At 43.5% G+C, this 115,184-nt stretch overlaps 1 protein-coding gene across 1 annotated transcript; it reads right to left on the bottom strand.

The window, feature by feature from the left end:
• Positions 1–37,851: 37,851 nt before the first annotated feature.
• Positions 37,852–114,002, bottom strand: LOC309565491 (natural cytotoxicity triggering receptor 3 ligand 1-like; the record flags this gene model as incomplete). Its single annotated transcript, XM_082270461.1, has 5 exons — positions 113,890–114,002; positions 94,091–94,453; positions 80,548–80,868; positions 64,822–64,914; positions 37,852–37,856 (listed from the first exon to the last, which is right to left on the bottom strand). Exons 1-5 carry the CDS (start codon positions 113,957–113,959, stop codon positions 37,852–37,854), a joined length of 852 nt encoding a protein of 283 aa, XP_082126587.1. The 5' UTR covers positions 113,960–114,002.
• Positions 114,003–115,184: the final 1,182 nt, after the last annotated feature.

Genomic DNA, 115,184 nt, shown 5'->3' with positions numbered 1-115,184 from the left:
CTGTCACCTGCAAGGAGGTACAAGCTGTAGCACTCGGAGACTCTCTAAAATATAGTACAGGGGGTATCAAAAATTCGAACATGAAAAAGCGTGAGCTGGCAGGGATTGGTACTGGTGACATTGAAAGGTGTAAACCAGTGTGGAATATGGCATTAACTAATAGTGTGTAACCAAGTTTATTGGGGAAAGAAAAGTTAAAAATGTCAGAGGTCCCTTTGCTTAACCACTTGCCGACTGCCTAACGCCGATCTACGTCGGCAGTCAGCCCCTCACAGGCAAACTGACGTAGGGCTACGCTCCCGCTCCTGCGTGGTCACGGACCCCCCTGCGCGTGTGACCGGCGGACCCGATGTCCGCCGGTCACTCGGCGATCGGCGGGGGAGAGGGAGAATGTCAGGCAGCTTGTGTAAACAAGCCACCTGTCATTCTCCTTGCTGTTAAGACACTGATCACTCGGATCTAGTATGTAGATCCGTTGATCAGTGTCCTTACAGCTGAAGCCACAGCCAATCACAGTAGAAAGCACGCCCCTAGGGATACACACAGCCCCTCCCTCCCAAATAAAGTTAACCCCTTCACTACCAGTGCATTTTTACAGTAACAGTGCATATATATAGCACTGATTACTGTAGAAATGTCACTGGTAACCCCAAAAGTGTCAAAAATGTCAGTCAAGGGTCCGATCTGTCTGCCCCAATGTCGCAGTACCGCAAAAAAATCGCAGATCGCCGCCATTACGCGTTAAAAAAAAAAACAACAAAAATGACAAAAATCTTTCCCTTTGTTAGTAACGCGATAACTTTTGCGCAAACCAATCAAAATACGCTTTTTGCGATTTTTTTTACCAAACATAGGTAGCATAAAACAAATTGGCCAAAAAAGTAAAAAAATTTTGATTTTTACATTTTTTTTTTTGGGGAATTTCATATAAAAAAATGTGAAAAATATTGCTATTTTTGCAAAATTTACGCTCTTTTTTTGTTTATAGCGCGTGATCAAAAAATCGCACAGGTGATCAAATACCACCAAAAGAAAGCTCTGTTTGTGGGAAAAAAAGGACGCCAAATTTGTTTAGGTACAGCGTCGCACGACCGTGCAATTGTCCGTTAAAGTCACGCAGTGCCGAATCGCAAAATACCCCCTGGTCGGAATGGGGGTAAAATCTTCCGGGGCTTAAGTGGTTAACAGCCAGACAGAAATCCTGACTATAGCTCAGAGTTGGATAAAATTGGTGTAAATGAGGGAAAAAGTTATTGTTTAAGCAAAGTCGAATTAGTACACCTTCAGGACAGGGAGTTGGGGAGAAGTGTTAGAAAGACAGCCTAGGAACCCCATGGGAGGAGGGAGAAGGCTGAGGATAGTAGATAATAGGACCCCGTTGTGATTCAAGCTAGGGCACACCTAGAAAAAAGATTGGGCTCCCGCAGCTAAACGTTAGCGCAGAGGTGCCCCAATCAAGAATTCGGGCTGGTGTGTTCCGCACCATAATATGTCAAAACAAGGGTGGGGGATGTGTGACAGGATGAGATGCTGTCCCAGTGAAAATGGTAATTTAAAGGACACAGGGTGGCTCCGTGCAGGACTACAGAGTGTAGCTGTGGAGTGGAGAAAACAACTGCTTTTGCAGCTTTCTCCAGGTTTTGGTATACCTGGATGGGACTCTGTAGTTGGGAGATTCCATAGTGTCTTTGGTGGGACAGAATCTCCAACCCTGTGTCCGGGTTTTGTGGAGAACCAGCAGGGTGTGTGCTCAGGTGCACAAAGGCCTTATAATGAAGGTTTAGGAAGACCTCAGGGCTCCCATTTGGAGACTGCTCCATCCAACAGACAGGAGTTCTGTGCATGGGAGTCAGGAGGACTCCAATCTTTTCCAGGAGTCAGAGGCTGTAGGTGGAAGCCAGTGTGTGTGTATATCTGCAAGAGGCAGTACACAGGCTGAGGTCTAAGGCCAGAGTGGAGCTGTGCACACTAGAGTAAAGTGGTCTGCACAGAAGCACCTATGGTCAGGGTGACTAGCATAAAGAGCCAGGTGGGCTAGCAATTGCGTTTGTGTATTTTTTTGGAGAAGGCCCCCTGCCTGGAAAACCATGTGTGTTTATAGACTTTTTATTTGCCTTTTAATAAAAATGGGCTACCAGGCCCTTTAAAATATAGTTCCCCACTACATTGAATCACTTGAAAATGCATCTACTACTAGAGCTAATGGTCCCCCATGTTACAGTATACAATGTATTTATTTTATTTTTCTCCATTTAAGAGGTGAGTAGCACAGGGGTAGGCTATACATTGATAGCCAATCAGAGGTTATCATAATCATTAGGCAATTGACAACCAGGCCTCCTGGTTTATGATTGTTATTACAAGTCCTGGAGCTGTCACTAACAGCTGGGTCTCTGCGCTGGCAGCACGCCCTCAGCATCAACACAGCAGTGCATATATGCAGCCCTATGGATAAAGACCCACCTCCCTGAGTGCGCATGGATGCGTACATTCATCAGGAAGTGGTAACGAGGCTTCCCGCGCTATTGTAATGGTCAGGACATTTTTTCTCATAAAATAGGTACAGGAACTCAACTACTCCCCCCCCCCCCACACACACACGCACACACTCCAAACTGCATCAAATAGTGGACGTGGTCAAATTTCACTAACAGTGGGAGGGTTTTAAAGAGGCAATAAATACCAGGAGTGCATTATGTACAGAGTGCAGAGTTCAGGGGGTTTACAAATCGAGTGCAGAGTTTGGGGGTGCGCTACTTCCCCGCACACTGTAGTTGGCTCTGTCTCTCTCACTTGTGGGGAGATCATCCACTGGGGGTTGTCGGCATCTGCATCTCCCTTGTCCCCATCCTGCACTCAGTGGAGACACTCAGGAGATCAGATCTGTGGGAGCCGTTGGGAGACAATCTGTTTCTTGTAAACACAGAAGCCGGACTTCTGTGTTTACAAGTGATAGTGGTGAGCAGATAGTAGAGGGCCTGAGCCAGAGGTGGTGGAACTGAGTTCCACCAAGTTCCAGCTGAAAAAAGCCCTGGTAATGGTACAGGAAACTGGTACAAATGGCGTGTAACACTTTAGGCAGATAGACCTCTTTCAGAGCCAGAGCAAGTAGCGGGATCTGCTCAATCAGTTTAGATGAGTGTCACAGACTTTATGCCTGCACCACTCTACATTAATACCCCCCATTGCCCCATCCCTCCCGTCCCCCCCACTGTGTCAGACAGACTGTTTTTTTGTGTTTTTTTTTTTTTTTTTTTTTTTACAGCAGCTATTACAGATACAATTGCAAGCAAGTTCTAATGAGGACTAACACTGAGGTAGAATGACTGGGAATACTAGGCAAGCATGGTGCTCTTAAAATAATTTTTTTTTGTTTTTTTTGGCCCTGTGTAGCAATCAAAATATCTACAAATGGGTATTTTTTTAAAATACTCTTTTTATTGAGTTTAACAGAAAAAAATATATGTTACAGTACACAAAAAGTCAGTGCTAGAAATTCTTAGGCTTAACATAAAAGACTTTCCATAGCAGTTAAATCACTTAAATCAGATAAGCTGAAACACTTTACATTATTTATTTTGGATTTTCTTAGTGAAGCCCCAAGGGGAATTAAAGGCATGGATCGAGATAAGATCTCCCTAGGGATGCCCCGATAAGGGAGGGAAGGGAAATAGGGCAAGGGAAAAAGAGAAGGGGGGGGCAACCATATAACAGACAGGCCATTAAAACATTGTAACATAAGAAACCTGGGGTTAGAGACTCAAGTTTTTGCGGATCTGGATTGTCACTCCTGTAAATTATGACCACAGGGCCTAGTAGCCCAAGGGGGAATGTCAGGTAGGTGGGCCAGGTGGAAAGAATGACTGATTACTAGTGTGTCAAGGTGGAAGCAGGGGGTATTCCGGTGAACTAGAGGGAAGACATCAGGGCATCCTTTTGGTGGAAGGCAAGGTCAATATACACTACTTATTTGAAAAATGATGCAGGGAAGTGGAGTAGAAGAGGTCCATCTTAAGTTTACCTCTGTAGAACAAGGTTGTTGACTTATGTTTAATATCTGAAATAGTGGGTGCCATAGAGGATGTCCATTTTTTTAGTATAGACATGTCACCAACCCAGCATGCACCAATGGATGACTTCACATGGGGGCAGTGACACCAGGTGATGTTGCTAGGTGGCTCCGCCCCTTACCTATTTAAGAACTGTCAGATGGTGGAGCAGGCAGAAGGCGGTAGCCTTCATCGCGGGCGGAGCTTTTTATTTTTCTTTCTTCTTTTGGGTTTTTTTTTTTTTAATAAAGGAATTGTCAAAAACTGTGTGTGTTTTTATTTCTTTTTGACACTTTTTTGCTGAATGGGTAGGGGTACTATGAGGACAAGGTGCTTTCTGTGTTGTTCTATCACATAAAATCAGAATAAAATACATTTAAATTTTTGGTTGAACCATGAACAAATGTGGAATATTTCAAGGAAGGCACTGTATCTCAGTTTTGATGCAGCAGGTTCTATACACAGTACAGATGCGCAACTTTACAGGCAGACTAAGGGGACCCCCCAGGCACTATATTTAAAGGAATATTTCATTTTTATTGTTTCAATTTGAGCATCATTAAAATCTCTGCTCCGCCCGGCCCCAATACCCTTTTTATGGCCAATAACCTGCATATAAGCCTTCAAAATGGGAACTTTTGATTTTTCAAGTTCAGGTCCCAGAGACTTTAATAGGGTTTGTGTCTCGAATTAAAACTTTTTGCATGTTTGTTGGAGTTCTGAAGTAAACCAAACCAGGGGGTGCTTAGCCCAGCACTACAACACAGTCCCCTTGAGCTTGTATATAGAGGGGACTATGGTTATTGGCCACCAAATATTAGGGAACTTTCCAAAAGGGGGAAAGCCAATGATTTCTCCCCATTGGGCATGTAGGCCAGTGCAATCTACTTTCTCCACTGTAGGTGGCACTCTCTGCAGCAGCACTGCAGTTGGAGAGGAAGCCAAAAGGAACATATTGTAGTTTATCTATGGTTTCCTGAGTGACTGGAGAAGCATCCAATTTGATGTTGCCAACCTATGTGACTTTTGCAGACACCCTGGGTCACGCAGAGCCATTTTGGCCCTTGCTCCCAGATTTGGTGTGCATTTGCGGATTTGTAGAGTAGGGGCGGGTACCCCACCTGTTAGGGACAGCACTAGCAGTATGGAAAAGATCCTGATGAGGAGGAAAAGCATAGGGTTTGCAACCTCTCTGGACTCTTGCCTGTTGGGCACAAGACAGGCATGCTGCATTCTTCCCCTCTCTACAGATTCTACAGATCCTAACAGTCTGCTACAGTCTGCTCTCTACATGTTTTTGGAATTGTATGTGTTCCTGGTTGAGCTGCCTTTCCACAGGGTTATTTGTGAACCGCCATAATTTCAAGACAAGTTCTTTCATTGCATTGGGACGGAGTGTGTTCCCACCGCACTGCGCTGCACCCCACCTACAGGCAGCGTCTAGCAAAAGAGGAGGGTGTAAGCGAAAAAAGTTCCTGCTGAAAAGAGTGATGTGGGGATATAAATTAAGATTAAAATATTTGTCATTGAGCACCGCACAAAAAGGATATGTAGTGACACACACATTGGTCAAGTGTGGTACTACTAATTAGATAGCCTTATAGACTGTATTCCAATGAGATGATCCTTGTTCGTAAAGAGGTGGGTTGTGGTCAGCTGGTGTCAGGGCTTACCTTTGTTGGGAGTCATTCAGGCAGAGATTTATGCTCACCCTTGCAAACAAACACAGACCAGGGTGACCAGGTAAGAAGCCACCTGGCCTGTGAGTTTGTGCACGGGGGCTGTGCAGGATAACCAGGTCCAAATACAGGCAAGGACTAGAGCAGGAGAACCGTCAGGTGAAGCCAGAGGTCAGATGCCGGAAACAAACAGGAATTCAGGAACTCAAACAACAGGAACCAAACCAGGAAACCAGAGTCAATGAACTGACACTGCCCTTAGGGAGGGGCAGTGTCTTATACCTTGTTAATTAGGTATCAAATACAGCTGGAGAGTTACTGACAGGTCTGAGCCTCTGGTGAAATCCAGCCCCCTAGTGCTGCAGGCAATACAGGAATAAACAGGAGTTCTCCAAAGTCCTGAAGTGGCTCAGAGGCTAGTTTGCAGACTGGGAAGCCAGAAGGACACAGGTTCAATACCTCTGAATGGCACCAGTGGGGTGGCCACGCCTAGCCGTCTGGCGGGTATGACTAGAACCCTGACAGTACCCCCCCTTTAGGGACGCCCGCCGGGCGTGAACATTTTCCTCAGCAGGAGTGGAGCGTCTGGCACGCAATGCCTCCTCAAATAAACACAAGTCTTTTTTGCAGACTACAGTACCATCAGAAGCATAGGTACAGTCTGGTGGTATATCTTCTTCGAGCAGGCTTGAAGTAGTGTTGGTACTAATAAGAACTGCATCTTTAGGAGACAGCGTTGCCTCTTCTGTGGCTTTAGACAGAAGTGTCACAGAGGTCACGTTATCAGGTACCTGAAGGACATTGGTGGTTTCAATCACAGTGGTCTGAGTACCTTTGGCCATAGACGAACATGAACTTGTGTGACAACAATGTTGGCAATTCACAGACAGAGGTGTATTGCTGACTGGGTATAACTGAACAGCACCCAAATGGAGAGCCCGAGGTCTAGGAGGGCGCGTAGGGCACAGAGAGATAAAGTGCCCTCTTTCTCCACAGTAAAAGCAGAGACCACGGCCTCTCCTCCGGTCTCTTTCATCAGGTGTCAATTTGGTCTTTATCTTTATGAGACCTATCTCCATGGGTTCTTCAGAGTCGGCAGGAACATGGGAAACCTCTGGAGTTTCTCTATGAACAGGTTCACAAGATGGCAACATTGACGTGTGGTGTTGGTTTTCCCTGTCTCTGGGTATCTTGGATTCTCTGAAACCTGACCTTGGAGTAGACGGTTTTCTAGAGGTCTTACACTGCAAGTCCAATGCAGTCAAGAAGGACACCCAGCTGTCAAGGACAGGATTCTGAGCAAGCAACATCTGGTGTGCCCATGTCTTGATCCATCCAGACAGCAGATTGATAGCCGCGCGGACCTTGATAAAGTCACTGGCATATGTCCGAGGCTTTAAGGCAAATAAAATTTCGCAGTCCACCTTAAAGCACTGGAAAGAAGCACGACTACCATTGAATCTCTCAGGCATGACAACAAACGGCTCTGAATATGCAGGTTCCGAGACTGGGCGTACTGTGCCTTTAAGTAACAGAATTTCACGCTGCAGCTCTGAAACAGTCTGGGCCAGGCTGGACACTTGCAGGGTTAGCATCTTGCACATCTCTGCTGACTCCATGTTTGGTCAGTTCATTCTGTCAGGGCTTACCTTTGTTGGGAGTCATTCAGGCAGAGATTTATGCTCACCCTTGCAAACAAACACAGACCAGGGTGACCAGGTAAGAAGCCACCTGGCCTGTGAGTTTGTGCACGGGGGCTGTGCAGGATAACCAGGTCCAAATACAGGCAAGGACTAGAGCAGGAGAACCGTCAGGTGAAGCCAGAGGTCAGATGCCGGAAACAAACAGGAATTCAGGAACTCAAACAACAGGAACCAAACCAGGAAACCAGAGTCAATGAACTGACACTGCCCTTAGGGAGGGGCAGTGTCTTATACCTTGTTAATTAGGTATCAAATACAGCTGGAGAGTTACTGACAGGTCTGAGCCTCTGGTGAAATCCAGCCCCCTAGTGCTGCAGGCAATACAGGAATAAACAGGAGTTCTCCAAAGTCCTGAAGTGGCTCAGAGGCTAGTTTGCAGACTGGGAAGCCAGAAGGACACAGGTTCAATACCTCTGAATGGCACCAGTGGGGTGGCCACGCCTAGCCGTCTGGCGGGTATGACTAGAACCCTGACAGCTGGGTTTTGACTGACTACCATGTGAGAACATCCCGGGTCACTTGGGTGGGTTTTTCTTGGGGTTATGTTGCTCCATAGGGCAAAGAGGGCCCAAGTTTTGAGCAGCTGGGTTGGAGGAGGGACTGTAAAAGGGACTCAGAGGGAGATTTAAAGGAGTGTTGTTCTCCATTGGGTGCGCACAGATTTAATGTGGCTGGGTATGCTAAGGCAAATTTTATGGGTTTCTGAAAGAGGGAGGAGCACACTTGTTGGAAGACTTTTCGCCTTCGAGGCACCTCCTGGGAGTAGTCTGCAAATAATAGAATATTGTGACTGTTGATTGCCAGTGAACGTGCGTGGCGGAGACGTAGAAATTTGGCGAGTTTATCCACGCAAAATAAATATTTCATGATCATTGGTCTGGGTGTTTGTTCGATGGTCCAAGGGGGCTCCCAGATGATCAGCTCTTTCAGCCACACAAGGTTGTTTCATTCACAGGGCTTTGGGTATATGCGCAGAACAAATATCGAATAATGAGCTCACCTTATGTGATTCTGGAAGGCCAGTAATTTGCATGCAATTTTTTCAATTAGGGACTTTGAAATGTTAGAGTGCTGTTGGATTATGGCTTGTGTTTGCAGGAGCTCGCCTTCCATGGATGAGACCCTGTGCTCTGCCTCAGATAAGCATTGGAAGTACTCTCTAATCTCTTTTTTGATCTGCTCCATGCCAGCTAATACTGTTTTTTTTTTTTTTTTTTACTGCATAGTGGGGGAGAGCAGAGAGGCTACAGCCTGAGCGATCCTTTCATGGGAGAGATTTGTGGATGGGCTGCCGGCTGTGAGCTGGTACCGATGTGATCCATGACTGAGTCCCACGCCATATTGGGAACCTGTGTTGGCTCTGCAGTGCTGGGCTAGCAGGGTAGTGGCTGAGTACAGGAGCCGCTGTTATCCAGGAACCGACTCATATGATGGTATTAGTGCTGAGCGGGGAGCAGTCAAGCAGCGAGGCAGCCAATGGTGAATTGTAGATGCAGGACTTTATCAGCTCAATGGGAGCTGCCGAGGAAAGAGTTCACTTGATGTGGTACTGGAAGTAACAAACTGGTAATAAAGCCAACCCTTAAAAAAAAAAAAAAAAATTTGTCCACCTTTACAGTCTGTGATATGTCCAGGATTCCACAATGGAAGTACCCTGAAGATCCCAAACTGGTTTGATCCATGCATTTTTCAGATTCATTTAATAACACGCCCCTTCAATCTTCTCCATAAACCGGGTTTATCATCTAAAAATGAATAAATGTGTTACTTGTTAAAGTATCTTGTATACAGAACAGATTGGATATAGATCTGGTAATGTGGATGAAGGGATTTGGTTGTAAAAAGTGCAACATTTCTCTTCTGTCTTGCACTAAAGGTGCCTACCGTCCTATAATTCTCAATATTATCGAAATTATTCATCCATCAGAAGAATATAATAAATGAGTGAGTCAGGCTCAAAATGGTAGCTGACGAACAAACTGTAATCTATACAGGACCATATCAAGACCACACAATATCATTTATACCACAAAACATTTATTGTAATTCCAGATAAAAACTTTGTACAGACCATGAGATATCGTATAATGAAACACTGATGGGAAGACTTATAAAAAAAAAAAAAGTCTTGGACCATCAGGTCTACTTTTCATGCCAAGTGGTAACCAAAATCTACTGACACTTTTATTGACACTAAATGTAAAAACTTTTTTTTAAATCCTACCTAAAACACACAGATACCGACCCTATCACTAACACTAACCGGGATCAATTACTAATCAAACTATTTTATCTTTATTTTTACAGACTTTTTTTTTATTACACAGAATATTCTAGGGAGCAGAAAAGATACAAATCCCGGGCACCACGGAGCTGCAGATTTTTTTTTTTTTTTTTTTAGGGGATTAGAATAAATGTTTTGTGGTTTAAATACCATTATGTGGCTTTGATGCAGTACTTTGTATGTTTGTGTTTATTACCTTTATTTTAGAGTCTTTTGAGCCTGACTTGATCACATACTAAATACTGCTTATAGTTTAGTGAATGGAGACTTTTGTGATCTGGAGATTCTTGTGAACAGAATTCCCTGCAGAGATCAAATTTATCATAGTGGATTTCTCATTCTGCTCAACTTTACAAAAGCAACTACCTTTTAACCCCTTTATGACCGGGGTCAGAACAAACACCCAGACCTAATTTTACAACTTTGACATGTGTTAGTATAACTGTACATATCATCCCAATTCATTTGTGTATCCAGGTGAATTATACAGCCTTTTTTTATATCACAGATTAGGCTTACATTTGGTGGTAAATGGTTATGGATATCATCTGATTTTTTTTTTTATTAAAGGAAAGCTAGCACAAAAAAAAGTAAAAAAGAAAATAATAATATATACTGTATATTTTTCAAATTTTTCTGTATATTTCTTGCTGGTACCATTACCTACCACCAAAGAAAGAAGAAAGACCCAATTTTAAATTCTCCTGCTCCTGGCAATTGCAGTGATACCACATTATGTGGAAGTTGATTTGTCGTTTATACTCATAGTGGGGGCCAGAATTTACAGTGCTTTCTATATATATATATATATATATATATATATATATATATATATATATCCTACCTAAAACATACTGACATTAATTACCATTTTTTTTTTTTAATCCTATCTGAAATACACTTACTCTGATCTTGACCCTAACTCTAACCCTGCCACTGACATTTTAAACCCTGATCTACATATGTTTTTTTTTATTCTTTTTTATTTTATTTTATTTTTTAACACACGTTTGTTTCTGTCTTATATTTTTCTCCTCTAGTGCATCTTTTTCTCTATTTAGAAGGAGAAAAAACCCATGAGTGGGCTGCACAGTGATCAGGAAGCGGGCATCCCAGTTCCTAAACATTAACTCTTGGTGAGAGCCTGGTCCTTGTTCTGGGAGAACGCTGTGCAGGACGCACACAGCACAAACACATGTATGCATATATGTAGCATTATTGTTTGTATTCTTATTACAATGCTGATGTTATAAAATGAGTGTATGCTGTGACCGGAGATCTCCTTTAAGTGTATAATGCAATTTCAGTACCTACAGTATAACCACTACTTACCTTCGTACACAGTCAGTGTTCTGTATACAGCGATCGGCCATTTCAGGGATGAGTGTTCTACTTCTACACCAAGCACTGCGTTATTATCTGTAGCTGCACTCGGGGTTATAGTAATGGAGAAGAGACACGTGTTCATTCCAGTCCAGGATTTTATTATCTTGGAATCTATTTTCACAGGTAACAATGTATCGCATTCAGCATCTCTTCCTAGAAGAGGCGGATTATGGATTGTATTGTCCCTCTGGCCTCCAGGTATCGAAAAGTGATCAAGAGATCTTTTGGATGATGTCGGATCTGGGGGTTCCCAGGAGGCAATAAGATGTTTTTGAATGTCATTACATCTTTTCAGATATACATTTATCAGGATTTGTTTTTGTCTGAAATATCTTATTTGACAGGTTAGAGTTGTTCTCTTCATATGAGTAATACATTGATCCCCTGAGATCTCCGATACAGTAAGATTACCTAGAAAACAACGAGATTTCAGATTACTTTATATACCATTAGAAGGCTGAGTATTTATATGGAAATAGAAAAAAGTTTGAAGAAGGATGAATGAAAAGCAATGCCTCCATGTCTATGACTCTGGACTGATCAGGAATAATTGTAATAAATTATACACAGACATCATAATTAGAAGATTCTATTTTTTATGTATAATCATTTTTATATGTTTGCATCATTTGGTCCAGCCATAGCCATGGCATCAGTACAGTGATCACCATAAACAGCTCATATAGATCTGTGAATTTGTATTGAAGCAACACCTTCTACTGCCAGGATCCTAATCACAGCACATTACTGGAAACACACTGATGAGGATCCAGCACAGAGATCCATTCTAAGGATTGTACCATTGCAATGACCCATTGCCAACCACGGTGAGAGAAGAGAACCTACACAACTGACATGGAAATTAATAGGGATTTATCTGCCCTGTTTTTCCAACTGTCCAGGGCCCTTGAGAAAAAATTGGCGCATTTTTGGCATGTTAGGTCCTTCCAGGACTATTTGAAAAACAAAATCAACCCAGTTGGTCTCAGGGTTCAGGTCTTCCCTCTTTTGGAAGACTTGAGCCCTGAATTCAAAACCAAGCTCTGAATGATTGTTCAGCCCCTCTAATGACACTTTTGATTGGCGAACACACCACACGTACGGTTAAATTGGATGCTGAAATTAGTACTCTATGTGAAAAAATTCACAAATACAAGTCACATAAACTTTTTCCAGAAAAAGAAAAGCAACTAAAGGAACATCTTGAAATTTACAATCGTAACATTTTGATCAAAAAACAAAAAAAGCTTAGTCGTGACACTAATGCTTTCGAACAAAAGAAAGCATATAGATGGAACACAAATAAACCAACTTTTTTCCACCATCTAATCAAGAATTTCGGTCGAATGTTGTCCATCCTCCCTCTAAAAAATCAAATTTTTCACAAAATGCTAATAAACAAAAAACAGCAGAAAGAACCAAACGCACTTATCAAGGTGACACTACACCTGGACAATCTGTGAAAAAATCCAATGTCCAACATGATTCAGCGACAAATCTGTCCTTATTCAAACCTCTCACTTTACACACAGCACACACTCACAATCCCTCTCCTCTGACCACCAATTTGGTCACTGGTTCACCATCACTGCAACAAAATCAATTACCATCTTCACTATCATCCACTATTAATTTACAAGACTCCACTTTTTTTAGAATTAATCCATCAGAGAGCACCAAATTTCACCCCGGCCACTCAACCTTGACCCCCAAACCCACAAAATCACTTTCTTCTTTTGCTACCAACACTTCATCCAACACTGATTTATCCATCATTAATCTTTCTGACTATCAGCTATCATAAGACAAAATTGAGGTCTTGTCCAAAGGCCTCAGTTTCTGTCCGAGTACCAAATTGGACAGATTCGGTTTTATCAAAGATTTACATCTCTTTGCTCGAAAAACTAAATTTCAAAGTAATGTTTGACAAAAAAGATTCCACTGATACATCAACAATGAAAAAAGATCCCATCCTTGACACTTTGATATCACTGCTTGAAGAAAACTACGATCTTATTGATCGTATAGATCTACCTTCATTATTGGCAGGAATTGACTCAAAACAACCAACACCTACAGCTCAGTCAGCATTCCTAAATAAAAAATCAGATAAATACCCAAAAAATCTAAATGCAAATATAACTGCTTTTTTAAAATTAGTGTCAAAAGAGGTTGAAAAATTGAATACTCGCACGCCTTCCAGTCCCAACATTACATCAAATCAAAGACAGGCCATTAACAATCTATCAGAAAATCAATCCATTACAATTAAACAAGCAGATAAAGGCGGAAATGTTGTTATTATGAATAACATTCAATATATAACAATTAGGGTTGAGCGGACACCTAGATGTCCGTGTTCGACGGGTTCGGCCGAACTTTAAAAAAAAGTCCGGGTCCGTGTCCCGGACTTTTACCGAACTTTTCCCGGACACCGAACCCCATTGAAGTCAATGGGGACCCGAACTTTAAGGCACTAAAATGGCTCTAAAACACCAAAGGAAAGGGCTAGAGTGCTGCAAATGGCAGCAAAACGTAATTAAGAGCATGGCAAGTGCTCTGCAAACAAATGTGGATAGGGAAATAACTTAAAACAACAAAAAAAAACAGAAAAATAAAACAATGTTCTTCTTCATCTCTGAAGGACGAGGCCCATATGGAGTAGGAGGGAGGTTGAGGTGGTGGTGGATGTGGCGGTGACATAGGCGTGCGCACAGGGTGTGCTGGGTGTGCCTGGGCACACCCTAATCACCTAGGGCACATAGCATTGCCAGTGAGGAGATGGGAAAGATCTCCCTGGGACCTGCTCTGCTCTATTTCTCCTTGCCTACAGGTACATGGCCCCGATACATTACTCTCCCTGCTGGCAAACACATGCATGTGTATTTCAACTTTGGGGTGCACACCTTAATGCAATAGGCTGCGCACACCTATGGGCGGTGTAGGTGGAAGCGGCGGTGGAGGAGGACCAGGGCCGGATTAACAGCATCATGGGCTTGGTGCTGAGGATTTTGAAGGGCCTTAGGGCCGTGCCTTGCCATGCACCCAGAGGAGGAAGGGTGCAGCCATGCATGCCTAATTCAACATGGGATGCTGTCTCTGAAGCCCATAAACACATCCATGCATCGCCAACTGTCCCTCCTTGTCCGGCCTTCACGCTGTGTGGGGAGGTTCTGAGGGTGCTGCCTGGGGAAGCGAGCATAGAAGCCAGACTTCTGTGTTTACAAGTGACAGAAGAGCGGTAACAGTGAATATGGCCAACCCGGGGCCTATATAAAAGGTAGGGGCCTGGAGCTGCAGCTCCAATAGCCCCTACATTAATCTGGCCCTGAGGAGGAGGACGAGGTAGCCAACACTGCTTCTTTTCACAAATTTTAAATGAGGGTACACCCCAAAAGAGTGAGAAAGAGCAAAAATGGAACAATGGGTGGGTAAGGTCGGTATCCATTGCTATTCTGCATAAGGTACGGAAAAGTCCCGTGGGATCCATGCCTGGTTCATTTTAATGAACGTGAGCTTGTCCACATTGTCTCTGGACAGGCGGCTGCGCTTGTCTGTTATAACGCCCCCAGCCGTGCTAAATACCCGTTCAGATAATACACTGGCTGCAGGGCACGCCAGCACCTCCAAGGCGTAAAGGGCAAGCTCAGGCCATGTGCCCAATTTGGAGACCCAGAAGTTGAAGGGGGCAGACCCGTCATTCACTACATGTAGGCGTGTGCACACATACTGCTCCACCATGTTGGTAAAATGCTGCCTCCTGCTAAGACGTTCCATCTGAGCTGCTGGTGCTGCTGTTTGTTGTGGCGTGCTGACAAAGCTTTTCCACATTTCGGCCATGCTAACCCTGCCTTCTGAGGTGCTGGCGGTGCCCTGGTTGCGTTGGCGACCTCCTCCTCCTCCTCCTCTGCCTTGTGCTTCCACTGTGGCCCCGCTGTCAGATGGGAATGCCAGCAGCATGGCGTCTACCAGCGTGCGCTTGTACTCGCGCATCTTGCGATCGCGCTCCAGTGAGTGAATTAAGGACGGTACGTTGTCCTTGTAACGGGGATCCAGCAGCGTGGCCACCCAGTAATCAGCACAAGTTAGAATGTGGGCAACTCGGCGGTCGTTGTGGAGACACTGCAGCATGTAATCGCTCATGTGTGCCAGGCTGCCCAGAGGCAACGAAAGGCTGTCCTCTGTGGGAGGTGTATGGTCCGTGTCCTCTGTATCCCCCCAGCCACGCACCAGTGATGGCCATGAGCTGGCCTGGGTGCCACCCTGCTGTGAACATGGTTCCATCTCCTCCTCCAGCTCCTCCTCCTCCTCATCCTCCTCATCCTCCAGAACTGTGCCCCTGCTGGACAATTGCGTCCCTGGCGTTTGCGTGTGCAGGAACCCACCCTCGGAGCCCCTTGCGAATGACTGCCCTGAAAGCCTTGGAAATGTTACCTCTTCATCCTCCTCCTCCTCCTCATCCTGTGCCACATCCTCTTCCATCATCGCCCGAATTGTTTTTTCAAGGAGGCATAGAAGTGGGATAGTTAAGCTGAGAACGGCGTCATTGCCACTGGCCATGTTGGTGGAGTACTCAAAACAGCGCAACAAGGCACACAGGTCTCGCATGGAGGCCCAGTTATTGGTGGTGAAGTGGTGCTGTTCCGCAGAGCGACTCACGCGTGCGTGCTGCAGCTGAAACTCCACTATGGCCTGCTGCTGCTCGCACAGTCTTTCCAGCATGTGCAAGGTGGAGTTCCACCTTGTGGGCACGTCACATATGAGGCGGTGAGCGGGAAGGCCGAAGTTACGCTGCAGCGCTGCCAGGCGAGCAGCAGCAGGGTGAGAACGCCGAAAGTGCGCACAAACGGCCCGCACTTTCTGCAGCAGCTCTGACATATCGGGGTAGTTTTTAAGGAACCTCTGCACCACCAAATTCAGCACATGCGCCAGGCAAGGGATGTGCGTCAAACCGGCTAGGCCCAGAGCTGCTATGAGATTTCGCCCGTTATCGCACACCACCAGGCCGGGCTTGAGGCTCGCTGGCAGCAACCACTCATTTGTCTGCTGTTCCATGCTCCTCCACAACTCCTGCGCGGTGTGTGGTTTGTCCCCCAAACAGGCAAGTTGTAAAACTGCCTGCTGTCGTTTACCCCTGGCCGTGCTGAAGTTGGTGGTGAAGGTGTTACGCTGTCCGGATGAGGAGGCGGTAGAGGATGAGGAAGCGGAGTAGGAGGAGTTAGGAACAGGAGGCAAACTGAAGCGCCCTGCAATCCTCGGTGGTGGAAGGACATGCGCCAAATTGCTATCCGCCTCAGGCCCATCCGCCACTGCATTTACCCAGTGTGCCGTTAGGGAGATATAACGCCCCTGACCGTGCTTACTGGTCCACGTATCCGTAGTTAGGTGGACCTTGGCACAGATGGCGTTGCGCAGTGCACACCTGATTTTTTCCCCCACTTGGTTGTGCAGGGAAGGGATGGCTTGCCTGGAAAAGTAGTGGCGGCTGGGCACGACGTACTGTGGGACAGCCACCGACATAAGGTTTTTAAAACTGTGCGTCTCCACCAGACGGAATGACAGCATTTCAAAGGCCAATAATTTTGAAATGCTGGCATTCAGGGCCAGGGATCGCGGGTGGGTAGGGGGGTACTTCCTCTTCCTCTCAAGTGTTTGGGAGATGGAAAGCTGAACGCTTCCACGGGACATTGTGGAGATGGTTGTTGGTGACCCAGGTGGTGGTGTTGCTGACAGATCGTCTGTTTGCGGGGTGGCAGGTGCCGGTATCACTACAGATGTGGCTGGAGCGGCCGAGACTGCAGCAGAAGAGGAAGCAGGATGAGCCAGAGACGTTTCTTGGTTTTGAAGGTGTGTACTCCACTGCAGCTCGTGCTTTGCACTTAGATGCCTGATCATGCAGGTTGTGCTCAGGTTGAGAAGGTTCATGCCTCGCTTCAAGCTCTGATTGCACAGGGTGCAAACCACTCGTGTCCTGTCATCAGCACATTTTCTAAAGAACTTCCACGCTAGAGAACTCCTTTGAGCTGACTTTGGTGCGCTCGTTCCCTTGCTGCGTTGGGCAGTAGCGGGCGTAGTGTCTAGGGCACGGCCGCTCCGCTTCTGCACCCTGCTCCCTCTTCTGCTGTGCTGGTGGCTCTGTGCGACCACCGCCTCTTCCTCCAAACTACTCAGTTCACCTGCATGACGTTCATTCCATGTGGGGTCGAGGACCTCATCGTCCTCCACATCATCTTCCACCCAGTCTTCACCCCTCCCTGCCCTCCTTGTCGGTCTCCACAATGCTGAACGCCGCAGCAGTTGGCACCTGCGTTTCGTCATCATCGGAGACGTGCTGCGATGATCCTTGCATGTACTCATCTTGAGAAATAAGTGGTTGGGCATCGCTGCACTCAATCTCTTCCACTTCTGGGGCAGGGCTAGGTGGATGGCCCTGGGAAACCCTGCTGACAGAGTCCTCAAAAAGAATAAGAGACTGCTGTATGGCTTGGGGCTCAGACTGCTGGCCTGATTTGCAAGGGGGTGAGGTGAAAGACGGTTGGACATTGGCTGCAGGTGCCAACTCTGACCTTTCTGCAGTAGACTGGGTGGGAGACAATGTGAAGGAACTGGAGGCACTGTCAGCAGCAAACCAATCTACTATCGCCTCAACTTGTTCTGGCCTCATCACTTCTAGGGGCGTTTGATGCCCTACCAAATACTGATGCAGGTTCTGTCGCCTACTCACACTTGAGGAAGGTGTTTCACTTGTGCGTGTAGCTGGCACAGATCGACCATGTCCTCTCCTTGCAACAGGAGCTCTACCAGCAGCACCACGACCCAGGCCACGGCCCTTATTTGACGGTCTCCTCATATTTCTGTAATTTAAGATCTTGCCCTAGAAAGGTTTTTATTGAATAGCGGAATAGAAAATATGATCCAAAAAAAGTGTATGTATATCACACGTACACAACCACACTAGGCCCCAATTACTATTGTTTGTACCCCTAAAAGGCTAGATGAGGAGTAGGGGGAGTATGGAACAGGCAGCACCCTCAAACCTTCAGAAGTATGAGATGAACCCCAACAACTTGGAAAGGTGGATCTCTCTCACACGTACCGACACAGACTATCCCGCAATTCAATTGATCCTCAAAGGTTTTTATTGAATAGCGGAATAGGAAATATGATCAAAAAAAGTGTATGTATCTCGCACGTACACAACCACACTAGGCCCCAATTACTATTGTTTGTACCCCTAAAAGGCTAGATGAGGAGTAGGGGGGGTATGGAACAGGCAGCACCCTCAAACCTTCAGAAGTATGAGATGAACCCCAACAACTTGGAAAGGTGGATCTCTCTCACACGTACCGACACAGACTATCCCGCAATTCAATTGATCCTCAAAGGTTTTTATTGAATAGCGGAATAGGAAATATGATCAAAAAAAGTGTATGTATCTCGCACGTACACAACCACACTAGGCCCCAATTACTATTGTTTGTACCCCTAAAAGGCTAGATGAGGAGTAGGGGGGGTATGGAACAGGCAGCACCCTCAAACCTTCAGAAGTATGAGATGAACCCCAACAACTTGGAAAGGTGGATCTCTCTCACACGTACCGACACAGACTATCCCGCAATTCAATTGATCCTCAAAGGTTTTTATTGAATAGCGGAATAGGAAATATGATCAAAAAAAGTGTATGTATCTCGCACGTACACAACCACACTAGGCCCCAATTACTATTGTTTGTACCCCTAAAAGGCTAGATGAGGAGTAGGGGGGGTATGGAACAGGCAGCACCCTCAAACCTTCAGAAGTATGAGATGAACCCCAACAACTTGGAAAGGTGGATCTCTCTCACACGTACCGACACAGACTATCCCGCAATTCAATTGATCCTCAAAGGTTTTTATTGAATAGCGGAATAGGAAATATGATCAAAAAAAGTGTATGTATCTCGCACGTACACAACCACACTAGGCCCCAATTACTATTGTTTGTACCCCTAAAAGGCTAGATGAGGAGTAGGGGGGGTATGGAACAGGCAGCACCCTCAAACCTTCAGAAGTATGAGATGAACCCCAACAACTTGGAAAGGTGGATCTCTCTCACACGTACCGACACAGACTATCCCGCAATTCAATTGATCCTCAAAGGTTTTTATTGAATAGCGGAATAGGAAATATGATCAAAAAAAGTGTATGTATCTCGCACGTACACAACCACACTAGGCCCCAATTACTATTGTTTGTACCCCTAAAAGGCTAGATGAGGAGTAGGGGGGGTATGGAACAGGCAGCACCCTCAAACCTTCAGAAGTATGAGATGAACCCCAACAACTTGGAAAGGTGGATCTCTCTCACACGTACCGACACAGACTATCCCGCAATTCAATTGATCCTCAAAGGTTTTTATTGAATAGCGGAATAGGAAATATGATCAAAAAAAGTGTATGTATCTCGCACGTACACAACCACACTAGGCCCCAATTACTATTGTTTGTACCCCTAAAAGGCTAGATGAGGAGTAGGGGGGGTATGGAACAGGCAGCACCCTCAAACCTTCAGAAGTATGAGATGAACCCCAACAACTTGGAAAGGTGGATCTCTCTCACACGTACCGACACAGACTATCCCGCAATTCAATTGATCCTCAAAGGTTTTTATTGAATAGCGGAATAGGAAATATGATCAAAAAAAGTGTATGTATCTCGCACGTACACAACCACACTAGGCCCCAATTACTATTGTTTGTACCCCTAAAAGGCTAGATGAGGAGTAGGGGGGGTATGGAACAGGCAGCACCCTCAAACCTTCAGAAGTATGAGATGAACCCCAACAACTTGGAAAGGTGGATCTCTCTCACACGTACCGACACAGACTATCCCGCAATTCAATTGATCCTCAAAGGTTTTTATTGAATAGCGGAATAGGAAATATGATCAAAAAAAGTGTATGTATCTCGCACGTACACAACCACACTAGGCCCCAATTACTATTGTTTGTACCCCTAAAAGGCTAGATGAGGAGTAGGGGGGGTATGGAACAGGCAGCACCCTCAAACCTTCAGAAGTATGAGATGAACCCCAACAACTTGGAAAGGTGGATCTCTCTCACACGTACCGACACAGACTATCCCGCAGTTCAATTGATCCTCAAAGGTTTTTATTGAATAGCGGAATAGGAAATATGATCAAAAAAAGTGTATGTATCTCGCACGTACACAACCACACTAGGCCCCAATTACTATTGTTTGTACCCCTAAAAGGCTAGATGAGGAGTAGGGGGGGTATGGAACAGGCAGCACCCTCAAACCTTCAGAAGTATGAGATGAACCCCAACAACTTGGAAAGGTGGATCTCTCTCACACGTACCAACACAGACTATCCCCCAATTTAACTGATCCCCAAAGGTTTTTGATTAAATAGCGGAATAGAAAATATGATCCCAAAAAAGTGTATGTATATCACACGTACACAACCACACTAGGCCCCAATTACTATTGTTTGTACCCCTAAAAGGCTAGGAGTAGGGGGGGTATGGAACAGGCAGCACCCTCAAACCTTCAGAAGTATGAGATGAACCCCAACAACTTGGAAAGGTGGATCTCTCTCACACGTACCAACACAGACTATCCCCCAATTTAACTGATCCCCAAAGGTTTTTGATTAAATAGCGGAATAGAAAATATGATCCCAAAAAAGTGTATGTATATCACACGTACACAACCACACTAGGCCCCAATTACTATTGTTTGTACCCCTAAAAGGCTAGGAGTAGGGGGAGTATGGAACAGGCAGCACCCTCAAACCTTCAGAAGTATGAGATGAACCTCAACAACTTGGAAAGGTGGATCTCTCTCACACGTACCAACACAGACTATCCCCCAATTTAACTGATCCCCAAAGGTTTTTGATTAAATAGCGGAATAGAAAATATGATCCCAAAAAAGTGTATGTATATCACACGTACACAACCACACTAGGCCCCAATTACTATTGTTTGTACCCCTAAAAGGCTAGGAGTAGGGGGAGTATGGAACAGGCAGCACCCTCAAACCTTCAGAAGTATGAGATGAACCCCAACAACTTGGAAAGGTGGATCTCTCTCACACGTACCAACACAGACTATCCCCCAATTTAACTGATCCCCAAAGGTTTTTGATTAAATAGCGGAATAGAAAATATGATCCCAAAAAAGTGTATGTATATCACACGTACACAACCACACTAGGCCCCAATTACTATTGTTTGTACCCCTAAAAGGCTAGGAGTAGGGGGGGTATGGAACAGGCAGCACCCTCAAACCTTCAGAAGTATGAGATGAACCCCAACAACTTGGAAAGGTGGATCTCTCTCACACGTACCAACACAGACTATCCCCCAATTTAACTGATCCCCAAAGGTTTTTGATTAAATAGCGGAATAGAAAATATGATCCCAAAAAAGTGTATGTATATCACACGTACACAACCACACTAGGCCCCAATTACTATTGTTTGTACCCCTAAAAGGCTAGGAGTAGGGGGAGTATGGAACAGGCAGCACCCTCAAACCTTCAGAAGTATGAGATGAACCCCAACAACTTGGAAAGGTGGATCTCTCTCACACGTACCAACACAGACTATCCCCCAATTTAACTGATCCCCAAAGGTTTTTGATTAAATAGCGGAATAGAAAATATGATCCCAAAAAAGTGTATGTATATCACACGTACACAACCACACTAGGCCCCAATTACTATTGTTTGTACCCCTAAAAGGCTAGGAGTAGGGGGAGTATGGAACAGGCAGCACCCTCAAACCTTCAGAAGTATGAGATGAACCCCAACAACTTGGAAAGGTGGATCTCTCTCACACGTACCAACACAGACTATCCCCCAATTTAACTGATCCCCAAAGGTTTTTGATTAAATAGCGGAATAGAAAATATGATCCCAAAAAAGTGTATGTATATCACACGTACACAACCACACTAGGCCCCAATTACTATTGTTTGTACCCCTAAAAGGCTAGGAGTAGGGGGAGTATGGAACAGGCAGCACCCTCAAACCTTCAGAAGTATGAGATGAACCTCAACAACTTGGAAAGGTGGATCTCTCTCACACGTACCAACACAGACTATCCCCCAATTTAACTGATCCCCAAAGGTTTTTGATTAAATAGCGGAATAGAAAATATGATCCCAAAAAAGTGTATGTATATCACACGTACACAACCACACTAGGCCCCAATTACTATTGTTTGTACCCCTAAAAGGCTAGGAGTAGGGGGAGTATGGAACAGGCAGCACCCTCAAACCTTCAGAAGTATGAGATGAACCCCAACAACTTGGAAAGGTGGATCTCTCTCACACGTACCAACACAGACTATCCCCCAATTTAACTGATCCCCAAAGGTTTTTGATTAAATAGCGGAATAGAAAATATGATCCCAAAAAAGTGTATGTATATCACACGTACACAACCACACTAGGCCCCAATTACTATTGTTTGTACCCCTAAAAGGCTAGATGAGGAGTAGGGGGAGTATGGAACAGGCAGCACCCTCAAACCTTCAGTATGAGATTGTGTTCACTGTACCCCACAAAGATTGAGTTCACTGCACCCCACAATGATTGTGTTCACTGCACCCCACAAAGATTGTGTTCACTGCACCTCACAAAGATTGTGTTCACTGTACCCCCCAAAGATTGTGTTCACTGCACCCCACAAAGATTCTGTTCACTGTACCCCACAAAGATTGTGTTCACTGCACCCCAAAAAGATTGTGTTCACTGCACCCCAAAAAGGATGTTGTTCACTGCACCCCAAAAAGGATGTTGTTCACTCCACCCCAAAAAGATTGTGTTCACTGCACCCCACAAAGATTGTGTTCACTGCACCCCAAAAAGATTGTGTTCACTGCACCCCAAAAATGATTTTGTTCACTGCACCCCAAAAAGGATTTTGTTCACTGCACCCCAAAAAGGATGTTGTTCACTCCACCCCAAAAAGATTGTGTTCACTGCACCCCAAAAAGATTGTGTTCACTGCACCCCACAAAGGATTTTGTTCACTGCACCCCAAAAAGATTGTGTTCACTGCACCCCAAAAAGGATGTTGTTCACTGCACCCCAAAAAGGATTTTGTTCACTGCACCCCAAAAAGATTGTGTTCACTGCACCCCACAAAGGATTTTGTTCACTGCACCCCACAAAGATTGTGTTCACTGCACACCAAAAAGGATTGTGTTCACTGCACCCCAAAAAGATTTTGTTCACTGCACCCCAAAAAGATTGTGTTCACTGCAGCCCAAAAAGATTGTGTTCACTGCAGCCCAAAAAGATTGTGTTCACTGCAGCCCAAAAAGATTGTGTTCACTGCAGCCCAAAAAGATTGTGTTCACTGCAGCCCAAAAAGATTGTGTTCACTGCAGCTCACACACAGAAAAATGGATGTGGATCACTGACACCTGCCTATCTCCAATCCCACACCACACAGCAATATCGATTGTAGTTTGTAGAACACAGTTTCCCTAAAATTCAGCAGACTCTGTCCCTAACAGGATTGAGAAGAGATCGTAGATCAGGATTGAGTGCAGACCCCACCCCCCACACAGCAATATCGATTGTAGTTTGTAGAAGACACTGACCCTATATAATTCAGCAGACTCTATCCCTAAAATGCCTACAACTCGCCCTGCCTAAACACTCCGACCTGTCCCTCAATTCTATCCGGACACAAATGGTTTTTTCCTGCCTATCTTTCCCTAATCAGCAGCCAGCACGTTGATGTGTGCTCTGTCCCTGAATCTAAGCAGCATAATGACGCCGCTGCGGCTGCCTCGAACTTATAAAGACTTGGTCACATGCTTCAGACGGCCAATCACAGCTACTGAGACATTTGCAGGCATGGCTGGGATGGCTTAAGGCACACCAGTTAAACGATTGTTGATTGGCTGTTGAAAGCCCGCCATGAAAAGAGCGCCAAAGCATGCAAAACCCGGAAATAAAACGACCGAACACGGATTTTTACCCGAACATACAGTAAAGTGTCCGTGTCCGTGTTCGGGTACAAAAAATCCAATTATTCGGTACGAACACGAATAATACAGTCCGTGTTCGCTCAACACTAATAACAATGTGTCAGAAAATCTTAAAAAAACCAAAACTGGTACAGGAAAATTACAGCAGACATCATAGCCAAATACCAACTTGAATTTTATAAATTGGTCGATACAGCATATCTTAATGGAATCATTCCCAAACATACATGGGAATATATTTGCATAGCCTTCCCCATAATTCCAACATTTTATGCGCTCCCAAAAATTCATAAAGATGCCATTAATCCACCAGGGCGGCCCATCATTTCAGGGCGAGGCTCAATATCGGACAATGATAGCAAGCTTGTCGATGCATTTTTGAAACCTTTTGTCAGTGCTCTGCCCTCACATGTACGGGACACCATACACTTCTTACAAAAAATACAAGACGTTTCCATCCCTGAGGACTGTTTTTTAGTTACTGTTGACGTTGAAGCTCTTTATAGCTCGATCCCACACGATCAAGGATTATCAGCAGTAAGGCATGCGCTTGTTTTGGGCGATAGCTTTGATGCATATGGGGAGTTCATTCTGTCCATTCTTCAGTATATATTGTTTCACAATGTTTTCACCTTCAATGGTTCCCACTACCTCCAGGTGCAAGGGGTAGAGATGGGCACATGTTGTGCCCCATCCTACGCCAACCTGTACCTGGGGGAGTGGGAACAAGCATTTTTGACAGATGAGGCAGCTTCTATATACACGGACCACATTATTATGTGGGTCCGGTATATAGATGACATATTCATGCTGTGGCAGGGGTCATTAGAACTCCTTAACAACTGTTTGGACAGAATGAACAAAAACAAATTTAATTTGACCTTCACAATGAGCTCTGACAAAAACCGTATCACTTTTTTGGATGTTGAAATTTTTAGGGGTATGGATGGTGTTCTCCGCAGTGGTCTTTACTGTAAGCCCACTGCGGGAAACACCATCCTACATGCTTCCAGCTTCCATCCGCAGACCCTTGTCCGCTCAATCCCTTTCGGTCAATATCTCAGGGTGAGGGGCAATTGTACGGACATAAAAGATTTCAAAAAGGCTGCGGATGATCTCAAGACAAGGCTTCTTGCAAGAGGCTATACGAAGACTACCCTCAAAAAGGCCTATAAGAAGGCCATTATGAGTGATAGAAAATCTTTATTGTTACCCAAAGCCCTGAAACAAACAGATCAAACTTTGCGAATTATAACGAAATATTCTGAACAACATCCAGATATTAAAAAAATAGTATCCAAGTATTGGCATTTGCTCACTATGGACCCCACTTTAGGCAAATTTGTCCCTGAGCATCCCCATTTTACCTACAAGAAGGTACCAGCCCTGAAAGATAAATTGGTGCAGAGTGAATTTAAAATACAAAAGGGTAAAGACCCATGCAGTTACAAAGGCACTTACATGTGCGGAAACTGCAACTATTGTCGCTTTATGTATGTTTCTAGAAACCCGATCTTACCAAACGGACAGGTGTTTAAACCGAAACATTTTGCCAACTGCCGCACTCACGGAGTGGTATATCTACTCCTCTGTGAGTGCGGCTGTTTCTACGTTGGGAAGACCAAATTAGAATTCACAAAACGGGCATATAGACACATCAAAAGCATGAGATCATGCGATCCTGATCTCCCCCTTGATCGACATACCAGCCTAGTTCATTCTGGCAGATTTCCCAAGGTTAAATTCTTAATCCTGGATAGGATCCATCCAAATCCCAGAGGGGGGGACTGGAACAAGGTCCTCCTTCAAATGGAATTGAGGTGGATCCATTTTCTCAAAGCGACAGAGCCCCCTGGGTTAAATGAAATGATTTCTTTTAAACCCTTTTTGGAGGGCTTTACATCCGGAGGCATGGAAAAAGATATGTGATAGTTCTCTTTGGCATTATTCTTTTAGTTTCTTATTCTTTATCTATTCTTTCTTTAATATATATCTCTTGATTGATTGTTCACAATCTCAGGCAAGGATGGGTCATTGTCATATACAATGTCCACTAGATTGATATATATTATGAAATATAGAAAAAATTATTACTTTTTATATTGATATCTGTTGAATAAGAATCTTTGTAGGGCTGCAAAGTCCAGATTAAGTACTACTTTGTGTATTATCTCTTATATTTCTACTGCTATTTTACAAGGTTTCAGCCTCCTTTGCCGACTCACCAGGCTTTAATGCCAAAAGAACATCATATGGATTGGAATTAAATTACCAAAGATATAAAGTGTTTTTTACATTCTATATCCAATTTGATTATACGTTGTGAATGCTAGTACTCTTAATGGCAATTCACCTGTATCTATTTGCAGATCTTGTTTACATTTTAGTGTGTGCTGCAGCACAGCCCGGCACAACAAGCGGACGCCATCTACTGGCGATCCGCTGTTCGAGCATCTGTTGGTCCATCTCGATCGTCCCATTTGATCGGTCGCGCATGCTCACTTGATTCCGTCTGCGGTTCACGCTGACGCAATCAGTATGTGCCGGTGGAGTGCATCGGCCGGTCGCACTTCCGGTTTGCCATTTCCGGCTTGGAGATGCGATCGGCTGCTGCACTCCAGGAAACCCTTCTAGGCGGCCAGTTGTACAGGACCAAAGAGTTAAGTATATACAAAGGTTACTCATTACGCCAATTCGTAAGGGTATTTAAAACCCCTGGTTCCGAGTGTGAGTCCTCTTTCTCACTCATTCGGAACACAGGAAGCTGACGCCTGCACACTCTCTATAAGCACCTGGACACAATACAAGGTAATGGCAATCCCTATGACAAGCTATATACAGCATAATTCCTACGGCATTCCCTACTTAGATTATAATAATGGCTATTCAATGTAATTTAAGAGGGGAAAAAAAGTTTATGGATGGGGGTTGTTTACCCATTATGGATGGGATGTGCTATCTACATTGTGGGAGGTCACCCATATGCTCTACTGAGGATTTTGGGATACCTTTATAGTCTTTATTGTGCCCTATCCTTTCATCCATTAGGGGCTATATCCTTATACCCATATTAATCAATAGTAAAGACTTGCAATCAAAGATTTTTTCAATTTTTTACCCCCCCAAAATAAGAAATGATCTTACACTTTGACCTTTGTTCAGCAGGATTGCCATTTCCTGGGTTTCAGCTGTTTCTGCCCAGCCTACATCTTGGCTGGTTAGCACACAATTTTGAAAGCTTACATCCCATATCGTGTTCAGTATCCAGAATTCTTGTCACCCTTTCAAAAGGCGTTCCTGATGCTCGGCTTAAGCAGGCTGATCTCTTGGTTTTAATACATTACTGGCGAGCTAATTGTCTTGAATCACTACAAAGGACTATGTAAGTGTATAACCATGAATCTTTTTCAACTGTGTTTTTGATTAGATTTCATCATGTCATCGTTATAATTGTTCTCTATAATTAACTATTTACAGACCACTTTCCAAGGGCACCCCTGAAGAAGGAGTAACTTCCGACACTCCAAAACGCGTTGGGTTATTACCCTGGGGCCATGTGGTCATTGTCCTGTTATAAATGTGATGTATATTCATGAGCTTGCCATATTTTAATCTTTTTGTATGATTTTTTTCAATAAATATTACTTGTTTCACAAATATTGTTATGTGTAACTAACTCAGTGCCTATAAAGTCCCACCACTAGGGGAATATTGTTTTTGATTAATAGGGCTTGGAGCATAGAAACCTGATCAGTGCACTCAAGATTAATACGAACCAAACAGTATTAATAGCTCGTACATAAAAGTACAATATACCGCTCTTTTGCATAAGGTTTACCAAGCGCTCGGCGACAAAAAAAGAAACAGACACGCTGGGTCATATCGATGCCATCTGCCGGGTCTCTCTCTCTGGATATGTATGTGTGTGGATGTGTGAGTGTGGGTAAGAGCAAGTGTTTGTGGGTAAGAGTTTCTGTGTGTGTGTGTCTGCATGGATGAATGGCTGTGTGAGGTCTGTGTCTATGTGTGTTTCCTGTTGCTGTGTCGAGTTTCCTGTGTCTTCTGTTTGTCTCAGGGCAGGGCTTGGTTTATTTACAGCAAGTGGACAAAAGGGGGTTACAGGGAGTGGCTTCACGACCACCAATCACAGAACATGTATACATTCAAAAAGTACAATAGGAACTGTAGAGTAGATGCCCATGAATGGACACGACTGAACAAAGGGAATCCCAACTGTAGCACATGGCTTCTCATCGTTCATTCATGTCAATCCATAAACATGGACTCATACTTGTTAGTGGGTCTAATCAAACATGATTCATATATATAAACCAAATGTGATAGTGACCATTGTAACTGTTCCAGTTGATGAGGCTTTCTCTGCATAAGATAATAGCAGCAGTATTTCAGTCATACGGATCCGAATATGACTAAAAGATGCCATCCATTAATCTTGGTAAAATGATAAGAATTCCATATCACAAACATATTTCAACAGTACGGGGCCCCCGATTTGCGGGTATAGATCTGTGCGATGGACTCTCTTTGTTACAAGTATTGTGCCATCCCATCTTAATGGAAGGTTTTCACTAACAAGTCTTTCCTGCAATGACAGTTAAAGCGATAATCGCTGTGAATAGCGATTACCGGTAAAACTGACACTGGGAGACATTATGACTATTTAACTAAAGAAATGTCCACAATCAAATTTTCCACAACAACAACCCAATGGGATGATTTACTAAAGGCAAATAGACAGCGCACTTTGCAAAGTGCAGTTGCTCCAGAGCTTAGTGAATGAGGGGAAGCCTCATACCCAATACCCAATCACATGCAAGGAAAATTAAAAATAGAGCATTTTTGCTTGCATGTGATTGGATGATAAAAGTCAGCAGAGCTTCTGCTCATTTTCTAAGCTCTGGAGCAACTGCACTTTGCAAAGTGCGCAGTCTATTTGTCTTTAGTAAATCAGCCCCAATGTTTCACATATTATTGCCGCCACCTATTGACCAGATATTAAAGGCATTACTTTTCATTCAGCTCCAAGAAAGATGTAGCCAGCAACTCCAGAATCCCATGAAAATCTTTATTTGCTACATAAAGGTCAAGATGATTAAAAACAGTCAACGTGTTTCGGCATACAGCCTTGCTCACAGCATATTCACAAAATAAATGACAGAACATTTATACTACCTACCTCATATGAGGAAGGGCAGTGTCAATAAAACAATTATTTAATTGAAATTAAAAAAAAAAAAAGGATAGCAGATGACAGAAAAGAGCAGAAAAGAGCAGCACTGATAATGAAGAATTAATGTGGGAGAGTGGGGTTCTCCACCCAAGAAGTCTGAGCAGGACTCAATATTTAACAAACAAAAGGTTGGGGGGGGGCACACCCTAAACATACATTTCTGAGGTTGGTGCTGCTATAGAGACTAATATACAAATTGAACCATAAAGAATAGCGCACACATACACAAAAAAAGGTTGCTTTCAAATCTTGCAAAGTAACTTAAAAACACCCAATCTTAATAAGTAAATATGTGAATTTAGTCACACCTTATGCCACCGTATTATTTTAATTTTTTATTTTTACTTCCCTCCACCTAAAAGATTTCAGTTTGTTGTTCAACTGAGTTGTACTGTTTATAGGTCACATTAAAGGTGGAAAAAGTTGTGAATTTATATACACACAAGTGCACATCCTATATGTGCATTTGTGGGTGTATGTGAAGGGCAACAAGGTTACTTTATTTTATTTTTATTTTTTTATTAAAATGTATTAAAGTTTAATTTTTTAAAACATTTTACTTTTTTTTTTGTAGCACTACCCCCATAGGAGCAGCTGGATAGGATGGGTCCTTTATTCTTTGTCTTAGACCTTCTCAAGAACCTCTGACACACCAAGTTGAGTGTACAAACAATATCACTAGAAATCATTGAAAGTAATATTTAGTACCCAGTAGTAGTGCTATATAAAAAAAAACAGGTACCAAGCCAGGTAGTAAAGGCAAACTTAATATATTGTCATGCAATATGATTGGTCCCAAGTAAGCATTAAATGGATAAATAATAGTAATAACACAATTTAGCATGCAAAATCATTAACGGTAAGGACTAGGCAAAGTATGACATTTGGCGTCCAGATCAGCATAAACTGTAACCAGGCCACCTAAAGTGCAACAGTGAGCAGCAGTGGCAGCTGGTGTACAGTATTTGGGGCGCAGCGGCACCGCCCTCCCTATCCATGCGTCCGGCCCCCTAATCTAAATGCGGAGTGCCGGACGTATGAGGTTCAGTGGGGCTTTTTTTTGTTTTTAGCCATGTGATTAGAGCCAGAGGCTCTAAAAGGCTTAAAAAAGGGTGGGCTCGGGGCGCAGAACACTGCACCTCAAGCCCACCCAGTTGTGTAACAATAGCGATGAAAATTCGCTATTGTCACATGGATCCTCATCCTGGCCAATCAAGAAGCGGGTCGTGAGATTTTAAGCTATGCCATTGAGCATGGAGGAGAAGGGAGGAGACGCTGAAGCCCTAGAAGGAAAGAAGAGCCGAAGTTGCTACTGCCGCCGCACTTGTCCAGATGTCGCGTTCAGGCAGGGTGAGTGAGCTGGGGGGGGGGTGTATGGTGCGCGGCCTGCTGTGGTCCGGGGGGGGGGGGTTTATGTTGCAGTCTGTCTGCCGATCCCCCCGACCCATGGAGCACCAGCCACCACTGGTGAGCAGTAGTAAAGCTCAGTGTACTAGGTGCTGGAACTATACTGCTAGAAGACATTTATGGGCACTGTGCTAGTCCTAGACTGACTGGGTATGCGCTGTCCAGAAAAAAAGAGGATGGTACCGGGGAGGGGGAGGCGGGAGGGTGAAGGTGGGAGGGATGGGCAGGGAGACAAGGGGACTTGAGGATAATTATTATGGGAGGGGAAGGCCTTTTGAGATGTTCTGCTGTCATGTGCCTGAGCATCTGCTTGGGTCTTTCTGTCTTTGGGCTGTGGCTCTGGTCTCTCAGCCACTGGGGAACCTGGGGCTTGCAGTATACACCTTTCATACTACCTCTGCTCCAGCCCCACCTGTCTTCCAGCTGCAATCAAAATACAATCAAATCTGCTTAAATTGCATGACTTCCTGTGGACGGTTCCCGTTTGTTGGATTTGTTTCCTGGGTGTGCAGCACTGCTATGCTATTGAACTTCTGGTGTTTGACCTCTGCCTGTTTCCTGGATTACTCGCTTTGCCTGACAATTATATATTACTCTGCCAGTCTGTGTACTGTATGACCCTGCCTGCCTCCGACCACACTTCTGTATTCTAACTTTGTACCTTGCTGTCAAGATTTGTTGCTGACCCGGCCTACCTGACTATGTTAAACACCTCAATCCCCAGCCAAAGCTCTACTGTAGAATAACTTTTTACAGGTACCTCATGTCTAATCAGGGGTCCCAGTTCATCTCCTGATTCTGGAGAGCTGTATGTAAAAAGTTGGGGGTAACCTTGTCCCACACACCACCCACAAACTGACAGCCAAACTGTACATTTGTGCCAGATTCTTAAGACCTACCTTTGGCATTATGTCACTTCATTACAGTCTAATTGGTCTGCGTATCTCCCTATAGCTGAACTGGCCCTTAATTCTCGCTGGCATAGTGCCCTTCATTCCACCCTATTTCATGCAGCTCTAGGCTATCATCCACACACTTTTTCCATGCTGCAGCCTTCTTCTGGTGTGCCGGCAGCAGACCTATGACTAAAGGACATCCTACTACACTGGAGAAAGATTTGCCTGCTCCTTCAAAAGGCAGCAGGCAAATATAAACATTACTCTGATAAACAAAGGGGCCATATAACTCCATATGCAGGGGGAGACAAAGTATGCCTGCTGGCCAAATATGTGAGATTGAAGCAACCTTCTTCAATGTTGGGCACACGATTTATCAGTCCCTATAAGATCTTTCCCATCTTGGGCCAGTCTCTTACCACCAGAAATTGGCACCTACTCTCCAGATACACCCAGTTTTCTACGTTTCTCTACTAAAAAAGGCAGTCTTCAACCCATACTCGAGACTTCGACAACTACCTCCTCCTGTTCTTGTGGATGGGCAGCATGAGTTTGAGGTATCTAAAGTCCTGGTTTCAAGAAGGCTGGGCTAAGGTGTACAGTACCTAGTGCACTGAAAGGGATACCCTGTGGCTGAAAGATTGTGGGTTCCTGCTAAAGATTTACATGCTCCTGCCCTCATTCGGGACTTTCATGCCACTTTTCTCACAAAGCCTCACTAGGCCCCCAGAGGGGTCCATTGGGGAGTCCTGTCATGTGCCTGGGATTGAACTTGGGTCCTTCTGTCTTTTGGCTTTGCCACTGGGGAACCTGAGTCTTGCAGCATACAGTTTGCATAGTACCTCTGCTCCTAATACTCTCTAGCCCCAATTGTCTTACAGCTGCAATCATTCCTTATTAAGATCAAATTGCAGGACTTCCTGTGGACTGTGCAATTTGTTGGATTTCCTTAGGTGTGTAATACTGCTGTGCTACTGAATGTCTGGACTTTGACCACTGCCTGTTTCCTGGATTACTCTCTTTGCCTGACAATTCTACATTACTCTGCCAGTCTGTATATGACCCTGCCTACCTCCGACCACGCTTCTGGGCTCTGACTTTGTACCTTGCTGTCAAGATTTGTTGCTGACCCAGCCTGCCTGACTAAATTAAACGCCTCAATCCCCAGCCAAAGCTCTACTCTGGACTTAAACTTTTACAGGTACCTTACATCTGTCGGCTATTATTGGGGCCTTTTAAGTGCACTTAACAGCAGTCCCAGTTAACCTGCATTCATTATAGATATGGCATAGTTTTGGCACAGGTGCAACGGTAGGTTTTGTTTAGATGCAGTAAACGTTCAGTATAACCCAGTATAGGTTTGGAATAAGTGCAATATAGGTGCGGTATGGATGTGGTATAGATGATAAACAGGTATGACGCAGGTGTGTAGTGGTGTGCCCCTTTAGCCAGATGTAGGTGCAAGTCCCTTTAACTCGATTCCCCACAATCCTCTGGGCTCCCAGCATCCCCTGAGTTCCTGGACACGCCCAGGGAGTATAAATGCCAGCTCCGCCCAGCTTCCTGTGCTCAGAGAGATCCTGCCTGATGGGACAGCAGTGACTGGGCAAGTGAGCTGTCCCCAGGTGCTGGGTCCTCATTCGATCAGTCTGGTGTGTGGGCCACCAGCAGTGAGCACAAGAGCACACAGCATCTATCCAAGCCCCAGTCACTGAAGAGGACTCTGTTACAGTCCATGTGGAGAAGCTGTCCAAGCAGTGTGTTGGTCCTATCTACGGCCCCCAGTGCCTCCTGACCAAAGTCAGCATCAGCAGCGCCTGTGTGAAGTCTGTGCCAGCAGGAAATCCCCTCAGCTCACAGTCTGCTAAATGAACAATCAATCTCTTGGAACACGTGAGAATTTTCAGATCTTTATCCTATCAGTAAACTGAATTCAGAACACTCTGCTGCCATCTAGTGGCCATTACTAGAACTGCAATAGAATTGTTTTCACATGTTGATACATGTCCCCTAGGGCAGTACCCAGGTCCCCTACACTTTTTATGGCAATAACTTGGATATAAACCTTTAAAATGAGGACTTTCGATTATTCATGTCCAACAGTTGTTATACTAGTCCAACAGTTGCAACTCCTTCATACCAACAGATGGTTGCCATCATAGGGCTTGTTTGCAATCTGTACCTCACAGTCAATTTGTAAGATTGCGACGTAATTGCACCCACATTAGTAGTTGCAGTTGTTGTCGGAGTGAAGATAGATTGAGTAAAGCTCAGTTTACTACTAGCGAGTTAGTCTGTTCAGTTAATGTGACTCTGAATGTAGAGTGTTAGTGTAGTGTGAGTATAGTGTGGTTTGAGTATAGTGTAGTGTGTCAGTTTAGTGTCAGTATAGTATAGTGTGTAAATATAGTGTGAGTATAGTATCAGTATAGTGTGTGTATAGTGTAGTGTGTTAGTGTAGTGCAGTGCAGTGTTTAACACAGCATTACATAGCATTTAGGGCTGTATACACCCTTTTGTTTTTCTTTGGTTGCTGCGTGGTTTGTTTTTTGTTTTTTTCGTCCCCCTGCTGGGCTGCTTTTTTTAAATTGTCTGCTGCAGTTTTTCTGAGTGCGATGCTGGTGTTCCCCCCCATTTTATTTATTTATTTATTTTTTTACATTTCTGCCAGCGTCCATCCTCATTTTAAAGTTCACCAAACACCACTTTTCATTCATTAAAGTGCATTCCCAAGTTTCTATCATGTCTGGGTGGCTAAAAAGAAGAGGCAGACATTCCCATGCCACTGTGAGGGGACCAGCAGCATATATGTGTCCACAGGCAAAGGTGGCCGTGGTCTGGTCTGTCCTCAGGCAGGGCACATTTGTCTCTGTTTAGTGATGTTGCCTGTGCATTTTGTTTTCTTTATATATGTCAGTTTTGCTGCAGCAGGTTCTATACACGGTACAGATGCGCCACTTTACAGGCAGACTAAGGGTACCCCCAGGTACTATATTTAAAGGAATTTTTAATTTGAAACATGTCCCAATGCAGCCAGCATGTATTATGTTCTTCTGTCCTGTTCTTGACAGCAGCCACAAGGCACTCCATATCTTGGTGGTCATTCACCCTGGCAAACCAATGGGTGGGCAGGGATTGTTGTTTCCACATACTGGGGATGCATGCCCTAGCAGCATTCAGGAGATGCTTCAGCAACTGCTTGGGGGATCTCTTGCTGGACATAGTAGTCAAGTTAAGGAGAACTGCAGCTGGATTGTCAAAAAGAAAAAAGTCTGTAAGTTTGTGTATAATCCCTAGAACCTGTTGCCAAAGGGTCAAAAATTAAGGCAGTCCCAGAAGAAGTGAAGCAGAGTGCCAGGCTGAGTGTTGCATCACCAACACAAGGGGCTGTGTCTGGGGAACAGTGATGCTAAAACATGCGGCGTCCAGTACCAATGCATCAGAATCTTGTAAGATGTCTCCTGGTATCTGCTACAAAAGTGACCCCTTATGAGCAAAAAAAAAAAAAAGGATCTGATTCTTTTGATCTTCTGAGAAAGTGATATTAAGATCTCCTTCCCACTTGCCTAAGTATGTAGGGACTTGTTGAGATGTGACTGCAAGAAGGATATCATAGGAGGAGGAGAGAGATTTCCACATGGGTCCTTCCCCTAGGCAGAGATCCTCGAATGGGGTAGGTGATCTACAGAAACAGGTATGATCTGGAAGGGACTGGAGAAAATGGGAGAGTTGCAAAAGCTTCCAACAGCCCAAAATTGAGGTGGTAAGTGGGCCAAACAAGGTCAAAGGGTGAACACATCCAGAGGAACCAAAGAAGGTGGAGACTCTCACCAACTTTTGGCCAGGTTGACATTGGAAAGCCCTATTGGTAAAACCTGGAGCAAAGTCTGGGTGGCCGATAATCGGCGTCAGAGGAGAGGAGAAGCTGGAGGTTGTGGCCAACTTGTAGTACTTGACTAGGTGGGGCCCCTGTCCACAGGATGCTGGCTAGGGGAACCGAGACAGACTATTGCTCCCACAGTTTGCGAGACGAGTGTCTGCACCAATCAATCACTCTAGCCATGTGGGTCGCCATACTATATAAGGCAGGGTCTGGAAAGCAGACCCCTCCACATCGCAGAATTTATCTTTAAATTCGTGAAGGTTTGCCTTTTCAAACTTATTTAATGGAGGCAGCCCAGGGCTTTCTAATAATCACCTGTGGTATCTTAAATGGTAATGTCTGCAGAAGATACAGGAGGCGCAGCATAACATTTATCTTCGGGACATTGCATCGGCTGAACCAGGAGATAGCCAGAGTTTTCCATCTCTCTAGGTCCGCATAGAAAGTAGCCAGTAAATGCTGGAAGTTGTATTGACAACAAATAAAATGGCCCCTGCCCCCACCTATAACTGGCCTTTATAGCAAAGAGCACATGGAAGGGCAATGCATGTGAGACAAAAAACAGAAAGAATTCCCAGCTCCATTCACCAACCAGTTTGCTGACCAACTTAATTAACCTGTCTAACAGTATGCGTTAAAAACAGGGGTTTAGTTAGCACACATCTGCAAACGCATGTGTAAGCTGCAGGGCCACTTCATGGCACCCTGTATTACTTGCAGTCCTAACTAACCTAAGTAATGTATACTGGTGAGTGGACACACTGGATGCCTTTGCTGCCATTGTGCTATGAGCCAGGTGTCCACTGTGCCCCCAAGTGCCTTTAAGGAGGGTTGGGCTACCTCCAGGCTCACTTGCCTCTTATCTATCCATTAGAGAGCATGTGCTTCCACTGTGTAGACTTTCATAAATTTACAGGAGTAAGGAGTGCAGGTAACACAGAGTGCCATGAAGTGGCCTTGCAGCTTACACATGGGTTTGCAAATGTTTGCCAACTAAACCCCTGTTTTTAACGCTTACTGTCAGACAGGTTAATTTGGTTGGTCAGCAAACTGGTTGGTGAATCGAGCTGGGAATTCTTCCGGTTTTTGTCTCACATGGAAGTTGTATTGGAAAACAAGTTGAAGATTGGAAGGGATTTTGGTCCCTAGGTATTGGATAGCTTGAGGGGCCCATCGAAAAGGGAAATTGCTATTAAGTTGAACAGGGAACGGCAAAGGTAGAGCAACATTTAATGCCTCTGATTTTTGCAGAGTCTAAAACTTTTTCACAGTACTGTATATACAGTATATATGCACAATATGCGCAAAATGTCAGACACTTACCTAATTTGAAGAATGTCAAGAAAGTCATATCAAAATGCATCCATATTAAATATGAAATAATGAGACCAGATAATGCAATATATATCTGCACTCCCAAATCTATAAAAAAAAGCACAACAGATGTAATATTAGAATAGTCACTCCCCAATATAATGACTATAAATCTATTGCTGCATTCACACATTTATTTTACTATGAATTGCTGCACATCGTACACGGTCAGGGACAGACTGGCAACTTTCGGACAGGGGGCAAGTACAAACCAGAGGCCCATGGTGCAGCGACTCGGCCCCCCTCCCACTCCCCCTCTTCCTCCTGACCCCCATTCCAAGCTGAAGTTCTGCTCCAGATACTCTCTACTTACCGACTGAATCCAGGATCCCGACCTGGCCAGTAGGGGTTGGTTGGGGAGAGCTGGGGTAGAAGAATCTCCAGCGGGGCATGGAACCAACCTCTGCTCAGGCACGGTTTACATAATCCATGCTGGGGGAGGAGACCTTTACCCTGTCCTTGTCTTCAACCCACACTCAGTAGGTCAGCGGCAGGGGACTTTTTTACTTCTCTTCACCAGGAATCCTTTAGGCATGTCTGTGGCAGAAGCAGTGCAGCCTTTTTACAGGACATCAGAGTGACCCAGGGGTCAATTTCCCCCCTGCCCCCTGGCCCAGTCCTCCCCTGTACACTGGTCACACATTGATGATCCGATGGTTTAATCCCATTTGCTCTGGGATCCTTTTTGTATTTTAGTTTTTCTAGCCGGTCACAGATTTCCAGGAGCAGCAAGGAATTGTGACCATTATTTATTTTATTGATGGTTCAGTCTTCATTTGTGTCTGCATGGTTGTTCTCTACATTTCTATCCTACAGAAGTCTACACTGTGGGAAGAGTTTTCAACTGCAAGTTTATTAAAAAAAAAAAAAAAACTCAAGGAAAGGTTACATAAGATGAGCTAAGCTCCTGGTGACGACCACTACTCAGAGTTCCTCATGCTGAAAACAGATAAAAGTTGATATTAGTATGTGAGCAAAAAACATTTTTTCTCTTCTGATTTATGATTTTTTTTTGCCCAAAATCTACTCTACCCTTACAAAACGTCATCCAAAAAATAAAAAAATCTGTAAACTGAGGTATTAGGTGTATACTTTTGTCCAAGTGTCATAAGTTTTCTTGGTGAAAACTGAACATTGTATTGTGGGAGAACCCTAGATTTGGGGAAATAAAGCAGCAAACTTATTAGTTAACCACAAAATGAACCACGTGTGGTGACAAAGACTGTTAACTAGGGATGATCGAACGGTTCGGGTCGACCATCGGTTCGACCCGAACATTGGGTGTTCGAAATTTGGCCAAATTCCGAACTTTTTGCGGAAAAAGTTCGTAATTCGGTCGCCAGAACTGCCCAAAATGCAATGGGACAGGAACTGGGCTTTAAAGCCGGTGATTGGCCCAGAAACGTCAGTAAAAGCCAATTGAGGGGGCAGGAGTCTGCTAGGAATGTGATTGGAGTGACTACGGGGTCCAGAGGCCAATTAGGTGTGAATACGCCCCCCAGTATATAACATAGCCCCGCCAAACCTCTAGCACTGTAATACAGAGGCTGTGGAAGAGAGTGTAAGCATTTGTGTTTCTCCTGCTGCTTGTAAAGCTCCAGTGTCATTTTGCAATTTTCTTCTGCTGTATGGAGCTGTTCTTTTAGTGTGAGGAAAGGGATATGCAGTGTAGTTAGGGTGCTATATACCACTATAGTTAGATTCAATAATCTAGTTTTTGTAGGGATACTTTTAAGTGTCAGTAACCGTAGTGTAGTTTAGGGTGACCTGACTCTGCCATGTCAGGGTGACCATAGTGTAGTTTAGGGTGACCTGACTCTGCCATGTCAGGGTGACCGTAGTGTAGTTTAGGGAGACCTGACTCTGCCATGCCAGGGTGACCCCACTCTGCCATGTCAGGGTGACCCCCCTATGCAGATTCTGGGTTAGGGGTATACATATATATATATGTATATATATGTATATATACACACACACACACATATATATATATATATATATATATATATATATATATATATATATATCTACTGTATATATATATATATATATGTATATGTATATATATATATATACACACACACACATATATACCCCTATACAGAAGTTCAGATGTCATGCCTGCCTCCAAACGCCTTCAAAAAATGCCTGAAAAACACCTGAAACAAAAACGCCCAGGTGTGAAAGGAGGGTAACACCATCCCTGCGCTACTGAAATTCTAAGAAAAATTATTTTTTTTTCTTGTTCTGGACATGCTACAGAGCTGAAACTTCACAGGGACACTTTTTAGACCCCCCAGACACTAAATCCAAAGAAATCAAATTTTTTTCAATAATTTTTTCAATAATTGGCTCTCTATCAAAAACGACAATTTTTAAGAACTTATTTGTGTGATTAATAGTCCCTGGGGCATGACCCAGAACCCTAGGCACTTTTTAGGGGCATTTATTGGGTTTTATGAATACAAATGAGGATCAATGCGCTACAGAGAGGAGTTTGATAGGAGCAAGCCAAAAAATAGGTATAAAAATGAGGGAAAAAATGAATAAGAAAAAGCTGCCAATTTTAATCGGTGTCCCCACCGTAAATTAGTGATGTGTATGGTATAAATAAAAATCGGCGCTAATTCAAAAAAAAAACATTTTTTCTAAACAGGAGTGGATATACAGATGGCAAATATAGTTCAATTAGGGTGAATCAACATCAGCATAAAAATCGGCGCTAATTAATATGGAAAACTTGATCAAAAATGATGTGAAAAATAGATATTCCTAAAAAAATCTATGATATTCGCGCAGGTATACAATGATGTGAAGGATTAACAAATCCGCATAAGTTCATGTAGGTGAACAAATCTGTAGTGAACTTGTGACGATTGAGATACTTCAAAATAAATGTGAAACTGATAAACAAATCCAATATCAGTGCAGATGAATAGTCAGTGCAATAAAATACAGACATCCAGCATTACTATTCGGCATGCCATCTATCTAGAATAGTAGACTGGAATGTTCATGGTGATCTGAAGGACTGGATAACAATAGAAGCCTCCTTTAGCTCACTAAACTTAGCCTCAACGCCGTGGATACCAGAAAATCTCATTCCCCCCTCACTCAAGAGTCACCCTTTAATTGGCCCAACACTAAAATGTTTTAAAGCCACATGCTCCAAATTCAAACTCTCTTCTTATACCGGTCCCCTAACGCCAATCAACAATAACCTGGCATTTGTCCCAGGCACACATATACCCCATATCTGTGATATTTGGCCTCATTCCAACCTACTTGCCCACCACTTCTTCCAAAATGGGGATATCATCACATTTGCCGACGTCTCGGCCATGTCTAGAAATAATTCTTTCCCCTTCTGGCTATACCTACAGATTAGACACTTCTTGAAAGATCTCAAGCTCACTCTCACGCTCACTCACACAGTTCGAAACTCTATGCATGCAAAACACCTCTCAAAGACATGTGATTTCAGCGATACATAATCTATTTTTTGTGAATCTCTCCCCAAAAGCGGGAAAGGCCTGCCTTTCATGGGAACGTGACCTGCACATAGATCTGTCAGAAGGGGACTGGGAGCGTATTTTTACATTGACCCATAAGGGTTCTGTTAACGTGGTCACCCAAGAGAACAACTTTAAACTCATTACAAGATGGTATAGAACCCCAGAGCTCCTCCATTGCTTTAACTCGATCCTACCCAATAAATGCTGGCGTTGCTCTCAAGACATAGGCTCATTGATACACATCTGGTGGGATTGTCCACGAATAAAACCCTTTTGGTCACAAATCCACCAACTAATTACACAAGTTTCCACGTACTCTTTAGACTTCAACCCTGCCCAATTTCTCCTTCATAATTCTAACACTTCAGTCACCTCCTACCGTAAAATCTTACCCATGCATCTTCTTAATGCAGCCAAGTTGTGTATACCAGTACACTGGAAATCCACGGAGGCGCCATCCATAAAAGAATGGATCATCAGAGTTAAAAAAATTTCAGAGATGGAGGAGCTCATCCATATAGCGAGAGATACCCCGAAGAAGTTTTCCACCACATGGGCGTGTTGGTCCCACTTCCAAACAACAAATACATATTCTGATCTTATGAAATAAGGGCTGAAAATACTTATTCTTTGAGGTAAAAGATGAGCTGTTTAATTCTTTCCGCTGTTAGTCCCTGTATTAGTCAAGAGGCATCCCCCCCCCCCCCCTAACACAGGGCTGTGAGGGGTTGCCTAGACTACTGATAATCCTACTCTAAACGCGAGTCTTGCAATCAGGTTTACTACATGGGTCAATTTCAGTAGTGTCAACATCTTTATTTTAAAGCTCTCAGGCTTTCTTTGCTTAAATATAAAGAGTACTCTCACACTCATTAACTGGTATATAATCAAGACTAAGGATCTACTAGAGTACTTTTACATCAATAACTTGACATACATACAATAGACCGGATAAAGGAACTAAGTCTCCATCCCAAAAAATTCCCCCCTGTCTTCTTCTCGATCTCCCCTCCTCCTAATATTTGAATATGCACTTTTATTACTATGTTTGTACGATTCTTCTGTTGTGTAATGCGGAGATTTTTCTCCTCTGGATATATTAACGTTGATGTTAAACACTTGTTGGATGTTTAATGTTACTGCTGTATGCACAATTACTTTTCAATAAAAACTTTATGGAAAAAAAAAATATCCCAAAATTGCAAAGAGTTGTAGAATAATAGTAAAATAATTGAATGCTGTAAATAAACGATCAAGTGAGCAATGATCTAACTAATCTGCCAAGGGACATTCGTGTTTACAAAAACGGAAACAATATGTTACTATGAAACAAATAGTAACCAAAACCGTGAGATAAATAAATGCTGTGGATAAACAGTGTGAGTATACAAATATCTAACTGATCTTCCCCGTGTCAGCCGTATAAGCACAAATAAAAAGAATGAATAAAATGTATGAAGCTGTCCCAATCAAATGAAAAATAATGGATAAATAATTCTGGTAAAGTCACGTGCGTAGTGACGCAACGCGTCGGGAGGAGCCGGGTGACGTTGCTTCCGTGTTCACGGCCGGAACCGGAAGTCCTATTGCATACCGCTTGTACAGCGGTGTCAGCGTGTATAGTTTTTTCTTTGATGTAAGTGCATTACTTTTTTTGCTCAATAAATTGGTTTGAAGATATTGCACCATGAGCGATCTCTCCTTTACATCCCCACGAGGCTAATCCGTCATCTAGAAACCCAGGAGTCCGCAGCAGAACATTTAGCTGACTAAAGATCCAGTCATTCATCGTTCTGAGAGAAGCGGTCTGGAGAGTGGATTTACCTTCATCATTTAAATACACACATGCGATTGGATTGTGTGTTTGAGGTAAGCGGCCACTGCACACATTAAGAGCACCAAGAGTCGGATCGTTACCTACTACTACTATTGTTATTCATCCCATTATTCTTTATTTATTACACTGGATTTTGGACATTTTTGAAGAGACCTATTGTATACATAGAGGAGTGCATTATTTATTTACACAGTCATCTTTTTTGCTTTTTTTGATTTTATTGGATTGCTTTGGATTGGGATTTTTATCTGTCGATTCACTGCACTTTATTTATATCATATTTTGGACATTATTGTGGACATTTACTGCAATTTATTTGCATTACATCTTGGACAATATTGTGGTATTTTATATTAGTTGGGAGTTTACACCTTTTCTACATAGGATTCACCATGATTTTTTTTGGGATTGATTGGGCTATTCATTGTCCAATACGATTCTTTCATCATTTGATTGGGTCATTTTATATATTGAGTGTTCTCACACCAGAATTATTTATCCATTATTTTTCATTTGATTGGGACAGCTTCATACATTTTATTCATTCTTTTTATTTGTGCTTATACGGCTGACACGGGGAAGATCAGCTAGATATTTGTACACTCACACTGTTTATCCACAGCATTTATTTATCTCACGGTTTTGGTTACTATTTGTTTCATAGTAACATATGGTTTCCGTTTTTGTAAACACGATTGTCCCTTGGCAGATTAGTTAGATCATTGTTCACTTGATCGTTTAATTACAGCATTCAATTATTTTACTATTATTCTACAACTCTTTGTAATTTTGGGATATTTTATTGCACTGACTATTCATCTGCACTGATATTGGATTAGTTTATCAGTTTCGCATTTATTTTGAAGTATCTCACTCGTCACAAGTTCACTACAGATTTGTTCACCTAAATGAACTTATGCGGATTTGTTAATCCTTCACATCATTGTACTGTATACCTGCGCAAATATCATAGATTTTTTAGGAATATCTATTTTTCACATAATTTTTGATCAAGTTTTCCATATTAATTAGCGCTGATTTTTATGCTGATGTTGATTCACCCTAATTGAACTATATTTGCCATCTGTATATCCACTCTTGTTTAGAAAAAATTATTTTTTTTGAATTAGCGCCGATTTTTATTTATACCATACGTATTGGGTTTTATGGCTTCAAATGGTGTTTTTTGATTCCCGAAGTTCGGGTCCCATTGATTTCAATGGGGTTCTGGAATCCAAACCGAACTTTCTGAAAATTCGGGTGTTCTGGTCGAGCCGAACCTTTCAAAAGTTTGATCATCCCTACTGTTAACGTCCAGCCGCTGCACCTACTGTATGTGTCCATGATGACCAGAGGCTGTGTGCTGAGAGCGCGCTCACTATACACTCCCAGCGCAGAAAACCTGACAGGGTTTATAATCCTCCCTTACTCCATCCAAAATGAAAACAAATTGCTTTCATTTATCTTTTCTTTTGTAGGGGGGTCAATTTATAAACAATTCTTTGGGGATCCATCCATCGAAAGTGTGTGTACACTCAATCTGCGAGAATTACTAACATTCATAAGATATACTTCACACTCATTGTAAATCAATGATCGGTGTGCGAATGAGGCTGCTCAGATGCTCTTGTTTTGAATGTTAACGAATGTTGCCGAATTGAATATTCTTTGCACTCATTTTTGGTTAATTTTCAGTACCAAAAGTGGTAACCCCGAGCCACACTCAGGATTACCCCAGAATCTTACTCACCTTCCCTGTGCTCCCCCTCCATCCTCCCCCTCCATCCTCCCCCGCCGTCCTCCCCAGCCGTCCTCCCCGGCGTCCTCACAGTCTCTCCCCACTCTGTGCTTGGCCGATGCCGGCACCTGTCTTCCGTTTCCCTTCCCTGCGAGCGTTGCGATGCAGGGGGGTGGAACCGGCGGCAATTTCAAAAGTGTAATAAACCAAATGAGATGATAGAAAGCTGTGATCGTATTACACTGTATCATCCCATTTCACCACAGGATTTCACCTGGTGACTTTTCCAGTGCCCTGCCTGTGCTTTTCCAGTTCTTTGTGCATGGAAAATAGAGAACGACCATGGCGTCCAAAAAGCGTTCTTTTTGCGCAAAAGCACTTTTAGACGAACTGGAAAACAGCGACAGCGAAACGGAGTTACTTGAAGAACTGAGCGATGGCTATTGGTGGGAAAATTGGTCATCAGGTACGGAAAGTGAGGACAGCGAGGATTCTGATGTCTCTTTCTGGCACATCGCTTGTGGAATTTGGGAAGAATATCAAATGATTCTTCAGAACTTCCAATGGAGTGATGTGCCAGAAAGAGACATCAGAATCCTCGCTGTCCTCACTTTCCGTACCTGATGACCAATTTTCCCACCAATCGCTATCGCTCAGTTCTTCAAGTAACTCAGTTTTGCTGTCGCTGTTTTCCAGTTCGGCATGATACAGTGTAATCCCTTAGGATCACAGCTTTGTATTATGTCATTTAGTGTATTTACATTTTTTGAAATGCCGCCGGTTCCACCCCCCTGCGTCGCAGCGCTCGCAGGGAACCGGAAGACAGGTGCCGGCTTCGGCCAAGCACACAGCGGGAGGACAGCAGGAGGACAGTGGGAGGACAGCGGGAGGATGGCAGGGGAGGACGGCGGGGGATCGCAGGGGAAGGTGAGTTTTAAAATATCAAACAACAGATTTCCATGCAAAACAATGTACTGCTTTTATCACAGAAATCCTGAAATAATCAGACTGCCAGGGAAGCCAACCACTTCACCCCTGGAAGATTCACCCCCTTTCCTGACCAGACCATTTTGTTCTATACGGCACGGTATTACTTTATTGGAAATTGTGCAGTTATGCAACAATGTACTCAAAAAAAATGTATTTCCTTTTTTCCCACAAATAGAGCTTTCTTTTGGTGGTATTTAATCACCACTGCGGTTTTTATTACTTGCACTATAAACAAAAAAAACGACAATTTTGAAAAAACAAACAATATTTTTTACTTTCTGCTATAAAACATATCCTATAAAAAAGATAAAAAAAATCAAATGTCTTCATAAATTTAGGCTAATCTGTATCTTGCTACATATTTTTGGTAAACAAATAGCGTATGTTGATTGGCCTGCACAAAAGGTATAGCGTCTACAAACTAGGGGATATATACTGGAATGTTTACTATTTTTTTTTCCGCTAGTAATGGTGGTGATCAGCGACTTATAGCAAGACTGTGATTTTGTGGTGGACAATCTGACACTAACTGACACTTTGCGGGAACCAGTGACACCAATACAGTGATCAGTGCTAAAAATATGCACTGTCACTGTACTAATGACACTGGCTGGAAAGGATCTAAACATCTAGGGCAATCAAAGGGTTAACTGTGTGCCTGTGTACACAGTGTGCTGCTTTTATTAGGGGATGTGATGGATTTTATTCCCTTCCCTTTGCAGGGAAAGAAAATCCATAACATCCCCGGTGACAAGACAAAGCTCTGCATTATTTACATATGCAGAGCTCTGTCCTGTGTCTCTCCTTGAAGATCAGTGGGCACTGGCAGACACCCATTGGCCAGCACCAGCTGATCGGCTTCTACTATGACTAATCACAGCAGAAGCGGCGCACGGGTGGCATGTGCCCCCTACCTGGAAGTGCAGAATCGTATTATATATATACATATACAGTATATAGATGTGATTCTGCACAGAGCGGCCACCCTGTAGCAGTAAACATAGAAACATAGAAACATAGAAACATAGAATGTGTCGGCAGATAAGAACCATTTAGCCCATCTAGTCTGCCCAATATATCTGAATCCTATGAATAGTCCCTGGCCCTATCTTATATGAAGGATAGCCTTATGCCTATCCCATGCATGCTTAAACTCCTTCACTGTATTTGCAGCTACCACTTCTGCAGGAAGGTTATTCCATGCATCCACTACTCTCTCAGTAAAGTAATACTTCCTCATATTACTTTTAAACCTTTGCCCCTCTAATTTAAAACTGTGTCCTCTTGTGGTAGTTTTTCTTCTTTTAATTATGCTCTCCTCCTTTACTGAGTTGATTCCCTTTATGTATTTAAAAGTTTCTATCATATCCCCTCTGTCTCTTCTTTCTTCCAAGCTATACATGTTAAGGTCCTTTAACCTTTCCTGGTAAGTTTTTTCCTGCAATCCATGTACTAGTTTAGTAGCTCTTCTCTGAACTCTCTCTAGAGTATCTATATCCTTCTGGAGATATGGCCTCCAGTACTGCGCACAATACTCCAAGTGAGGTCTCACCAGTGTTCTGTACAGCGGCATAAGCACTTCTCTCTTTCTACTGCTTATACCTCTCCCTATACATCCAAGCATTCTGCTGGCATTTCGTGCTGCTCTATTACATTGTCCTCCCACCTTTAAGTCTTCTGAAATAATTACTCCTAAATCCCTTTCCTCAGATACTGAGGTCAGGACTGTGTCAAATATTCTATATTCTGCCCTTGGGTTTTTACGCCCCAGGTGCATTATCTTGCACTTATCCACATTAAATTTCAGTTGCCAGAGTTCTGACCATTCTTCTAGTTTTCCTAAATTCTTTTCCATTTGGCGTTTCCCTCCAGGAACATCAACCCTGTTACATATCTTTGTGTCATCGGCAAAAAGACAAACCTTACCATCGAGGCCTTTTGCAATATCACTTATGAAGATATTAAACAAAATTGGTCCCAGTACAGATCCCTGAGGTGCCCCACTGGTAACATGACCTTGTTCTGAATGTTCTCCATTGACTACAACCCTCTGTTGTCTGTCACTCAGCCACTGCCTAATCCACTCAACAATATGGGAGTCCATGCTCAATGACTGCAGTTTATTGATAAGTCTTCTATGTGGGACAGTGTCAAAAGCCTTACTAAAATCTAGATATGCAATGTCTACTGCACCTCCACCGTCTATTATTTTAGTCACCCAGTCAAAAAAATCTATAAGATTTGTTTGACATGATCTCCCTGAAGTAAACCCATGTTGTTTTTCATCTTGCAATCCATGGGATTTAAGATGTTCCACAATCCTATCCTTTAATAGGGTTTCCATTAATTTGCCTACTATTGATGTCAGACTCACTGGTCTATAGTTGCTCGATTCCTCCCTACTACCTTTCTTGTGAATGGGCACGACATTTGCCAATTTCCAATCTTCCTTCCTGTTACTAATGATTGGTTAAATAAATCTGTTAATGGTTTTGCCAGCTCACCACTAAGCTCTTTTAATAATTTTGGGTGTATCTCATCAGGACCCTGTGACTTATTTGTCTTCACTTTAGACAGCAATCTTAGAACGACTTCCTCTGTAAAGACACATGCATCAAACGATTCATTAGTCATCCTTTCAAGTGGAGGTCCTTCTCTTTCTTTTTCTTCTGTAAAAACTGAACAGAAGTATTCATTAAGGCAGTCAGCTAGCCCTTTATTCTCTTCTACATACCTTCCGTCCTTTGTTTTTATTTTAGTTATTCCTTGTTTTAATTTCCTTTTTTCATTTATATATCTGAAGAATGACTTATCCCCCTTTTTCATAGACTGAGCTAGTTTTTCTTCTGCCTGCGCTTTAGAAGTTCTTATAACTTGCTTGGCCTCTTTCTGCCTAATCTTGTAGATTTCCTTATCTTCATTGCTCTGGGTTTTTTTATAATTACAAAATGCTAGCTTTTTATTTTTAATGATTTGGGCCACTTCTGCTGAGTACCACAGTGGTCTCTTCCTTTTTTTGCTTTTACTGACAAGTCTAATGCAATTTTCTGTTGCCTTCAATAATGCACCTTTTAAGTAGTCCCATTTCTCCTGGACTCCATGTAATCCGTTCCAGTCTGATAAGGACTCATTTATGACTAATTTCATTTTTGAAAAGTCTGTTTTTCTAAAATCTAAAACTTTTGTTTTTGTGTGGTGTGACTCTTTCACAGTTCTTATATTAAACCACACTGACTGGTGATCACTAGATCCCAAGGTTTCACCTACAATGACATCATATACCGAATCCCCATTTGTGAATACCAAATCCAAAATGGCCTCCCTCTGGATTGGCTCCTCAACCACTTGTTGCAGAGACAACCCCAGTAGGGAATTTAGAATATCTGTACTCCTGGTAGAACTTGCTTTTTTGGTTTTCCAGTTTATATCTGGAAGATTGAAATCTCCCATAATGATAACTTCTCCTTTCATTGTCATTTTAGCTATTTCTTCAACTAGTAGATCATCTAGTTCTTTAACTTGACCAGGTGGTCTATATATCACACCTACACGAGTTACTGCATGATTAGCAAACTGCAACGTAACCCAAACTGACTCTATGTTGGCCTCACCAACTTGTATTAGGTTAGATTTAATGCTATCTTTCACATACAGGGCCACTCCTCCTCCTTTCTTGCCTTCTCTGTCTCTTCTGTATAAAGAGTATCCTGGTATGGTTATGTCCCAGTCATTTCTTTCATTAAACCATGTCTCCGTAACAGCCACTAAATCTACATTCTCAGATGCCATTATTGACCCAAGTTCATTGATTTTTTTACCTAAACTGCGAGCATTTGTAGACAGGACTCTGAGCTTATCATTTCTTAACCTCTGTGCTTCTGACCTGTTCTGGCATTGTTTCGGGGGGCAATTGGACTCTTGTATTTTCACTCTTTTGCCCCCCCTTCCTAGTTTAAATACTCTTTCGCAAATTCTTGGAGTTGTTCACTAAGTACATTTGTTCCTTTGAGAGAAAGATGCAAACCATCTTTTTTGTACAGTTCCTTTCTATTCCAAGTAGAGCTATCATGAGAAACAAAGCCAAATCCTTGCTCTTGACACCATTTACTAAGCCATATGTTGAACTCCTTTATGCGCCTCTGCCTATCATTCTGAACATTATGCACAGGCAGAACTTCAGAAAATGAAATGGTGGATGCAAAATCCCGTACGTCATTACCAAGTGTGATAAAAGTAAACCTGATATGGGGCGGTAAGGAAGTGGTATTATGTTACCTCTATGGGGAATCCCCAAAAAGTTTCCACCCTTTTAAATTTTGGCTGGAAACAGTGAGGGTGGGAGGAGTAGTAATTGGGCGTGTCTGAGAGTGTCATGTGACTTGTCTGTCTGGCAGGCCAGCTGACCTTGCAGTTTAGTAAAAGTGTATTTTTCTTTTTTAATTCTTAATAAAAAGAGTTTAGAAAAGTGTGGAAACTTTTTGAAGAAACCTCGTACATAACTGAAAACAAATGTGTTAGTTCAAGCGTATTCATTTCTTCACACTAAATCTCATCATAGGTTTTGTTCCCTCTGGCTACCTAAACATTTGTTCCATGTCTATGTATGAAAACAATGGATGTATTGCTCCCTTTAGTGTTGAATGTGTTTCGGGGGGAAATGTGAACAATCAATGCTGGGGTAGGTAGGGATGAGATAACATATAGCAAGGTTCAATTAGCTAGATGCTTTTGGATTATGGCCATGTGTGGAGGCCATGATTGATTTGGTACTTACTTGCTGCAACTCACGTATGTTGCTGCATTCTACAGCAAGTTGGATGACCTAAAAAAGTTTTGCACATGGGACAGTTTGTTTGATTTACAGTACTGTGAAAAAGTTTTAGGCAGGTGTGATGCTAATGCTGTAAATGAAGAAAGTTTTTAGATATAGAAGCGTAAATGTATTTTTATCAATTAACAAAATGGAAATTAAATGAACAGAAGAGAAATCCAAATCCAATTAATATTTGGTGAGTCGCCCTTTGCCTTCTTCTAGTTAGATTTGCACACTGTTTTTGAAGGAACTCGGCAGGTGGGTTGTTCCAGACATCTTGGACAGCTAAAAGCAGATCTTCTGTGGATGTCGGCTGCCTCAAATCCCTCTGTTTCTTCATGTCATCCCAGACAGACTCCATGATGGTGAGATCAGGGCTCTGTGGGGGCCAAACCATTACTTCCAGGACTCCTTGTTATTCAATGTTCTCCTTGTTTACAATGAAGATAGTTCTTAATGACATTGACTGCGTGTTTTGGGTGGTTGTCCTGCTGCAGACAAAATGTGGGGGCCAATCACACATCTCCTTGATGATTTGGCATAATGGGTAAGTATCTGCCTGTATTTCTCAGCATTGATCCTGACCAAATCTCCAACTCCATTTGCAGAAATTCAGCCCCAGACTTGCAATGCCACCATGCTTCACAGTTGCCTACAGACACTCATTTTTGTACTGCTCTCCAGCCCTTCGCCAATGAACTGCCTCCTGCTGCAGCCAAATATTTCACATTGTGACTCATCAGTCCAGAGCATTTGCTGTCATTTTCCTGCGCCCCAGTTTCTATGTTTTCCTGCACTGCTGAGTCTCTTAGCCTTGTTTCCATGTTGGAGGCTTTTTGGCAAGACAATTGTTTCATGAAGACAACTTCTGGCCAGACTTCTCTGAACAGTAGATGGGTGTACCTGAGTCCTACTGGTTTCCACCAGTTCTGTGCTGATGGCTCTGCTGGAGATCTTCTGATGTGGAAGGGAAGTAAGCATGCTGTGTCTTTCATCTGCTGCATCAGGTTTCCTTGGCCAACCACTGCGTCTACGTACCTCAACATTGCCTATTTCTTTGTGCTTCTTCAAATGAGATTGAGCAGCACATCTTGAACCCCCAGTCTGCTTTGAAATCTTTGCCTGGGGGAGACCTTGCTGATGCAGTATAACTACCTTGTGTATTGTTGATGTGCTCATTCTTGCCATGGTGTATGACCTGTGCCAGGAAACTGCCATCCATAGCCTCACCTTAGTAACAGAGTTTGGCTGTTCCTCACCCAGTTTTAAGCCTCCTATACAGCTGTTTCTGTGTTAATTTTTCAGTTAACCACTTGCCGTCTGCTTACTAGAGCTGTACTGCGGCAAAGTGGCTCTTGTAGGTCTGAAGACGTAGACCTACGTTGGCAGACACTCCCCCTTCCCGGCGGCGCGCGCGCGGCGCCGGTGGCTCGCTCCCGCTGTATTCAGTCACAGCGGTAGTCGGGCCAGGGGAGGAGTAGCGGCGATCGCCGCTGCTCTTCCCCGATCGTCGGGGAATCGAGTCTGGAGATCCGCCCGCTTGTATAAACAGAGCGGGCGGATCTCCTAAGTGACAGACAGTGACAGATTGCAGGGTTCAGCATAGCTGAACCTGCGATCTGTCCTTGTGTCACTCAGTCACCTCCCCCCACACACGTCAGTAAGCACCAGGCATACATTAACCCCTCCCTCTCCAATAAAATTAACCTCTTCCCTGCCAGTGTCATTTTTACAGTAACAGTGCATATGTATAGCACTGATTACTATAGTAATGTCACTGGTACCCTCAAAAGTGTCAAAAATGTCAGTCAAGGGTCCGATCTGTCCGCCGCAATGTTGCAGTCCCACAAAAAAAATCGCAGATCACCGCCATTACTCGTTAAAAAAAAACACCAAAAACGACAGAAATCTTTCCCTTAGTTAGTAAACGCAATAACTTTTGCGCAAACCAATCAAAATACGCTTATTGCAATTTTTTTTTTACCAAAAATATGTAGCAGAAAACAAATTGGCCAAAAATGATAAAAAAATTTTGATTTTTAAATTTTTTTGGGGGGAATTTCATATAAAAAAATGTGAAAAATATTGTTATTTTTTCAAAATTCTTGCTCTTTTTTTGTTTATAGCGCAAAAAGTAAAAATCGCAGAGATGATCAAATACCACCAAAAGAAAGCTCTGTTTATGGAAAAAAAAGGACGTAAATTTTGTTTTGGTACGGCATTTCATGACCGCGCAATTGTCAGTTAAAGTCGCACAGTGCCGAAAAGTGGCCCAGACGTAAGACAGCAAAATCCTCTGGTGGTAAAGTGGTTAATGCATTGTTTTCCTCAATTGGGGATCATTAGTAGGGATGATCGAACGGTTCGGGTCCACCATCGGTTCGGCCCGAACATTGGGTGTTCGAGGTTCGGCCGAATTTAGAACTTTTTGCCCAAAAAGTTCGGAATTCGGCAACCAGAACCGCCCAAAATGCAATGCTTCAGGAAATGGGCTTTAAAAGCCCGTGATTGGACCAGAACCATTAGCAAAAGCCAATTGAGGGGGCAGGAGAATGCTAGGAATGTGATTGGAGTGACTAGGGGGTCCCTAGACCAATCATTAGTAAATACGCCCCCCAGTATATAAGATCGCCCCCGCCATATTCCCAGCATTGTTATACTGGACATGGAAGAGAGTGGAAGCAGTTCTGTTAATTTTACTTTAAAAGTGTCATTTAGCTATTTTTAGTGTGAGGAAAGGGATATCTAGTGTAGTTAGAGGGCTCCTTTACACTTAAGTTAGCTTCAAAAATTTAGTTTCTGTAGGGAAAGTGTTAAGTGTCAGGGGACCGTAGTGTAGTGTAGGGTTAACTGACAGTGACTGCTATGGCAGGGTGACAAAACCCTTCCATAGCAGGGTGACCGCTATAGAGAAATGATCATTTCTCTGAGTTGCTTCGGGACAGGCATATGGCTTCTCACCAGCAAGCATTTTTTATGCTGCAGGGGCTGCCACTGCCAGTGCTTTTTTGAGGACATGTTTGATGTCAGACATGACATCTGAATATGTGTATAGGGGGAATATATAGACATATATGTCTGAATATATACCCCTAGACATATATAGGTGTGATAGTAGCAGAAATAAATGCTTGCGCTAATGAAATCATTTACAGTAATATATTTCTGCTACTATCACACCTATATATGTCTAGGGGTATATATTCAGACATATATGTCTATATATACCCTCTATACACACAAGTTCAGATGTTTTGCCTGCCTCAAAAGAACCCCAAAAAATGCCCAAAAAAACGCTAGCGTCAAAAAAAAAAATGCCCAGGTGTGTTTTTGCTGGCATTTTTTGGGGGGTTTTGGAGGCAGGCAAAACATCAGAACTTGTGCACAGTACCACTATACACAAGTTCAGATGTTTTTCCTGACTGCAAAGAACCCAAAAAAATGCCTGCTATTAAACCGGCAAGGTGTTACAGCAGAGAAGCCATATTCCTGTGCTTAAAGTTTTCTAATACAAACAATCTTTTTTTTTATGGTTCTGGACATGCTACAGAGCTGAAACTTCACATGTACACTTTTTAGACCCCCCAGATACTAAATCCAAAGTAAAAATCAAAAAATCTCTTTTTTTTTTTTTTTTTCAATAATTGGCTTTTTTATCAAAAATGACAATTTTTAAGAACTTTTTTTGTGTGATTTTGTGTCTGGGGGGTCTAAAAGGTGTACCTGTGAAGTTTCAGCTCTGTAGCATGTCCAGAACCAGAAAAAAAGATCATATAGGTGTTAAAGTTAAAGGAGGGTCCCAACCCACATCCCTGTTCTACTGAAAAATTATCTTTTTTTTTTTTCATGGTTCTGGACATGCTACAGAGCTGAAACTTCACATGCACACCTTTTAGACCCCCCCAGATACTAAATCCAAAGTAAAAATCAAAAAAATCTCTCTTTTTTTTTTTTAATTTTTCAATAATTGGATTTTTTATCAAAAATGACAATTTTTAAGAACTTTTTTTGTGTGATTAATAGTTAATGGGGCATGACCCAGAACCCTAGGCACTTTTTAGGGGCATTTATTGGGTTTTAGGGCTTAAAAATGGTGTTTTTTGATTACAGAAGTTCGGGTCCCATTGATTTCAATGGGGTTCTGAAATCCGGGCCGAACTTTCGTGAAGTTCGGGTGTTCTGGTCGAACCGAACTTTTCAAAAGTTCGATCATCCCTAATCATTAGCACCTACTTGGTTTAATTGGTTAATCATTTACCTAATTGAAATCCTACAAAATCCCTGACTTTGTGCAAGTGATGTATGTGTAAATCTGATTATAGAGTTTTTGTATACAATTTGCTCCATGTAGCAATCTCCTTCCTGATGAAGCCAGTTATGGTGAAACACGTTGAAGACACTTCCTGAAGTCCTCACTTATCCCAAATGAAGATATCAGTATAGAATGAACCACTGTACCAAATACATACTGGATTTTAAATAACTTGCCTTTTTTAAAATTGTTTGATTTTTAACGAATTTTGTTGAATAAAAACATGAGGTTTTATATATGATTGTGGTGTTAATATATGTCGGCACCGTTAAAGTCCTGCTTTCTTTTCCTATATTTAGGACTTTCACAAACTTACCATCATTACCCACCAGGGAGAATATTAATGAAATAATCAAGTATACTACTACGATGCATGATGCCATAAAAAGAAAGTCCATAACAGTATGTATCCATGGTCTCCTTCCTATAAAAGAAAAGCACAAAAAAAAAGTTTAATTCTGCATGTATGAAAAACATCCTCAACACTTCTACATTTACTGACTATAAACCGATATTGATAATGTTTGTTTTACTTTCAGCAGCTACAAATCCTAAACTGGCCAAATGTGAGGACCGGATTGTACAACTCTCTATATTCTCTTCAAGAGGGAGCTTTTTTTTTTATCATGCTCTGCCCCAGGATGCCTCTTGGCTGGTGATGAGGGAACTGATCTGGGTTCAGATCTCAGGAGGATCCACAAACACACAAAGTCTATGAGAGTCGAGGTTTGTTCTGGCTTTTTTTAAAGCTAATTTGCACACTTTGCCATGGGACACATGTACCGGAAAAAAATATATAAATAAAAAAATATTGTTTAGCAGGGAGCAGGTCTTTTTAGAAGGACTAAAGTGATTGTAAAGTCTTTAAAAAAAAACATTTTATACTTGTTGGTTTTGCACAGAGCAGCTCAGATCCTCTTCTTCTCGGGTCCCTCTTCTGTGCTCCTGGCCCCTCCCCCCTGTAGAGTGCCCCCATGGCAAGTAGCTTTCTATGGGGGCACCTGAGCTGAGTTGCAGCTCCGTGTATCCATTCAGACACGGAGCTGCCATTAGGCCCCGCCTCCTCTCTCTCTCCTGATTGGCTAACTGACCTTGATTGGCAGCCGTGGGAGCCAATGGCGCCGTGACTGTGTCACAGCCAATCAGTAAGGAGAGTCTCCAATGGCTGAGGGACTCTTGGACATTGCTGGATAGAAATGGGGCTCAGGTAAGTATTAGGGATACTGGGGAGGCTGCTACACACAGAAAAGAAACAGAAGCAAAGAATGCATTAAGATAAAAAAAACCTTCTGACTTTACAACTCTTTTAACTACTTGCCGACCACCCGCCACAGATATACTGTGGCAGGCTGGCTTGGCTGCGTGCCCCCACTGGCCAGCGGAGAAGCTGAATCACGGGGCCGGCGACCGGCCACCTGTAATCGCTCCCTGTGGAGAGAGGAGGACGGTCTGCTGTTGTAAACGGTTGTTCTTTCTAGAATGAACACAGAGCTCCGCCTATTTAGGAACACAGATTCTACAGTGTTGATTCCACAAGCTCACCCCCCTCACAGTTAGAAAACTCCCCCTAAGCTCACACTTAACCTTTTGATCAACCCTGGGTTAAACCCTTCCCTGCCAGTGTCATTATTACAGTAACAGTGCATATTTTTAGCACTGATTACTGTAGTAATATCCACCCAAAGATGTAAAAAAAAAGGTCAGTTAGGTGTCCAATCTGTCTGCCGCAATGTCGCAGTCCCACTAAAAATCGCTGACTACATTTCTTATTGCACTCTTTGTAATGATGGAATGCTGCCAATGACCCCTCAGCCTTGTATTTTTTAAAAGCCTTTTCTTTAGTTTTAATATGCATTTTTATGTTGGAGTTTAGCCACCCAGGGTTTAGTTTTGCTCTTTTAAATGTATTTCCCTTTGGAATGCACTGGCCAATCCCTTTGTTTAGTATGTTCTTGAAGCACTCCCATTTTTCCTCCATGTTCTTTGTTCCCAGGGTTCTATCCCATTTGATATTTTCTAGCAGAGAGCGCAGTTTTGGGAAATTGGCTCTTTTGAAATTCAGTGTCCTTATATTACCCCTCTGCTTCCTATAACTGTAATTAATACTGAAGCTTATTGACCTATGGTCACTGTTTCCTAAGTTGCCCCGTATTTCTATATCCGTGATCAGGTCTGTATTGTTGGTAATCAGTAGGTCAAGTACCGCCTTGTTTCTTGTCGGTGCATTCACCGTCTGACCCATGAAATTGTCCTGCAAAACATTTAGGAAATGGCGAGCCTTAAACGAATGCGTGGTTCCTTCTGCCCAGTCTATATTTTGATAATTAAAAACCCCCTCCACTGGTTTTTTAAATGCAACTACCAATGAGTGCAGGCATCATATTCTACGTTTTATTTTTGTAGTATACAACACTATACGATTGTAAAAGACCTGGGACACCTTTGGGTGCCCCAAGGAGAGCAGAAATGTGGCATAATGGATGTGGCCAAATTGGGTTAACTGTGGGAGGGGCTTAAAGGAGGATGGTTAAATAAAACAAAAGTATCTGACATTTTGCTCCACAAACTTGCCTAGCATAGCCACCTTGGACAATTGCCCTGCATCTAGGTCAATAGAGGAGAAGAGGGGACAGAGCTGGGAGGGAGGGGGGGGGGGCTGAGAATTGAGCCAGTTGGAGTGGAGGACAGAGCCAGGTGGACAGAGAAGAGAAGGGAATGCTGCCAAATGGAGAGGAGAATGGAGCCAGGTGGACAGAGGAGAGGGGGGATGCAGCCAGGTAGAGGAGAGGATGGACCCAGGTGGTGCTTTTTGTATAAACACACTACAGTCCATTTAACATGGTTTCCTATGGGACACGTTCACATCTATGCTTTTCTCAGCCGCAGCGTTTATGGAAAGGGTCGGGAATTTTTTAAACACAAAATGGTGCATTTTTGGTACAATAGACTTCAACAGAGAAGCCGCAGAAAAGCATGTAGTGCATTTTTGCCGCGATTTTGCAGTGATTTTGCCACAATTTTTCTACCCAACAACAGATTGCAAAAAAAAAAAACCACACAAAACGCATCAAAGAACAAATAAAAGAAAAAAAAAAGCATAAAAGCATAAAAAAAGTAAAGCAAAAAGCAGTGCAGAAACGGATCAAAAGCAAACTGCATAGGTGTGAACTAGGCCTTAGGTGCTAAAAATGTGATTGCTTTCAGATTGTGACAATAATAAGTATGGATTAATTCTTATGATACTTTTATGAGGTCATCAATATCTCTTTTTTTTTTTCCTGAAAGCAATCAGTCTAATAACAGGAGGCTGATGTATGGATAAATGATAACGGACATTGAGCAATTATTCAATTGTGTATGTTCTATATCAGTGTTCCCCAACCCCCGGACCGCGGACCGGTACCGGTCCGTGGATCAAATGGTACCGGGCCGCCCGAGGAACTTTTAATTATTTTACTGTCTTGGCAGTGGCGGCCGGTGCGTTGGGGGCACCTGGGCGCAGAGCAGTGGCCCGAGCCCACCCATTGTGTGACAATAACGAATGAAAATTCGTCACACGGATCCTCCTCCTGGCCAATCAGGAAGCTGGTCCTCACGATTCCTGATTGGTCGAAAGGCAAGCCCCATGCCATTGGCCAAGGAGGAGGTGGGAGGACTGAGGACTCGAGGATCATTAGCACCTACTTGGTTTAATTGGTTAATTATTCACCTGATTCAAATCCTACAAAATGCCTGACTTTGTGCAAGTATAAGAATTGATGCTGGTTTGAAGCCAAAGGGTAGTCACACCAAATATTGGTTTGATTTAGATTTGTTTCTGTTCTCTCACTTTGCATTTAGTAAATTTTTAAAAATGAACAATTAAAATAGCTATTTCTGAAAGCATTTTTACTTTGCAGCATTTCTTCACACATGCCTAAAACTTTTGCACGGTAATGTATAATACAGTGGTGGAGGATATATTGATAAAAGAGGATTACTTCAAGCGCTGCGGTGTGTATGTGTGTGTGTGTGTGTATATATATATATATATATATATATATATACACACACACACAAGGTTTCTCAGCAGAACATTTCCCAAATTGACACACTGCCTCCACCTGCTTGTCTTGTTCCTATAGTACTGATCTTGGGGGTGAGATATTTATAAAAGTAAATTTATTGCTATATTTTTGTAAGTGATGTATGTGTAAATCTGATTATAGAGGTTTTGTATACAATTTTCTCCATGCAGTAATGTCCTTCCTGATGAAGCCAGTTATGGTGAAACATGTTGGAGACACTTCCTGAAGTCCTCACTTATCCCAAATGAAGATATCTGTACAGAATGAACCACTGTCCCAAATACATACTGGATGTTGATTAACCACTTGCCGACCGCCGCAAGTACATATACCGGCGCTCCTGGGCAAAGCGACGTACCGGTACGTCGCTCGCCCACAAGCCTCTAGAGGGCGAGCGTGCGCCGCTGGAGGCACTCTCCCACCCCCGCTCGTTCCCTGACATCCCAGCATGAGTGACCGACGGCTCCGATGTCCGCCGGTCACTTGCGATCTCCCGCTGGAGAGGGAGAAAGGCAGACGGCTGATGTAAACAAAGCCGTCTGTCATTTTACCTGGTGTAACTGCAGAGATCATACGATCCTGCCATTTCTCTGTGGTTACATCAAAAGCCACGCCCCTTGACAGTTAGAATCACGCCACTAGGGACACACTTAACCCCTTGATCACTAATAAAGTTAACCCCTTCCCTGCCAGTGTCATTTTTATAGTAACAGTGCATATTTATAGCACTGATTACTGTAGTAATGTCACTGGTACCCCCAAAAGTGTCAAAAATGTCAGCCAGGGGTCCAATCTGTCTGCCGCAATGTCGCAGTCCTGCGAAAAAAAATTGCAGATCGCCGCCATTACTCGTTAAAAAAAAAAACAATAAAAATGACAAAAATCTTTCCCGTAGTTAGTAAACGCAATAACTTTTGCGCAAACCATTTAAAATACGCTTATTGTGATTTTTCTTTTCCAAAAATATGTATCAGAAAACAAATTGGCCTAAAATGTTAAAACATTTTGATTTTTACATTTTATTTTTTGAGAATTTCATAAAAATACATTTTCATAAAAAAAATTGAAAAATATTGATATTTTTTCAAAATTGTCGCTCTGTTTTTTTTTTTATAGCGCAAAAACTAAAAATCGCACAGGTGATCAAATACCACCAATAGAAAGCTCTATTTGTGGGAGAAAAAGTACGTAAATTTCATTTGGGTACAGCGTCGCACGACCACGCAATTGTCCGTTAAAGTTATGCAGTGCCGGATCGCAAAATAGGCCCTGGTCTTTGAGCAGCCAAATCCTCCGGGGCTTAAGTGGTTAATTCTTGCCTTTTTTTAAATTGTTTGATTTTTAACAAATTTTGTTGAATAAAAACATGAGGTTTTATATAGGATTGTGGTGTTAATATATGTCGGCACCGTTAAAGTCCTGCTTTCTTTTCCTATATTTAGGACTTTCACAAACTTACCATCAGTACCCGCCAGGGAGAATATTAATGAAATAATCAAGTATACTATTATGATGCATGATGCCATAAAAAGAAAGTCCATAACAGTATGTATCCATGGTCTCCTTCCTATAAAAGAAAAGCACAAAAAAAATAAGTTTCATTCTGCATGTCTGAAAAACATCCTCAACACTTCTACATTTACTGACTATAAACCGATATTGATAATGTTTGTTTTACTTTTAGCAGCTACAAATCCTAAACTGGCCAAATGTGAGGACCAGATTGTACAACTCTCTATATTCTCTTCAAGAGGGAGCTTTTTTTTATCATGCTCTGCACCAGGATGCCTCTTGGCTGGTGATGGGGGAACTAGTCTGGGTTCAGATCTCAGGAGGATCCACAAACACACAAAGTCTATGAGAGTCGAGGTTTGTTCTGGCTTTTATCAAAGCTAATTTGCACACTTTGCCATGGGACACATGTACCGGGAAAAAAAATATAAATAAAAAAAATATTGTTTAACAGGGAGCAGGTCTTTTTAGAAGATCTAAAGTGATTGTAAAGTCTTTAAAAAAACTAAAAAACTAAAAAAAAACGTTATACTTATCTCTCCTGTGCAGTTGGTTTTGCACAGAGCAGCCCCGATCCTCCTCTTCTCGGGTCCCTCTTCTGTGCTACTGGCCCCTCCCCCCTGTGGAGTGCCCCAACGGCAAGCAGCTTGCTATGGGGGCACCTGAGCTCAGTTGCAGCTCCCTTTATCCATTCAGACACGGAGCTGCCATTAGGCCCCGCCTCCTCTCTCTCTCTCCTGATTGGCTAACGGACCTTGATTGGCAGCCGTGGGAGCCAATGGCGCCATTACTGTGTCCCAGCCAATCAGTAAGGAGAGTCTCCAATGGTTGAGGGACTCTTGGACATTGCTGGATAGAAATGGGGCTCAGGTAAGTATTAGGGATACTGGGAAGGCTGCTACACACAGAAAAGAAACAGAAGCAAAGAATGCATTAAGATAAAAAAAAACCTTCTGACTTTACAACTCTTTTAACTACTTGCCGACCACCCACCACAGATATACTGTGGCAGGCTGGCTTGGCTGCGTGCCCCCATCGGCCAGCGGAGAGGCTGAATCACAGGGCAGGTGACAGGCCACCTGTAATCGCTCCCTGTGGAGAGAGGAGGACGGTCTGCTGTTGTAAACACGGCAGATGGTTGTTCTCTCTGGAATGAACACAGAGCTCCGCCTATTTAGGAACACAGATTCCACAGTGTTGATTCCACAAGCCCACCCCCCTCACAGTTAGAAAACTCCCCCTAAGCTCACACTTAACCTTTTGATCAACCCCGGGTTAACCCCTTCCCTGCCAGTGTCATTATTACAGTAACAGTGCATATTTTTAGCACTGATTACTGTAGTAATATCCACCCAAAGATGTAAAAAAAAGGTCAGTTAGGTGTCCGATCTGTCCGCCGCAATGTCGCAGTCCCACTAAAAATCGCTGATTACATTTCTTATTGCACTCTTTGTAATGACTGAACGCTGCCAATTACCCCTCAGTCTTGTATTTTTTGAAGACCTTTTCTTTAGCATTAATATGCATTTTTAAGTTGGAGTTTAGCCACCCAGGGTTTAGTTTTGCTCATTTAAACGTATTTCCCTTTGGAATGCACTGGCCAATCCCTTTATTTAGTATGCTCTTGAAGCACTCCCATTTTTCCTCTGTGTTCTTTGTTCCCAGGGTTCTATCCCATTTTATATTTTCTAGCAAAGAGCGCAGTTTTGGGAAATTGGCTCTTTTGAAATACAGTGTCCTTATATTACCCTTGTGTTTCCTATTTCTATGATTAATACTGAAACTAATTGACCTATGGTCACTGTTTCCTAAGTTGCCCCATATTTCTATATCCGTGAGCAGGTCTGTATTGTTGGTAATCAGTAGGTCAAGTACCGCCTTGTTTCTTGTTGGTGCATTCACCGTCTGACCCATGAAATTGTCCTGCAAAACATTTAGGAAATGGCGAGCCTTAAACGAATGCGTGGTTCCTTCTGCCCAGTCTATATTTTGATGATTAAAATCCCCCTCCACTGGTTTTTTAAATTCAACCAATGAGTGCGGGCATCATGTTCTACATTTTATTTTTGTAGTATACACTATATGATTGTAAAAGACCTGGGACACCTTTGGGTGCCCCAAGGAGAGCAGAAATGTGGCATAATGGACTTGGCCAAATTGGGTTAACTGTGGGAGGGGCTTAAAGGGGGATGGTTAAATAAAACAAAAGCATGTAACATTTTGCTCCACAAACTTGCCTAGCATAGCCACCTGGGACAATTGCCCTGCGTCTAGGTTGATCGAGGAGAAGAGGGGACACAGCTGGGTGGGAGGGGGGAGGTGAGGATTGAGCCAGGTGGACAGAGAAGAGAAGGGAAGGGGATTCTGCCAAATGGAGAGGAGAATTGAGCCAGGTTGACAGAGAAGAGGAGGAGATGCAGCCAGGTGGAGTGGAGGACAGAGCCAGGTGGACAGAGAAGAGAAGGGAATGCTGCCAAATGGAGAGGAGAATGGAGCTAGGTGGACAGAGGAGAGGGGGGATGCAGCCAGGTGGAGGAGAGGATAGACCCAGGTGGTGCTTTCTGTATAAACACACTACAGTCCATTCAACATGGTTTCCTATGGTTCACCTTCACATCCATGCTTTTTTCAGCCGCTGCGTTTTTGGAAAGGGTCAGGGACTTTCTTAAACACAAAATGGTGCATTTTTGGTTCAATAGACTTCAACAGAGAAGCATGTAGTGCATTTTTGCCACGATTTTGCAGTGAATTTTTCTACCCAACAACAGATTGCAAAAAAAAAAGCATACAAAATGCATCAAAGAACACATAAAAAAAAAAGCATAAAAAAGGCAAAGCAAAAAGCACTGCAGAAACAGATCAAAAAGCAAACTGCAGAGGTGTAAACCAGGCCTTAGGTGCTAAAAATGTGATTGCTTTCAGATTGTGACAATAATAAGCATGGATTAATTCTTATGATACTTTATGAGGTCATTAATTTTTTTTTTTTTTTTCCTGAAAGCAATCAGTCTAATAACAGGAGGCTGATGTATGGATAAATGATAACCGACATTGAGCAATTATTCAATTGTGTATGTTCTATATCACTGAACACTCCTGGAGACCAGGGTTTGGTGGTCTGGAGAGTCCTCTGATCCCCAAACAATCTGATATCACATGTTCTGGTGTCTGAGGTTATATAACAATTCTGAAGACAAATACACACCTTACATTGTACACAACTTCCGCACCAAATGTCAGTAACTTACCTTTTTTTAAATAATTCTTCAAAATGTATGTTAACAATGTTATTACGCAAAAAGCAAACAAAGTAAAAACAATATCCTTATATGGACTCCATCCTATAAAGGAAAAACACAATAAACATTATTTCAATCCCGCATGTCTGGAGATCTGAACCCAAAAATCTTCTACATACATAGTTATATAGTTACATAGTTAGTGAGGTTGAAAAAAGACATCAGTCCATCAAGTTCAACCTATGATGTGTGTGTGTGTTTGCTGTTAACCGTACATTGTATACCCCTGTATGTTGTACATTGTATACCCCTGTATGTTGTACATTGTATACCCCTGTATACTGACTGTACATTTATTATTGCATTTGTAACATTTATTTTACTTTTAACAGCTGATCTCACAATATGATCCAATTCTACATAACCCCAAAATATTACACGTTTATCTTAGCAAGTAGGGATGAGCTTCTGGTTTGGATCAACCATGAGCTCAACCCAAAACCATTAGCAGTTTGGCTAATAGGCAACCAAAAGGGTCAGATATGACCAGTTTGCCCTCCTGAACCTCTGGCTGATGAAGCCTGAAGTCATTCATTTTTTTTATTTGTGGTATCACTACCACCACTAAATGACAGCTTCCTGGTGGATTGTTTCAAATTGTAAGGCAGAGGTTCTGGGTGATGCCATTGATCAAAAATAGCCATGATCATATACAGAGGCGGCTCTAGGCTTTGTGAGGCCTAAGGCAAAACTTGGACATGAGGCCCCACTCACGCCCATCATGGGAAAAATAATTAAAGCGAAAAAAATTAACTGTATAAATTGCATATATTAAGAGCCTTAACCTTTGTACTATTAATTCACAGTTTCTAGAATTTTCTCTAACCAATTCTTCTTTAATCAAAAATCATTAAACATCGGGTAGGTATGTATGCATGTATGTATATATATATATATATATATATATATATGTCTGCTCTTACATCACAGTCCCCAGCATTTCCCTATAGGTCATGATTCCCTAAACAAAAGGTCAGTTAGGTGTCCGATCTGGGGTGGAGGACAGAGCCATGTGGACAGAGAAGAGAAGGGAATGCTGCCAAATGGAGAGGAGAATGGAGCCAGGTGGACAGAGGAGAGGGGGGATGCAGCCAGGTGGAGGAGAGGATAGACCCAGGTGGTGCTTTCTGTATAAACACACTACAGTCCATTCAACATGGTTTCCTATGGTTCACGTTCACATCTATGCTTTTTTTCAGCCGCTGCGTTTTTGGAAAGGGTCAGGGACTTTCTTAAACACAAAATGGTGCATTTTTGGTTCAATAGACTTCAACAGAGAAGCATGTAGTGCATTTTTGCCACGATTTTGCAGTGAATTTTTCTACCCAACAACAGATTGCAAAAAAAAAGCATACAAAACGCATCAAAGAACACATAAAAGAAAAAAAAAGCATAAAAAAGGCAAAGCAAAAAGCACTGCAGAAACAGATCAAAAAGCAAACTGCAGAGGTGTAAACCAGGCCTTAGGTGCTAAAAATGTGATTACTTTCAGATTGTGACAATAATAAGCATGGATTAATTCTTATGATACTTTATGAGGTCATTAATTTATTTTTATTTTTTTTTCCTGGAAGCAATCAGTCTAATAACAGGAGGCTGATGTATGGATAAATGATAACCGACATTGAGCAATTATTCAATTGTGTATGTTCTATATCACTGAACACTCCTGGAGACCAGGGTTTGGTGGTCTGGAGAGTCCTCTGATCCCCAAACAATCTGATATCACATGTTCTGGTGTCTGAGGTTATATAACAATTCTCAAGACAAATACACACCTTACATTGTACACGACTTCCGCACCAAATGTCAGTAACTTACCTTTTTTTAAATAATTCTTCAAAATGTATGTTAACAATGTTATTACGCAAAAAGCAAACAAAGTAGAAGCAATATCCTTATATGGACTCCATCCTATAAAAGAAAAACACAATGAACATTATTTCAATCCCGCATGTCTGGAGATCTGAACCCAAAAATCTTCTACATACATAGTTATATAGTTACATAGTTAGTGAGGTTGAAAAAAGACATCAGTCCATCCAGTTCAACCTATGATGTGTGTGTGTGTTTGCTGTTAACCATACATTGTATACCCCTGTATGTTGTACATTGTATACCCCTGTATGTTGTACATTGTATACCCCTGTATACTGACTGTACATTTATTATTGCATTTGTAACATTTATTTTACTTTTAACAGCTGATCTCACAATATGATCCAATCCTACAATTCTACATAACCCAAAATATTACACATTTATCTTAGCAAGTAGGGATGAGCTTCTGGTTTGGATCAACCATGAGCTCAACCCAAAACCATCCTATTTGCAGTTTGGCTAATAGACAACCAAAAGGGTCAGATATGACCAGTTTGCCCTCCTGAACCTCTGGCTGATGAAGCCTGAAGTCATTCATTTTTTTTATTTGTGGTATCACTACCACCACTAAATGACAGCTTCCTGGTGGATTGTTTCAAATTGTAAGGCAGAGGTTCTGGGTGATGCCATTGATCAAAAATAGCCATGATCATATACAGAGGCGGCTCTAGGCTTTGTGAGGCCTAAGGCAAAACTTGGACATGAGGCCCCACTCACGCCCATAATGGGAAAAATAATTAAAGCGATAAAAATTAACTGCATAAATTGCATATATTAAGAGCCTTAACCTTTGTACTATTAATTCACAGTTTCTAGAATTTTCTCTAACCAATTCTTCTTTAATCAAAGATCATTAAACATCGGGTATGTATCTATATATATATATATATATGTCTACTCTTACATCACAGTCCCCAGCGTTTCCCTATAGGTCATGATTCCCTGAGTCCCTCCTTACATCAGAGTTCAGTGTCCCCCCTTACATAAGAGTTCCCCTTTAAAACAGATTCCCCCCAGCATCTCCTCCTTACATCAGAGTCCACAAATTTCCTCTTAACATTAGAGTCCCCCTCTTAAATCAAATTTCACAGAGCCCCCTTTACATCAGAGTCTCCAGAGTTCCCCCCTTACACTGTAAGAGGGAACTCTGAAGACTCTGGTATAAGAGGAGTTCTGGGAACCCTTATTTAAGGGGAATGTTGGGGACTCTGAAGTAAGAGGAGTTCTGGGAACCCCGATTTAAGGGGGAATGCTGGAGACTCTGATGTGAGGAGAGTTCTGGGAACCCTGATTTGAGGGGGAAAGCTGGAGACTCTGGTGTAAAAGGGAACTCTGTGGTCACCAAAGCTCCCTCTTGCATCAGAGTTTCCAGAGACCCCCTTACACTTCCTTTCCTCAGTCCGCCACAGTCTAGGGCACGACAAGTCCCACTACAGAAGGCTGCCATACCTGAGTCCCCACAGAGGGCACTGTAAATTCCAGTATAGTGCACTGCCATTCCTCCCTTCGGAATGGAAGCTTGCTATGCTTCAGTATTTAGTATATGCTCAATATTGTACTCCTCTCTGTAGGGGACTGAGGAACTACTGCCTGCTATGCTAAGACTTGTAGTGCCCTCTGTGGGGACTAAGGCATGTCAGCCTGCTATTCTGGAACTTGTAGTGCCCTCTGTGAGGGGCTGAGGATTCCTCAGTCCTCCACATTCTTGGGCACTATAAGTCCCAGCATAGTGGGCTGTCATTCCTCAGTCCCTCACAGCTGGGGGGAAAAACAACAGAGTTAAACATCTAAAGGACAACTCCAGCCAAAACTACCAATAATGTACACAGTCCATATGCTATATAATGTCACAGCCCCTCTACCCCTCACCTTCCACCTCGGGTGCTGTCATTGTGTAGGGCAAAGAGCTCCAGCTCCACCATGTTTGGCTTTGATGTCAGATATGCAAGACTGGCTCAGCTCCACTCTCTTCCCTGGCAACTGACTCTGGCATCACTGGGGGGCCTCTCCTCCTCCCCCAGCCACCCAGGGGCCCTCTCATTCTCCCCCAGCCACCCAGGGGCCCTCTCCTTCTTCCCCAGCCATCCAGGGACCCTCTCCTTCTTCCCCAGCCACCCAGGGGCCCTCTCCTTCTCCTCCAGCCACCCAGGGGCCCTCTCCTTCTTCTCCTCCAGCCACCCAGGGGCCCTCTCCTTCTTTTCCTCCAGCCACCCAGGGTCCCTCTCCTTCTCCTCCTCCAGCCACCCAGGGTCCCTCTCCTTCTCCTCCTCCAGCCACCCAGGGTCCCTCTCCTTCTCCTCCAGCCACCCAGGGGCCCTCTCCGTCTCCTCCTTCAGCCACCCAGGAGCCCTCTCCTTTCTTCTCCTCCAGCCACCCAGGGGCCCTCTCCTTCTCCTCCTCCAGCCACCCAGGGACCCTCTCCTTCTCCTCCTGCCACTCAGGAGCCCTCTCCTTCTCTTCCAGCCACCCAGGGGCCCTCTCCTTCTCCCCAGCCACCCAGGGGTCCTCTCCTTCTCCCCCAGCCACCTAGGAACCATCTCCTTCTCCCCCAGCCACCCAAGGGCCATCTTCTCCCCCAGCCACCTAGGGGCCTCTCCTTCTCCCCCAGCCACCCAGGAGCCATCTCCTCCTCCCTCAGCCACCCAAGGGCCCTCTCCTTCTCCCTCAGCCACCCAGGGGCCCTCTCCTTCTCCATCTGCCACCCAGGGGCCCTCTCCTCCCTTAGCCACCCAGGGGCCCTCTACTTCTCCTTCAGCCACCCAGGGGCCCTCTCCTTTTCTCCTAGCCACCCAGGGGCCCTCTCCTTTTCCCCTTGCCACCCAGAGGCCCTCTCCTTTTCCCCTTGCCACCCAGGGGCCCTCTCCTTTTCCCCTTGCCACCCAGGGGCCCTCTCCTTTTTCCCTAGCCACCCAGGGACCCTCTCATTTTCCCCTAGCCACCCAGGGACCCTCTCCTCTTCCAGCCACCCTCTCCTCCCCCAGGCACCCAGGGCTTTCTTCTTCTCCTCCCCCACCAACCATTCTAAGACTCTTCCAACTTCCCTGGGGCTACTCACCCCCTTTGCGTAGTAGAAACCACAAATCTATGACCAGCCTGCAGAGTGACAAGTCATGGCCTAGCTACCTGTATGTTCCTGGGCCAGGGCAGAGCTCTCCTCCCAGAGCAACAACCGATGATAGAGTGAGCTGACCGGGCAGTCACTTCCTACTGATGCAAGTACACGCCCACCGATTCCTCCACATTTTAGGATTACATGATCAGACGGCAAATCCCCAGGCAGAGAAGGCGGGGTAAGTGTCAGCAGTAGGGTTGAGCGAACACCTAGATGTCCGTGTTCGACGGGTTCGGCCGAACTTTAAAAAAAAGTCCGGGTCCGTGTCCCGGACTTTTACCGAACTTTTCCCGGACACCGAACCCCATTGAAGTCAATGGGGACCCGAACTTTAAGGCACTAAAATGGCTCTAAAACACCAAAGGAAAGGGCTAGAGTGCTGCAAATGGCAGCAAAACGTAATTAAGAGCATGGCAAGTGCTCTGCAAACAAATGTGGATAGGGAAATAACTTAAAACAACAAAAAAAAACAGAAAAATAAAACAATGTTCTTCTTCATCTCTGAAGGACGAGGCCCATATGGAGTAGGAGGGAGGTTGAGGTGGTGGTGGATGTGGCGGTGACTAGACATATGCCGGTTTTCGGTAATTCGATATATCGCGGTATTGCATAGCCACGGTATTGTTATTGTGGCATTTTTAAAATACCGAGTTTCTCTGTCAAGTCTGCCTGACTTGTGAATTGATACATTTCAGTGAGCTGGATGACTCATTCACTCACTCAGCTAACACCTTTCAGCATTAAGCCCCCATTCACACTAGGGCGACTCACGAGGCGACTTGTGTCGCCCCAGGTCGCCCCAGGTCGCTTGACATGACCAAACCAATGTAAATGAATCAGTGCCGTCTTAATTGCCGCTATTAAGGTCGCTCCGACTTCAGAAAAGGGTCCTGTACTACTTTCAGGCGACCAGTGATCCGACCTGTCCCATATACTTCAATGGGAGTCGCCTCCTTATCTTAATTGAAGCGACCTGTAATCCGACTTGTCATCCGACTTTGCTAAAAAATGGCAGTGAACAAGAAAAGAGCATAATTTTCTTGCAGGCATTAGCGGTCATTTTTTTAGGCAGGCATGTCATTTTTTGGATTTCGTTTCTGGGGGGTCTAAAAAGTGTCCCTGTCAAGTTTCAGCTCTGTAGCATGTCCAGAACCCCTAAAAAAAAAACATTTTTCTTTTAATTTTTTGTAGTGTCTTTACCAGCTGTCTTTTATACTTGCAGGCATTCATCAGCGGTCATTTTTTTAGGCAGGCATGTCATTTTTTGGATTTCGTTTCTGGGGGGTCTACAAAGTGTCCCTGTCAAGTTTCAGCTCTGTAGCATGTCCAGAACCCCTAAAAAAAATCATTTTTCTTTTAATTTTTTGTAGTGTCTTACCAGCTGTCTTTTTTTCTTGCAGGCATTTAGCGGGCATTTTTTTAAGCAGGCATGTCATTTTTGGGATTTCGTTTCTGGGGGGTCTAAAAAGTGTCCCTGTCAAGTTTCAGCTCTGTAGCATGTCCAGAACCCCTAAAAAACAGCATTTTTACTATATTTTCAGGAATACGGCTTCTCTGCGGCTGGCTTTTTTTCTTGCAGACATTTAGCGGGCATTTTTTTAGGCAGGCATGTCATTTTCTGGATTTAGTGTCTGGGGGGTCAAAAAAGTGTCCCTGTCAAGTTTCAGCTATGTAGCATGTCCAGAACCCCTAAAAAAAAATCATTTTTCTTATAATTTTTTGTAGTGTCTTACCAGCTGTCTTTTTTTCTTGCAGGCATTTAGCGGGCATTTTTTTAGGCAGGCATGTCATTTTTTTTATTTAGTGTCTGGGGGGTCTAAAAAGTGTACCTGTCAATTTTCAGCTCTGTAGCATGTCCAGAACCCCTAAAAAACAGCATTTTTACTATATTTTCAGGAATACGGCTTCTCTGCGGCTGGCTTTTTTTCTTGCAGACATTTTACGGGCATTTTTTGGGTGTCTTTGGAGGCATGTGCTTCTTAAAAATTATAGGAAAAAAGCTCTTTTTTTTTTTTTACGTTTCTGGACAGACAAACAAAGCTATGTGAGACACACAACACTGCACACATGGGAAAAAGGAAATATGTAAAAAAAAAAACACAGGAAAAGGAAATTAGGTCACAAGACATCAGATTGTGATTGGCCAAATAAAAAGTTGCCTCGCGATTAGGTCGCGTCAAAGTCGCGCTAAGTCGCGCCAAAGTCGCGTCAAAGTCGCGCCAAAGTCGCGTCAAAATCGCGTCAAAGTCGCGCTGGAAGCGACGCTACTTTAGTGGTAGCGGCAGTGTGAACCAGCACTAAGTCTCCTAACTATAAACAAAAATGATTACATTTGTATCTTTTCCTTCCCTCTGCCAGGGAGAAAGGAAGTTTAACCTCTTAAAGACTGGATCTTTTTCTGACACTTGCTGTTTGCAAGTTAAAATCAGTTTTTTTTTTGCTAGAAAAGTACTTAGAACCCCCAAACATTTTATATATTTTTTTAGCAGAGACCCTACAGAATAAAATGGCGATTGTTGTAATATTTTATGTCACACTGTATTTGCGCAGCAGTCTTTCAAACGCAATGATTAGACTTTAATGAATAAAAAAAAAAAAAAAAACGTAACAGTAAAGTTATCCCAATTTTTTTTTTTTTTGTTACACAGAGAATCGTGAGAGAATCGTGATCTTTATTCCAAGCTAAAAAATCGTGATTCTCATTTTGGCCAGAATCGTGCAGCTCTAATAAATATATATATACACACACACACGCCTAGCAGCCCACATTACATTATTATATAGCCATCAAGCAGTGTCTGGCCTACCTGGTGATGACTGGTCCTGGCGCTCTGATCCGATGGCCTGGTCTTTAAAGGGGCAAATCCTTGCGATCCAGAAGTGGTTAAACCTGCAGGAGGACCGGTGTTTTTATCTATTAATGACTTTACTATTGCTTTAGGCCTGGTTCACATGTATGCGGGTTGGTGGTTCACATGTATGCGGGTTGGCGGTTCACATGTATGCGGGTTGGCGGCCCACATTTGCACAGGCATAGCAGCCCATTGATTTGAACGGGCTGCTATGCCCTCATTTTCCGCAGAAAAAAGGTGCATGCAGCATTTTTTTTAAATTCAGTGGCCTTGAAATCCATCCTGCTTTTGCACCATGCGACTAACCTGCAGTTCCTGCTCTGGCAAGCTTTCTGCATTTTTTGTATACGTGGGCACGGCATTTAAAAATAAACAGTTTGCGTGTGCAGCAACGGCAGGTAAGTCGCATGGTGCAAAAGAAGGATGGATTTCATGGCCACTGCATTTTTTTAAATTCTGCATGCACCTTTTTTCAGCTGAAAACGCAGGCATAGCAGCTCAAGCCCATTCACATCAATGGGCTGCTATGCCTGTGCAAATGTGGGCCCCCAACCCGCATACATGTGAACCAGGCCTAAAGCAATAGTAAAGTCATTAATAGATAAAAACACCGGTCCTCCTGCAGGTTTAACCAATTAATGACTTTACTATTGCTTTAGGCCTGGTTCACATGTATGCGGGTTGGGGGCCCACATTTGCACAGGCATAGCAGCCCATTGATGTGAATGGGCTTGAGCTGCTATGCCTGCGTTTTCAGCTGAAAAAAGGTGCATGCAGAATTTAAAAAAATGCAGTGGCCATGAAATCCATCCTTCTTTTGCACCATGCGACTTACCTGCCGTTGCTGCACACGCAAACTGTTTATTTTTAAATGCCGTGCCCACGTATACAAAAAATGCAGAAAGCTTGCCAGAGCAGGAACTGCAGGTTAGTCGCATGGTGCAAAAGCAGGATGGATTTCAAGGCCACTGAATTTTAAAAAAATGCTGCATGCACCTTTTTTCTGCGGAAAATGAGGGCATAGCAGCCCATTCAAATCAATGGGCTGCTATGCCTGTGCAAATGTGAACCACCAACCCGCATACATGTGAACCAGGCCTAAAGCAATAGTAAAGTAATTTATAAACAACACCTCCTTCAGGTTTAACCACTTCTTGACCACAAGGATTTGCCCTCTTAATGACCAGGCCATCGGATCGGAGCCGAGCGCCAGAACCAGTTATCACCAGTTAGGCCAGACACTGCTTGATGACCTATTTTAGGCCTGGTTCACAGAGTCTGTACTGACTGACTATATAATAATGTGCATAAGTGAACCAAAGCCCCTAAATTCAGCAATGAAATTGAAGTGAGGTGGAAATTTAATAATTTAAATTTAATAATAGAATACCGTGATAATACCGTATACCGTGGCAAAACCTTAATCAATTAATCGCAGCATGAAAATCTGATACCGTCACAAGCCTAGCGGTGACATAGGCGTGCGCACAGGGTGTGCTGGGTGTGCCTGGGCACACCCTAATCACCTAGGGCACATAGCATTGCCAGTGAGGAGATGGGAAAGATCTCCCTGGGACCTGCTCTGCTCTATTTCTCCTTGCCTACAGGTACATGGCCCCGATACATTACTCTCCCTGCTGGCAAACACATGCATGTGTATTTCAACTTTGGGGTGCACACCTTAATGCAATAGGCTGCGCACACCTATGGGCGGTGTAGGTGGAAGCGGCGGTGGAGGAGGACCAGGGCCGGATTAACAGCATCATGGGCTTGGTGCTGAGGATTTTGAAGGGCCTTAAGGGCCGTGCCTTGCCATGCACCCAGAGGAGGAAGGGTGCAGCCATGCATGCCTAATTCAACATGGGATGCTGTCTCTGAAGCCCATAAACACATCCATGCATCGCCAACTGTCCCTCCTTGTCCGGCCTTCACGCTGTGTGGGGAGGTTCTGAGGGTGCTGCCTGGGGAAGCGAGCATAGAAGCCAGACTTCTGTGTTTACAAGTGACAGAAGAGCGGTAACAGTGAATATGGCCAACCCGGGGCCTATATAAAAGGTAGGGGCCTGGAGCTGCAGCTCCAATAGCCCCTACATTAATCTGGCCCTGAGGAGGAGGACGAGGTAGCCAACACTGCTTCTTTTCAAAAATTTTAAATGAGGGTACACCCCAAAAGAGTGAGAAAGAGCAAAAATGGAACAATGGGTGGGTAAGGTCGGTATCCATTGCTATTCTGCATAAGGTACGGAAAAGTCCCGTGGGATCCATGCCTGGTTCATTTTAATGAACGTGAGCTTGTCCACATTGTCTCTGGACAGGCGGCTGCGCTTGTCTGTTATAACGCCCCCAGCCGTGCTAAATACCCGTTCAGATAATACACTGGCTGCAGGGCACGCCAGCACCTCCAAGGCGTAAAGGGCAAGCTCAAGCCATGTGCCCAATTTGGAGACCCAGAAGTTGAAGGGGGCAGACCCGTCATTCACTACATGTAGGCGTGTGCACACATACTGCTCCACCATGTTGGTAAAATGCTGCCTCCTGCTAAGACGTTCCATCTGAGCTGCTGGTGCTGCTGTTTGTTGTGGCGTGCTGACAAAGCTTTTCCACATTTCGGCCATGCTAACCCTGCCTTCTGAGGTGCTGGCGGTGCCCTGGTTGCGTTGGCGACCTCCTCCTCCTCCTCCTCTGCCTTGTGCTTCCACTGTGGCCCCGCTGTCAGATGGGAATGCCAGCAGCATGGCGTCTACCAGCGTGCGCTTGTACTCGCGCATCTTGCGATCGCGCTCCAGTGAGTGAATTAAGGACGGTACGTTGTCCTTGTAACGGGGATCCAGCAGCGTGGCCACCCAGTAATCAGCACAAGTTAGAATGTGGGCAACTCGGCGGTCGTTGTGGAGACACTGCAGCATGTAATCGCTCATGTGTGCCAGGCTGCCCAGAGGCAACGAAAGGCTGTCCTCTGTGGGAGGTGTATCGTCCGTGTCCTCTGTATCCCCCCAGCCACGCACCAGTGATGGCCATGAGCTGGCCTGGGTGCCACCCTGCTGTGAACATGGTTCCATCTCCTCCTCCAGCTCCTCCTCCTCCTCATCCTCCTCATCCTCCAGAACTGTGCCCCTGCTGGACAATTGCGTCCCTGGCGTTTGCGTGTGCAGGAACCCACCCTCGGAGCCCCTTGCGAATGACTGCCCTGAAAGCCTTGGAAATGTTACCTCTTCATCCTCCTCCTCCTCCTCATCCTGTGCCACATCCTCTTCCATCATCGCCCGAATTGTTTTTTCAAGGAGGCATGGAAGTGGGATAGTTAAGCTGAGAACGGCGTCATTGCCACTGGCCATGTTGGTGGAGTACTCAAAACAGCGCAACAAGGCACACAGGTCTCGCATGGAGGCCCAGTTAAATTAAATAGCGGAATAGAAAATATGATCCAAAAAAAGTGTATGTATATCACACGTACACAACCACACTGGGCCCCAATTACTATTGTTTGTACCCCTAAAAGGCTAGATGAAGAGTAGGGGGAGTATGGAACAGGCAGCACCCTCAAACCTTCAGAAGTATGAGATGAACCCCAACAACTTGGAAAGGTGGATCTCTCTCACACGTACCGACACAGACTATACCGCAATTCAATTGATCCTCAAAGGTTTTTATTGAATAGCGGAATAGGAAATATGATCAAAAAAAGTGTATGTATCTCGCACGTACACAACCACACTAGGCCCCAATTACTATTGTTTGTACCCCTAAAAGGCTAGATGAGGAGTAGGGGGGGTATGGAACAGGCAGCACCCTCAAACCTTCAGAAGTATGAGATGAACCCCAACAACTTGGAAAGGTGGATCTCTCTCACACGTACCGACACAGACTATCCCCCAATTTAACTGATCCCCAAAGGTTTTTGATTAAATAGCGGAATAGAAAATATGATCCCAAAAAAGTGTATGTATATCACACGTACACAACCACACTGGGCCCCAATTACTATTGTTTGTACCCCTAAAAGGCTAGATGAGGAGTAGGGGGAGTATGGAACAGGCAGCACCCTCAAACCTTCAGAAGTATGAGATGAACCCCAACAACTTGGAAAGGTGGATCTCTCTCACACGTACCAACACAGACTATCCCCCAATTTAACTGATCCCCAAAGGTTTTTGATTAAATAGCGGAATAGAAAATATGATCCAAAAAAAGTGTATGTATATCACACGTACACAACCACACTAGGCCCCAATTACTATTGTTTGTACCCCTAAAAGGCTAGATGAGGAGTAGGGGGAGTATGGAACAGGCAGCACCCTCAAACCTTCAGAAGTATGAGATGAACCCCAACAACTTGGAAAGGTGGATCTCTCTCACACGTACCGACACAGACTATCCCCCAATTTAACTGATCCCCAAAGGTTTTTGATTAAATAGCGGAATAGAAAATATGATCCAAAAAAAGTGTATGTATATCACACGTACACAACCACACTAGGCCCCAATTACTATTGTTTGTACCCCTAAAAGGCTAGATGAGGAGTAGGGGGGGTATGGAACAGGCAGCACCCTCAAACCTTCAGAAGTATGAGATGAACCCCAACAACTTGGAAAGGTGGATCTCTCTCACACGTACCAACACAGACTATCCCCCAATTTAACTGATCCCCAAAGGTTTTTGATTAAATAGCGGAATAGAAAATATGATCCAAAAAAAGTGTATGTATATCACACGTACACAACCACACTAGGCCCCAATTACTATTGTTTGTACCCCTAAAAGGCTAGGAGTAGGGGGAGTATGGAACAGGCAGCACCCTCAAACCTTCAGAAGTATGAGATGAACCCCAACAACTTGGAAAGGTGGATCTCTCTCACACGTACCAACACAGACTATCCCCCAATTTAACTGATCCCCAAAGGTTTTTGATTAAATAGCGGAATAGAAAATATGATCCCAAAAAAGTGTATGTATATCACACGTACACAACCACACTAGGCCCCAATTACTATTGTTTGTACCCCTAAAAGGCTAGGAGTAGGGGGAGTATGGAACAGGCAGCACCCTCAAACCTTCAGAAGTATGAGATGAACCCCAACAACTTGGAAAGGTGGATCTCTCTCACACGTACCAACACAGACTATCCCCCAATTTAACTGATCCCCAAAGGTTTTTGATTAAATAGCGGAATAGAAAATATGATCCAAAAAAAGTGTATGTATATCACACGTACACAACCACACTAGGCCCCAATTACTATTGTTTGTACCCCTAAAAGGCTAGGAGTAGGGGGAGTATGGAACAGGCAGCACCCTCAAACCTTCAGAAGTATGAGATGAACCCCAACAACTTGGAAAGGTGGATCTCTCTCACACGTACCAACACAGACTATCCCCCAATTTAACTGATCCCCAAAGGTTTTTGATTAAATAGCGGAATAGAAAATATGATCCCAAAAAAGTGTATGTATATCACACGTACACAACCACACTAGGCCCCAATTACTATTGTTTGTACCCCTAAAAGGCTAGGAGTAGGGGGAGTATGGAACAGGCAGCACCCTCAAACCTTCAGAAGTATGAGATGAACCCCAACAACTTGGAAAGGTGGATCTCTCTCACACGTACCAACACAGACTATCCCCCAATTTAACTGATCCCCAGAGGTTTTTGATTAAATAGCGGAATAGAAAATATGATCCCAAAAAAGTGTATGTATATCACACGTACACAACCACACTAGGCCCCAATTACTATTGTTTGTACCCCTAAAAGGCTAGGAGTAGGGGGAGTATGGAACAGGCAGCACCCTCAAACCTTCAGAAGTATGAGATGAACCTCAACAACTTGGAAAGGTGGATCTCTCTCACACGTACCAACACAGACTATCCCCCAATTTAACTGATCCCCAAAGGTTTTTGATTAAATAGCGGAATAGAAAATATGATCCCAAAAAAGTGTATGTATATCACACGTACACAACCACACTAGGCCCCAATTACTATTGTTTGTACCCCTAAAAGGCTAGGAGTAGGGGGAGTATGGAACAGGCAGCACCCTCAAACCTTCAGAAGTATGAGATGAACCCCAACAACTTGGAAAGGTGGATCTCTCTCACACGTACCAACACAGACTATCCCCCAATTTAACTGATCCCCAAAGGTTTTTGATTAAATAGCGGAATAGAAAATATGATCCCAAAAAAGTGTATGTATATCACACGTACACAACCACACTAGGCCCCAATTACTATTGTTTGTACCCCTAAAAGGCTAGATGAGGAGTAGGGGGAGTATGGAACAGGCAGCACCCTCAAACCTTCAGTATGAGATTGTGTTCACTGTACCCCACAAAGATTGAGTTCACTGCACCCCACAATGATTGTGTTCACTGCACCCCACAAAGATTGTGTTCACTGCACCTCACAAAGATTGTGTTCACTGTACCCCCCAAAGATTGTGTTCACTGCACCCCACAAAGATTCTGTTCACTGTACCCCACAAAGATTGTGTTCACTGCACCCCAAAAAGATTGTGTTCACTGCACCCCAAAAAGGATGTTGTTCACTGCACCCCAAAAAGGATGTTGTTCACTCCACCCCAAAAAGATTGTGTTCACTGCACCCCACAAAGATTGTGTTCACTGCACCCCAAAAAGATTGTGTTCACTGCACCCCAAAAATGATTTTGTTCACTGCACCCCAAAAAGGATTTTGTTCACTGCACCCCAAAAAGATTGTGTTCACTGCACCCCAAAAAGATTGTGTTCACTGCACCCCACAAAGGATTTTGTTCACTGCACCCCAAAAAGATTGTGTTCACTGCACCCCAAAAAGGATGTTGTTCACTGCACCCCAAAAAGGATTTTGTTCACTGCACCCCAAAAAGATTGTGTTCACTGCACCCCACAAAGGATTTTGTTCACTGCACCCCACAAAGATTGTGTTCACTGCACACCAAAAAGGATTGTGTTCACTGCACCCCAAAAAGATTGTGTTCACTGCAGCCCAAAAAGATTGTGTTCACTGCAGCCCAAAAAGATTGTGTTCACTGCAGCCCAAAAAGATTGTGTTCACTGCAGCTCACACACAGAAAAATGGATGTGGATCACTGACACCTGCCTATCTCCAATCCCACACCACACAGCAATATCGATTGTAGTTTGTAGAACACAGTTTCCCTAAAATTCAGCAGACTCTGTCCCTAACAGGATTGAGAAGAGATCGTAGATCAGGATTGAGTGCAGACCCCACCCCCCACACAGCAATATCGATTGTAGTTTGTAGAAGACACTGACCCTATATAATTCAGCAGACTCTATCCCTAAAATGCCTACAACTCGCCCTGCCTAAACACTCCGACCTGTCCCTCAATTCTATCCGGACACAAATGGTTTTTTCCTGCCTATCTTTCCCTAATCAGCAGCCAGCACGTTGATGTGTGCTCTGTCCCTGAATCTAAGCAGCATAATGACGCCGCTGCGGCTGCCTCGAACTTATAAAGACTTGGTCACATGCTTCAGACGGCCAATCACAGCTACTGAGACATTTGCAGGCATGGCTGGGATGGCTTAAGGCACACCAGTTAAACGATTGTTGATTGGCTGTTGAAAGCCCGCCATGAAAAGAGCGCCAAAGCATGCAAAACCCGGAAATAAAACGACCGAACACGGATTTTTACCCGAACATACAGTAAAGTGTCCGTGTCCGTGTTCGGGTACAAAAAATCCAATTATTCGGTACGAACACGAATAATACAGTCCGTGTTCGCTCAACACTAGTCAGCAGACAACAGACACCTGGCAGCCGCAGTGAAGGGACTGTAGCACACTGCTGCAACTTTTATATCCGAGGATTTAAAACAATCTTTTACTTGGGAGATTTCTCTGACTGCTCCTTTCTAAATGTTGTCGCTCCACCACTGGCCGCGAGGCCCCTGTAGGTGCGAGGCCTTAGGCGACCGCCTAATTTGCCTAATTAGAGAGCCGCCTATGGAATGACATCACAGAGCATTCAGATCGGTTTGTTGACATTCAGCATCCGGCCATGGTCTGTCATTTGTGGCAGGACAGCATTGTCATTGTGGTGGGTTGTCACACATCGTGTTTGAAGCTGGATCCCCATCACTGGATAAAATGATTGTTTTTGGATTTACATCCGGAGACATATAAATGTTTTTGAAAAGGGCTAGTAACAAGGAGTAAGCGGTACCTCTACCTATTCATGTAGGGGGGAGGGTGAGATATTTAGGGGCCCCCTTTTTTCACCACTTGATATTTAGGGGCCCCCTTTTTTCCCGTACACTTACTGCTGATGGGCAGCAGCTACAGACTAGGTGACGTACGTCTATGTCAGTTAGCACATGCACACTAGGGGGCGCACAGTAGTGCAATCCCTTGACCACTGTGATCACGATGCTTGGTACCTGGCCACTGTGAGCGGCAGGGGTATCGTGATCGCTATGACCAACCATAGCAATCGCATGATAATATGTAAGCAAACTGTCATGAACAGCTTGCTTACTGTTGTGATGCTGGAATTGGCCCACAGCTATCACATGGTACCTGGGCCAATCATAGCACCCTGTACCATATGATTAGCTGTGGCCAATCATAGCATCACAACAGTAAGCAAGCTGTTCATGAATGGAAAGCCATTTATGACTGTTAAAACATTTGCTTATAACAGTGATCATCACTGTTATAAGCAATAATAGTGTAAAAAAAAAAAAAATTCCTGATCACTATGGTGACACTGAACTACTCTGATGAAAAGATGTAAAAAATATTTAACCACTTTATTACTGGGCAGTTTCACCCCTTCTTGCCCAGGCCAGTTTCAGCTTGATTCCCTCCCTTAGGAGACTGGGCCGTAGGGCAGTATTCCAACAAGATAATGACCTCAAACACACCTCCAAGATGACCACTGCCTTGCTAAAGAAGCTGAGGGTAAAGGTGATGGATTGGCCAAGCATGTCTCCAGACCTAAACCCTATTGAGCATCTGTGGGGCACCCTTAAGTTGAAGGTGGAGGAGCGCAAGGTCTCTAACATCCACCAGCTCCGTGATGTCATTATGGAGGAGGGGAAGAGGACTCCAGTGGCAACCTGTGAAGCTCTGGTGAACTCCATGCCCAAGAGGGTTAAGGCAGTGCTGGAAAATAATGGTGGCCACACAAAATATTGACACTTTGGGCCCAATTTGGACATTGTCACTTAGGGGTGTACTCACTTTTGTTGCCAGCGGTTTAGACATTAATGGCTGTGTGTTGAGTTATTTTGAGGGGACAGCAAATGTTCACTGTTATACAAGCTGTACACTCACTACTTTACATTGTAGCAAAGTGTCATTTCTTCAGTGTTGTCACATGAAAAGATAGAATAAATTATTTACAAAAATGTGAGGGGTGTACTCACTTTGGTGAGATACTGTATATATTTCTTTCCATCGGTGAATACTCTGGGGTCGCTTGTATTTGTAGTGCTTTTATCCCACCACCAGTAGAATTAACAAACATAAAAGAAATTCTGACATTGATCTTTTACTCGGATATTATAAGTTGTACTAGTAAATACAGCCGGATAAAACAAAAACTGTGTCTGTATTCATTTCAGGTGGCAAAGCAACAAAATGGGATTATTTTAAAGAGGGTGGTACTTTTCTCTACCCTCTGTATAATGTATATACACACACATACAAGGATTTTTATATGGAAACCCTACTTACTCGGCATGATAAAAGTGACAGTAGTTTCCTCCTTCAGAGATCTGTGGCTCACAATGCAGGATAATTCCTCTCCGGGTTCAATTCTAGTAAACGGCTTCACAGTCAGCACACTGGTCACATTAAATGTTCCATCGCTGTTCCTCAATGGTATTGTGAGATAAACATCTCTATCCAAAGATGAGCTGGTGGTCAGAGTTGTACTGTATTTAACCCATCGAATCTTCACAGCTTCTGGGTAAAAATAGCTGATTTCACAAAGAACAGATCCCGGGATTCCAGCTTCAATGTGTTTATCATGACTCAGTGTAGTCTGCGGTATTACTGTACAGGGAAAGACACACTGTTATTCATTGTTTCTACATTAAAGTATATATGAACCCTCTTTTTGTACAACAACCCATTCAGTTAAAAGTAGAAATGAAATGTAAAACATTTGTGTATAGATATCAAATATATTATAAAAATAACAAACATGTTACACTTACCTCCTCTGTTGCAGTGGATTTGCACAGAGCAGCCTGGATCCTCCTCTTCTCAGGTCCCTCTTCGGTGCTCCTGACCCCTCCCTCCTGTTCAGTGACCCCACAGCAAGCAGCTTGCTGTGGGGGTAACTGAGCTGAGTCACAGCTCCCTGTGTCTATTCAGACATGGAGCCCTGACCTGATCCCGTCCCCTCTATCTCTATCTCTTGATTAGCTAGTTGACTTTGATTGACAGCAGTGGCAGACAATTAGGAGGGAGAATCTTAGATGGCTGCGGCACTCGTGGCCATTGCTGAATAGAGTTGGGCTCAGGTAAATATTAGGGGGGCTGCTGCATACAGAAGACTTTTTATTTTATTGCATAGAATGTATTGGGATAAAACAAACTTCTGACTTTACAACTCCTTTAAGAAGTCGCCTGTGCCAGATGGACCGACAGCTGAGTTTGGTGGAGGTTTTTAGTGGCTGTCTGAGAGAGGGTTCGCTCTCTCCCTTCATGCGACAATCTGTAGTGATTCTTCTGTCAAAGGGTAAAGATTCTTCGAGAATTGGGAATTAGCCTTCTCAATGTTGATGATAGGAAGATACTGGCAAAAAAATGTTTTGCGTCATTTATCGTCTAGCAGGCAGTCCACTTTCTTCTTTCATTCGGTTTCAGGGTAGAAGCACGTTTAAATCGGTGTCAGCTGTCCGGGGGGCCCTTGAATGATGCAGGGCTGCAGGCTGGATAAAAAACCTGCTGGCAACGGATAAAGCTAAAGCTTTTGATCGGGTTAATCATGAGTACCTATGGCTGCTTCTTGGCAAGTTGTACAGAGGGGCTGAAAGCTCAATGCTTGTGAATGGTTGGATTAGATGGCCTTTGGAGGTTAGCTCAGTGGTGTTCTTTGAGTCCTCTGCTATACAGGTTGGCAATCGATCCCTTCATCAGGAGGTTAGAAATTGGGCCATTGTGTAGAGTGCCTTTGGGCATTCCTGGTGATCCCCCCCTGAGGGTCGTGGCCTATGATGATGACATGTTTATTTTCATCTTTGGGACAGAGGAGGCAGCAAAGGTGGTCTCGGTGATGAAGCAGTATGCTGAGGCATCTGGCTCATAGATTATTCAGGAAAAGAGTGAGGTTTTCTGGATGGGAGAGAAAGGCGATGGCTTTGAGCTTCCGGACATCTTCCCAGAGCCCCGGCAGGTAATAAACTTTTAGGCATCAAATTTTGTCCTGGTGATTTCGGCCTTGCAAATTGGGAAAGCAGGCTACAAGTTTCCGATGCCAAGGTTGCCAGCTGGAAGGATTGGAAACTCTCTTACATGGAATGGATTGACCTGATTAAAACTTACCTGATTACGGTACTTCTGTATATGAGCTTTGTCTGTATTTTGCCAGTATACCTCTATGCTAAGATCTACAGCTGTTTCTTCCAGCTGTTATGGGGGAACAAACTAAACCTCTTTAAGAGGATTGGTGGCATAGGTAGGGTCAACCTGGTGGTATTCTTTTCTCTGATGCCTTTGAAATATAATTTTGTTAAAACGCTGGCCGAGGACTTGCCTGGGTGGATTGGTAATTTTCAGTCGTGGTTTTGGCCTTTCCTGTGAAGCTGGGAGAACAATGGGCCAGTGAAAAGCCTCAGGGTCCGACATGGTAAGCTCCCGGCTTACATTGCCTCGTGCCTGAAAATGCTTTGGCAGTATCGAGCGATGTCGGAGTAAATTAAGTCTCTTCCTAGGAAGGCCCTGGAGATGAGGGTTGTTGAATCTGCCTAGTGAGCCACTGGCCTTAAGGGATTGCTCAGACCCTGTTATGAGGGAGGGTCTGTGTTGATTAATCTGGAGAGAATTGCTTTAGAGTTGCGGGATTTGGCCTGGCTCTTGTTCCATGGCAGACTATATGTGAAGGGCAAACTGAAGCATCACTCTGCTGAGAACCGTGGTTGTGGTGCAGTGTGGTGGTGTGGAGGAGATGATGGACCATTTCTTGCTTCAGTGCCCCTTCAATATAGAAATCTATAAGTGGGTGGGTGGGGCTCTGGGTATCCCTTTCCTTTCCCACTTGAGTTATGCGGAGTGGTCGTATGGGTCTTTTTGAGACGCATCGGGATTTTGATTTTGAGACACTTTTTCTAGTTAGCTTAGTAGTCTTTTACTTCATGTGGAATGCATAATGTCAGGTTTCCACTCGGAAAAAAATCCTTCCTGTCTAGGTGGTGGTGCACAACCTTCTGGGTGAGGTTGGGAAGATTCAGGGTGGTGGCCAGGGGCTTGGAAAAAGGCATGGAGGAATGTCCCCATAAGCTGCTGTCTGTCAGTCTTTGGGTTCAGATTTGGGATCAGATTTTTGAAAAAAGGCTTCATGCATGGGATAATCATACTCATACTCCAGGGCCACCTTCCTCTGAATAAGACGTTGACATCTTGAGAACCAGGGAAGGGTCTGTCAATTTCCTCTTCCAGGTGGGGAATATAGGGTCTCTTTTCTCCTGATGAGTTTGGCGTAGGCCTCGTTCTGATGCCAAGCCCGGGTGTAGGTGCGAGGTGGGGACAGATCTGGGACCCTTGTAGCATAGGCCTCACAGAACCCCAAAGTCTTGGCACTCTGCATGCGTACCACAGACTCCCGTTTCTCCCCATCAGGCAAACTGGGACTTGCAGAGCCGCTCCTTTCATCTGCCCCCAGTCCCACTCCGTCTCTTCCTCTGACTTCCATACATCTATTCCTTCTTTTAAGGACCTGAACCGATGCTGGAAGCTGGGTGACCCTACATCAATGGCTCCGACCTCCACTCCACTGGACACACTGGAGGCCTCTCTACTGGGAGCCCATTGATTCCCCTCTGCCTTGATAGAAGCTGTGGATTCTGCCAATGCAGGTATAGTTGGCCCTCTTCCTGGCCGTGACTCGGCCTGTATCACCTGGGTACATTTCACCTCCGAGATTTGAGTCTCCCTGGTCTGGCATATGGCAGTGTAAGTCTGCACCACTGGCCCCGGCTCCAGCAGCGCCCTCAGCACTCCCCTTCCTCTGCCCACAGGGATCCTCATAGACACCAGTGCTTCCTTAGTGAATCCTCATCTCCTGAGTCTCCCATCTCACACACAGCTTCCTGGGCTGACAATCACTCTGCGCCGCCTGCACAAGTAAATCACTGCAGTTTCCACACTGACTCCAGGCCTGCAGCCGTATAGACACATTCAAGCATCGGCTACATACCAGCACGAGATGCTCTTTGCCTCCTCCACTGCACAGTGCCAGTCTTCCAGTGGGCAACAACCAAACTCCTGTATTCCACAGGACCAACTCCGGTGATTCCATCCACTTCTCAGGTACTCTGCCAACTTGTGGGATAGCCCCTGCGCTCCGGCTCACTCCATCATCCGCCATCTTGCTCCTCCACACACGTGTCTACTCCTCAGCTACACCCGAAGGTGGAAGTGATGTCTAAGCTCTCTTCCTCCAATCAGATTGGCAGTCTGTGGGAGCCAACCCCGCCCACAACTCCAGACTAGCTGACCCTTTCGGCCGTGGCTCCTCCTGTTAGGCAGGTCTCTTCCGCGCACGCTTTCCCACGCGGTGCAGTAACCTCTTCACTGCTGCTACAGCTCTGCTCAGCCAGCACGAAGGTCACTGCATGGCAGACTGTGCTAACCAATCCACAGACATCCGCCATCTCTGTCTGTACCTGGGCCTCAGTTACACTTCTTTCTTTCCAAGCCAACTGATCTCCCATACTATTAAGGAAAATTGTCATGAATTTCACGGTCAACATTTTTTCTCACAGTACATGTACAGACATGACCCCTGACACACCGAAAGCAGACACAGTCCTTTTGTACAGTGCATTTCTTCTCCATCAACTCTCCTGCATTTTACTTGAGCACAGATACTGTTTCCTTGGTAAATGTCCATTTTTGCCCATAGCAACCACCATTACTAACTTGACTTGTCAGCACACTTTCACTGATCTCTCTAAAGCAGACATTACTTGGCGGCATTTCTTGGCCGTTGCAGCTAGCAGCTGTTTCGGTAACCCAGGAGTGCATCCCAGATGATGCCCCCAAATGTAGCACTGCCCCCTTGAGGACTGCTGGATATTACACTTTTGGGTCCGCTTGGGTTACCATTAGCAACACTGGCATTCAAAATTTAACACTTTACTTCTTGGCTCAGTCAATGATCAGTCCAGGGGTTTAGAGTTGTTTTTTGTGTTTTATTTAAATAGGGATTGGAGAAGGGAATATTGAGATACTCCAAATTAACCACACACAAAGTTGGGAGGACATCTATCTGTAGATACAGCCAGGCTGTTGATCCACCTTGCCACTTAGGTGGATTTAGAGTTAAGTCTCTTTCCAGATGACTTGATGAACTACTATTATCTTCAGGACACTCTCCCAGTATCCTCTCTCTTGACCACTGACACCCGTCCACTGACCATCCTATTACGGGGTGGCTCCCCTCAGGTCAGGAACATAAAGTTGCGTAATATGCTGGTGATATTTTGTTTTATATAACTAATACAAAAATTACACTACCAAACTTAATAAAAGGAAATGAAAAGATATGGAACATTATAAAATTAGAGCAGAAATAAAAAAAAAAATAACAAAACCACTCATGGATGTGATGGGATAATATGGTAAAGATGTTTGTGCTGCCACGCAGCTTTAACTGTCTAGCAGTTGTTATTACATGTTATGTTATGCTATGTTATTGGTATCTTCCTTTCACCCCTGCTGTTTCTGGCTAGATAGTTTCTCCCATCCTCCATTTCCTGCTGTAACTCCCATTTTGTTTAGTTGTTATGAGGAGACTGCAGAGTGTGGAAGCTGTGTAACTTCATTGGAAATTTACCTATGGAAAAGCCTCTATGTTTATGCCTTTGCTAACTTGAAGCATAAAGAAGCATTGGAGAACACCTCTGGAGTCTTTATTCATTGAGTAAACTATCTGTTAAAGCCATCATTCAACCTGCTACACACACTTACAGACTGGGGGTCTACAAGAAGGTCACAGGTACAATCGATGCTGAGACAGAACAGTACATTTCCAAGGTTCTGCAGCTTCAGAAAGTAAATTTCCAAGAATCTGCAGCTTCAGAAAGTAAATTTCCATCTTCAGAAACGTGAGTACCCACTTGCCTGTGTGTTACCTGCAGTCACCAGGAGCATTACTCTGCATATGAAACCAGCCACCTACTGAATGCTTCATTACTGTTACAGCCTTCTGAGATGATCCAGTTTGAACTAGTTCCAGCAATAGCTAGCTATTGTATCAAATACCCAGCACCTCAGCCAGCCTGCTTAATAACAGAAGTTACTACTTACAGAGCTGAGCTCTGGCAGATTTCTAACAAGACACCAGAAATACAGTACTTATTATGTCTGACAGAGATCTCACAGAATTACCTGCATTTAGTCAAGATAAAGCAGACTCCTTACTTCATTCTGCTCGTCCTGTCAGAGCCCCTCATCCATCCTTGAAGGCAAGGGAGGTTTATGAAGCAAGTAAGGAAGAAACATCTAGTAACCTGACTGCATTGTGGGAAAAGACTTTAGGTTGTATAACAGCCACTAATGAAACTAGCAACAATTCTGAGCAATTGAACACTGCTCTCTCAAGGGTTAAGAAGGCATTTGAGAATTATAAAAGACTTTCTGAGAAGTACTATTCCCTATTGTCACATTCCAACATAGAGGAAGCTGCATTGGAATTAAAGGGCTTTACTTCTAATGACCAGCAGAGGCATAGCACATATCTTGAAGCAAAGGCACAGATAGAAGGTAGATTGGCACAGCTACATGAAACTACATCCTGTAACTCTGCTTCTTCCAGACACTCAGGAAAATCTTCTAGGTCTGCCCGCTCATATCATAAATCTTCTTCTAAGTCATTGCGGTCCTGCTCTATAAGGTCAATACTGAGTGACCAAATACTCAAAGCTCGCCAAAAGGTTGCAGTAGCCCAGGTTCAAGCCGTCTGCTCTGAAAAAGAAGCAGCCTTTAAGGCAGAAGCTAAATGCAAGGAGGCAGAAGCTAAATGCAAGGAAGCAGAAGCTAAACGCATTCAAGCAAGAATACAAGCAGAAACAGAGGCTCAGCTAGAAATTCTTCAGAAGTACAGAGAAAAGGAAGTAGCTTTAGCAGAGTTATCTGTCTTGGAACAAGCCCTATTGGAAGAAGAAGGAGCAGCTTGTACCAGCTTAGCTGCTTGTCAAGACCCTGTTGAAAGGACCCTACAGTTTGTCCTAACTCAGAACCACGACAATACAGTCCCACCTACAGTTGGAGACTCTTCTCATAATCATCCAGCAAGTGGATCAGAAGGCAACGTGTCGCCAAAGCAAGCTGGTCAACTAGACGCACCTACTAACAGAGACCCTCCACAACTACCGCACGTCACAAAATCAAGTGAATCAACCTACGCAGCTCATGTGCCACCACAACCCTATGTGCATAGAGATTACAAGGGCACAGCAGAAGACTCCAGAATTAACTCTATACCCCCTTTGATACAGCTCTCTTTGACTTAAAATGCTCAGAGACCTTCAGACGACAGACCCTTACCTAAATTAAACCCATCTGCAACACCTTTCTCTCTACCTACCAGCCAACGTTATATACCAACCATGGTCCAAGACGGCGCACCATCAGTACCCCCTGTGGCTATAAAAACTGAAAGCACTGACATTGCAGAGTTCAGCAAGTATATCATTCGACGAGAGTTGATTACAACTGGACTGTCTGGATTTGATGACCGCCCAGAAAACTACAGGAGTTGGAGATCTACATTTAAGGCGGTAACCAAGAACTTGGACATTGAACCTCAAGCAGAACTTGACTTACTAATAAAGTGGTTGGGGCGTCAATCTTCAGAACAAGTAAAGAGACTTAAATCTGTCTACATTTATAACTTTAAAGCAGGCCTTGATGCTGCCTGGGAACGTCTAGAACAAGACTATGGGAGCCCCGAAGTCATTGAATCTGCCTTATTCCAGAGACTAAACAACTTTCCTAAAATCTCTGTTAAGGACAATCATAAGCTTAGAGAGTTAGGTGACCTCCTTCATGAACTTGAAATTGCTAAGTTAGATCCTAGTTTACCAGGTCTTAGCTATTTAGACACTGCTCAGGGCGTAAATCCTATTGTAGCAAAGTTGCCTAGTCATCTTCAGGGAAAGTGGACTAGTGTAGGATCAAAGTATAAGTATGAGCATCGTGTTTCCTTCCCTCCCTTTTCTTATTTTTCAGAGTTCGTGCGGAAGGTTGCAAGATCCAAGAATGACCCAAGCTTCTTCTATCCAGATACAACCACCATTCCTTTAAGTACTTCTAGGGGTATTGCCACCAACAGTAAATTCAAGGATTTAAGGCATCCTATTGCCGTGAGGAAGACTGCAATAGCATCCAACGTCTTGGCTACAGACATCAAAGCAAGCAATCTTAATCAACAGTGTCCTATTCATAATGCGCCACACTCTCTCTCCAAATGTCGTGCATTTAAGGACAAGCCTATTGAAGAACGCAAGTCATTTCTCAAAGAGCATAATATCTGTTTTAAGTGTTGTGCATCCTCCGATCATTTAGCTAGAGACTGTAAGATCGCCATTAGATGTTCTCTCTGTAACAGTGCCAAACATGTGGACGCTCTTCATTCAGACCTGTTCAAAAGGAAACCTTAACCCGGCAGCAACCCCAAGACTACATCAGATGATGGCGGGGAGAGAACTGGGCAATATGCCAACCCCGTAACCACAAGATGTACAGAGGTATGTGGAGAAGGGCTTCATAGCAAGTCTTGTAGCAAGATATGTCTTGTAAGAGTTTTTCCTGAAGGATGTCCACAAAAATCCATAAAAATGTATGCCATACTCGATGATCAGAGCAATCGCTCATTGGCCAGTACAGAATTCTTTGACCTATTCAACATTCAAGGAGAGACCTGGTCTTATACCTTGCAGACATGTGCAGGAAAGGTCAATACTTCTGGAAGAAGAGCCCATGGCTTCGTAGTTGCATCAGAATATGAGGACACAGAGTTTCCTCTTCCAACTCTAATCGAATGTGATCAGCTACCGAACAACAGAGAAGAAATCCCCACACCAGAGGTTGCACGTCATCACCTTCATTTGAGTCACATTGCTAACTACATTCCACCACTTAACAAGGATGTTAAGATTTTGATTCTACTAGGGAGAGACATTCCTAGAGTTCATAAAATAAGAGAGTTATGTAACGGTCCAGATGATGCTCCTCTGGCCCAGAAACTTGATCTTGGATGGGTGATAATAGGAGAAGTCTGCTTAGACCAATCTCACAAGCTCTTGGATGTAGCTTTCTACAAAACTAATGTTACCTGTCAATTGATGAAATGTCCATCGCACTATTATGTGAAGGAAAGACTTGATTTCAAAAACGAAGTTCCATATCAAGCACTCCAAAGCATTAACTGCAAGCTCACTTCTCAAAAGGACTTTGGTGATTCAGCGTACCAGACTACGTGTGATGACAACAAGATTGCCCCTTCAGTCGAAGACAAGGAGTTCATCAAGATTATGGATGAAGAGTTCTTCAAGGACAATTCCAACAGTTGGGTAGCTCCATTACCCTTAGGGGTACCAAGGCTTACTCTCCCTAACAATCGAGAACAAGCTTTAACCAGATTTGCTGCACTTAAGAAAACTCTCCGTAACAAACCTGAGAAGCAAGAACACTTTCTAGCATTCATGCAGAAGATTTTAGTGCCAGCAGTTGTCCTCACACAAACCATTTGGTTTTCAGGACCCAAGTTTTTAATGGACCAGTCTTCTACAAACTCAGAAGAAGATATCGATTTCCACCTGGAGGATCCAGATACTGATCCGGAAATCCGGCCTGAGGTTGTAGCACTGAGTTCCAACATCTGCTCAAGAAGAAATTTGGAGGATGAAGATGACTCCACAGATATGGGGGATGGAGCTGATGAATGGATGCAGGCCAAGACTCTGGTTAAGCCTCCGGACCAGCTGGAACTCAGCGAGGCTGAACTTGAGGAGGAATTCACTCATATCCTGACTGCAAACAACCCTCGTGCCCCCCAGAACATTGTGAGGTACAGTTTAAGGAATGGGCCTACAAACCCATTAGCATCGTGGACCAGCTGGCCGTACACTTCTCCCTGGATGGAAACATGTCACACAAAGACTCTGATGAAGCGCGGCGACAGGGGGCGAAGTTGGGAGTCATTGAAGAGACTCAGACCAACGACTCCACAGAGCCGGGAGACAAAGATACAGATGGGAAGTCTGACGCTCAGGCTAGTGAAGAATGGACAGAAGGGTAGGAAATACCATCCAGGAACAAGAAGGAGAGAAAACTGACCAACCAGTTCAATTATAGCGAGAGAGCGTCCCAGAGCATTAACAAACCCCTGCGGGAGCGAGCTTCTCAGACAAAGCCACCTCCAAGGGCCACCTTCTCCGCCACTGCAAACCAGTGGAAATTCAACCCACCACACGCTTCAAACATGGGCGGAGCATGGGAACGTATGATTGGGATTGCAAGGCGCATACTGGATTCTATGTTGCTTGATGTGAGTTCTTCACGTCTTACCCATGAACTACTTACTACATTATAGGTCGCAGCAATAATCAACTCAAGACCGCTGACAGCTGTATCCACAGACCCAGAATGTCCAACTGTTTTAACTCCAGCTGCATTATTGAGCCGGAAAATTGGACAGATCCCAGCGCCAAAGAGCATCTTTGATGAAAAGGACATATATAAACGTCAATGGAGATACGCTCAATACCTTGCAGATTGTTTCTGGGACAGATGGAGGAGGGAATACCTCACACTTCTCCAAGGATGTAAAAAGTGGCACACCCAGAAGCCTAACTTAAAGGAAGGGGACCTGGTTCTTCTAAAAGACAAGCAAACCAATCGGATCCAGTGGCCAGTTGGAGTTATTACAAAGGCCATTGCTAGTGATGATGGAAAGGTCCGAAGTGTGGAAGTCAGGATTGTAAAGGACGGGAGCCCAAAAACCTTCCTGAGACCAGTCATTAAGACAGTCCTAATTATGCCTGCTTCCAAAAATTCTGATTCAGTGTTATGTGAAGGAGTCACTTAGATCTCTAGCATAGTTAGCTTAGAGGAGAGGGCTACATAGCATTCTACTGTATGCAATGTTAATTGTATGTTTATGGAAAATAATTGTGTAGTGGTATCTCACGATACCAGGCGGGGAGTGTGCTGCCACGCAGCTTTAACTGTCTAGCAGTTGTTATTACATGTTATGTTATGCTATGTTATTGGTATCTTCCTTTCACCCCTGCTGTTTCTGGCTAGATGGTTTCTCCCATCCTCCATTTTCCTGCTGTAACTCCCATTTTGTTTAGTTGTTATGAGGAGACTGCAGAGTGTGGAAGCTGTGTAACTTCATTGGAAATTTACCTATGGAAAAGCCTCTATGTTTATGCCTTTGCTAACTTAAAGCATAAAGAAGCATTGGAGAACACCTCTGGAGTCTTTATTCATTGAGTAAATTATCTGTTAAAGCCATCATTCAACCTGCTGCACACACTTACAGACTGGGGGTCTACAAGAAGGTCACAGGTACAATCGATGCTGAGACAGAACAATGTTGATAGTGCCAAACAAAGCCAATATTTGTATACCCATCAAGTGGCAATCCCCAGAACCCTCATCCATCAAAGAATGGTTCAAATCTATACAAAAGATCACAGAAATGGAGGAGCTTATTCATCAAGCGAAGGATACTCCCTCTAAGTATGGGAACACTTGGTCAGATTGGCAACACTTTACTACGACCACTGAATTTCAAACATACCAGGCATGAAGATCTGGTCAGGCTCTAGATGGGAGATATGGGGAGATGGTATCTACTCTTATACTGTCTCTCCCCCCCTGCTACACCCTTCTATACCTTCCATATTATACATTACCATACCTCAACATGTACATCACCTCACTCTCCTTATACCGTTTTTCCCTATCCTCTACAACTCCCCATCACCTAATAATAACAAAAAGGGAAGAAAGAAAAGGAAAAAAAAAACTTGTGTGGTTTTAAATTTCCTGTTGGCATATAAAAAATAAAGAAAGAAAAAGTAAAAAAAAAAATAGAATACAAAATAAAGGAATAGAAAAGAATATAATCAAATAAAAATGAATAGAATAGAGTATAATAGAAATAAACAGAGTGAAACAGAATAGAATGGAAAATAAAAGAATAGGATAAAATAGAATAGACAATAAAAGGAACAGAATATAATAGCATACATTAAAATAGAATAGAATAGAAAATAAAAGAATACAAATTAATATAATAGAAAAGAATATAATAGAAAAGAATAAAGTAGAAAATAATAGAATAGAAAATAACAGAATAGAATAAAATAGAAGTAATATAACCGTCTTCTGAAATATGAATAGAATAATTTCAATAGAATAGATTAGAATAGAAGAGAACAGAAAATATTAGAATATAATAGAATAGAATAGAGTAAAACACAGAGAATGTAACCGTCTTCTGAAATTGGAATTTCAAATAAAATAATTTAGAATTTGAATAGAATAGAATAGAAAATAACATAATAGAATAGAATATGACAATAGAAAAGCGTAGAATAGAATATAATTGTCTTCCGAAATTTGAATTTTGAATAGAATCAATTTGAATTTTAGTAGAATAGATAAGAATAGAAAAGAATATAATAAAATTTAGTAGAAAAAAAAAAACAATAGACTAGAATAGAATAACATCGAAAGAATATAACCGTCTTCTAAAATTTGATTTTCAAATAGAATAAATTAAAATTCAAATAGAATAGAAAAGAATAGATTAGAAGGAAATTGAATAGCAGAAAAAAAAAACAATAGAATAGAAAAAAATTGAAATAATATAACTTCTTCCGAAATTTGAATAGAAAAAAATTTAAATTGAATTCAAAAACAAATAAATGAAATGAATTCTGAAAGCTAATTAAAAAAAATGTAACTAAACAAAATTATTTAAATAATGAATCAAAACAAAACAAAACACATTTTGTTTTTGTTCTGCTTATGTCTACCCAAGACCTCAATGGGAACACAGACATCTCATGACTATGTACAAGCCCCACATCTAAGACACCACCACCATCTAACATCTTATGCCCCATACACATGTGCAGATTATCTGAAGACTTTTGTCTGCAGACTTACCAAAACCATATAATATGAGGTCAAACCTAAACACTTTCAATTTGTATGCAATCCAGCAGGCCCTTGCACTACATAGAAAAGGTAAATCTGAAGACAAAGGTCTTCAGATAATCTGCACGTGTGTACGGGGCATAAGACACCACCACCACCTAACATCTAAGACACCACCACCACCTAACATCTAAGACACCACCACCATCTAACATCTAAGACACCACCACCATCTAACATCTAAGACACCACCACCACCTAACATCTAAGACACCACCACCATCTAACATCTAAGACACCACCACCATCTAACATCTAAGACACCACCACCACCTAACATCTAAGACACCACCATCACCTAACATCTAAGACACCACCACCATCTAACATCTAAGACACCACCACCACCTAACATCTAAGACACCACCACCACCTAACATCTAAGACACCACCACCATCTAACATCTAAGACACCACCACCATCTAACATCTAAGACACCACCACCATCTAACATCTAAGACACCACCACCACCTAACATCTAAGACACCACCACCACCTAACATCTAAGACACCACCACCATCTAACATCTAAGACACCACCACCACCTAACATCTAAGACACCACCACCACCTAACATCTAAGACACCACCACCATCTAACATCTAAGACACCACCACCATCTAACATCTAAGACACCACCACCATCTAACATCTAAGACACCCCCATTGACATGTTATGAGGCTCTTCCTCTTCATCAGAGTAGCAGCGGAGTCAAAGCCACCATACTGAGGAATGAATCTCGAAACATGTCAGTGGTAGAGTCTTAGATGTGTCTTAGAGTCTTTTCCTGCTGTTATCACTGTGTACCTGATACATGCAGAATAGATGTAGCGGAGTCGGCATCAGGAGTGACGATAACACGGCAGTGATATTCCCCTTCATCTGTGATCTGAATGTTGGGTATGGAAAGACTGGCGTTGCCTTGTTGGAGGTCGCTGTAATTCATGTGAGATCCGGGCCTCAGTGACTCATGGTGGAAATTATGAAATTGATAAACCTTATTTTTAGTTCCATTTTGTAATATATGAGTCCAGACAACTGATACTGTCTCTAGATTCAGCGGTATTGGGACACCAGACAGCAGACAAGGGATGGTGACATTTTCCCCTCTTAGAGCTTCAGTGGGAACATCTTTCCCAGTAACATTCAGCCTCCGAACCTGAAAATCACCTAAAAATTAGAACAAAAAAGCATTATCACAATTGTATAGGAATGCTTGTGTAGTGCTACCCCTGCAAGGACAGACAGGCAAGCAATATCAAACTTTCCCTGGGTTAGCATAAACAATTTGTATAATTTATGTAAATGGGGTTTCTCATTAGAAGAACAAGCTTCAACATACACAACTCAAACAGAATATTATTTGTTTATAATGGTGAAGTTCCCCTTGGATGCGGGACTTTAAGCCCCCGTTCACACTAGGGCGACCTGTGAGGCGACCTGGTCGCCTCACAGGTCGCCGCGGGTCGCCTCCCATAGGGAAGCTGTGGACCCGTTCTAATAGGAGCGATACAAGTCGCTCCGACCTAGAAAAAGGGTCCGGAGCTTCTTTGGGGCGACCAGGAGGCGACCGCCATAGACTTCAATGTTATGAAGTCTGTGGCGGCCGCTCCGAGGTCGCGGCGCGCTACTCGCACCGCGATCTCGGAGGTCGCCCCTGAAAGTAGCGTCGCGCCAGTGTGAACCGGCGCTTAAGGCAATGGCCCATCACAGAGTAGACTCGAGTAATAAACAGGTATAAATGTATTCAATGTATTCAAAATAACATAATGAAAAAGAAAAAAGATAAAAACAAGAGCAATAGCAAGTGAGATGCATATGGCTATGATTTTACATCACTTATGAGAGGAGATGAGAAGCGTGAGAGTTCCATATGATGGACTGACGCGTTTCGGACTTTAGCCTTTTTCAGAGGTCAGTGGGAATACATCTCAAGCATTTAAGCTGCTCAACAGGACGTATAAAGCCACTGTTTAAAAACAAGGTTGTCGCACATCCAAATGAAGGATTGCTGCGACTGATGTAAATATATATATATATATATATATATATATATATATATATATATATCTATTTGCAAAGGCCAGGGGAGAGAAAGAGAAAAATCACGGTAAGAGAAATGTGATGTAATAGTAGGTATACGTAGTATCACTCCGTGGAGGGTGTGGTCATCCCCCACTAATTCCCACGAGGATCCCAAAGTGGTCCCTAGGGGGCGTTATATTCAAAGTAAGGATGTAGAATGTCCATAAGATGATCTTGATAGTGAGAGAGACTCTTAGATAAGTAGAAGAAATAGTATCTCTCAGAGGTTCCTATGAAGGTTCGTAGAATACAGTCTCCCGAGGCAGCAAACTTTTCCTTCGGGGTTGCAAAGTAAAAACCAACCAATCAGTACGGATCCCTTGCTATATAAGACTCCAACAACATGGCGGCTGAGCTTCCTGAGGACATGCTGCACTCAAAATGCATAGAAGCTGAGCCACTGATGTCATATCCGGTCTTTCATCCACAGTACATCCGGTCCCCTGGAACGCACACCGGCTCCGAAAACACGAGCAGCAGTGCAGGAGATAGGAGCAGTTGAGCTAGATGCGTTGCTGCCTATTGGCACCTGCTAAATGTGAGTGCATTTTAATTATTTGTTGCTTCCTACCATTTTATTAACACATATTACACTATAACATATCTCTGAGTTTCGTGTCTACTCCTGAGTGAATGAGAATTCATAACAGTGACATCTATAAGCAATCTGGCATTTTTAGCCCTTTATGGAGAAGGCTGGTGAGTGAACATTTCACCTGGGCATGTGGAAAAGAACCTATTAAGCATCCGTTATAAACATAAAGAAGAACTAAAGTAAACCGCCTTCCATCGCGGCGGTTACATTCCAGACCCACCCGCGATAAGTGAAAATCTTGCGAAATAGAAATTCCCGATTTAACCACTTAAGCCCTGGAGGATTTGGCTGCTCAAAGACCAGGGCCTATTTTGCGATTCGGCACTGCGTGAATTTAATGGACAATTGCGCGGGCGTACGACGCTTTACCCAAATTAAATTGACGTCCTTTTTTTCCCACAAACAGGACTTTCTTTTGGTAGTATTTGATCACCTGTGCGATTTTTATTTTTTGCGCTATAAACAGAAAAATAGCATCAGTTTTGAAAAAATAACAATATTTTTCACATTTTTTTATATGAAATTCCCCCAAAAAAATGTAAAAATCAAAATTTTTTAACATTTTAGGCCAATTTGTTTTCTGCTACATATTTTTGGTAAAAAAAATCGCCATAAGCATATTTTGATTGGTTTGCGCAAAAGTTATTGCGTTTACTAACTAAGGGAAAGATTTATGTCATTTTTATTGTTTTTTTTTAACGAGTAATGTCGGCGATCTGCGATTTTTTTTGCGGGACTGCGACATTGCAGCGGACAGATCGGACCTCTGACTAACATTTTTGACACTTTTGGGGGTACCAGGGACATGACTACAGTAATCAGTGCTATACATATGCACTGTCACTGTAAAAATGACACTGGCAGGGAAGGGGTTAATTTTATTAGAGATCCAGGGGTTAAGTGTGTCCCTAGGGGCGTGTTTCTAACTGTCAAGGGACGTGGCTTGTGATGTAACCACAGAGACATACGATCCTATATCAGCCGTCTGCCTTTCTCCCGCTCCAGCGGGAGATCGCGAGTGACCGGTGGCACGCGCTCACCCCCTACAGGCTCCTGGGTGAGCGACATAGTACTACGTCGCTTTGCCCAGGAGGGGCTGACTGCCGCAGTAAATGTACTTGCAGCGGTCAGCAAGTGGTTAAATACACTCTAGACAAATTTTTATAACTTTTATGGTACTTTTAAAAGCATTTAAGGTCTTTAAACACACATTTAAAACAATAGAAACACATTTAAACACATAAAACATATTGAGAGAGAGAGAGCAAGAGCAATGAAAAACACAAAAATATTATTACTTAAAATAAGTATTTTTTTAGCAAAGGCACTGGAGAATAAAATGGCGGTCATTGCAATATTTTTTGTCACGCGGTATTTGCGCAGCGGTCTTTCAAACGCCATTTTTTTGGAAAAATTATGAAAAATCTAATTTTTACTGCATTTAAAAAAACTAAACAGTAAAGTTAGCACATTTTTTTTTATATATTGTGAAAGATGATGTCACACCGAGTAAATAGATACCCAACATGTTACGGTTTAAAATTGCGCACACCCGTGGAATGGCGACAAACTACAGTCAATAGAAATCTCCATAGGCGACGCTTTAAAATTTTTTAACGGTTACCAGTTTAGAGTCAGAGAGTAGCTCTTTTTTAAATTTTAAATTATTGCTCACACTCTGGCGATTGCGGCGATACCTCTCATGTGTGGTTTGAACATCGATTTAAATTACGGCTTGACTACATATACGTTTTCTTTTGTGCGCGAGCTAACGGCGACGGGGGCGGCTACATTTTTTTTTTTCCTATTTATTTCATTTTTTTTTTTTTTATTTTAACACAGATTTTTTTAAAAAAAAATAAAAATATGATCACTTTTTTTGCTGTCACAAGCAATGTAAACATCCCTTGTGACAGTAATAGGCAGTGACAGGTACTCTTTATGGAGGGATCGAGGGTCTAAAAGACCCCAAACCCCTCCCCTCCACTACACTTCCATGTATTCAAAACGCAGAAAACAGCATTTTTGAATACACTCACTTTTTGAATCTGCCTCCTTTAGCAGCCGAGTAACCCGGATGTGAAGGCATGGACGCCGCCTCTGGGTTACGTCATCGGAGACCCGATCAAAGCCGCATCCGGCTTAGATCGGGACTCCATCCACATCCACTCCATCCACAGCACTGCCCCCCTGTAGATAACCCTCCACACACACAGCACTGCCCCTGTACATGACCCTCAACACACACAGCACTGCCCCCCTGTACATGACCCTTAACACACACAGCACTGCCCCCTTTACATGACCACCCACAAACAGCACTGCACCCTGTACATGACCCCCCACAAACAGCACTGCCCCCCTGTACATGACCCCCCACAAACAGCACTGCCCCCTGTACATGACCCCCCACAAAGAGCACTGCCCCCTGTACATGACCCCCCACAAACAGCACTGCACCCTGTACATGACCCCCCACAAACAGCACTGCCCCCCTGTACATGACCCTCCACACACACACAGCATTGCCCCCTGTACAAGATCTCCAAACACAGCACTGCCCCCTGTACAAGATCCCCAAACACAGCACTGCCCCCTGTACATGATCCCCAAACACAGCCCTGCCCCCCTGTACATGACCCTCCACACACACACAGCACTGCCCCCTGTACATGATCCCCAAACACAGCACTGCCCCCTGTACATGATCCCCAAACACAGCCCTGCCCCCCTGTACATGACCCCCCACACACATCACTGCCCCCCTGAATATGACCCCCCACACACAGCACTGCCCCCCTGTACATAACCCTCAACACACACAGCATTGCCCCACCCTCGTACATGATCCCCAACACACACAGCACTGCCCCCCTGTACATGATCCCCAACACACAGCACTGCCCTCTGTACATGATCCCCAGCACACACAGCAATGCCCCCTTTACATGACCCTCAACACACACACAGCACTGCCCCCTTTACATGACCCTCAACACACACACAGCACTGCCCCCCTGTACATGATTCCCAGCACACAGCACTGCCCCCCTGTACATGATTCCCAGCACACACAGCACTGCCCCCCTGTACATGATCTTCAACACACACAGCACTGCCCCCCCTAGATATGACCCTCAACACACACAGCACTGCCCTCCTGTACATGATCCCCAACACACACAGCACTGCCCCTGTACATGACCCTCAACACACACACAGCACTGCCCCCCTGTACATGATTCCCAGCACACACAGCACTGCTCCACTGTACTGTGCTGGCTTTATTCACTCTGAAGTGACGGTATGGAGGACTTTGGAGCCTCAAAGTGATCAAACACGTCAGACTGGCACTGGACTGCCGATAGTGACATGGATGATTGAAACAACTTACGGGAGATGCAGGAGGCTGGGATCATTACGGGAAGGTGGAGCGGAAAGCAATAAGTGGACATGCACCTCAGAGCTAATATTATCATCTGTCGCTTTGCCTGGGCCTGCTCTGCTTGGCCCCCTTCTTGTCTGCCTGCATTAATAATCTCGATCCTCCCTATTGCAATATACATGCACTGGCTTGCTTTGCATATCTGTCCGTTTGGTTAAATCGCTTCTACTTTTTCACATACAACACTGCGTAATCATCATGTCAACGGATGTTTAAAAGGAAATGGCAAATGGAACATTTATTGTCAAATGATCTCCAACGGCCAATTGTTATATAAGGAGAACTATAGTAGCTGTGCACTTTCTATCCATACGGCAATATATTTCCTTTAGGACTGTGGCGGCATCATCTTGGATATCTACTACATACCTACACTGTATGAGGAAAACTCTCAGTATTCTTAATGTGACATATCGATTAGTGACTGACTGATTATCGGCAAAGCTGATATAGCGAGGGCCGATCTGCACTTTCCCGGATATATCCGAAATGGCCACCAAGGTGACCGATATTGCCGATATTTCGGGAAAGTGCTTGTACCGGAGTGATGCCTGCAGCTAGAGGCATCGCCCCAGTACTGGTGTCCATAGCCGACGGTCGGCTGTCTTGTAATGACAACCGATGCGGCTGAGAAGCCACTCGGCTGTCATTACAAGGAGCGGGAGGGGACGTCCCCCCCCCCCTCCCGCCGCCTTCCACGGCTCGCCCGGGTCTCCCATCCCACTGGGAGACCCGGGCAACCAGCCTGCATGGCCGCCGAAGACCCGATCAAAGCCGCATTCGGCTCTGATCGGGTCTCCACGTAAAAACCCAGAAGTGAGGTACTAGGCCTGAATTTTGAAATTTTGCTAAAGAGTTTATGTGCAAAGCGAAGTTAGTGCGTGTTGGGGGCATAGGTGTTCACAATGGTAGATGGTCCATTATTAATATTGCATAGGAGGATCAGGTATCTACCTTCTAAGTCGCAGATAGTGTTATGCAAGGAGAAGGCCACAGTTTTTGACCGCAAAGGGAATGCCTTTCTTCTTGTGCGGTGCGGATGCGGTAAAAATGTGACGGAACCGTTGATGGCTTAAAGTAGGAGTGGGCTGATATCTGGAAATGTTTTTCTTGCACACAGAGAAGATTGTATCCCAATTTGATTGATTCCTTCCATAAAGATGCTCTTTTGGCAGGGTGGTTGAAACCCCTGCGCATTAAATGAAGTTACTTTAAGTACCATTGGGACACATCATTTGAAAAGCTTGTGTTACCTTTGGGATGCACAAAAGAGACAACATATGTAGGAGGCAGAAGGCCCAAGCGTTGGTTTCCAAGGAAGTTGTGCAGCAATACATCAGTTGGGATTCAGTTGGATGCTCATCTCTGACATCAGACCTGGAACCGACCAGGTATAAAAAGGCAGAACAAAAACATAAAAATGTGGTGAAAAAACAATTAGTAAAAATGGTATTCGATTCCGACCGGAATCTGATTGCAGGAGTACTCCACATTGCTTGTAGGGGGAGTTACGAGGAAAATGTGCTCCCTCTGACCGGGGAAGTATATTTGCTTTAAACTTGAAGGTTAGAGGCGATCAAAGTGCGTGTTTTTTCTTCCTTGTGCTTATGAGAAAGTTTACCATTCCTTTTGGATATCCACCCTGGTAGGGGGGGTCCTGAGTGCTGGTTCCTGTTCAGGAAGAATGCCCCATGAGCAAAGCAGTGCAAGGCCCCCATTAATCATTGTAATTACAGAGGTAGTATCATTGTGGGTGATAGTGAGCTTCATTGGGTAGCCCCATTGGTAAGTGATATTGTGATTGCTTAGTGCTTTCGTAATTGGTAGGAGTGATTTCCTTTTTGGTAGCATATACTGTATTGGGAGAGATCCGCATATATTTGAAGGCCGGAGAATTGCTCAGGTTGGACATAAGTTGATCCTTTACGTGGTAGAAATGTACCCTCATTATGACATCTCTGGGGATATTATCAGGAAGGTAAGAGGGTTTGGGTAGGGGGTTTATTCTGTCAATTACTGATTCAGAGGCTGGGATAGATGGCAGAACAGTGCGGATCAGGTCACATGCATATTGATTCAGTTGAGCATTTTGGACTGACTCAGGGACAGCTCTGAGTTTCACATTGTTCCGCCGTGAGCGGTCTTCAATGTCTGTGACTTTAGTTTTACGTTTTTCCAGCTCCTCATCTTGGTCATTGTGTGCATCTATTAGGGTGTAGTGAGAGGATGCAAATTCACCTATTTTGGTCTCTGATCCACTCTCCCTCCCAGTTCCTGTACTTCAGCCCTGAAATTTGTCACACACTCCATCATGTCTGCATGTAAAGAGACCCTCAGGGACACCAGCATGTCCTTTAAGGTGGACTCAGAGACAGGGTTATTGGTAGCAGGGAAGGAACTAAAGACGTCAGCCAGCTATCTGGTGGAGTTTGCAGAGTTGCAGCTGTAGCTTATCTCTATGGGGGAAGAGCCAGCATATAGCCGCGGCCTATACTTGGCAGTTCTTTGTGAAGATGGAGTGGAAGGTGTTGGTGAACGTGGCTGATCAGCTTTAGAGGCTCCTGCTGGTGTAGAGCTCTGTGTGCATCGGGAAGAGCCACTGGATGAGGCCGGCGACCCGCTGCTGGCGCCATCTTTTGCACACGGCCGCTCCATGGGGAGGAAGAACTGTGGCAGCTTTTTAGTGGTGGAGGTGTCCTTTTTATTCCGGGTCATGTCCGAGGGTGCAGGGGAACATTGGCAAGCAGTTAGAGGTATTTTTGGTTTGGTTGATCGCCTCTAATTGTTGTATTCCCCGGTGGTCTGGAGGAGCTACTCAGCCATGCATCTGTCCAGCAGCGTGGTAGCCATGCTGCCTCTGTGGTGCACTATTTTTAAACACCGTGCCCTGTGGATGTACCTAGCATGCTCACAACCACTGTCAATTTGGACAATGCAGAACACAAAAAAAAAGGTACAGAGCCAAAAAGAGTGACTCTCTACCATGTAATTGCTGTGACCAATCACAAAATATAAACAATGGCTGGGATTAGCACCCGGCTGTCCTTTTTCATTTCATATAGTTGTGAGTGGAAAGGGTTGTGAGTGGAAAGGGAGCAGTTTACCCCTGACTGAATCCAGTACCAGTACTAGTGCAAATCAAAGGCAGTGCCTATATAAACAAAATGAGTGCCATTCAGTACCAGAGCCCGCACATCCATTACTGGTGCCCTCAAAAACAAAACCAGTGCCTGTACATCCAATACCAGTTCCAGCACACCCAGTATCAGTGCCATCCAGTAGTTATGCCATCACAGCAAGTGCCAGCCCGAACCAGTGCCTGTACATCCAATACCAGTGCCAGCACAGCCATTATCAGTGCCATCCAGTAGTAATGCCATCACAGCAAGTGCCAGCCAGTAAAGTTCCTGTATAGCCAGTACCAGTGCTTGTACATCCAGTAATACTGACAAACAGTGCCAGCACAAGCACTACCAGTGTCATCCATTACCATTGCCAGCACAGCCAGTACCAGTGCCAGCCAGAACCAGTGCTTATACAGTTAGTACCAGTGCTTATACAGCTATTACCAGTGCCATCCAGTACCACTGCCTTTGCATCCAGTACCACTGCCAGCACAGACAGTACCAGTGTAAGCCAGAACTAGTGCTTATGCAGTTAGTACCAGTGCTTATACAGCTATTACCAGTGCCATCCGGTACCAGTGCCTTTACATCCAGTACCACTGCCAGCACAGACAGTACCAGTGTAAGCCAGAACTAGTGCTTATGCAGTTAGTACCAGTGCTTATACAGCCGCTACCAGTGCCATTCAGTACCACTGCCTTTGCATCCAGTACCACTGCCAGCACAGACAGTACCAGTGCCTGTACAGCTCAAACAAGTGCATCCAGTACCAGTGCAGCTCATCCCCATACACAGGATGAGTAGCAGAGTATGTTTTAGGGTGTAATTGTAATCAAGATCAAATCAAACTTACGGTAATTTACTTTTCCTCCAAAAAAGCTGCAGTAGGAGGTGCAATGGCTATGGTACAGCAGGAATCTTGATAGGAGAATGCTATTGGTAGAAGAGTCATTATAATATAAAGAAAGAGAAAATCCAAAGAAGGTGGTAAATTTCTCTCAGTAGAGAAAAGAGGTTCATCATCTAAGGGCACTAGCAAGAAACTGATGTTAGCTGGGGACGGGAAGGGATGTATAGGGGAGGTTCCTGCAGCAGCATTATTTGCCATTGTCCAATAACCTGAGTAGCTGCCCATAAACCAATGAGAATGACAAAGCCCCTGTGATCCATATTGTATGACAAAGAAATGACTGTTGATGTGTCAGAAATATAGTGTGTTCCTACCTTCCTCTATGACATGACTACACAACTCTGAATTCCTTAGCATGTGGTGTCAGTCCTGCCTATTATATTTCTGATTGATATCAAAGAACACAGGCCTTCCATTGTCCTTCCCCTCTACTAAATTCCAGAAGATATCTGAAAAAAAAGTAAGTATAAAACAAAAAAAAAAATGCTAAACATACATTGAGGAGGCCTCTAGGGGAGGGAAATAGTTAAAGAGGTTGTAAAGGCAGAAGGTGCAGTCTATGTACAGTATTAAGATAAAAAATCTTCTGTGTGCAGCAGCCCCCCCTCAGCCCCCCTAACACTTACCTGAGCCCCATCTTTATCCAGCGATTTTGCAGGAGCTTCTCATTTGCCTGGGAGTCCCTTCCTGATTGGTTGAGACAGCAGCGCGGTGTGATTGGCTCCCCTTGCTGTCAATCAAAGTCAGTCAGCCAATCAAAAGAAAGAGGGTGCGGGACTGGGACACAGGGAGCTGTGACTCGGCTCGGGTGCCCCCATACCAAGCTGCTTGCTGTGGGGGGCACTCCAAAGGAGGGGAGGGGGGTATGATCACTGAAGAGGGACTTGAGAAGAGGAGGATTTGGGCTGCTCTGTGCAAAACCAACTGCACAGAGGAGGAAAGTATAACATGTTTTGTTATTTTATTTATTTTAATGATTCAAAGCCAACAGCAAATCCTCGGCATGCGTAGATCATTGGGATAATGCCCAAAAGATACTGCATAGATACTACATGACACCTTCCAGATTGCATGCGATGGATAAAAACATTTCCCTATTCTGCTGGAGAGATTGCCGGGAGATTGGGAATCTAGCTCATGTTTTCTGGAGCTGTCCGATGATTCAGACGCTTTGGACTGAAGTTTTTTCTCTCATTTCAACTATAACAGAGAAGGAATGTGCTTTGAGTCCAGCATTAGCCCTCCTGAGCATTGGAATAGATACGTTTCCCCCACAATATAGAACGGTGATCGCCCATATTTTATTCGCTACTAGGATAGCAGTTGCCAGCCACTGGCGATCCCCATCACCCCCGCATTTCAACGAAATTACAAACAGAGTCAATATACAATATGAAATGGAAAAAATGCTAGAGTACAAGGAACGTAGAGCTAACGCGTTTCACAAAAAATGGGACACATGGATAGCACAAACCTCTGAAGTTGGTTAAACTATGATAAGAAAGCAGAAAAGGACGCCCAGTGGGACTTTGAATGAGGTGGATGCAAAAAATAAATAAAGAACATAGGTATACCATGGCAAATTTATTAAGTACATGTAATACCTATGGAAATGCATATAAACAACAGACATCAATACGCAGCATAAAAATATAAAATGGATGACATGCATAAACTCATAACTGGAGTGTAAACTCGACGCGTTTCGTGGGTCCTAAATGCCCACTCATCAGGAGTGAGAGAGATTATGCCTATACGGAAATAAAAAATTGGAATGAGTCTAATGTAGATATGCATGAAATTAGCCAGCAGGTGTGAGACTACAACATAAATATGTATACCCCAAGTGGGGGAATCGCACTTACATGCGGCTGGATAGAAAATGAAACATATAGTGGATGAGCACTGCCCCAGGGTGGAAAATCAAGTCTGATCCAGGAGCTGACGGGACGTGGATGCACGGCAACAGAATGGAGGGCCAGGTGGGAAATCGTGAGTGATGGGTACCACATCCTGCTTGATGTTATAACATTGACTAGAAAAATATATAAATGTATGTATCAAGATATCGCATTATGATATCAGGAAAGGTACATAAAAATCTGTATGCGGTAGTAGTGTGAATGGATCTATGCCAGTAGGGGCCAAAGGTAAGAGCAGGGAAGAGATGACTGTGGACCCACCAAAAAGTGCTGAAATGTGCAAACCATAAAACAAAAAGTAGAGAAGAAAGTGATGTGAAAGAAACAGGGATAGAGAGGGTGATATGAGAATGGGTAACAACAAGCGCTGTCACAATCTGTGCCAATGAATAAAGAGAGTATGGGCTGTATCACCAAAGTAGTGACAACCAGGTGATATAAATATGTAGAAATAGTATATTTGTAATCAAATATATTGGGTGTCCCAAATACAGCAGTGTGAAGCCCAAGAGATGAAAAAAATAAAAAAAGGGTGATAGTAGTGGTCAAGAAAAGACCCACAAACCATGAATGAGCTGAAAGGAGTGAAGGAAAAAGTACCTTACAAAGTAAGGGGTGGAAAAGTGATAGCAATTATGGGAGGTGACAAGGAGATGAGAGGAAAGAAAAAAGACTAGGTCAAAGTAAATACAGGTGAGTGATAAGATAAGAGTGATTCAAACCTGGTAGCCTCCAAAGTGAGCAAGTGGATCCAGTCCCAGAGCGCCATGTATGTGGTACATGGGACAGGCAAGCGCAGTGCAGCACCTGTCTGTCCTGAGAGGGGTAACCAGCATGGCTGGTAGCCACAGCCACTGTTGTGAAAACACTGCCGAAGCGTGCAGTCACGTGGTGGGCAGGAGACATGGCGCCAATATACAGGTGGCCCCGCCCCAAAGGGGAGGGGACAGCAAAGGAACACTTCCCTAATAGTATATCGCAGCTCCCGGACCAAGGCAGGTAACCACCACCAGGGGGAGCACATCCACCATAAGGATAGAAGTTGTAGGAGTATTATATTGGTAAAAATCACTTGTAAGGCCAATACACAACATAGGTATGGCTGAGACAGTGTGAGACCATAGAAGGGCAATGGGTGTCTTCCACCCGAATTAGAGCATTATGTTTCATTTTCTATCCAGCCGCATGTAAGTGCGATTCCCCCACTTGGGGTATACATATTTATGTTGTAGTCTCACACCTGCTGGCTAATTTCATGCATATCTACATTAGACTCATTCCAATTTTTTATTTCCGTATAGGCATAATCTCTCTCACTCCTGATGAGTGGGCATTTAGGACCCACGAAACGCGTCAAGTTTACACTCCAGTTATGAGTTTATGCATGTCATCCATTTTATATTTTTATGCTGTGTATTGATGTATGTTGTTTATTTGCATTTCCATAGGTATTACATGTACTTAATAAATTTGCCATGGTATACCTACGTTCTTTATTTATTTTTGGCATCCACCTCATTCAAAGTCCCACTGGGCGTCCTTTTCTGCTTTCTTGTGTAAACCCGGGATGGAGGTGTTTTGCTATTGACAGTGTTTTGACCATTTCTTTCTGTTAAACTATGATAATGACATAACAAGAAATGCTCATAGCTGCTTTTGTTCCCTAGGGAATTTTATCATTCTGGTGCTAGCACCCCCCCCCCCTCCTTTTTTACCTCTGACTATGTTCTAGCAGTGGTGTATTTAAATTTTGTGCTGCCCTAGGCCTGACTAAACTTGTGCACCCCCTAATTTAAATATGTAAAGGCCACACCCCTTCCTGTTTCTGACCCGTTCTGTCAGAGGAGGCAGAGGAGGGTAGGCAGAGCATTAGACTGCAGTGCCACACTTATTGGCATTGGGGGCCGTCGGGCCAGTTGTATTAAGTGTGGTTGGCGGCCTGCAGTCTGTCCGAATGTCCTCACCCGCCGGTATTATCATACTGGCTGGTAGCAGTGTGAGTGATTTATGTGGGTGCCAGACTTATTTGCCTCCTGGACCCTGCCCTCTGGTACAATTCCCCCCATAAGACTGGCACTATACTAAAAGTGTAGTGCAAGCTGACGGGAACCCTTTTCATGCGGGAGAAGGGAGAAGGCTTTTTTTTTTATGCGGGGTGCAGCTTTTTTGCTGCCCCCCTGCAAAGTGCCGCCCTAGGCCTGGGCCTTGTTGGCCTAGGCCATGATACAGCACTGTGTTCTAGCAAACTCATTGACTTAGAAGATTTAACGTATAAGGTGGTGAATCAATCACTGGGAATAGGAGGTGGGTGGTGGCGCACTTATCTCCTCAAGGTATCTAGCTGCCTGATCACAGTTTGAACCCATTGGGTGACAGACACCTCCCTACTCTGATATAGCTCCCAGGTCTCGCCATCTTCGGTCCTATAGGCTGCAAGGCCCAGGAAGAGATCACCAAAGATAAGACGTTTTGGCATCTTTTTCTTTTTCAGGATCAACAACATCAGGATATGAGACAAACTTACCTTAGTTGTATACACATTTCTATGTACTGTTACCACTGTATACTGACTATGATGTTATTGTTAACAGTTATATTACTGTATGCCTTGTTTCTTTTCATATTTTCTAATAAAAATGTATGGTTAAAAACTATATTTTTTAAATGAAACTTTACAATAAAAGTAAAAGCCAGGGGGCTGAGCTCAGAGTTGGGCTTAAAGAGGTTGTAAAGGTTGAAGGTTTTTTTAAAAAACTTCTGCTGCTTCCCTCACAGCTCCTCCCTTATACTCACCCGAGCCCCCTCTCGGTACAGCGATATGCACAGGAGCCTCGGCTGTCCCTGGTCTCTCTCTTTTCATTGGCTGGACACAGCAGCAAGAGTCATTGGCTCCCACTTCTGTCAATCACAGCCAGTGAGCCAATGAGGAGAGACCGGAGGGCAGAGCTGAGCTGTGTCTCTGTATTTTATGGACGCATAGAGCAGGGCTCGGGAGCGAGCACACACCAGTGCCCTCACAACAAGCAGCTTGCTATTAGGGGCACTGGTCAAGGGATAGGCACCAGGAGCACCAGCGGAGGACCTGAGAAGAGGAGGATCCGGGCTGCTCCGTGCAAAACGAATACACAGAGCAGGTAAGTATAACATGTTTGAAAAAAAAAAATGAACTTTTACAATTAGTGTTGAGTGAACACGGACTGTATTATATGGGTCCGTACCGGATAATTGGATTTTTGTTACCCGAACACGGACCTGAAAACTTTACCGTATGTTCGGGTTTAAAATCTGTGTTCGGTAATTGTATTTCCTGTCTTGTATGTAATGGCGCGCTTTTAATGGCGGGCTTTCAACAGCCAATCAACAAGCGTTTAACTGGTGTGCGACATCACAGCCATGCCTACTAATGTATTAGTAGCTGTGATTGGCCATCTGAAGCATGTGACCAAGTCATTATAAGTTCGAGAGCCACAGCGCGGCCATCATTCTGCTGTAGTGTAGGGAGAGAGCACACATCATACGTGCTGGCTGCTGCTGATTAGGGACAGACAGTGAAAAATTGTGCCCGAAAAGAATGCAGGGACAGGTCAGAGTGTGGGCAGGGAAAGTTATTTGAGCATTTTAGCTACAGGCTGGAGAGATTAGGCAGGGACAGTCTACATCGATTTTACTGTGTGGGGGGTGGTGCAGTGAACGATCTTTTTGAGCATTTTAGGAACAGGCTGGAGATTAGGCAGGGACAGTCTACATCGATTTTGCTGTGTGGGGGGTGGTGCAGTGAACGATCTTTTTGCCCTCACTTGAGCCCACTGAGGAGGAGGAGGAGGGAGAAAAAAAATCTATTTTTATCAGTCTGTTGTGTGCAGCGTTCAGCTATATTTTACTACAGATTGCTGTTCTAATCTGCTATTTAAAAACTACAAATTTAAAGGGGATTTGTTTTTAAGAGCACTTGCCATGCTCTTAACTACGTTTTGCTGCCATTTGCAGCACTCTAGCCCTTTCCATTGGTGTTTTAGAGCCATGTTAGTGCCTGAAAGTTCGGGTCCCCATTGACTTCAATGGGGTTCGGTGTCCGGGTAAAGTTTGGAAAAAGTCCGCGACACGGACCCGGACTTTTTTTTCAAGTTCGGCCGAACCCGCCGAACACGGACATCCAGGTGTCCGCTCAACTCTATTTACAATCACTTTAAATCTAGCTCCAGTGTTGTCACCCTGTTCTGCATTGAACTCTCTTGCTGCCTGGAATGTTACATTGGTGACAAAGTACAGAAATTACAAAAAGAAGGAATATTCATAGACACGCCATAGAAGAACATATAGAAGATGATTATTGCACACCTGTGGGCCATTATGTTTTACAACCAGACTAATGTAGGAAAAAAAACCTTTCAACAATAAATGAGAATTCATAGACAATAATTATTCACAATAAATGTGGACTTTGCCTTTCTAAATAAACATCAAATAGTTTTATAACCGTCCCCCTCCCATCCCAAAGTCCACATCTCTACTTCTAACTTTTATTGCCCTGTTACAGGTATTGTTGCCTTTGTAATTCTTTTCTTAACATTTTGCTAAACCTTTGTGTATAAGTACTGCTGTGACTGAGAATAGGGGTAGACCCCCTAAAAATCTTGTCCTGAAAATGAAACAGTTAGTGAAAATAAAAAAATCATCATGGACAGAACTCCACTGTATTTGCACTTCGACAGGTTTTTTTCTGTACTTGCAGCGTGTTCAAATGGATAAAAAGGGGGACATGAGCATGTAATATATTGTGAAATATATAAAAGATGTTTTTTTTTTTTTAATTTTTAAATTTTATTTTTTATAACACTAGATAAGTGTCCCCGCGCTATGGAGTAAATTATAAAGTGCAACAAAAGCCCCGTACACACGATCAGATTATCGAACGATCCGTCGTCTGTTTTTTGTGGCATGCTAGTCTGATGTGGAAAGTGAAGAGGTTATTTTCATACCAATTTTCCCGTACGACAGAATTCTGCTTCAGAAGTGATGTCATGTGTTGGATTGCTTTGTATGTGTTCTCTCGTCTCTGAGCATGCCTAGTCTTGCTCTTAAGATTTTTTTCAGGCGAAAACTGTACTAATGAGACGAAAATCGGACGTTGTATTACGGATGACAAAAATGTTATAGCCTGCACATCAGGATTTTGTCAGCCGAAAAGTCGGAGTTGGCTGTCGAAAGCACCATACTAACAATCCGAAAATCGGCAGATCGGTCGTCGGATGAATTTTCCCTTCAGATTTTCTTATCGTGTGTACGGGGCTTTAATCTCCTCCCGTCTCGAGTTAAAATAAAATAATTAGTGATGTAATAAAACTACTAGTGTGCGCTGCTGCTGCTGGCATAAAGGTGTGTGCCTTTTTAATGATAAACAGTAGAGGATGTCAGGGCTGCTCCTATAAATAAACTCCAAATATATATACACAGTGGGTACGGAAAGTATTCACACCCCCTTAAATTTTTCACTCTTTGTTATATTGCAGCCATTTGCTAAAATCATTTAAGTTCATTCTTCTTCCTCATGAATGTACACATAGCACCCCATACTGACAGAAAAACACAGAATTGTTGACATTGTTGCAGATTTATTAAAAAAGAAAAACTGAAATATCACATGGTCCTAAGTATTCAGACCCTTTGCTGTGACACTCATATATTTAACTCAGGTGCTTTCCATTTCTTCTGATCATCCTTGAGATGGTTCTACACCTTCATTTGAGTCCAGCTGTGTTTGATTATATTGATTGGACTTGATTAGGAAAGCCACACACCTGTCTATATAAGACCTTTCAGATCACAATGCATGTCAGAGCAAATGAGAATCATGAGGTCAAAGGAACTGCCTGAAGAGCTCAGAGACAGAATTGTGGCAAGGCACAGATCTGGCCAAGGTTACAAAAATATTTCTGCTGCACTTAAGGTTCCTAAGAGCACAGTGGCCTCCATAATCCTCAAATGGAAGACGTTTGGGACGACCAGAACCCTTCCTAGAGCTGGCCGTCCGGCCAAACTGAGCTATCGGGGGAGAAGAGCCTTGGTGAGAGAGGTAAAGAAGAACCCAAAGATCACTGTGGCTGAGCTCCAGAGATGCAGTCAGGAGATGGGAGAAAGTTGTAGAAAGTCAACCATCACTGCAGCCCTCCACCAGTCAGGGCTTTATGGCAGAGTGGCCCGACGGAAGCCACTCCATGAAAGCCCGAATGGAGATTGCTAAAAAACACCTGAAGGACTCCAAGATGGTGAGAAATAAGATTCTCTGGTCTGATGAGACCAAAATAGAACTTTTTGGCCTTAATTCTAAGCGGTATGTGTGGAGAAAACCAGGCACTGCTCATCACCTGTCCAATACAGTCCCAACAGTGAAGCATGGTGGTGGCAGCATCATGCTGTGGGGGTGTTTTTCAGCTGCAGGGACAGGGCGACTGGTTGCAATCGAGGGAAAGATGAATGCGGCCAAGTACAGGGATATCCTGGACAAAAACCTTCTCCAGAGTGCTCTGGACCTCAGACTGGGCCGAAGGTTTACCTTCCAACAAGACAATGACCCTAAGCACACAGCTAAAATAACGAAGGAGTGGCTTCACAACAACTCCGTGACTGTTCTTGAATGGCCCAGCCAGAGCCCTGACTTAAACCCAATTGAGCATCTCTGGAGAGACCTAAAAATGGCTGTCCACCAACGTTTACCATCCAACCTGACAGAACTGGAGAGGATCTGCAAGGAGGAATGGCAGAGGATCCCCAAATCCAGGTGTGAAAGACTTGTTGCATCTTTCCCAAAAAGACTCCTGGCTGTATTAGATCAAAAGGGGGCTTCTACTAAATACTGCGCAAAGGGTCTGAATACTTAGGACCATGTGATATTTCAGTTTTTCTTTTTTAATAAATCTGCAACAATGTCAACAATTCTGTGTTTTTCTGTCAGTATGGGGTGCTATGTGTACATTCATGAGGAAGAAGAATGAACTTAAATGATTTTAGCAAATGGCTGCAATATAACAAAGAGTGAAAAATTTAAGGGGGTCTGAATACTTTCCGTACCCACTGTATATCAACTTATATACATATTTATTGTGCTAAAGTGCTTGGTGCCAAAAAAATATAATTAATATTCTGTGCAAAATGAAGCGTCTACATAACAATCCATAAAGTGCTGCTGCTGTGCTTCATAGAAGAACCATTGCGTGCTCCCCTTTGTGTCCCCACTCACCAGAGTATAGATGGGTATTGCAATATGGTTGAATAATGGATCCCCCGCGTGGGTATAAGCAATCATCCACGGAACTCCTTATCAGGATCTGTATCTTTAAGAACTCTCCTCCAGCAACATGCATATGGATAGACTTTATTCTGCTTTTCTATATTCAACAACAGCTGCAATGCAAGATCTCAACTTAAGCTTTGGGCTGCAACACGGTGTGCGTGACCATTTATTAAAATAGCCGCAATGTCCACAACAAATCACAATAAACAAAGCTCCCCGGTGATAGTTTTGTGCATATTGGACATCAACGGCAAAGCTGGGTTGATTCCAAAGCAGAGCGATATTTCCTTGTTGCCATTCTCAATTCCTGGCTTTGCGATCGAACACCCTGCTTACTTGCTTTCCCACCATTATTCAACCATATTGCAATACCCATCTATGCTCTGGTGAGTGGGGACACAAAGGGGAGCACGCATTGGTTCTTCTTTGAAGCACAGCTGCAGCACTTTATGGATTGTTACATGGACGCTTCATTTTGCACAGAATATTAATTATTTTTTGGCACTTTTTTGGCACCAAGCACTTAAACACAGTATATATGTATATAAGTTGATATATTTGTGCACAGATTATATATATGGAGTTTATTTACAAGAGCAGCGCTGACATCCTCTATTATTTATTTTTTTTTTTTTTGCCTTGACATTTGCTGACATAACTCTTTACATTTGGATTGCTGGACACAGAGTGGGGGGCTGTCAGAAGATTGCTTGTGCTTCCACTGTGGAGGATCCCAAAATTAGGGAGTTAAGACTGTGGAGGTTCCCTAAAATTAAAGAGTTAGGACTACAGAAAATACTGGGATGCCTTGGCGAGGCTCTGTATTTGCAAATGTGTGCAGACTAAACCCCTGATTTTTTTTTTTTTTTCACTTATAAATTTTTATTAAGGATTTGAGATAGGACCATACAACCAAAAAAAAAAAAAAAGTATAAACCCCTGTTTTTAACGTATACTGTTAAACAGGATTATTTGGTTGGTCGCAGACTGGTCGGTAAGTTGAGCTGGGAATTTCTTTGGTTTTGTTTTGCACATAGTAGCACTGTCTGAGAACCTCTGCTGTACAGCACTGTAATGTAATAGTAATTATTAATATTAATAATAATAATAATATAATTCATAATAAAAATTATAATATATCGTAATAGTAGCATTGCCAGAGAATCTGTGTTGTTCATCTCTGTAATGTATTCTCAGGTACAATGACATTAAACACAGAAAAGTGACACTGACCTGATCCTAGGAGGAGAAGAAAGCAGATTACATGCAGAATTTTCAGCCCGGTCCTCATTGCTCCATCCATGCCGTATCCACTCCAAGAGAACTGTGAGAAACGTCTCAACTGTATGAAGTAACCAACAGTGTCTGAATTTAGTTTCACTTTTACCTTTTAGAAGACACCAATTCCAATCACATGGTGGCATTATATTGTCTGTACATTGTAAAAGGCTTAGAAAAGCAGATAAGAAAAGGATTCTGACTTATTATGCCTTGTTTTCTTTTTTTGTTTAAAAACATTTATTGAAAAATCATAATAATACATACAAATTTATGAACATAACATGGAGCAAGAATACATGTAAGGCAAATAAATCTATACATTGACTTACATTTCACATCTAGGCGTTTTGGGGCGTTTTTGGGGCGTTTTTCTGCTCTAGGATCAGCTCTCAAAACGCCCAACAAGACAAATCCTATTCATTCCAATGGCCCCTGTTCACATCTGAGGGTTTTGACGCTCTAAGCAAAACGCCCAACGCTCAAAAAAGTGCATGAGCTTCTTTTTGGGCAGATTACAGGCATTTTCCATTGGTTTCTATTCAATCTAAAAACGCCTGCACAAAAAACGCCTGTAAATCGCAGTAAAAATCGCGGTAAAAACGCGCAAAAACACTGCGCTCAGGTGTGAATGTAGCCTTAGGAAAGCAACATAAGATCCCTGAGATATATTGCTTTGAGTGAGATAAAGGCATATCACAAATACCTGTATTGTTACATATCATATATCAAGATCTCAAGAGCAATAATACTTGCAATTAGAGAGAAAGAGATTATCTAAAATCATAAAAAAAAAGAGAAAGTAAGGAAAACCGTAAAAACCTGATGAGAATTCAGAAATAACTGCTCTCATTAACCGTACGAGTGCAGTACCAACTAAATGGTTTGGTCCAGTGTCAAGAGGAATAGGAAATGTCAATGTCAATATCAAATGATGTAAATTAGAAAGTCATTCAGTTCGGGTTAGCTATGTCTATGCTGCTAAAGAGCACTTATATAGATACCAAGGATCCCATTTATTATCAAAAGTTTTTTAGTATTAGTGGTGGACTCCATCGAGCGAATATCTTCAATCCTATTGATTACCATAGAGTAGGGAACTTCTTTGTTTTTCCAATGCATTGCCACCGTCCACATCACAGCAATGCATATGAATTAGTTTTGTAGTGTGTGAGGAAATATCTGGAATATTGTGAAATAATAGGCACTGTGGTAGTGTAAGGGTTACTTTTTTTCCCGTTACTTTCTCT

This window comes from Pelophylax lessonae (assembly GCF_965119305.1).
Source record: "Pelophylax lessonae genome assembly, chromosome: 10".
In the NCBI taxonomy this organism is placed as follows: Eukaryota; Metazoa; Chordata; class Amphibia; order Anura; family Ranidae; genus Pelophylax; species Pelophylax lessonae.
Note: the sequence above shows the minus strand (reverse complement) of the source record. Positions and strands in the feature narration are given on the sequence as shown.